This window comes from Falco biarmicus, chromosome 11 (assembly GCF_023638135.1).
Source record: "Falco biarmicus isolate bFalBia1 chromosome 11, bFalBia1.pri, whole genome shotgun sequence".
In the NCBI taxonomy this organism is placed as follows: Eukaryota; Metazoa; Chordata; class Aves; order Falconiformes; family Falconidae; genus Falco; species Falco biarmicus.
Genome location: NC_079298.1, coordinates 1725618 through 1845946, shown reverse-complemented (window position 1 = coordinate 1845946; position 120329 = coordinate 1725618). Strand labels below are relative to the sequence as shown.

The window sequence follows — 120329 nt, the reverse complement described above, 5'->3', positions numbered from 1 at the left end:
CCTTCCCCCAACCCCCCGGTTCTTCCCTAAAGGCCTCCATCAACCCCCCGTCCGTCCCTAAAACCCTTCCCTCAGGCCCCCCAATCTGTTCTCTAAATAACACACACACCCTCAACCCCCCCCACGCCCCCACCCCCGGTTTATCAATACACACACACACACCTCCCCCCCACCCCCCACCCCCCCCACACCCACTCCCACAAACACACATCCTTGCCCCACCCCCACACACCCCGCTCCATCCCTAAACACCTTCATCCATTCCCACCCGTCCGTCCCTAAACCCCTTCCCCCCGCCCCCTCCCCTGCCCCCGTCCCTCTGTCCCTGGCACGGCCCAACTGCCCAGCACCACCAGACCACTCTGGCCCAAACACCGTAAGGCAATGGTTCCCACCTGCAAATAGCAAGTCGAGGAACATTTTTTCTTCTTAAATAGAGAGAGTTTTACTTCATACGATGCCGACTACGCCAAATTATGTTTTGCTGACTGACTGGATACACAGCAAAGCTGAACTCTACATCAAATATAATCAAATCTATCAAATATATCAAATGATGGAATATATCAAACGCAGTTTCTTATATTACAATAAAAGAAAATAGCATGCAATATGATAAAAGGAACCAGTAGCAGTTACTGTGAGCAATATGAGAAAAGAGCAACAGAAGCGAAGCATCCAATTGTTATTCCAAAGTGTTAACATGCCTAAGGAAAGGAGACATCACCAATTCCCACCCCAATTCCCTTCGGCTGGGAGCCCCCTTGCAGCTGGTGCCAGGAGTCTCTCGGGAACTGGGAAATTCCCCTGGAGAAGGTGCCAGGAAGGAATTCTCTTGCTGCTTCCCACCGTGCATGGTAGCCATGTGAGGCACAGCGCAAGGGTTCTGCTCCCTGCTTTCTGTGGTGAGAAAATTGACACAGCACTTTAGAACTCATACAGAAGCAAAAAACATGGCTTGGGAAAGTGCAGGGCTGCTCCCCTGGAGAGGGTTCCAGGCAGGAATTCTCTTGCTGCTTCTCACCCTGCCCTGGCAGCCATGTGAGGCACAGCACAAATGTGCTGCTCCCTGCTTTCTGTGCTGAGAAAACTGACCTCTTTTCAGTGGCAGTAATGCACAGCCCAAAAAACTCACCTTGACAAAGTGCAGCAGTGCTCCCTGGAGAAGGTGCCAGGCAGGAATTCTCTTGCTGCTTCTCACCGTGCCCGGGCAGCCATGTGAGGCACAGCACAAGAGTTCTGCTCCCTGCTTTCTGTGGTGAGAAAATTGACCAAAACCTTGTGCACTCATGCAGCACCAGAGCTCACCTTGGCAAAGTGCAGCACTGCTCCCCTGGAGAGGGCTCCAGGCAGGAATTCTCTTGCTGCTTCTCACCCTGCCCTGGCAGCCATGTGAGGCACAGCACAAAAGTTCTGCTCCCTGCTTTGCGTGGTGAGAAAACTGACCTCTCACATTTGCAATCATGCAGAGCCGAAAAAACCCTCACTGTGGGTAAAGTGCAGCACGGCTCCCCTGGAGAAGGTGCCAGGAAGGAATTCTCTTGCTGCTTCTCACTCTGTCCTTGCAGCCATGTGAGGCACAGCACAAATGTTCTGCTCCCTAATTTCTGTGATCTGAAAATTAACCCCTCACATTTTCAATCATATAGAGCCAAAAAACCCTCACCTTGACAAGTGCAGCACGGCTCCCCTGGAGAAGGTGCCAGGCAGGAATTCTCTTGCTGTTTGTCACCCTGCCCTGGCAGCCATGTGAGGCACAGCACAAAAGTGCTGCTCCCTAATTTCTAAAGTTAGCAAAATTGACCGTTCACAGTTGTACTCATGTTGAGACAAGACTTTCTTACTCAAAAGCAAAACCCAAGAAACCACGTACCCGTGGGAACCCCCTTGTCCTTCCGTGTGGCTGGTGACTTCCCATGGCTCTTCCACAAGGCAGGACAGATAACCACGAATTTGGAAGCCCACGTTAGTTCAAGTACACTTAGTCCTCTGACAGTCACTACTTAGGGGCCAGCGGTCCTCTCACCCCTCCACAGATCTGCCTGTTAGTCCTCTAGCAGTCATTCTCCATGGAGGGACCACAAGTCCTCCACACCTACCCACCAGCTCACCAGAAATGAGTCAGACCACGCCAGAAGTGACACTGCCTGACCTGCAGGAGATCTATTAGACCACTAACGATGGTTTCAAGACAGAAAAGCCCACCACCATCCACCAGCACAGCAGAAAAACCACCAGAAGAAACTTCGTGCACAAACCAAAGGCACCCATCCGTACTGTACAAAGGAAAAAAAAGCTGAAAAAGACACTCTCCACAAAAAAAACCACCACACAGATCACAAGATAAGATAAAAATGCCATAACCCCAGGAACACAGGGCCAACAAACACAGATTCTGTCCATAACAGTAACACACTTTGACACTAACTCGCTTGACCTCTGGCATACCATAACCTTGTTGCCACCAAACCACAGCACATCGTACCCCTAAGGCAAGACAAAACGGAGCACAAAGTCCCTGGAGATCTCCGCCAGGGCAAAAGCAAAGCACAGAGCCACACAGGAGGGGGGGTTGGAAGGGACCCATGGAGGTCCTCTGGGCCAAGCCCTCTGCTCCAGCACGCTCGCCTCGAGCAGGTTGCTGAGAACTGTGTGCCCTTGGCCTTTGAAGATCCCCAAGGACAGAGACTGCACAACCTCCTTGGGCAACCTCTGCCAGCATTTGATCGCCCCGAGGGGGAAAATTTGCCATTTCTATCTCTCCTTTCACTGTACCACATTCCAGAACAGCCATGAGATGACAAGCTCAGGCTTGAAAGCCAGTGCTGTGGCTGGCCTGAAATTCTGTCCCCCTTTTTTTCATCCACTAGTAGCTAAAGGAGGACAAAGAAGGATTTCTTTCAAAGGAGAACTTCTCTTTTCCTCTGTCCTTCTTCTCTACCAGTGATCTGGATTCTGAGTGCTGTGCCACTGTCCTAATGGCTGGGATAGGGATACTTCTTGTAGGACAGGGAGGAGGTGACAGTGGAGATGATCAGGCTGGGGAAGCTGAAGGAAAACGCAAGCAACTGGAGTTGCCTGGAGCAAGAGTGGCCAGCTTCCGAGCTAGGTCACCTCGTGTCCTCAGCTCCCATGCAGGAGCTGAACCACACACATGGACTGCAAAGCAGTGTGACCCATAGAAAAAAGTTTGCTTGGCTCGGGATCGCCCAGGGGCATTTAACTGCAATTCCGCCCTTGTCAGCAGGAAGGAAACATGCCCTGCAAGCACACACTGAGGCACGACACCTTGCCCGGGGCTAAAGGGTACCTCAGGAGACCTACATGGGACCCCCCAGCACCTGGATTGCTGGCTGGAGGATGGGTAGGTCAAAGGACCCTGATGGGAGCCCTGCAGGCTCTCATACATTGGACCAACGGGCACCTTCCCTTGTCATACAGAGCATCCTCTCGGATGCTCTGGACAGTTTCTGGTAGATCTCTGGAGAAGAGCTTCTCCCCAGGCCTCTCCCATGGGCTTGCTCACCCCCGGAGCCCTTCCCAAGCACAGCCCCAGCAGGTGGATGCAACCGGCGTTGCAGGGAAGAACAAGCAGCAGGCACCACAGTCAGCACTGCGGGAAAGCTGGGACCCCAGACACCCACCCAGGCTCTCCAATCCCAGCCTGGCCCACAAGAGTGCCTTTATCTCCCTTTCCCAGAAGTGCTGAATTCCCCTTCCAGCATTAGCCACTGGACCCACGCTGCTTCTTGCTGCAGTGTACAACAGCCACAAGAGAATTTGCTAGATGTCTCTGATTTCCTGCATTTTTCCTGAACAGGGCGGGTGTGTAACTCTCTGAATCACTTCTGTTTGAAGCAAGGCATTGCTTAGGGTCAACAGTGAAACGAGACACGGGCCATCAAAAGCTGACTACTTTTCCCCTTCTTTGCCATGGTCACGGCCTACCCCACAGACTCGCCCCTGGCCGTGTCGGCCACCGGCTGGGTGAAGGTCATGGCTAACCGGGCAGGGGCTCCTGTGTGGCGCTCATCCAGCCCTGATTGCCAAGGGTGAAGCCTTAGCACCCAGGTGGAATAAAGCCTTCCCAAGCAAGGGTGGTGCTCCAGGGGCACCACAATTCCTGCCGAAGCTCACCACACATTTCATTTCCCTGTGGCGCCTGGCAGGACACGAGCGGCTCTTGACGGCTGCTAGTCCCCCCGTCTTTTGGTAAAAATGGAAGTTTTTCCTCCTGCTGGGCCTGCTCCAGTTCCAGCGCCTTGGGGCCTGAGGCCTGGCACGGCCTGTGTGCCAGAGGCCTTCCGACCGCTAGGCCGGCCTCCACCAAGAGGAGTCTGCCTCAGGCCACAACGGTCACCTCTAGGAAAAACAGCTTCTTTTATCGAGCAGGACCCTGTCCAAACCCCAGGGCAAAGCGCTGGCCGCAGGCGCAGGGAGGTGGCCCTTGCCCCCTGCCCTGTCCTGCGCGGGGCTCCCCGGGGCGAGGCAGGCCCGGCCATACTGGAGAGGGCCCCAGCCCCGCCCCGCAGGCCCCGCCCACTTTCCGTTGGGCTCAGACCGTTGGTCACGGGGAGCCCACGGCCACCACAGGCAGCAGGGCAGAGCCGTGCTGGCACGCAGCGGCGCTGGCAGGAGGCAGCCTCTGGCCCAGCAGCGCTGCCACAGCACCAGCACCCCGCTTCCCAGCCTCGCCGTCGCCGGCTGGGCCCCCTCCTCGCTGCACGGCCAGGGCCCTCCTCTCCCGGGCAGGATGGGCCAGGCCAGCTGCTGCTGCGGCTCCAGGTGGGCTCCCCCCGGGCTCGGGGACACGCGGGCACAGCTGGGCCACGCAGCACTGGCGTTGCTCACGCCCGCCGCTCTCTGCTCTGCAGGGAGGCTCTCAGCGACGCCGAGCCGGTGCTGAGCGCGGACGTGCGGCTGACGCGGGGCCGCAAGAGGAGCGAGAGGCGCCTTCTGCTCCTCCACGAGGAACTGGTGGTCGCCAAGTTGCGGTAAGACCCTCAGAGCCCAGATCCTTGCCCCCAGCCCCGGCCCAGGGACACCCTGGCACCAGCCCCAGGCCCCGGCCCCTCGGTGCTGGAGGCACCAATGTCCGTCCCAAGGGCAGGTGGGGGACAGGGCTCTGCGCGTGGGGACCCAGCCCAAGGAGCCCCCCTCCAGCTCGGTGCCCGCCTCTGCTCTCTGCAGACATGGCACCAGCCTGCGCCCACAGCTCCGCCTGGCGCTGGACCAGCTGTGGGTGCTCAGCAGCGGGAAGGAGGCTGCGGGGCAGGATGGACAGGAGGAGGAGGAAGGCACCGATGAGGACAGCACCTCTGTCATCCTCGCCTGGCCCACCGGCTCCTGCATCGCCACTTTTGGGTGAGTCGTGGTCGGGCAGCAGAGGTTCCCAGCCGTGCCCACGCCATCCCATGAACACAGGCCTCTGCCTTGCGTGCAGAGCTGGGCAGGGAGCAGGCAGCCCGGTGGCAGGGAGGGAGGGATGTGGGATGTTTCCCCATTCTGCATCCCCTGGTCACCTTTTGGTCCCCAGAAGGGAAGGGCAAATGCAGCCGCTCAGGCAGGACAGAGCGACCCAGGGCTTGGACAGCACCTCTATCCTGCCCCACAGCACAGGGCTGTGCAGGCACCCACCTTTGCCCAGGGCTGGGGGCAGCAGGGCCTGACGCTCTCTCTCCTCTCTATCTGCAGATCCCAGGCACTGAAGGAGCTGTGGGTGGCCACGCTGCTGGGGTAAGCCGGGGGGATGCTCCAGGAGAAGCTGGATGGACGGGGGAACACAGCCCCCAGCTGGGGAAGGTGCCCCCGTGGCTGGGAGCAGCTCTCGGGCACAGCTGCCTGACAAGAGACAAGAGACGGCTTGGGGCTCACCCAGCTCTCTCCCTCTCCCTTCCCGGTGCACAGGACACCAGAAGGACGCAAGGGAGCCCGCGTCACCCATCTGACATCCATCAAGCTCCTGGAGAGGGAGCTGAGCCGCCGCCACGCCGTGAGTGTCTCTCTGCTCTGGGCCCTGTCCCCAAGCACTGCTCCTGCAGCCGAGCAGCAGAGCCATGGCTGCTCACCTTCTTCCCCTCCTTCTCTCCTGCCCAGTGGAGGACACTGCGCGCCAGGAGCCTGGAGAGGCTGATGGAGGCACAGGCAGAGGTGAGAATGGCTGCCTTGCTCCTGCCTCTGGCTGCGCCGGGATGCGCAGGGACTGGGGTGAGCTTGTGCGGGAGGGACAGAGGGTCTGATGGTGCCACTCAGGGAGCAGAGAGTTTTGGGAAGCCAGCAGCACGCCAGCACGTTCTGACTGGTGACACTGGGAGGAACCCTGCCACATGGGGAAGAGAGCCCGGGAGGGCAGAGGGTCCCAGCTCTGCCGCGCTCAGGCTGCTGGTGGCCCTTTCTGCTGCGGGGCTGCTCTCCAAGCACAGCCCGATTCTTGGTTCTTGCAGGCTCATCCCAAGCAAGGGCCTGCGACGGCCCCATCTGCAAACGCAGGGGGACTTTGCCCCGCACCAGGTGAGTTTGGGAAAGCAAGGCAACCTCCTGCAATGCTGTGCTCACTTGTCCCGAGTGTCGCCATGCAGGTTGGGCAGCCCACGGAAGGATGTCACCTGGACGGACAAGGACAACTGCTGGGCAGTGCCTGCTGGATATGCTTCTGCGGGGACACGGAGCCTCTGCTGCTGCCCGCAGCTTGCAGGAGGGCAGGGCGAAGGCTGGCACAGGCTGACCCCGTGGCACGATGGCTCTCAAGAGCCTCTAAGTCAACACCGCCGAGCCACAGCCGCGGTTCCAGCTGCTGCCTCCCTGCCCATCCTGCCGCACCACACAGCACCGTGCTGCCGGCAGGGCAGCGCAGGGCAGGGCAGGCGCTGGGACCGCTGGCCTGGGGTCTCCATTGGTGGTGTCTTACTCTGTTTTCCTCTGCAGCAGGAGGGAGCAGCAGCGGGAGCAGCACCAGCAGGAGGAGGATGGGGCTGCCCTGGCCCTTCGCCCTGCGGCGCACCCCCGGCCGCTGCCCAGGCGCCAGGGCAGGCGGGCTCCAGCTGCAGCAGGGTGCTCTTTGGGCAGCCCCTGGCAGCCCTCTGTGGGGAGGACAACACGCTGCCCCGGCCCATCCAGGTAAGCCAGCCTGGACAGACGGGGTCCCCAGCCCTCCCTCCGGCTGCTCTGGAGAGGACCTGCGTGTCCCCAGCAGCTGCGGGGACAGGGCACTGGGCTCTGCACCCCCAGAACCTGCTTCTGGTCCCAGACCCTTTGTGGCGCTTAGGCAACCACGTCTGGGGCAGAGCTCTGGTCCTTGCCACCGCTTGGTTCTTCAGCCAAGCAAGTGGCCTCCTGCCTCTCCTGCAGGAGCTGCTGGCTGTCCTGCGCCAGCAAGGACCAGCAACGGAGGGGATATTCCGCAGAGCTGCCGGTGGGACAGAACTTCGGCAGCTGCGCGAGGCCCTGGACCGCGGCAAGGACATCGACGTAGGAAGCCAGCCTGCGCTGCTGCTGGCCGTCATCTTGAAGGTGAGCACTTCTGACGTGCAGCTGGAGGAGCTCCTGGCTGGCCTGCAGCGTTCAAAGGCTCACCTGCAGCCCTTGGCATTGCAGGACTTCCTGCGAAGCATCCCCACCAAGCTCCTCGTCGTCGACCTCTACGAGGACTGGATGGCAGCCATGGAGAGGGCCAGCAAGCAGGCCAAGGTGGAGGAGCTGAAAGCGTAAGTGTGGGCAGCAGCCTGCCTGGTGAGCAGGGACCGGGAGAGTTCTGGGACCTGCCTGCAAAGGCACGGGCTCCTCAGAAAGCTGTCTTTTCGGGCAGCTGCAAAGCTGTGCAACACGGCCGCTGGCTCCCACCCGCCTGGGGCCAGCTGCAGGGACGGCTGTGGGCACCCTCTGCTTCATCAGCCTTGTCTTCCTCTTCCCTCAGGGTGGCCAACAAGTTGCCTGCGGCCAACCTCCTCCTCCTGAAGCGGCTGATGGCCCTGCTGCAGCACATCGGCCACAACGCAGCCACCAGCAGAATGAGCTGCAGCAACCTGGCCATCTGCGTCGGGCCCAACCTGCTGAGCCCACCCAACGAGGACCTGCTCCCGCTGCAGGCCATGCTGGCGGTGACCGAGAAGGTACGCCCTACCCAGCAGCCAGTGCTGCCTTCCCGGCCCATCGGAGCTTGGCTGTTGCGAGGTCCCTGGCTGCCTCCTCCCTTGGGCCAGTGCTGGTGGGCTGGGTGCCTGGAAGAGCAACCCCCAGCCGCAGCCGCCTGCGCAGGCGAAGGGTCAGCAGTGGGAAAGGCTGCTTGACACGTCTGCAGGCACCTGGCTTGAGACCAAGGCTTTGATGTCTGCAGGTGAACGTGCTGGTGGAGTTCCTCATTGAAAACTGCGGGGACATCTTTGGGGAGGAGGTGGCCGGCCTCTCCCCTCCATCAGCCGAGGAGGTGCCAGCACCCATGGACCGGGGCACAGGTAGGAGGCGGGACTGAGGCTTGTCACAGACACTGGGGCTTGGGATGCCAGAAACCTCAACGCTGACGAGACAAGTGGTGTAGGGCTCGGCTGGGCTTTGCTTAGGTGTTCTTGACTTCCAAGAAGTCGCGCTGCTGCACGTGCTTTTGCTTTCCAGAGCTGCGGTGCGAAGAGCAAAGTGGCCCTGCAGGCACAGCAGAGACCCAGCGTCCGGCAAAAGCCTTTCTGGATGCAGCCGCCTCTCTGCTGGGCATCGACAGCGGAGCTGGGGGAGACACAGGGGCAGGGCCCAAAGCGGCAGAGGTACGGCAGCTCCACAGACGCTGGGGCAACATGTCTCAGGTGGGACAGTAATTTCCCAGGAGGCCAAGCAGCCGCTGGGCCTCCTCCTGGCAGCCGCTCTCTTGTGTCTTTGGGGTTCCTCCTCTCCCCCCAGAGTGGTGCGTGTTAAGGAAAACTGGAAAGGCTGTTTCTGGAATGCACTTCATTAAGTGTGATCTGCTTCATCAAACAAAACATGCCTACAAAATACCCACAAAAGGACAGAAAGGAGTAGCTGCCACCTTGAGAGGGCTTTTGCTCAAATCCTACTCCGTCGCAGCTTCATCATCTAGGCTGCGTTGGCTGGACTGTGCAAAATGTGCACGATGCAAACCAGCATCTCCTCTGTAGAGCTCATACAGCAATTTGGCAGTCAGGCCCTCACTACCCCAGGCTGTCACTTGCCACCCGTTACCTCCCAAGTTTCTGGTTTAGGCACCTCCAGATTTGCCTCCAGGCACCCCCGAGGGCACGGCAGAGTCCCTGGCACGCCTGCCACAACTGACCAGCCTGCCCCAGGAAACCAGGTAGGAAGAGCTCCCCTTGCCTGACCTGAGAGCTCGCTGCAGGGGCTTGGGGCTTTCCCCATCTCATCACGCTGTGGGATGGAAAGGTTTGCAGGCTCCCAGCAGGAGAAGGAAAAGTCAAGGAAAAGGAAGAGAAAAGAAGCCTGGGCAGAGGAGAGGGACAGCCAAGCACAAATAAAAAGGAGAAGAGAGGAAGTGATTTTGTGGACCCAAACCTGAGAAAATGCAGGAAGCTGCAGCACGTCAGGAAGGCCAGGTGCGTACCACGCGCTGCTGCCCATCTTTCCCAGCCCTGAACACGGCCCTAAGTCAGCCCAGCTGGCTGGCAAGGGCCGGCGAGGGCTGGTGCTGAGCAGGGTTTGGGATGAGCCCCACGGCAGCTCCCCGGGGGCTCCCCGTCGAGCCCTGCTGCGCGGCACAGGGGCACTGTCAGCATCCCTGCGCACGCACAGCTCCCTAGGGACATCACCCCTGGGGAGAAGGCACCGGAGCCGGCCTCGAGTGGAGGCCAGCAAGAGCTGTCCCTTCTGGGCCATGAGGAATTCCTCGGAAACAGCGTCCCCCAAAGAGGGGGGAACCAAATCCTGCCTCTTCCTGCCTCTGGGGGCTTATCAGAGCTTTCTGACTCTGTCGTTGCAGGTGCCGACTGATTTTCACCGGCTGAACAGCTGTGACTCCTGGGCCCCTGCAGCTGCTGTTGACAATAAAAGAATCTTTTCCCTCTCCTGACTGTGTCTGCCATAGGGTCTTGTGGAGTGGGGAGCGCTTGTGCTGGGGTGGACCCTCGGGGAGGAGATTGGGATGGTCCCTTGCCCCAGCACCCTTTCCAGCGGGCATCGGGGCTGAGCTGAGGGGCTTTAGGAGGAAAAGCAAAGCACAGAGCCACACAGGAGGGGGGGTTGGAAGGGACCCGTGGAGGTCCTCTGGGCCAAGCCCTCTGCTCCAGCACGCTCACCTCGAGCAGGTTGCTGAGAACTGTGTGCCCTTGGCCTTTGAAGATCCCCAAGGACAGAGACTGCACAACCTCCTTGGGCAACCTCTACCAGCATTTGATTGCCCCGAGGGGGAAAATTTGCCATTTCAGTCTCTCCTTTCACTGTACCACATTCCAGAACAGCCACGACATGACCAGCTCAGGCTTGAAACCAAGTGCTGTGGCCAGCCTTCAGGGCCAGCAGGGACCGGGGGCGAGGGGAAGTGTTTTAGGGACGGACCGTGGGGGCCGGAGGGAGGGATTTGAGGGACGGACGCCGAGGAAGGCCTCATCCCTGCAGCGATGGCTCAGGCCCAGGGCAGGGCTCTTCTCTGGGTGCCACGGGGTCGATTGCAAAGGACCAGGCCGCCCCACGCAGGGAGCAGGTGCGTGCCGGGGTGCCAGGGGCCCTGCCTGGCTGTTCCCAGCCCAGCCCCGGCTGGGGCCAGCCCTGCGCTGCAGCCCTGGGGCCGAGGCGCAAGGAGCCGGGCATTGCTGAGGGTGCTGCACCCTGCCGGGCCCCGCCGCCGGCTGCCGGCTGCCCTGGGCTGCCCCTCGCTCTCCCCAGCTCTGCCTGCTGCCAGCGCCGGGGGCACCGCCACGGGGCTTGCCCCCTGCCCACAGCTGCCCTGACCCACAGCTGCAGCTGTACGTGGTGCCCACATCGCACAGCTGGGGCGGGGGTGGCAGGTCTCTCTGGTGGCAGCCTGGGACTGGGGGCAAAGCCAAGCCCATCCCTCGCTTGTGATCTTTGTCCCCAGGGAGAGCCAGTGCAGACGTGTGCTGCGCTGGGGAGTGTCCCGCGGGGAGGTGACGGCCGACTGCAGAGCAGCACTGAGACCCGCGCGACAGCAACGGCAGCCGGTGGCCGCAGAGCAGCCCAGGGGAGCTGGTTCCCTCGACGGGCCCCAAAGCAGCCTTCCTCAGCCCCTGCTTTTGGTGACGTGTGGAGCAGCGCAGGGATGTCTCTCAGGCTTCCAGGCCTGAGGAGGCTTTCCTCCTCAGGGGCACTGTCAGAAATCCTGCTCCCAGGATTAAAGCACCCCTCCCCCCATGGATCCGAGGCTGTGTGTCCAGCCCCCTGGAGCTGGGTACAGGTGCCCTGAGCGGTCTCTCAGGGAGGATGGGGCCCCCTGCCTGGTGGCTCTGACACAGAAATGATGAGCTGAAGCCCTGTGGTGGTGGAGGGCTGGCTCAAAGCCTCCGAGTGCCTCAGCCTCTCTGCCCAGGAGCGTTTATCTCAGGCCCTTTTCCAGGGTGTGAAGACACATGCCGGTGTTGTCCTGGTGCCTCCATCTTGTTCTCACTTGAAGGTTGTGATGCCTGAGGTCAGGGACCACCTGAAGGCCCTGGCGGAGATCTCCAGGGACTTTGTGTTCCATTTTGTGTTGCCTTAGGGCTACAGTGTGCTGGGGTTTGGTGGCAACAAGGTTATGGTATGCCAGAGGTCAAGCGAGTTAGTGTCAAAGTGTGTTACTGTTATGGACAGAATCTGTGTTTGTTGGCCCTGCGTTCCTGGGGTTATGGCATTTTTATCTTATCTTGTGATCTGTGTGGTGGGTTTTTTTGTGGAGAGTGTCTTTTTCTGCTTTTTTTTCCTTTGTACAGTACGGATGGGTGCCTTTGGTTTGTGCACGAAGTTTCTTCTGGTGGTTTTTCTGCTGTGCTGGTGGATGGTGGTGGGCTTTTCTGTCTTGAAACCATCGTTAGTGGTCTAATAGATCTCCTGCAGGTCAGGCAGTGTCACTTCTGGCGTGGTCTGACTCCTTTCTGGTGAGCTGGTGGGTAGGTGTGGAGGACTTGTGGTCCCTCCATGGAGAATGACTGCTAGAGGACTAACAGGCAGATCTGTGGAGGGGTGAGAGGACCGCTGGCCCCTAAGTAGTGACTGTCAGAGGACTAAGTGAACTTGAACTAACGTGGGCTTCCAAATTCGTGGTTATCTGTCCTGCCTTGTGGAAGAGCCATGGGAAGTCACCAGCCACACGGAAGGACAAGGGGGTTCCCAGGGGTACGTGGCTTCTTGGGTTTTGGTTTTGAGTAAGAAAGTCTTATCTCTACATCAGTGCAACTGTGGACAGTCAATTTTGCTGACTTTGGAAATTAGGGAGCAGCACTTTTGTGCTGTGCCTCACATGGCTGCCAGGGCAGGGTGAGAAGCAGCAAGAGAATTCCTTCATGGCCCCTTCTCCAGGGGAGCAGTGCTGCACTTGTCAAGGTGAGCCCTGGTTCTGCACGAGTGCAGGTGGTTTTGGTCAATGTTCTCACCACAGAAAGCAGGGAGCAGAACTTTAGTGCTGACTCACATGGCTGCCCGGGCAGGGTGAGAAGCAGCAAGAGAATTCCTTTCTGGCATGTTCTCCAGGGGGGCAGGGCTGCACTTTCCCAAGATGATTTTTATTGGCTCTTAACGACTGCAACTCTGAAGGGTCAATGTTCTCACCACAGAAAGCAGGGAGCAGCACTTTTCTGCTGTGCCTCACATGGCTGCCCGGGCAGGGTGAGAAGCAGCCAGAGAATTCCTGCCTGACACCTTCTCCAGGGGAGCAGTGCTGCACTTTGCTGAGGTGAGCTCTGGTTCTGCATGAGTGCAAAATGCTTGGGTCAAATTTCTTACCACTGAAAGCGGGGAGCAGAACTTTTGTGCTGTGCCTCACATGGCTGCCCGGGCAGGGTGAGAAGCAGCAACAGAATTCCTGCCTGACACCTTCTCCAGGGGAGCAGCGCTGCACTTTGCTGAGGTGAGCTCTGGTTCTGCATGAGTGCAAAATGCTTGGGTCAAATTTCTTACCACTGAAAGCGGGGAGCAGAACTTTTGTGCTGTGCCTCACATGGCTGCCAGGGCAGGGTGAGAAGCAGCAAGAGAATTCCTGCCTGGCATCTTCTCCAGGTAAGCAGCGCTGCGCTTTAAGGTGATTTTTTTTTTCTGTGCATGATTGCCACTGAAAAGAGGTCAGTTTTCTCACCACAGAAAGCAGGGAGCAGCTCTTTTGTGCTGTGCCTCACATGGCTGCCAGGGCAGGGCGAGAAGCAGCAAGAGAATTCCTGCCTGGCACCTTCTCCAGGGGAGCTGTGCTGCACTTTCCCAAGATATATTTTTTTCTTTTGGCTCTACAGGAGTGCAAAAACTTTGGTTCCATTTTCTCACCACAGAAAGCAGGGAGCAGAACTTTTGTGCTGTGCCTCGCATGGCTGCCAGGGCAGGGTGAGAACAGCAAGAAAATTTTGTCCTGGTACCTTCTTTATGGGAGGAGTGCTGCACTTTCCCAAGGTGCCTTTTTTGGGCTCTTAACGGTTGCAGCTTTGAAGGGTCAGTTTTGCTCACCACAGGAAGCAGGGAGCAGAACTTTTGTGCTGTGCCTCACATGGCTGCCAGGGCAGGGTGAGAAGCAGCAAAAGAATTCCTTCCCGGCACCTTCTCCAGGGGGGAACAGTGCTGCACTTATGTCAAGGTCAGCTCTGGTTCTGCATGAGTGCAAAATTTTGGGGTCAATTTTATCACCACAGAAAGCAGGGAGCAGAACTTTAGTGCTGTGCCTCACATGGCTGCCAGGGCAGGGTGAGAAGCAGTAAGAGAATTCCTGCCTGGCACCTTCTCCAGGGGGACAGTGCAGCACTTTGCCAAGGTGGCTCTTTGGGGCTCTGCATGATTGCCAATGTAAAGGCGTCCAGTTTCTCACCACAGAGAGAAGGGTGCCGAACTTTTCTGCTGTGCCTGACGTGGCTGCAAGGACATGGTGAGAAGATCCCAGGCAGGAATTCTCTTGCTGTTTCCCACCGTGCCCTGGCAGCCATGAGAGGAACAGCACAAAAGTTCTGCTCCATGCATTCTGTTCTGAGAAATTTGACCTCTCATACTTGGAATCATTCACAGAACAAAAAAATCACCTTGGGAAAGCGCAGCGCTGCTCCCCTGGAGAAGATGCTAGGAAGGAATTGTTTTGCTGTTTCTCACCGTGCCCTGGCAGCCATGTGAGGTACAGCACAAAAGTTCTGCTCCCTGCTTTCTGTGGTGAGAAAACAGACCCCTCACATTTGAAATCATGCAGAGCCAAAAAACCTCACCTTGGCAAAGTGCAGCGCTGCTCCCCTGGAGAAGGTGCCAGGCAGGAATTCTCTTGCTGCTTCTCACCCTGCCCTGGCAGCCATGTGAGGCACAGCACAAAAGCAGAGCAGTACATAGTAGTAGGTACTGGAGTAAAGGGAGCGTGGGGGAGGGGGCTGGAGCTTGGCACCCTGCTCTGGCACATGTGGGTTTCCTGAGACACGTCAGGAATTGTACCCCAGCCCTGGGTATATTTCCTCATTGCTTTTCTGAGGTGATGGTAGCTGTTGTGTCCTGGCGCAGCTGGTTCCCCTGCCCAGGGTTGGGGCGTTCATGCTCTGAACCCACAGTCGAGGTGCCCGAGCCGTCTGTGCCCTGAGCCTGGAGCAGAGGGGCAGTTGCAGTCTGTCCTTAATTTCTGGGGGGGGTGAAGGGCTCTCTGAGGTGGGGAAGATGGAGCTCCCCGTGCAGCAGCCAGGGGTGGTGGCTGGAGGTGGGCTGTGTTGCGGTTGCTGTTTTGTCCTGCCCCCGCAGGAGAATGTGGCTGCTTTCTTAGTTCTGCTGCTTTCCTCCTAATGCAGGAGGCTGGTCCCTGCAGGCTCCAGGGAAGTGGGGCTCTGGAAGTGCCCAACTCTGGGGCTAGAGGGTAGGGGAAGCTGCTGGACTGGTATGGGGGCATGCAGACTGGAAGCCCTCTGGAAATAACTGGTGTGGGCATGATGAGCAGGATTAGTTTCAAGTGAAGTGAAATTACAGTTAGAAAATTGAAACAAATAATCCAGTTACTCTCAAGACCCAGTAATAAAGCACTGATACCCAGATTAGTGTTGTATCATCCCCATTAGATTTCTCTCTTAACGAATAGTTATTTCTGGCTTTCAATCCGAGCTCCAGCTGCAGCATGCCCTTGTGTCCGTAGGACCGTGCTGTTCTCTCATGTTCCGGGCAAGGACAAAAGGAAATGGCAACCCTGTTGTTCCCTGAAACTATGAAGGGCCTGGTACCGTGAACATGCGCAATGCTGTAGCTGTTTCGGGAGTAATGAGCTGAAAGTATTGCCTCGTTTGCAGGATGTGGGTCAAACTTGAGGGGAAGGGAATGGTGGTCTTTGCATAGAATGGTGTCTAGCTGTGTACAGCAAGTCCACATGAAGAAAAATGATGTGGAACAGGAGGAAGCAGGAGGGGGTAGGATCTGTGATTTTTTACTTATTGTCAGGATGTAAAATAATTTTAGGGTAGAGCTGGGTTTGAGGCCACTGGTCTTTCAAGTCCCAGAAAAAAAAAGAGGTGGGGACATCCATCTGTTCCTTGGTCCAGTTAGCCAGAAAGGGAGGGGAAACGGTTTCTCGTCCAAAGTAGTGCTTAGTAAATGCTGTACATACTCACCTTTGACTTTTGTCGGTGCTTGAGACCCACTTTCTGGGGGTGTTTTCTTTCCCTTTCTTGCACACCCACTTTTTGAGAGACAGATGGGGAGGTTGTCAGCAGGCTGGTGATAGAAGAAGGATGGCCCATGGACCTGTCAAGCCATGCTGCCTGCAGGATAAGGATGCTTGAGAGGAACTGCCATTAGGATAGCCTGAAGTGGCCAAGCTGTCACATCTGTTGTATTTCTATTTGAGCTAATTGCTCATGCGACTTTAATGGTTTCATGCTTTTATTTCTGCTGCTACAGCTTTTCATGCCTGTAGGGAGCCTAGAGTTTGGGTGTTAGTAAGTGAAAAAAATAAGGCCCTCATTCTCCATGGAGAAAGGCTCTTGGGCATGGTAATTTCATGCCTGGAAGGAGTCATATTTGCTGGATAAGTTTTGTAACCTAACCAAATTAGCTTTGAGAAACCATAGTTGTTAATCAGAGTGTTGAACTCTATGGTCCCTTAGTTAAAAACATCACCAACCTCCTTGCACAAAGGATGGGCGTTTGGTTTGCAAAGTAGGAGAGCAGTCTGATTTTGATGCTTGGGGCAGCAGCGATCCCTGGGTTTAAGGTTGTTCATAATAGTCTGAGCACTTAGTAGGGTCAGGCACAAAGTCACATCGGGTCAGCTGTTTTTGCAAAATGAAGCAGTGAAGTGACATTGTTCCCACCAAAAAACTTTTAAAGAGTAATAAAGGACAGTTTGGGTATTAATAGAGATTTGGATAATAATTCCAGCAAATAGTTCCAAAATACATGGAAGAGGGGGAGAAGATGAGAAGTGGCCGCAGTCTTTGATGTGTGTTTGTGGCTTGTGGGACTGCGCCCACAGCAAAAGGCTGTTTTGGAGTGTTTGTTCTGGGCTTTTACTTCTATCAGTCTTAACTCTGCCACTGAAATACGGTCTAGTTATGAAACAGGGTGGGGATGCCGGCTGCTCTCCAGTTATGAAGGAGCCACAGCCCGGAGACACAGCTGTCTCCTTTGGGTCTGCCATGGAAGGGGATGCTGGGTTTTCCAAGTCCCGTTGCTGTTCCTTGCAGGTCAACTGAGGCATGGCCACTGGAAAGCCCCGCTGGTTCACGGGGTCCTCCAGGATGGCTGGTAGATTCCCGAGCCAAGTGGTAGTGCCTCGTAAGCCGAAGCTAGCCAGAGGGACAGAGAAGCCTGCAACTGTAAGTACCTGCTGCGGCCAGGTAGGAGCTGTGTAAGGCTGGAAACTGCCCCCGCGTCCTTCCTCTACCTGCCCCTCCTGTTGTCTGGCAGCACTGTGAAGCTGGACACCACCTCCCCGTCTCTCTGCTGCCATGCTTCTGTCGGAGGTGGTGACCATGGTGCGGTAGGGGATGGACTGTGTGCTGCTTCAGGGGAAGTCCAGAGTTGTGTCTGGATGTGCCACTGGAGCCATTTAAATGAACGTACCGGGCATTGCACCGGAATAGCTGAAGCGTGAGCGTGTGCTTCTCTCCGCCCCCTTTGTGTGGGCAGTAACGTTTTGTCACCTCGGGATGCTTGCCAGCGCTGCGCTGACCATACCTGCCCTCCAGGCAGCTGGGCACGTGGTGGGCTGCTCAAACTCTGCCTGAAGGTTTCGAGAGGTATGGCTGGTCCCAGATGGAACGGGTTCCAAAACAGTTGTTCTGTCCCGTATCCCGTGTGGAGCACAGATCCAGCGCTGCAGACAGCAGCGGAGTCAGGGCAATTCCTCCTCCCCATCCTCAGACAGCCCTTTGCTGACCAGAGCTCACTTGGCTGAAGATGACCTGGTGCTGAAGCTCTGTCGAGGAGATACCTTTGCATACTTCTGTGGAGGGGTCTCGGAGGCCCAAACAGAGAAAACAAGTGCTAATTCAAAAGAGATAACTAAAACTTGGAGCCATTCCTCTCCACCTCAGTCTTGGCACAACACTGCTTTTCTGCTTTCCTGACTCACCCAGCAGTGACATCTCCACATGTGTGGTGGTTGTGAGCGTTGTGCAAGGGTGGAGTTAAGGGATTTCTGGTAACTCCTCCCAACCTTTTTCAAAGGTCACTGGCTCACTCCGGCCAAACTGGAAAGGAAACAAATGCCCGAAGAGCAAAACCCCCAACATGTCACATCAAATCACGAAGGAGAAGCTAACGGGACAAAGCTACTTGTTTGGAGCATGTGTATTGCGCTCTCTATCATTAATTTACTAATGGTAAATATTTCAACAGGTAGTTATGGGACTTCCAGGACTATCCTAGCGGCTATGATCACAAATTATTCATCGGTGGCTCTTGAAGAAGAAAAGCCTTTCTGAATAAAGGCAGTTCTGTAGCTCTTGCTGGTGTTTTGCATTTCAGCTGACTCCCTCTGCCCTCCTGAAGGAGATGTCTCTTACCACCAAGCAGAGGCTGGCCAGCACTCGGGAGATGCGGCGACCCCAGATTATCCAGATTCTAGACATGAGCGAAGCCTCCCATGGTAAGGTAGCCTTTTCTTGCCCTTTTCCTTGCTGTTTGATGTGACGTTTGAAGAGAGCGCGTGCTTGTGACAGGCTTGCCTCCAGCTTATCTAAATGCCTTGGTGACTAAGTCCTGTTGTTGTTTCAGACTGCTGCTGGTGTGGAGTTCCTTCTGCTGGGGGAAAGGTAAAACATTTTTCCCCAGTGAGATGTTGAAGTCCTGACCTGCGCTAAGCCCATATAAACAACCTCTGTTGAAGTTGGTGGCTTTTGCTGGAGATGAGCTACTGCGGCTAAAGCATGATACTGGGGGAAGGCTGGGGCGGGCCACAAGGATGCAAGCTTGCAATTTCCCACCTTCCTGCTGAAATAGCCAGCCCTTGGTTTGGTGTAGTCTCTGTCGAACACTTGGGGTCATAGGATGCCCTCAGTGGTGGCAGCGTTGGCCTTTGAGGGCTGAGGGCCTACGGTAACTACTCAAGGTGTAGCTAAAGCAATTGCATGAATGCTTTGGGTTGGAACAACGAGTGGGACCCGTACAGGGTGTTAGATTTTTCAGGCTGCCAGGTACACAGGGGAATGGCCCTGGGCAGAGGGGAGTGGGTGTGCTTTATCTGGATCAATGTTTATTTACACGTGTGTTTAAAGCTGCTTTTCTTACAGATCTGCTTAGTATAACACACGTTCCAAAGGGGTAGATGACTGAGGTAGGCTGTTGAGTGGAAAACTGCCAGCGAGAGACCTGTAGCAAATTGGTTAAGGATTGCCCTAGACAGCGCGTGAGGTTGGGAACGCCTCGGACGAGCGCACACAGAACTGGCCGTGTGCTGTGGCCGCTGGCTTCAGCACGGCCCTGACTCCTGTGGAGAAGCAGGAGACGTGCCTGTGTCTTGTGAGTGTGAAGAGTTCAGCTGGAAGGGGGGAGGCAGAGCAGGGAGGAGTTTTCTCAAAGTAACGCCTCGGCGCTGTAAGCATTTGCTGTTTCTGTATGTTTTCAGACCTGCTGCTGTAGTGGTATTAAAGAAAATGGCAATAATAGAATATAATGAAGCATCCATTTAAAGCTCGTGGGAAAAGGAGATGCCAAGTCCAGCTTTACTCAGATTGCCCAGTGATGCTGGGAAAGTACCTGGAACTTACCACCTCATCTGTCGCTTTCTTAACGGCGGTGTTCCTTTCTGGCCTGTCTTCTCTTCTTCCTGGTTTCTGGGCTGTGTGTCAAAAAAGAGATTTGAGGATGTGTTGGGCTCGGTCTCTGTGTCTCAATGTAAAGATGATCCCCAAATTGTTTCCCATGGGGTCTCCTGTAAATTCTTGGCTTTCCCTTGCTCCACGAGTGCTTACAGCTCTTGCAGTGAGTGCTCTGGAGCTGTGTGACCATGTTAGCCCAGGGCTCTGCCGGAGGTAAGTGCTGCCTTGCCTGTTGGAGAAGGAGACCTGGAGAAACACCTGCCAAAAGAGCTGCTCGCTTGAGCCTGCTCTAGTGTGGCCCAGAAACTTTTGATCTGCTCAGAACACAGGTGGGTGAGCTTCTGTTCCCCTAGCGTGAGCTGGGCAGGCGTACTCACCAAGGGACTGTCCTTCGCTGGAGGCCAGTGTTGTATTCTCTCACCGATGAGTCTTTCTCCCCGCGGCTGAAACTCTCTGCTCTCTTTTGCATCTCCAGTTCTCGGCAGTTGCCCTGGAACAGAGCTTGTTCCGGCCTTTCCCATCAGAGGTGGTATTTCAGAGCTACGTCCCCGATGAGGTCTATGAAGTGCCACTGATTCTGAGGAACGTGGACAAGGTAAGTGCTGGGATGTGGAAGTTTAACCCTGTGCTGGAACTGGAGAGCAGTGTCATCCGCGCGGTGCACAGCACAGCCAGTCGCCTGCTGCAGCACAGCGCATCCAGAATAAAACGTCTCACCGCCTTTATTTTGCAAGACGGTGGAAATCTTGCCATGCTGAGGTTTCTCCCCCTGGTTTTGGCTGTGTGTTGGTGGTACCTAGCTGAAAGGAGCTTTTCTGGTCAGCACCTTTCCCCGTGGAAGCCCTGCACGGGTGGGAATGTTGGGGGCTGTACAGTTCTTCCCTGCCCTCGTGCTTTCCCTCGAGTGTGCACCGCGTCCTGGTGGCTCCGTGGTTAATCTCAGTTTCCACAGGGCACCTCTGCCTCTGGGTGAGCTGCACAGAGAGCTGAACGGGCTGTCAGAGCTCGGGGTGGGGTCTTCTCCACTTTATGCTGGAGTAAGTTATAATTAGTGGTAACAGCGCTTCAGGAAAGGTGTTTTGAAACAGCAGTGGAAGCAGGCTGATTTAGCAGCAGCAGCGGGAGGCCTTTAGGTGCCCCTTCAGGCTCCTGCTAAGCTTAATTGGGTTCTGCTCAGGTTTTCCTGAGACAACGTGATGCTCTGCTTCCCCTTTGGAGAGCCACGGCCTGTTTGGAGTAAAGTGCCCTCAAAGGTCTCCACCTTTACTTGAAAAAAACGATCATTTTGAGACTTCCCAAGAAAGTTGAGAATGGAAAAGTTGAAAAATGTCAGCAGTTTTGTTCCACTGTCAGGAGGGAAATTGGGACCTTTTGAACTTCAGCTGGGGAAACGTTTGCTGGAATGAGGCATGTGCCAAGGGCAAGCTGGTGGGAAAAGGCAGGAGGGAGGAAAGGAGCTGAGCTCGGTGTTCTCTCCCTGCGCACTTTCATACACGCAGGGGTTTCTCTTGATACATAGCAGTAAGTGCACGGGCAGTAGAGACAGGTCAGAAAGAGGGGTGTAATTAAGGATACTCTTCTGTAATGAAGAGGAAGGGGTATGCGTGAGGGCAGGGTGGGATGGGAAGATGGAAGTGTGCACAAGAGACGGTGAAGTCGCCTCCTTTCCAAATTTCCCTGTTGGGGAGGGCAAACAGGTGGACAACAAAAAAAAGCTGTCGAGGCATATTGCAGGTGGAAGAACAGCAAGTCCAAGTATCTCCTGAGATAACAGGTTGTGACAGGGATATGGGTGAAAATGGAAGACCCTTTGGCAAGGAAGGATGCGGGTGTGCTCCCTCAGTTATTCCGGGAGAGTACTGCACCATTCCTGGTCTGGCATTTAACTTGGGAACATTGATAAGATGCAGCATGTGTGCCTGCACCCGGGGGATGCCACTGGTGTGATCTGCGCTGAATTTTGGGCAGTCTTTGCTGTAGGTATCCTCGTCCCTGATTAAAATGTGCCTCAGTCCTCACTTTCTCTCTTCCTACTCTCTGCTTCATTCCCACTGAGTCTTTGGCTTCACCTGCTCCATTATCCATGCAGCACTTCAAAATGTTTATCTTTGCCAAGTACCAGCCAACAGGCAAACAGTTAATTTGCTCTATTCATGCTTCCTCAAGTGGAAAAGATCATCTGCATTAACATTTCTGCCATTCCCAGTAAATGATAATAAACTTGTACTGTGTAAAGCTGCACCTTGGGATTTACGTGCCCTGTGAAGGGGGAGGCAATGTGTGAACTGTGGTTTTTTTCCCAAAACAATGTCGTTTTGAAGCTAGTTAGAGCTCAACCACTGGAGAGCATGGGTGTAAAAGTAAGATAAGCTCCAGGAAAATCTTTGGTATGTTTTAAATACAGAAAGACAGAGAGGATAATCCTGCGAGGGTGTTATATTCTAAATTGGTTGGCTTTTGGCGATGTCCTGGAGAAAAGCAACGTTGTGCTCCGTCTCAAGTTTTTCGTGCCAGTTTCCCACATTCCTCTGAATCATACTGAGTTACACTGCATGGTAGCCTGAAGTTGTCTGCCCCATAAAAATCCAGCTGACAGCAAAATATGTTCCGCATAGAGGCTCTGTAATCATGCAACTACAGAAGTGCTGTACTATATACTTCCTGCTCTTACCTGTGTTGTAAAAATTGCTTTTCTATTTTCAGGCTGTTCCTCAGCACCCTCAGATGTTCTGGGTGGCTTTTGCTGAAGGTCTGAGCCACACGTGCTCCCCTTCTAAGGGACATGGTGACCAAAATGCTTGTCTGCACTGTGAAGTTGGCTCCTGGAACTCGCTGCCCCAGGACATTGCTGGGTTCCAAGGGCGTTTGGAGAGTTCAGGACTGCCTTGGCCACGGGTTACCAGGCTCGGGTGGGTGGCGCAGAGTGAGCCTCCATTTTTTCCAAGCCTCATGTGGGGTTGTTGTTGATCCGTGAAGCTGCCCACCAGTCCAAATCACCTGCTTCAGACTTTGAGATTTGGCGCTCAGGGGTTGCTCTCTATGTGCTAGGAAAATGCCTGTGTGCTGTCTGTGTGCTGGTGGTGCCCCAGAGGGCAGAACCGTGCAGCAGGGTGCCTGCAGGGACTGCTGGGGGTGGGCAGGGGTCCCCAGGGATCTGGCTTGCCCGCGCTGGCAGCTGCCTGGCTACAGTCACAGGCAGCAGGAGCCTCCGGAGAGCAGAGGTTGGCTTTTAATAATGAAACCACCACCAGGCAGTGCCAGTCATGTATCTCGGGGCAGAAAATGCCTTTGAAGCCCCTAGTTGATAGGCACAGCCTGGGGGGTCGCCTGGCTTTCCATCACTTGGCCAGGTTGCTGGCTCTCATCCTCTGCATCAGCCTTTCCTTGTAGCATATTGTGCTTCTCCCTTGCTTCTTTCCAGCTCCCTTTGGATTTTCCCAGCCATCTCTCTGTTTCTGGGGTTGTCTCTTTGTCTTCCTGTGGTTCCTCCTTTTGCTCTTCATTTGCTGCTTTTATTCCCAGTAAGGCCACAGTATCTGTGGTCCCCTCTTGCTGGTCTGCCTACATGACTGTAGCACCGCAGCTTGACTGCCCCGCTCAAACCCAGCACGTTAAAGTGAATTTCTTCCTTCCGCCAGGATTAACACGTACTGTTTGGCGTTCAGATAATACATGCCCCTTCTAGGGGCATGTCTGCCTGGATGTGTACGGGCAGAAGCCAGCAGATTCTCTGGGCTTATTGAATACACGGGTGACTTGATTCAGATATTATACCGCCGTGCTGCTGGTGTCTTCCCTGCTTGGCCCTTCCTTCATCGCCCTGCTGCCTCTGGCCTCGAGCTGTTTTGCCCAGGCAGAAGGGATTAATGTTCACTCTTATGTGTTACGTGCATGTACCTCCAGAGCTAAAAGTGCTTTGTGAAGGTGGTATCACCAGGCCTCTTCTCCTCCTGTTTCCACAAGCTGCAAGATCATACTTTCCTCTCTTTTCTGCAGGTTCCTGGGCTGGTGAAGGTCATCTTGGAGAGCTCACCTTATTTCAAGCTGATCAGCCACCATGCTGTGTGCCGCAAGGTACTGCCTGGCATGCTTGCGACTTTCCGCATCGTTTTCTCCCCTGATGAGAACAAGGTGAGACTGGAGGTCCCGAGAGGTGTGTGCCTTCAGTGGGAGGTGAACCTGCGGGGCTGGGTTCAGAACAGGGCATCTGCTGTGGGTTTTGAGGCACTGTCCTGGTTTCGGTGGCATTGCACTGGATCTGCAGCTGGGGGAAACTTTTCCTGTGGTGAAGATGATGCTGTCATAGGCTGGAGGCTCTTCTATGCTTCAGACTGTGATTATCCTTTGGTGCTGGAACGTTTAATGCCATGTCTGTTGGCTTCAGGGATAAGAGTGCACTGTGTGGTGGGGTGGCCTCTCATGGTGTTGGTTTCTAGTATCTGACTATTGCTGCATAATTACGGGTTTGCTCTGATAATTATAAATACAAAAGCCTGTTTGCATAAATACAAACCTGTTGTTTGGAGGACCCAAAGCTGAGCCTGATCAGAGTGAGGACCACCACCTTTGAAAACTGGAGTTGCTTCTTGAATGCATGGCGTGTTGGCCGCAGTAGTGAGACGGCGGAACGTTCTGTCTGAAGCCGGCACTTTTCTTGCACACCGGTCATAGCCCATGCCGTGCTGCGAGGTTTGCTCTAGGCTGTGGTCAGGCAGCCTGCAGCTGGTCACATCCTGGCTGGCAGCACCATGCGATGCCACCGCAGCAGGGACTGACGAGCTGTGCGTTCCCTCCCTGTGCTTTCCTGGGCGTTTTCAGGGGAAGGCGCACGTGGGACAGTAGGGAAATGGCAGGGAGGGGTGCTGGTAAGGTGTTTAGCCATCGCACCTCTCTACTCGATGTTAGGGGCTTAATTATGATGGAAAACGCTAGGGGAATGGCTAGATCCAGAGAGCTTTCCCCTTTCCCGTCTGGCAACCAGTTCCCTGCCTCACCCTGGGCTGGAGCGAAGGTGATGCTTTTTCATACCCTCTGTGTTCCAGCCTTGCCGCTGTGCTGCCCCTGAGGATACTTGCCCACCTGTGCTCCAGCTGTGATTCTAGGGGAGAAGATGCGCTGTGCTCGTGGCAGGGAGGCAGCCTGGCCCAGACACGCTGAGCTCCAGATGTCTTTAACCAGCAGGAGGCTGGTGTGCTGCAGAGGACTGAGGCATCTGGAGCGCACACAGGAGTGAAGGGGCAGGTAGCATCTGCAGGCAGAGTGTTAGCCTGGAGCCTTTGGGCAGTCACGCTGGTGTGGCTGTGCCTGCGTGCATGGGGCTGTGGTTGCTGTGTCAGCTGGCACCTATTCCCTGCCCCGTGTGCCATGCTTTTGCTCGGAGGTTGGAACATCGGTGCTGTGGCCCTGGCAAGTCTGGCACTGTGCCGTGATGTGAAGGGGCGGCGGTGTTACCTGGAGGCTTGTTAACGCAAAAGGGTTTAGTACCTGGCATGGAAGGGAGGAAGCCCTGCAGGGGAACACAGACAGACAGGCTGACTCTTTACACCAGCACTCTGCTGCCTCTTGGCACAGTTCTTTGCGTGACTTTGTGGGTGATGCAAGGTGAGGGGGTCGCTCTGAGCCAGCTGGTGTTTCTGTGCCAGGCCAGAGGTGCAGGCTCTCTTTGGGCACAGCTGTTCTCTCATCTTCTGTTTGCTGCTTAGATGTAGTTGAACACCCTGTCCTATCCTCAAACAGCATGGCTGTAGCAAACTAGAGAGGAAATGCCCTGTGGTGCCTGGCTCCCCATGCTTGTGAAATGATCTGTTGCTTTGCGGAGGGACTGAGAAATTGTTTTACGTCATTCGTATGGAAGGTTAAAATGATGTTGGCTTAGGGCAGTTCTCCATACTGCCCAAGTGACATAAGAGCTTAATCTCACCGAGGTAGGCTTTGCAGGGGACACTGCTTCCTTTAAAATGTGATTGACTAGTATTCATGAGCATTCATTTTTGGGATGGAAGTAAATCGGTTCCCATGAAGGGCAAAGAGCTGCTCTTCAACTACAGAGAAGCAGCAGAGCAACACATGAACATCACCCCAAATAGAAGTAGGGTGAGGTAACTCCCAGGAACACTCATGTCCAGTACTTTGTCCCTTGTCTTGCCCTTGAACTGGTGAGTGTGTGGCATTAGGGAGCTGTGCCAGCGAGGTCCTCTGCACAGCTTGAGCGACACCCTGGCGGTTTCTGCCGACCTGGGTTTTGTGCTCCTTGCAGGGCATTGGGAGAGGGATGTGGGCTGCTTGGTGAGGAGCACATGGGGACTCTACAGCAGAACCAGAATGTTGTATAAATCGAACTTTTTGTCTCGTACTTGATGGAGTGTGAGTCAGGAAAGTGCCGGAGTGCTGTCGCTCAGCTAGAAATGCATCAGTAGCATGGTCAGGATGTGCAGAGCACCTTGAAAAGCCCTTAGCCAAGAGGCAGGCTTTGGGAGATGGTTCTGTAAAGCCACCTGTGCTGGGCTTGCAGTTGCTTGCCTGCAGAGTATCTGTGTGTTAGTTGTGGAAGGCTCAGGAGTGCTGCCTTTGAATAACTCCTACATCTCTGATACTGCATGATCCACAGGGACTGTGGGTAACCCAGTGAAGTGGGGTCTGGGTCTTCCTGATGAGGAGCCGGTTTGTGTCATTCTCTTGCTTTGAATCTGTTCTTCCCTGGAGTAAGTCTGACTTCAGTGAAGTCACTCCTGATTGAAAGGAGTAAAATTGTGCCTCAGCCCTAAGTAATAGGGCCATGTGAGTTGTTAGTGGCTGAAATGCCACGTAGCCCTTTCTTGGAAAATGAGCAGTTTCCTACTGTCTCGCAGTCATTTGGGAATGTGCCACGTGGTCAGACTGTCAGAAAAGGAATAGCTGACGCGCCTCTTGGTTTATTGGCACTCGTGTTATAAATGAACTGCTAATTTTTCTGCTGGGCAACATTTCCAGTTTGTTACTCTTGCTGCTTCTGATTTGCACGTTTCTGTTTTATGGCTCCATTGTACAGCGTGGGTGTTCTCGTGCCAGCCCCTGTTCCCGTGTGTTCTTGCGTTATGGTCTGACGGCCTCTGCTGAACTGGAAACCATTGTGGCACTGACCGGCAGATAAACAACAGACAGAAATACTTCCATTTGTGCGTCCTTCAGGCTTATTAGTAGTTTATTGTAAAGGAAGAAGGAAGCAAGAAGCACATAAAACCATAGCAGAGCTTATTCTGTGTTGTCCTCTTGCTCTTTTCACTGTAGCAGTGCACTGTTTTCAGGCAGTGCAAGTTCAGTCTGTGAGGTTTGTGAAATTCATTGCTGATGCTCAGTGGAGACTGAATTAATGCACATTGATTACTCTGAAATATGACAGGACGGTGAGTTATTGCATGACTGAAATGAAGTCCTTTAAAATTCAGCCCAGCCCTGCTAGATGTTTTGTTGTGCACAGAAGCTATTCCAAGAATACTTTTAAGATGACTCTTGTGAGGAGGAAAGGGGCAGAAGACCAAGGCAAATGGCGCGGCGCCACAGGAACCTGAAGCCAAGTGACTCATTTCAAAGACTCCTGCGAACCGGCGGCTGAGGGGGGCAGGCGCAGGGGCACCCCCTCTGCTGCGAACGGATCTTCATCCTCTGGTCTCTCCTCTGTTGTCACGGCCCTTATTTTCCAGCCTTTTTTTATATCAGGGTTTCAGCAGGAGCTTTCCCTGCTTGGCTTGCTGTGTTACCTCATGCTACAAGGATCTTTTCTTTGCAAGTTGGCTGCTGCAAGGAATTCAGTGAAGCATTTGGGATAGGTTATGCAGCGAAACTGACATCTGAGTTTGGGGTTCTGGGCAGTTAGGCTTGATATTGCTGCGACAGTAATTACTGTTAGCCTGAGTTTACAAAGAGCCTGAAACAACACCCAAGACGAGCAGCTGCTTCAGTCTCAGTGGGTGCCAGTTCAGACGCCAGTGGTGATACCTGGAAGGCCAGAGCTTGTAATTTACTGCTTGTCACAGGGGAGCACGAGAAGGGGAGCCATCGTACAACTGTCTGTATCTTCCGTGAAACTGAGAGGGGAGTTGTATGCAGGATGAAGTCGTGTTTTCATGAAAACCTATAGCCTGAAGCTGTGTCTAAACACAGCAAACTTTAAAGCATAGATGGGATGCAACCCCTCTGTCATCCAGGCACGTTTATTTAGAAACCTGGTCTTAAACAGTCTGCTAAGGGTTTGCAGTTGCGAAGCAGAACAACATTTTGAACGGGTCTCAACTGTGCCCCTAGGCTGCAAGCAAGTGCGTAGCAGGGTTAGTGCCCTGGTAACACGAGGCAGTGCTGCAGTAGAGACTTTGCAACCTGTTGCCCCCAAGGGAGGGCAATTCAGCTTTCAAAAGCTTAAGGGACCATGGGTTCACAGTGGCACAAACAGCCAGCTTCTGCCTAGCACCCCTCTTGCCTTGGGTTTCCCCCTGTTTGGGCTGGCGCTGCATTCAGCCTGGTGCAGGGTCCCACGTTGGTGGGGTGGTAGAGCGTGGCTGAAGGGTCAGCCCGCTCTGAAGTGCTGAGTCAAGCCTTGCACGGGATGCCATGTCCCACGGTGTCCCTGGAGAGGGGGCTTGGAGCATAATGTGCATCTGCATGAATGGCGAGAGGCATCTTTCTCTCTCAGGGTCGTGGTTGTCTCTGTGAAACCAAATCCTTGTTGCTTTAGCCTTGCCCTCAGGTCCCTGGAGAAATCCCTTGTGCATTGCTGTGCAGGTGGTCCCAGCGCCCCTCACCAGCAACGGAGCTGGGAAGGCTGCCTGTGCTTGCTTTTGGGGGGGATTTATTTCTTGGGCTCTTAATTGCATTGCTGTTGATCCATTTGCTCCTTAGCAATGACAACACCTTGACAATTACTTCCTTTTACTTGCTCCAAGTAGCTCCAGTTGTTGAAGTTCCTTTTTTCTTTATCCTCCTGCTGATCTGAACTTGCATCCTCCTCTGCCTACCTGGCACCTGGAAGAGGGAGCTAAGTAAATATGGCATGCCAAGACTTAATAAGGCAGGTAGCTTTCAATTGGCTTTGCAATGCCTTTGTTACAGTAGTGTGGCCAAAAGAACAACAACAACAAAAGCAAATAACATTCTTCATTTGCTAATGAGTTTCTGAGGATCGAAACAGTGCAGGACGTGAAGTAGCCAGATAATAGGTGCTTTAAATTCATATGGGCTGCCCATAGCTTTTATTTTAGAGGGCTTAGGCTGCAAGATTGAGTACAAAATTGCTAACTCAGAACGACTTGCTGAAGATGAAACGCTTTCCTGAAATGCGGTATTAAATCATGCAGGTTGCTTGCTGCAGTTCCCTTCCTAGTATTTTACCTTCCAAATAGGAAAAGCAAAAGCCCTTCTGCAGTTTCTAGGGTGAATATTTGAGATGTCTAGAAAAGGAGATTATTCTTTTTGTCTTGGATGGGGCAGCATCTGTACTGACAAGCTTAAACCCCAGCTGAGCAGGTGGTAGGCGAGGTGCTGGGTGGTGGGTGAGGCGCTGGCTGTCAGCGCTTGCGTTAGAGCAATAGGTACGTGTCTGTGCCTGGGCTGGCTGCCTTAGGGCCCTTCCAGGAGGGGATGGGGACGGGAGCAGGAAATCCCAGCTGTGGGGGAGTCTGGATCGGTTCTGCTGAAGGGAGTTTGCTGCTGTATGCAATTCCTAAATCATTAAAATCCTAAAGCGCTTGCTGCTTCAACAGTGATAAAAATATCAAATTAATTAAAAGCACTGAGGAAAAAATCAGGGCAGCCAGTGAGTGACGAGAAGCAGAGTTTTTATCAGCTCATCCATAAGAGCGCTGCTGGGGGTAATGGCTCCTGGCCCTATGGCAGCAGATTTACCACTGATTTCAGTGGGGGCAAGGTGATAGTTCCAGCGCAGCGATGCCACGCCATACATCTGGAGACTGCTCTGCTCATCTCTACAGTAACATGATTTTGGTAATTTGATTTGCCTTCCTGCTGCTAAACGCCAGACAGCCGGGGCGCGGGGGGGATTGCCTGGCTCTGTTCTGCAGAAGGCAGTGGCTGGGACTGCACAGCCGGCTTTGCTCTGGTGGGGTGTCTGAGTGTCCCCCGTGTGCAGCTCCCGATGCTGCCTGCCTGGGGTGGGTGTGCTAACCAGGCACGCCGTCACTTACTCCTCTAGAACAGACCTTACAGAGGGGTGTGATTACGGCATCAGCCAGAGCTGTCTCCTGTGCCCCCTGAGGCTGGGTGAGATGTAAAGGGAAACGGAGTTCAGACACAGGAAGAACTAACACCCTTTAATTCTAGCGCAGAGGTGGCATAGGCTGCTGAGGGCAGGGGTGGAACTGTTAGCACTTCTAGGTACTTGTGAAACCTCTCGCAAAAACAGTTTGGGTCTGGAGCTGAGCCAGCTCTGGTGTGGGGAGATGGATCAGGTGGCTTTTGAAGGGTGCGTGTCCCCAGCCTTGGCCCTATAACGCTGTGAGAAGGGGCAGGAAATACAGCCGTACCCTGCACTGCCCTGACGCTGCCGCAATTACCGTGTCCAGCTTGTGAAGTATTTCACCGAAGACTGACCATTGACTATGCATGTGGTGAAGTCCTTTTGAAAGTGTACCTGAGCATCCCCTGCCAAGCTTCAACGAGGTCGCCGCGTTGCTGGCACTGGAGTTAGTGCTGTGGCACAGCTGGGTTCTCAGTGGTGCTTCCAATAGTCTGCAGTGGCGATCGAAGCAGGTTGCGTTAGTGCTGTGATCCCTTGCATGAAGAGACTGTTCTGGTGTCTCAGAATCAAAGCATCAGATAATTGTGGTGCTGCCAGCTTGCTGCAAAAGCAGGTGAATCAATGGGGTTGTTTCTCCTTTGCAAGTTAACGACCCTGTGCAAGTCATGCTACTGGAATGAAAGCTCATGAAGGTAAAAAGTACTGTTGCGTTACTGAATGATACTGCTACAGCCATAGAAAACAGCAGTTTTCCTTCTGCCGTGGGGAAAGTACTAAAAGCATTGTGCCGAGATTGTTTCTTTCCCCGCAGGATTATTTCCACGAGCTCATCTGCATCACAGAAAGGGGAGAAGTTTGCTGTGCCTCTCCGAGCTATAGGTGCCCGAGCTATCCTGGACTTCCCCGACCAGGTGAACTTCTCAGCCTGTCCAGTCAAGTACAGCACCCAGAAAACACTGCTGGTTCGCAACATCGGTAACGGGGCGGCCCGCTACTGCATCAGCCCTCAGAGGTAGGGAGCTCATCTCTTTTTGTGCAAAACACTGTTGTGTGATAATGCAGTTGGTAAACAGCGACAAAAAGGAGCCAGAGCGTGTGAGCTGCTGTACTGCTGCCGTGGCTGGAAATGGGCAGGGCACGTGGGGTTTGCTGTTGATTATAGTGTTTGAAGCATGGCGCAGCCTCTGCTAAAACTCTGCAAGCTGCAGAGTGGAGTTTTATAGTGCAACGGTGTCTTCAGTGCACAGTCGTGCAAGACTGATTCTGTTAGATTGAACGAGCAAATGTAGGAAGGCAGCTGGACTGCCCTCGGGCTGTGTAAGATCCTGCGTGGCAGACGACAGCTCTAGGAGCTCAGTTCCTGAGGACCAAAGGCAGTGTTAAGAAATGGGCAAGCTCTGAGCTGGTGGAAGAGACATTTAAGAATTTATCATCAGCTTTACCAGCAGTTTGTCTATAGTAGCAAGTGCAATCAGAGATGATAGATCAAAGCAACTGGTATTGAGACCCTGACAAAAACCCTGTGGGGTCCAGAACCTGGTTTTCCAGTAGGTTTGATCTGGTCCCTGGGATCCACTATTCTTCATTAGAATGAGCTCTTAAGTGGAGATGAGCTGGCAGCGGCTTCAAACCTGCACTTTAGCCCCAAAGCAGAATGCCGATGGGCGCACAGGCAAAAGGTGCAGCAAATGCCTGGTGCGTGGGTTGGGAGCCTTTTCTAGAGCTTTGTCTCTCTCAGATCTCCTGGAAAGTGCTCTAGCATGCTGTGGTAGCTACCAGCAACCCCCTTGATCTTCAGTACCTTCTGAAATGGTTGTGTGGCCCTATTGGCCAAATATACCCATTCCCTGGGAGGCCACAAGCACGTGGCATTTCGGCAGTCTCCTGGTCAAGCGCCTGATGTGTGCTGTGTCGTGGACAGCCTGTACTGTTCCTCTTGGTCTGAGAAGACAGTCACTGGTTTTCCAGTTTGCTGAACTGGAGAGGGTAATGCGTTTTGGAAACTGCACCTGCAAGGAAACCACTTCAGCTGGCTGGTAGTTAGCTCCGTGTTGCTTGGTCCCAGAGGTTTTGGTGTAGGAGCTGAGGTCCAGAATGCAGCAAAGACGTGCCATCTGCCTTAGTGCACCTGAGTTGCTTCGGTTTCTTCCCCAGGAAAACAGGGGTCAAGAGAAGGCTCTTTGCTCTTTCTCCTGGGAAATGCGAAGGTCCAAGAGGCTTCTACCAAAGCCTGGCAAGGCTGTTGAAGCAGGCTTCCAGGATGCTGTTCAAGCAGGCTGCTTCTTTTCACTGTGGAAATACATAGGCAGGAACTTGTAAATCCCTGTACAGCTTCCCTCTGGGATTTCCAGATCTACTTGTCACCACCAAAACAAGTACCCAGTCGTGTGTAGCATCTCTTGGCAATGTCCTTGCCAACTGTTCTATCGCGTGATACGGCGTACGTTGAATCCTGCTTGATATGGATTTTATGCTGAACTTCACCAATTGAATGTTTCAGTCCTGACTTGCAACAAAGGGATGGGAAGCGTTACGAAAGCTTTATTTCAAACTACACAAGAAAGTACAATTCTGAATAACTGGATTGCGTGTGCGCAGAGATCAAAAGCTGGTAAGATTTCCCATGTCAGCCAAAGGCATCAGTCATCTCTTCCATTTCGTTATGAACTTTTGAAAGCCAGTCTGAAATTTCAAACTGATGATCTTTGAATATAAGCAGCGTTTTATTCTAATTAGGTCGCCCCCACTTTCATTCAGATTTCTTTTTTAAATACTCTGAGGTTCCTGTCTTTCTGCTCTTTTATTTTTTTTTGCTTTAAGTGTTCAGCGAAATGTCATAATGAATTCCTCATTGGGAACTTTCTTAAAGGTTGAGTTCCTCTAATGCCTGTCTGTCTACCATCTGCCTATATATATGCACAGATGTATAAGAAATAATATGAGAAATTTGGGGAACACGTGAAATGGAATTGGGCTGCTGGAGAAGATAAAATCCTAGAATAACTTTGGAAGAGACCTCTGGAGATCATGTGAGCAAACACAGTGCTCAAAGCAAGACCAGTGTCAAAGTTTGATCAGGTGTGCACTCAACACGAAAAGTAAGACCAAGTGATACCAGCCTTCGTCTTTCCTTCTCAAGGCTGTGCAAAGCCATTTATCCCAGCATCTCCCTGTATGTGCTGTGCTCCAGCCCCTAAGCTCCTCTTCTGTAGAAAGGCTTTCGTGCCCACCAGCCTGCACTGCCAGGGATTCTTCCATCCCAAATACAGGTTTTTGCATTTTCCATCCCTCGGCTGCATGCGGTTCTGCTGTGTCCCCTGAATAGCAGCCCAGCCCTCCAGTATCTCGACTGTACTCCCCCAAGCTTGTATCCTCCACTCAAAATCCGAGTGCTCCCCACTCTTGACCAGGTCACCACGTCCCCTTGCAGCCTGGGAGCAGAACAACCACGTTCTCCCTGCGCGATGAGGCCATGGTGTGCCAGGAGTGGTTTCTCCAGCCAGTGCTGGGGACTGCGCTGGGTGACAGTGGGTTCCCTGCTGCTTGTGCTGTGAGCAGTTGCTCAGGTGCCTGCCCCGAGGTCCCAGGTGAGCTCAGTGGCTCCAGCAGCCCCAGCAGAAAAGAACTGGCCTCCCAGCTGGCATGACAAGTTGGCTGGAGAGTCTCACCAATACACTGCTCCACAGGCGAGTAGGTCATTAGCTGTTAATTGTCTTTGAACAACTCTACTTACAGAGGCTTTCGCGGGAGAGACCGTTTTCCTCCTCATGTCAGGGGATTAATTTCCCTGCGTTAGAGGCTGTGACCAAGGCTGCATCATTATTAACGACAGGGGAAGTTTTTAGTTTAATGTCATTGCATTCTTTTGAATGACTCCCGTAATGATTGTTCAGCATCACAAACACTTAAACCTGTGCTTTGGACATTAATGCGTGATGTTTCCTGTCCTGGAGAGCTTAATGTGTAGATACGAGACGCAGTATTTAAGAGTTATGGCATAGGTGGTAGGAGTGCCAGCCTTACAGACTTACATTCAGGACTGTTTTAGTCTCTTCCTATTTAGTGGAGAACTGAAGCAGCTTTAGTGTGTGCTTAACTTTTGCTGAGTACGGATGTAGTGTTGTGTTAAAGCCAACATCAATATCACATAATAGTTTTGTGTGCCGCTATGTGTAAGCATGCGTGCACGTGAGAGGGGGAGGAGGCTTAGTGGAGTAGAAGGGAATGAGAGATCAAAGTTTGCGGACCATCAGCTGGCCTCTGTGTCCTTCATTCTCTCTCTGCACAACTGAGACTTCTTAGTTGCTGCAACTTCTGTCTTCTGGCCTGGGCGAATTCAGGCTCTTGCCCCTTTGCAAGGCAGCTGCAGGCGCCACAGTTTCCTAGTCCAATGCGCCGCTCGTATCACTTCTCTCTGCCTCCTTTCTCAAAATTCCCTTGGCATCAAGTGTAACCTACCAGCTTTCACCTTCAGTGCATTTTTCAGCCCATCTCCAATGCTAACCTTTCCTCTCGGTCAGTACTGCGAGCTCTGCTCTTGCAGCGGGTCACTTCATAAGGACATTCCTTGCCTCTTACAACTTTATCTAAGGACTTGTATGGTGTATTTTACTCCACGGCAGAGCTCTCAAATGAATCCACGGGGCCAGTTCAGCATCCTTCTGCTGTTGCTTGTTCAGAACTCTCCCTTGCCGTGGTATCTACCAGAAAACATGGACACGTTTTGACTCCTCTTTCGTAAAGGGGGTGTGTGTGTGTGTGTGTGGGAACCCTGACACCAAAGCACTCCCCATTATGCAGCTTGGCTCTGTGCCTGTCCTCCCCCTGCATGTCCATACCCAGCTGTTCACTGCATAGTGTAGTAATAAAAAAAAATAACAATAGTATAAATATAAAAAGTCTTTTCCTGCCGTTCTCATTGTTAAGGCTGGTTAGTGAGTTTCTTCTCCACGGCATTCACGGAGATAAATGTCATTCCAGTACATTTCAGTTGAAAATGGTGCCTGGAAGCAGATCTCAGTGCAGCACTGCCTTTTCCTGACGTTACACTGTGCTGTGCTGTGCTGTGGGTTAGAGAGGATCTGTCTGAGAAGGTCCATTTAGGAATGTCCCATTAAGCTCTGGAAGCTCAGGAAATGATCCTACATGGCACAGTGCCAGGAGCCGCCTTGCATCCCTCCCTGCAGTACCCATTATACTACATGGAGGTGTGGGGCTGGAGAGTTACCATGGGATGTACAGGGATGTGACAACAGAGCCTACGTGCAGGGAAAGAGGGAAAGAGAGAGCTTGTGAGATGCTGGCTCTGTGCAGGATTTTTTCAGTATGGAGATGGAGTCTTGGATGCTTTGACCTAACAGACTGTGTTTACTGGAGTGGTTACAGTGCTCGACTTTGGCTTTTATACCATTACCAAAACATTATGTATGCCAAGATTAAGTGATCTTTGGGGTTTTTTTCCTGCAATAGGTCTTAGTTGACAGAGGGGGCAATTCAATCACCAGTAATTTTACTGTCGGTCTTGGGGTTGGAGGCAGCTTTTAATGAAATCAATTCTCACAAACTCAGATGATTTTATAATGCAAATTAAGGCACCAGAGGAGTAAAGGGGTTTTGGTTGTAGAAGAGAAACATATCATGGGACGAAGTATGTTGCAGCCTCGTTGCACGCTGCACTGACTAAACGTATGGTTCCAGGAGGAAAGGCAGCGCGGTAGTCGGGAAAGCCTGAGCCACAGAACTGTCAGTGTTGTTCACTTGTCAGTTGGTTGCTAAATTGTCAGGAGTATTTTGCCCGTGGTATCCTCATGGGATTTAACTTTTGCCCAGCTTGGGGAGCTGATGCCTGGTGAAAGCAAGCAAGATGTAAACGCCAAGGCAGATCACAATGAAATTGCTTACTAATCTGGTGTTGTTCCCTTTCTGAAGGGCAATTACGGGCAAGATCTCAGCAGGTTCTGCTGGGAAGGTCTCCCTCAGATTGGTGCGGCTAGATGAGTTTATACAAGCTGGGGATTGCAAGGCACCGCTGGGAGATCTGGACCTTTGAAAGTTTAGATGTTGTACAACAAAGCAAACGTACAAATGGACGTAGTTGAAAAGCATGTCAGAAGAAGAGCTATTAATAAACCTCCAAACCTTATCTTTCCTGTTTTGTCAGGAGCAGTAGTTATTCATTACAAGGGTAGATCTAACAGGACAAGAATTACCGTAAAGAACAGCTCACAATTAATGGCTAAAAGGCCAAAGTTGAGCCTGCCAGCTTCATCTGTTGGCAGTGGTTTTCATGTGGCTATTAGTGTGTCAGGGACGTTTCCTTAGCATCTCTTATCTGTAGGCTGCAGGGAACAGCTTAGTGATGTGGACTGAAGTTCAGAGTTCAGGTGAAGCACGGACCTTACATCCCTCTGGGTCTTGGAGAAGCAGGTCTACGTGAGGGATACCAAGCTCCTGCTACATCAGGAACCAAGTTGTCCTGTGGGTACAGCGTGGGGTGGGAGGCAGGAGGTGCGGTGTCTGACTTGTGCTCTGTTTCTCCGTCCTGAGAATGAGTCCTGACCTCGGTGGGATCCTCTTCTCTGGTAATTTGAAGATGTGAAGGTATCTACTTTCTCGGGCATCCCCTGAAGTCATCCTCAGGAGTGTCATTCCCATCCCAGCTATCTGAGGGCAGGGGTATGCAGACATGGGGATGGAGTAGGAAGGGCATGGGATGGGAGGTAGTGCTGAAGTGTGGCCCTTAACCGGCAGCTTTTCTGTTCTGGCAATGTTTCTGGTAAAAACAACAAACTAAAAGAGGTGGGGGGGAATTTTTCTGTGCCTTTCCCACAGCAGGCAGTGATCCCCGCCAAGCACCAGCAGAGCCCTGCCCAGTATAACCAGGCACAACCCCCAGCGCAGGTGCAGGGCCATGTAGAGCAGCCCGGTTCTGAGGCTGGCGGCGCCTTGGCTTTCCTCCTCCCTCTCAAAAGCCTCAGGTCCAGCACGTGAACATTGCGGGCCCAATGCTTCCCCGTTAGTCACTGGCGATGTTCTTGCTAGTCGTGATGGGAGCAGGTCAGGCCTCCAATTGCATCAGTGTCTCCTTAACGAGCAGGAACTCCAGCAGTTTCATCAGCTGTCACTGCTTCCATGAGCGAAGCGAAGCTTGCGCATGGCTCCATTTTTTCTCATTATTTCTGTGGGCTGCACTCCCCAATCACTGTAAAACTCTGCAGAAAATATTTTTAAGGTGACAAATTGACCACCAGCAAAGCACTAAATCCAATAACTTTTGCTTTCTAAGTGAGGCTGTACAAGAGCCGCAAAGCCCAGCTGCTGTTATGCAGAAACATGTTGCATCTGACTTTTCCCTGAGCATTAAAGGACTGAATTATGTGTCTGTCAGCTGAGAGCTGTTTACCTGGCGACAAATCATAATTGCTCTTGTTAAATCTAAAGTACACCGACACATTTTCATACTATTTCCCACACATTGCACAGAATTTCTCTAGTAGGCCAAGCAAACAGTTACCAAGCCTGGATTACAACCCAGAGCCCCAGACTGCATTGCTTGTGAATACGCAGAAAACCTCCTGTTGAAGGTGCCTTGATATGCTCCTGCTAGCGGTGCTTCATTTAGCTAGAGATTTAATTGTTCAGGCTGTAAATGGGATACTCCTTTTGTGCCTTGTTTTCTTGTTTCTGTATCACTCTAATCTGCCTTTGCACTCGTACAGATTTTTCTTTGCTTAGAACAGCTTTCATTGAAATGCTGATAAAATGTGCCCTTTCTGAGGCAAACCCAGGATGCTTTCAAGGTAAAAAAAAAAAAAAAAAGAAAGATAGATTAATTCTGCCATTAAAGTCTAATTATTCTCCGGTCATTCAAGAATAAACTTCTGTTCTCCCTGTCTGATTTCCAGGCTGTAATCTCACTGGGACAGGTATTGCCTTGACATTTGCATCTCTTGAGGTTTATAGGTGGCAGGAAAAGACGGATTCCTGAGGAACTCAGTGTCAAGTTGTGCATGCAAATAACTCTTGCCATCTCCGTGCCCTTCAAAAACCCTCCTGCGATCGTATCGCTAGCAGTCAGACTCTTGAGCCTTGCTGCAGAAAACTGGATGCAGGGTATGGGGGAGACGAGGTCATTTTATCGCTTAGGATCTTCTGAGGGCTGGAGCTCTTCAGGAGTTGGGTCGGTGGCTCAGTTCCTGGCCCTGTATGTTCTCTTTTTCTGCTGCTGACTGTGGTTTCTTGGCCCCTTGCTAATACAGGTGAGCTGGAGTGAGCTGGACGGCAGAAGGAACGTAGTCCCCAAAGGTCCCACAATAATCCTGATGTGCCTCTCCGTGTTGCAGCCCTTTCTCTGTTGATCCCTCTGCTGGGACTCTTGGGATTGGCGATGCCATGCAAGTAACGGTGGACTTCCACCCAGAGAAGACTGGTGATTATTCCAGGCCCCTGACAGTTCACTATGACACAGGTAAGGTCTGGGCACTGCATGGTGCCCAGTCTCTGCGTCCTTCAAAACAGAGACCTTTCAAAGCAGAAAAATGTTAAGCTTGCTTTGCAGACTACTTCTAAAACCTTTTCTTTCAAAACCTCTGTATGTTTCGGTGCTTAAGTGAGCAGGTAAGGGGCAAAGGCTGCGTGTGCCCTCGTTCTGTGTGGCTGTGTGGCGGTCTCTCCCTGGGGGATGCTGGTGTCGGCTGGGTGCTCTCCACCCAGCACCCCCCATGACTGCCATCTGCCATCATTCCCTGTTGTCCCGGTCACCTTAATTGCCTCTCCAGGTGTATCTCCCCTGTCCCGGCTTTGCCTCAAAGAAAAGTGACAAATAGTTGGTGTTTAGGGGGCTTCTAAAGTGCATCCCCTCAAGCAGGAATGAGGTTTTTTGGAATCGGGTTTTGCTGGGAGTTGCTGAGTCGGAGGCGGGAGGAACCTTGATTCTCCGTTACGGTGTGCATATGCACGTGTGAAGCTTCATTCCTTGGCGGTGCTATGTTTGAAGCGCGACGTGGGAATGCGTGCCTCTGTCAGACTCGCTCCAATGCCGCTGTCTCTTACACATCTGTCCCCTGCACTGCTTCTACGTTGTTTTGCCGCAGAGCCTTGTTCTTTCTTTTTGCCTTCTCCCACAGCTCACGACATCAGGACTAATGCAGCCAGGACTTGAGGGCTCTTGGGATTTGGCAGGAAGAGCTCGCTGCCTCCCGAGATAGGTGTAACATTTATATTAGGCTAGGAGAAGCTGAGGTCAGGCCACAGAAACACCATCAGCTTTACGCTTCACTGAAGAGTAAGCGGGGAATATCTTTAGGAAAAGGCGCCATGTTAGAATGCTTCTGTCGGCCTTGGCTCAGCAGGGGTGTGTTGTGGTGCCGAACGAGGCGCTTCCTCAGTTGCGTGAAGGCACTTGGCGTGTGTTTCCTCTCGCCTGAGAGGGAGGTTTGGTTTGTCCCTGTTCCTCAGCGTTGGTCCTTGGAAGTGTGGTGTCCTAACCGAGGGGATACTGTGTGCTGCTTTAGCCCGGCAAAGAGCATTTTAGTTGTCTTGGGTTTGTGGAAGTTACAAGTGCTCCTGTATCTTCCAAACACTTATGTAGCCTCACGACTTATTTCAGCTTTGTCTAATGTTTTCCAGTTATTGACATATTCACGGAGAATGGTTGATGCTCACTCAGAGGAGCTTATTGTTTTGGGTAACAGTTTCTAGGACGGGTGACTGAAATATCAGCTAGGGAAGCACAAAAACGTGCCTTATTTGTATGCCTATACAGAATCTATAGGATAAAATTCAGAGGGCTAGAATTTCTCTGGGGCAGATGAGCAGTGACAGTGGAGATTAGGGCCGTAGGGTTTATACTTTGTGACGGAACAGAGTGAGCGAATAATTAGGGCCAGGATCTTCGTGGCTCGCTTTGAAAAACCTGAGAGTCTTGTTCTTACTGAAACAGCTGGTTCCCCCATAGTCAATCTTTGCAAAAGTGATTTGTGTGGGTAGGCCACGGGGATAAACTCTCTGCTGGCTCTGAGATGGGTGTTTTCCCAGGAACACGTGCAGCTCCCTGGGAGATGAACCCAGGATTTCATTCCTGCCTGCCAGTACAATGTTGCAGTTATTTTGAAATAAACTACGAATTGCGAAGGAGAGCAAGGGGATAATGAAGGGATTATCTCTCTAGCTTTGAAGCGTACAGGTAAGTGAAAGGCTGCTGAGATGAATGGCTAAAGTGAAGCAGAAACGTGTAATCAATCAGTCTTTCGAGGTGTGGTGCAGAGTTTATTGCAGGAGTAGTGCAGAGCACCAGACAGCGTTCCCTGACCTCGCGTGGCGAGCCCTGGCTCATGTGTCCGGCACCACGGCAGGCTCCCTGTGACGCGCGTACAGAAAGCAGCCGGGTTGCTCTTTCAGAGCCACCAACAGAGTGTTTATTAAGAAACAGAAGTGCTAAGAGCAAAACAGCAGTTTAAGGTGTTGGGAGGCGTTTCCCTCGCTTGGCTGTGTATCAGTACTGACTTGCTCGCAGGCAGCAGTCGTTCTCAATGGATCACACCCTTCTTAGGGTGACTTACGCAGGATCAGGTGAACATTGCTTAAATTTCTGCTGAAGCTGGGTCAGATCTGTCCCTAGCATTGCTTAAGCAAGCATGGAGCTCTTCCATGTGAACAAGTCACAATTTTTCCCTTAGCGTATGATTTGGTTGATTTAAATTGTGTGTCTTTTGGGCTGGTTAGGAGCACAGGTACTGTCCCCTGGATAGACTGTGTGTGTGGTGGCGGTTCTGTTGCTACAAATTTATGGATGAGTGTGGAGAAAATGTTTGCTGCTATGAGCGTAATGATTTACAATGAAAACTTGTCCTTCAGTGCTTTACATGCCTAAACTCCTCCTTTTCGCCTGTGTACATGTGTCTGGGTGTGAAAAATCCCAGCTCGTACTGAAATGAGGGTGACTTGGGATGTTCTGGGCTCCAGCATATCCCTGTCCAGCACCTTAACATCAGATTATGGTACTTGAAAGGGTTTCTGAAACCTGCGTGCGAAGCACTCGTACAGCTTTGGAAAAGGTTTCAATACCACTGAAAGTCCTGTCGGTCACTTGGCCTTTCCCAGATGACGTTCAGCCCACCCTGTGTGGACCGTGTGGATGTGGGAAAATAAGTTTATGGAGGTAAGTCCTAGTCTCAACCAATCCAGTATTCATAAAGTTTCGATATTCTTTCAGCTGTCAAGTCCTGCTCAAGTGAGATGATGCCCAAGCTGCTTGCCCTGAGTGCTGCTGATTGTACACCAAACCCAGTTTGCTGCAGTAACAACATTTATTGCAGCCTGGCAGCGTAGCACCAGCTTGGTGTGGGAAGGTGAGCTTTGCTCAGGGACACGTGGCTGAGGAGATGCATGACGGGTTCCCAGAGGTGTGCCAGAGGTGCAAAGCAAATCCACCAGTCCAATGCCATCCAAAACAATAACGTCTACGGCAGGTGCTCCATGCAGGTGAAGAAGGCTGCCAGAGACAGGAGGTGCCGGCGAGATGCTTGGAGTTGTGGAAGGAGAATTGCTTCTCTACTCAGAGCTCCCTAAATGCTGACTCACATTAGGCTCCTGTCTCCAACGAGTACTAGTATAGTATGATGGGTGGTCTTCAAGGTGTAGGACCAGATCCTGTGCCTGTATGTGGGTGCCTCCAGTGCCCACTGGCCCTTGTGGCAAGGCGCTACAACACGCTTCTAGCCCAGGGGATCTGTGGTGCGGTATTGAAATTCCTCTGTGCAGTTTTTCCCCATCGGTTGCTGCATCCCTTGGCATCTCTTTGTCAGCACAGAAAACTTCAGTAATTAGCAAAGCACCACTGAGCTTGTGCGTGGCCGACGGACGCTATGTATTGAGATGCTTTTATTGCTGTCAGTAATAAAAGTAGTGATGCGGATGGCTCTCTTTCAGTAGCTCTGTGAGTCTAATGCAGAAGTAAAAGCCTGGGGCAGGATCTCACCCTCTTTGAGGGGGGAGATCAGAACCCATACCCATAGGAGTATTTTAGGAGACAGCACACCCAAGAGGAGGCAGCCCTCAAGCAGAACTGCCTATTCCATTACTCTTCTGTCTCCCCTTGGTTCAGAGCCCCAAAAAGCGGTTTCCCCAGAAGAGAGGTAACGTGTGTGGCTCAGGAGTAGTTCTCGGTGGTTTTAGTCCTGCTGGAAGCCTCCAGCCTTGTGCTAAAAGCCTGCTGAGGAACCGTCTAGGTGTTTGGCAGATGAATACCCTGTTTTCCCTCAACTTCCCACACAGCTTGCAGGAGGGCTGACAGCTGCTGAGCAGGAGCTGTGCTAAAGCAAATCTTGGCTTGTTTGCTGTGGATGGCAGACCCAGGCTCAGAGCATCCTTTGTGGTTCTGCACGCCCAGGGCACAGATGGGGGAGTTCAGCCTCGGCTCCTCAATTGCTTACTTCAAGGGCAGGTAGAAAGTGCGAGCAGGGTCTGATTCTGGCTCCGTGGTTGTTAATCAGAGTGAGTTTTCCTGCGCTGGCTCAGTTCCTGTCCCCGTAGGAAGTGGGTGAAGTCATGTCTCCCCTCCTGAGCCCTGGGCAGCAAAACTTGCTCTGTGCCAGATTCAGGTTATTCCTATATGGCAGGAGGGAGCAGCTAAATAGGCTTCTTCAGTGCAGCACGCTGGGAGCTGGATGTGGGGCGGAGCTTGCCTTGCCCTGGGTCAGGGAGGGGTCTGGCTGCCTTGTTCCCCCGCCGCTGAGCTTTGCTGCCTGGCCCTGGAAGCAGGGGGTCCCCAGCACCGTTTTCTCCCCATTGCTGCTTGCTAGGCGTGGGGCAAATGCCAGCAGCCTCGTAGAATCATAGAATGATGGAGGTTGGAAAAGACCTTGAAGATGACCAAGTCCAACTTAACCCCGGATTGCCAAGCCCACCCGTGTCCCGAAGCACCACATCTGTGTGTTTGTCAAACGCGTCAGGGGTGGTGATTCCAGCCTGCAGCGTGGAGAAGCAAGCCCTGCCGGAGCCGTCTCCTCCCTGGCAGGCTCCCGCCAGCCCCCCAGTCCCGAAGGCTGGCCAGCAGCTGCTGCTTAGGCTGCCCGCACGCGGGGGGCTGCTGCAGGGGGGTTTGGTACTGAGCACCGGAGAGCTACTGGGATGTGTGGTTTGGGTTGGTCAGTAAGCGTGATGAGCTGGCCTCAGATCTTCCCCTTCCTCTAAGCCAGCACCAACACTTGCACGATAGACAAGATCTCCTTAGGGCAACGTAAGCATAAAAAATAATAACAAAAGAATTTCTTGGGTAGATCTGGAAGAACTGGCTGGGGATCACTGTATTTAGTGCGGCAGCAATGCTCAGGGTGGCAGGGGATGTCAGAAGAGGATCTGGGTCTTCTGCCCTACGCAGGACGGCCTGAGCCACTGCCCTGAGATGCCTCTGCCCTTCTCGGTCTAACCACAGGCAGCTTCTCTGTGCTGCAGCAGCCTCTGGAGCTGTGAGTGATAACCGCCAGCTTGAGAAAGCACCGAGGTTTCATCACAAATGGGGGAAAATGAGGCATGAGATCACAGGAAAAATCAAGGCATATGAAACACGATTAATTAGGGAGCTGATGTGGAGCTCTTCAGTCACCTGTGGCACGACAGAGAGTTTGGTGTGGTGTGTTAGAGCCATTTGGGTTTGGTGAAGATGACGGTAACTACAGAACCGGGTGTGCTCGGCTGGCAGCAGGGCAAGCACAGCCTGTGCATCTCGGCCGCGGTGGGAAACTGTGGTAGGGGCTGCATCGCGTTGCAAATGGGCCGAGGGGAATTGTCAGGGGCGTTGCTGACTGCTCAGCTCCTGCACAGATCAGCATGGGGTTCCCAGCCGGGAATGTCGGTGTGTTGGGGTGCTGAATCCCTTTCTTCAGCTGAAATTGATGCTGGGCTTAGCTGGATCAGCTTACGTTGGTAAATGAGGCCACCTCTGCAAGGGCTTGGCGGTGTGTTAGTGGCCACTGTACACACGCAGGAAGCTCATTAAATCCCAGCCCTACGTGTTTATTGATGTTTGAGGCTGAACGAGTAACGGCAGCACGGATGTGCCATCACCTCTGGGCATCTCAGCTACTCGCAAGAGTAAAACATTACCTTGCTGTGATATTAGTCTGTGGTTTTGTGCAGACTTTGGAGAAGACAACCACCTCTGCATGCCTCTCTTCTCTTTCCTTTAAGAACCCCCTTTCTACCGAAGGTCCTGTCATCTTGCCAGGCTGGCACTGCCATCAGTAGCTTCCAGGAACTTGTTTGAAAACAAAATGAAAATCCTATTGGCTTAGCCTCTAGATCAAGCCTTTTTCTTTGTCTTTTCTCTCTGCAAACCCACGGATGGATGTGGATAGGCAGCAGGGTTTAGCTGAGGTTCAGCCCTTGCTGTGTTGCGTTTCACGTTCCTGAGATCACTCAGGTTGCTGAGCCCTCGCGGTTTGTGCTGACTCCAGCCGGAGCGGAGGAGGCTCAGGACTTGCCTGAGCAAACCCTCTGCCTCGCTGCATCTTGACCGGAGCTGTGCCTGTGTCGTGCAGGGTACCAGGGTGGGAATGCCAAAACCATTTCTGGTTTTAACCTTGGTCTGGTGTGAGCGTTCACAGCGGCTCTGATGTCGCAGTGTGTTCGGTTCCTATCGAGCTAAATTCACGGCAACAGCCCCATAGCTTCTGGTGGCCACCGCTGTGTGCCACTGCTGGTCAGGTCTGTAGCTCTTCATCGCCGCGCAATTCTCCGATCCTTCAACACCAGGCAGGCTGGTAGTGGCTTCTTACCAGTGCTGGGAGGTGGGGAAACCTTCTGCTTCCCTAAGCAGCAGCCTCTCTTGGCTCCAAAGCTTTACTGTAGTGCGTGAACTGATGTAATTATTTCCGTTTGTGTTTAGTGCTAGCAGATGCAGACAAACTTGTTTTGTTTGGTGAGTTTTTAAAGATCTTGTTTCCTGTGTTATCCTAAGGTGTAAGCCAGGCTCTGACGCCGTGGTTATTACAAGAGGCTGCTCCAGCTTTTCCTTGGACTGCCAGGCATTTAAGAACTTTGCAAAGGGATTTTCCTTTCTGCTTGCCTCAGGTCGTGGGTGCATGTTGTGCTTTTCTTCCTTCACTTGTGAGAATTCCCAGCAGGATTGGCTAGTTTCTGTTGGACTTTTATGTTCTTGTACGTCTGCTTCAAAGCGAGTGCAGGGTGGCATATACTGTAGGCAAAAAAAGGTGTAAATAGGAGTTTGTGCAATTATATGTTGACTTTGCATCTTAATCGTAGCAGTGCTGCAGCGGACTGAGGATTGGTAACTAATACGTTATACAAATAATTGGTTATATAGGCTTTTATGGTTCAAATCAATTAGATTGATGGGTGAGTATAATTGCTCTCCAAAGTGTTCCTTTATGTCAGATCAGCTAACAGTTAACAACTGTTTCCTGTCTTTGTTCCCCTTTTCCACAACTGCCTGTAACAATGATTTTTCTTTATATATACTGTTTTAGATAAGGTTGTTAAATTTCTTGCAAACAGAGTATGGCCTTCGCCCCTCTCTAGGGCCTTCTGTTTCAAAGCCGATGGTCTGTCGCTTTGAGGGTAGAAGAAGAGGAATTAAGTTTGTGCTTCATTTGCTTGATCGTTTTTTTTTTTGTTAGTCATGGCTTTATATCTCCCAAACTATGTAACACCCCTTCTGACAAAAAAGCTGCTAAAGCAACCCGTGGCGTTGACTGCATGAGCACGGCTTGGGGGTGGGTGCTCGGAGGGTTATTTGGAGTTAAAAGTCTCCTTTTGGCTCTTTTGTTCATCCCCAGAAGCAGACTTCCATGTGACGCCGCCTATCCCGTTCTTAGCCTGTGAAGGATTTCTGGGAGAATGTAGTTTTCATCTCTTTGCAGGGCATCCTGGACTGCAGCTTGTCTCTTCTATCATCAGTGGAAATCACTAGTATGTTCTTAGGTGCCATGAACCCTGGATGCGTTTCGGGGCAGAACTGAGCATTCATTAGTCTCCTTTCCTGGTGGATCAATCAGCGTTTGCTGAGAAGCAGAAGAGTAGCTTGAAGGGGGATTGATTTATGAAGTGGCGTATTAAGCATGTCTTTGCCAGGCAATCAGAAGGAAGGTTCCTGCCCTGTCTTTCCCCGTGGGCCAAAAGCAGTGTTTCAGTGATCAGCAACCCCAGCGTATCATGGCTGTAGTACCAATAATGATTATATATAGCCCACGGCATCCTGGATATGCGGCAGCGCTGTCTTGTGTTATCCAACAGTTTCATTGTCCTTTCAGTCCATTCTGCGAGGCTCCTTCACACTGGGCAGCACAAAGGCTCTGTGCTGGCTCCCAGATATTCCTGCGCTGGAGTATTTCATCCCGTAAGAAAGCCAACAGCCCTTCCTAAGCACAGTGCGGAGGAGGTAATGGGGAATCCTTTGGGTGCTCCATTACAGGAGGATGCACAACAAGGAGCCTGGTGGAAAGCAAGGTGACTCCTAAGTGCAGGAGAGCCGTCTGAAGAGCCTGCGACCTGTCCCGTAGACGCTGTGGCTGGTCATTGCTCTCCATCTCCCTTTTCCTGCCCATCTGTTGTCTCACGGTGGCTTGCAGTGCTCTGGGGTAGCAGATCCTTTCCTTGCGATGGGCTGCATGGGCTCAGAGGGGGCTTTGCTGGGGGCTTTAGCTGTTGACAGCATCAGCTGTGGCAGCAGTGATGATTAGGGTGCCCTGAGCTTTGTTGTAGCCTGGGCAGTGGTCCTGTAGAAACCCCTGTGCTGGCAGCAGTTATTTAATGGTGAGGTTTATAAACAAGCTGCTCCTAGGGCTGGAGTAACTAGCACGATGGTTTTAATGATGTCTGAAGGTAGCTCATGAGCACTGCCTCCGAGAAGCACTTAAAAATGACTGTCGCTGCCCTGTGTTTTGCTCTAGTGCTGGAAATACGAGCGTGGGGACTGACAGGTGGCCTTTGTCAGAGACCCAGCACACTTTGTAGGTGATGCCATTAGCTTCCTGACAGCAAAACAGCTCAGAGCAGCGCTCCTGACTCTGACCGAGGTAGCTCTGTGGGAGGTGCAGCCAAAAGCATATGGTGGGGAGGGCTGGATCCAGCCGCAGGGGACTCCTCTCGCTTTCCAGAGATCGTTAGCCTGGTGAAGTGACTCCCTTCTCCGGTGGTGAAGTGGTACCAGCAGACCTTTGCATGCTGTTTGAAAAACCAGAATATGCTGGTGATGGTGAGGCAGTTGGGTATCGTGATAGTAGCAGGAGCAAAAGAACTGCTCAAAGGGTCGATGTGGAGGTACAATGACACTTCTGAGTGAAGAGCTCGGCTTTCGTTGCTTGCTTGTATTTTCAGTGAAAAAGCAGCAGGACCTGTCTCTTTTAGAAGAGGTGAGAGCCAGGCATAGTTTTCTGACAAACTGGGCAAATTAACTTAAACTTGCTTTCCCTGTTACCCAAATATTCTGAACCTGACTGTCATGCACTCCTAGAAAGGTTTAAAATCCAAATTCAGCGAGGAGGGAGTTACAGGGATAGAGGGAGAATATTACGGTGAGGACGAAAGGCAGCAGAGTGCTGTTTTGTTTCTCTTCAGTCTAATCCATCTGGCTACCAGCTTCCTAATATTTAGAGCAGTAATCGATGGAGGAAGGTACTGGCTGTTGAATGCTGGGAACGCATTCTTCATAAAACCTGAAATTTGTTTTGAAATCTTGTTCAAGGGTTTGCTTAATATTCGGAAAGATATTTTAGCTCTTCTGTAAATTCCCTCTCCTCCTGCACAACAGGCCCCCCAGAGGATGACCCAGTGCTGGGTTTCTTACTTTCAGATAGTTAAAAGTTACCATGATGTGCTGAGATACCGGTGGCCATAGCCATGCAGATGGATGCTGGAATAAAACACGGTGGTGTTCCCGCTGTCTCAGAGAGCATCGCTCAGGAGTGCACAGCCCAAAGCACCTGCTCTACTGCTGTGTAAGAAGCCTCTCTTTTAATTTCAAGTTCAGGTGTTGCTTTGTTCAGGTTGCAGAGTGAGCTGTGTCCTGCTGTCTCTGGGAAATACGTCAAAAGCCTGTAAGAATGAGAGAGCTGACAGCCTGTAATAAGATCATTGTGTTGTGTAAGTAACGATAGGGCAGGTACGTCTGGATTCAGTAAATGTGCTTTCATGGCAGCAAAGCGTCCCAAAGCACAGACCCACGGACATTACCCCATCAGGTGAAATACCTAGGGCTACATTGCTGGTACAGTACAGAGATTGTTTTGTTGTTGTTTTTTTCTTTTCCTCCAGACTTATATATTAAACCATCAAGAGTCTTAAATAAATGTCACATCTAATTTGGCACCCAGGCCATGAAGCCTGAAGCTGCCCTGGGCCAACCCTGACAGCTCTGCTCTGTGTCAGTTTATCTGCCTGGCAGAAAGACCTGCTGCTCCCTCCTGACTCGCTGGCGTCTGCACGCTCTCGTCTGTACCGGGAGGTTTGTGGGTTTACACAGTCAGCACGATGCCAGATCCTTCTCTCTGTGGTAGAAGGTGCTCCGGCAAAGCCCTCCAGCCTTCAGAAGCGTCCTCGGTGCCTGCAGCCGGGAGTGTAAGTGCTCTCCAGGAGAGCAGCGGTAGGGGATGCTTAGCAAAGCGTGTAGAAGCAGGCAGTGCATATGCTTTCTCCCTCGTGGGCCTTGGAGGCAGCATTTTTCTGTGCTGGAGGCTTTATTCACGTCTTTGTTTAATCGCTTCTGATGGTTTTACCTTCCAAGCCTTTGTCCAGTTGCTTTGTGGATTTATAGCGATGAGCGCCTGTAGGCACCTATGGCAGTACGTTCCAAAGGAAGGAATATTCCTAGGAAAAGTACTAGAACTACTTTTCTCTCATTTTAACTAATACCATTTCAGGCCCTCGGGTTCCTGTTTTACAACAAATTGTGACAATTTTTTCCTTGTTCACTTTTTCCCAGGCCATTCATACTTCTACAAACCTACCTATCTCCTGTGTGGTTTCTAGGTTGAGGAATCCTGTTCAGTCTTCGTATAGAAGCTGCTCTGTACTTCGGAGAAGGGCAGAAATTTCAAAGGCTTCAGGTTGGTTTTTAAGATCAGAACTATACCCATTATTTCAAGACCCACCTGGCCATGGGTTTAGACAGCGAGATCATGATAGTTTTCGTGGAGTTCATTTTGCAGTAGTTGAAGATGTCAACATCAGGCTAGACAGGAACTCCTTGACAGCTGGGAAGACCTACATCACGCTGTCAAACCACAGATCCGTGGTCATCCACAATCGGAGTAAAGTCATAGCCCACTCCAGTGGAAGGCTTTTGTTAGTCAAGAAGGGGAGGATCAGGAGAAGCTGAGGTTCATTGGGAAGATTCATTTCAGTAAGACACGCTGCCCAAGGGTAAAACTAACGTACGGCCTCAGAGGGATGTTGGTGCTTTTTTGAATGGCGTAGGACAAGTAAACCATCCACGACACCAGGGTGTCCCCCCCTGGGCTTCAGGGTAATGGAGCTCAGTGCTTCCCATTCCGGTTCCATCCATGTTCCAGCTCATGTTTTGGGGAGGAAAGGCTGCATTTCCTCGGAGAGCAAATTCCCATCTGTGGGAGCCCTAAGTCAGTGAGGCCAGGTCCCTGGGCTCGCAGAGGGTCTGTGAGGCTGAGGAAGGTGTCGGCACTCCTTACCTGGGACTGCGTTGAGCGGTAGCACCTAACAGCTGCAGGCAGCGTACCTGCTGTGATATTCACTGCAGTTTCTTCCCCTCCAGCTTTGATAAGATGGCAACCTTCTTCAGCCTTCTTGTCCAGTAGTGCGCAGGGCAGGGTGCTTTGCTGGCCCCGAACGTTGAGGCCATCCGGCTGTAGGATGCTGAATTGCCTTGCGCTGTCCCGGCTTCCAGCACAGCGAGGTATCCCTGCCCCTTCTCCGGGGCTCGGAGAGTTCGGAGGTGGAGGGTTCTGCGGGGAAGGCAGGGCAGCACAGGACTTGGAAGTGCCTTTGGGCGTCAGCACCTGTGTCTTCGTGGTGCTGAGAGGTGGGGCAGGCTCTCCACAGGGTGTCTCTGAAGCTTTGAAATTCCGTTTGGGGCAGCAGGGAAACACTTCTAGCCCAAGGGGATGCACTGGAAAAGACACTTAGAAGCTGGGGTGATTTAGGGAGTCCTTGTGTGCCTTCTCAGAGCTGAATGGCTGTAGGTGTATAGGAGTTAGTCTGAACCCAGAGCTGGTCAGGAAACTGCCTTCAGCTGGAGAACTTTTTGAGGGCTTCTGAGCAAATAAAGTTCAGTGTAATTAGGTCAGAAATGCCTTGAAGGCCAAAACTAGTTTTCCACTCTTCTCTGTTTTTAATTGCGCAGTGTGTGACTTCTGTGCAAGATCAGTGTGTTAACAGAAAAAGTCTCATGACCTTCTCTTAGTACGTCCCTGCGCCATTCTTTTAGCATCTCTTCCCACCTGCCTATCTCAGATGGGACCCTGAGTGATCCTCTCTCCCCTCAGAAGCAACCAGGTTTCCCCACAGTTAACTTCAACCCATTTTTTTCCAATGGCACTTGATCTTATGCCAGCTCATGTTCTGTACTCTGAGCAGAGTGCTTTGTTCTTCCTTACTTGCAGTCTTAGGGGTGGTCATAGCTCCGAGGCCTCTGTGCTGCTGTAGCAGAAGCTTTTGAGATGTCAGAGCAGAGAGGACCTTTCCAATGGGAGGAGGCAGTTCAGCACCCTGTGCTTGGCTGTCACCCCAAAAGACCTGGATCATCACAAGGTCTACCCAGGGGTTTGCTCTGTCTCCCTCCTGCAGGACTTTCTGGGATTCAACAATGGAATTATTGTCTGTTGATGAAGGCTTAGTTGAGGGTTGCTCATCTCGGTGCCTGGAAGCCCCCCTCATGCACAGCGCTGTAGGTCAGCCGTGGAAAAACATTTCTCATGACACTCCACAGGGAGCAAGCCAAAGAAAGTATTTTTGGCACTGGTGACAGCATTTGCCCGAGGCTCTGTCTGCGTGCTGCTAGTAATGTCCATGGCTGTGTTTCCTTTCTAAATGCATTGGAATTTAGCTGGGTGGTGATTGCGGTCCTGTTTATACCACGTTGCCCTGATGTGCTGTGTATGGAGCCTTCCCCTCATCGCCCTCGAGTAGTCACCTGCTGGTCCTTGGTGGCCAGGGGACTGGAGCGTGAAGGGGGCACATCCACGTGCCAGCTGGGAAGCAAGTGCTCTGCAGCAGTGCTCCTTTCTCACCTCTCGGTTGCGAGCTTTAAACACTAGAATGATTGCTGCTACAACTACCGAGTGAGGGAGAGGTGACCTGTGTCAAAGCTCTGTGGAGAAGGCCAAAAAGAGAAAAATGTTGCAGTGGTTCAAGGCTGGATGTAAGGGTTTGCATTCAGAGATGCTGGTCCTGCCTTCGTTATTGGGTGATGCTAGGCAAAGTCCCTTCACCTCTCGGGGCCTCTGTCTTCATGCATATAAACCCATTAATTTCACTGAAGTGATGCAATGCCTGAAAGTCCGTGAGTTGGCTTTTCAAATGCTCTGGGATCCTCTGCTGGATGGCAGTGTAGGCAGTGGAGCAGATCTAGTTTGCTTATCCCTGCCAGTCCAAAAGGGAAGGTAAAAAAGAGTGATGCTGGTAACCTGCAGCTGAATCCCAGCTGCTCTCCCCTTGCCAGCGAAGCACTGCAGTGTGTGCTCCTTCATCTTCATCCATCTCCCCCAGCACCTCTACGGGAGGAAAATCCATCTGAGGGTGTTGGTGGGTTGTCCATTAGTCGTGGCAGTAGCTTTGAGCCAGGAGGCTCTCCTGAGGGCTGCTAGCTTTCAAAAACCTCCTCTTAGCTCATGAGTGTGGCGTAAAACTACCTGCCGTGCCAGCGAACAAGTGATAACCTGATCTGCTTGGGACCCCGTGGCTTGGGGTCAGCCCCTTGCTGAGCTGCTCCTGCTGTTCCTCCCCCAGTGCGTGGCTGCTCCTGCGCTTACGCGACAGTCTCTGCAGATATGTTGTTTATTAAATGATCTGCTTGGTTTGTGTCTCCCCATGGCTGCAGGGGCTGTCTCAGGCTGCAGAAGCAGGAGGAGAATGAGAGGGATTCTTTTCTCAAGCAGCGTGCAATGGACCCCACGCTCCAAGAACGCCTTTCCCTTCTCTCCCGTGCCTTCCAGAACCAGAGGGCAAAGGTGCGAGAAGACTCTATGCTTTTCTCCAGTGATATTTTTGCCATTGAGCCGGTGGTAAGCGATAGCTGAGAACCTCTCTTCCTCCTCCTCCTCCTCCCTGAATGAGGTCACTTGGCAGATACCCGCGTCAGCGTCTTGATGTGCCGAGAGGGAAGACATGAGGTTTCTAGTGAGGCTGGGAGAGGTTGTTGCAAAAAGCGTTTCTAAACAGTGAGCTCCTGGCAGGCGGCGAGAGCCTGCCTAAAGCTGAGCTCTGCTGCAAGGGCTGTAAATTAAGGGCACTTCATAAGTGTCCTTACAGTGTTCAGGGGTACTGATTATTATATATAAGGGCAGGCCTTACACGTAGCGTATGGGGATTAACCATGGGCATTAGTTCACCTATTGAAGAATGAAAAGGTCCTCTATGGAAAGGAGGCCAAGTTCAGCCCGTTTAATCACGGAAAGACCAATCCCTTCATATAATCTGGATTTATACCATGTGTGACTCTCCCTCCCAGCATCGTCTGTGAGCCTGCACGCAAGGCTGGCAGCTTTAAACGAACTTTTTGAGTTTCACTGCAGACTTGGAGAAAACTTTTTGCTTTTGTGTTTGCGCAATCAAAACCTCATGTCCTTCAACGAAACAGAGCCCTGACTGAGTATTTGCATGGTCTGAGATGAAGAATGCCTGCTGCCTGAGCAATGCAAAATCCCTTCTCATCCTGTTGCAAACGCTAGAATAATCCGAGCCTCTTCTTTCTTTTATAGTAGGTGAAACTATTATTTTTTTTTTTTAAGGAAGGGGATCTTGTTCTCTTCTTGGTTACTCCTATAGCCCGAATGAGGCTGAGAGCCCCCCATGTGAGCACAGCTGCAGTTTCACACCACTGCAGCTGAGAGCAGCATGATGGGACCAAGAGCCTGTGTCAGAGCAGCGGGGGTATTGCAGAGAGCGGGAGCCGATCGCCTGAGCTGTGCCAGCTGGTTTTGGAGCATGTCGCAGGGCTCCTGCTTCATTACAACTGGGCTAGGTCTCCATAACGAGCTTAACCTGCTCTTGGGCTCCTGAAGTGCATTAGGGTGAGGTCCAGCAGCCTGGCTGCCCGCTGAGTCCTGGTGCTCCGTGTAGCGCTGTACGGACCCAGAGTGTAGCCTGGCCTCAAGTCTTGAGTGGAAACCTTTCCTGAATGGCTGTGTTGATGTTACAGTTTGCTTAGGACTGGGTGTAAGTGGGATACTACAGGAGTCGTTCCCCTCCTGGCTGGTTCAGCATTATCAGTCTTTAGATTTCCATTAATTCCATGATTTATGGACCAATGGGTTTCACATTCATAGTTTTGCTGATGTCTGTCTTCCCCCCTGGCGTACGGGTGTCTTCACATCAAATGTTAGTCTTTTTTCCTATCAAATGTAAAATCTAAAAATCCACTGCTGCTGACTTCCACAACCTTCTCCCCGGTGAGAGTCCCGTAACTTGTAGCGTGGACAGAGACCCTTCTTGCAGCGCCGTGTAAATCTGCTGGAGGGGCCCCACCAGAGCTGGGACCTTGCTGCCTCGGACCTTCTGGCCAAAAGCGGCGGCTGCTCTTCTCACCTATCACCTGTGGTGCCTGGGAGCACCCTATAGAAAGAATCAAACCCTTGGAACAAGTGGCTGGAGGTTCCCAGAGGTTAGGAGGCCGCTGGAGGGACGATAGCCTTGGAAAGGCTCTCTGGGCAGGGTGGCTTTGCAGGGTTTGTGCAGCAGCTTTGCTGTGTAAGCAGGCCGTTAGCTGCCAGGGGTTGCTCTCAGTGGAAGCTGCAGCAGGCTGTTTCAGCCTGTATAAGGTTAACTTGCTGATGAAAATAATAAGAGAAAAGAGGAGGAGCGGTTTTGCAGTCAGCCTGTGACCATGAACGTTTTGAGCAGCCGTCCAAGCCTGTGGGAAACAAGCTGTTCTGTAACTCTGACTTCCTGAGTGCATCTCAAAGTTGATTTATTTTTGCAAAGACGCATGGTATGTCAGCAGAAGCATCTGTGGTAGAAGCCCAGGTGGCTGTCAAAGGACAAAGTCCTTGCTTTTTGCTGCACCTTCCCCACCACAGCTTAGCTGTAAGTCACAGTACAGACACGTGGGAGCTGACTCCTTGGAAATGGAAACCAGAGGAAAGGGAGGAAAAGGATTTGTAATCATTGCTCTTACCTTGACAAGTCATCACTGTCTTGTCATTGCCTGGTAGCGACTCCTCAGTGCCACGTGTCAGCTCTGAGCCGATGGAGGTGGTCTTCAAGATGTGCAGGTTACGCAAGTGCTACTGCTGTTGGTGCAGAGGTTGGGCCAGGAGATAACAGCGATATTTGTTCCTGCAAACGTCCACCTCAGCTGAGGTGCCCAGCTGGTCCCCATCCAAATGAGAGGGGACTGCAGAGCACTTTGGTTTTTGGCAGAAGGCGCCATCTCCAGTGGGAGCTATGGTCCATCCCTCCGCTCGCTGTGGGTTCGGTTATTGATGGGAAGGGGCAGATACTGGCTTTGGCGCTGCCTTTTCCCTGAGTGCCCTGAACTAACAGGATGCACTTTGGGGAGTCACTTCAGTACTTGTGTTGCCAGCTCTGCCTTTGGGGGTTTTGGTGTGCTTTGAGCAGTGATTTCCTTTCCATGGATCACCTTCTCCCTCCACCAAACAAAGCAGGCCGACAGTTGGTGGTGCCCCGCTTTCCAAGACCAGCTTTTTCCTTTTCAGGCTGGTGGAGGTTGAGGAGATTCGCATTATTTAGGGGCTGAGGGAGGGGAAATAGGATCTGCATCTATTTATGGTTGGTCTCCTTATTGAGGTCACTTCTGTAGCGGTGAGTCATGGTGTGCCGTCCCCTCGGGTATCACGTTGGCATATGCTGTAGCAAAGCCAGGGCACAACAGCAGGAGTTTTTGTGCTGGATCATCATACATCCACCGTCTGTATTTTATGCCACCTGCCAGCTGCAGCCTGCCTGAGGCTGACATTAAGCCAGAAGTGTTGCAGTATCGTGTTCACAGCACTGCATAGTTGCATTTCTGCCCTGGCAAGCATCCACGGTAGTTTTCCATGATCTGACTCAACTGCCATCTTACGGAGAATATGCTAGCCGCGGCAGACCGCTGGCTCCTGCCGTGTCCTAGGGCTGGTACGCCTATGTAGCAGTAGCCCGCAAGGGTGAGTAGTGAAGTGTATCCTTTTAACCAGCAATTCTTTCTTCCCCGTGGGGTAGCAGGAATGTGAGGAACCTTTCCAACAGCCTATTTTCATTTCCCAGGAGAAATAGGTCACAATATTTTCCAGTTTTATGGTCTGACATACAGCAGTAATGAAGGGAGAAATGACAAAGGTTTCCCAAAACAGTCATGTCCTTCACAATTTTTTTTTAGCCACAGAATAGTAGAATAATGTGTAACTGATGATTTCTTCTTGCCCTCTCCCTTTGAGTCAAACAGTCTGGCGTGCAGCTTCACTGACAATACAGGGAAGCTGATTGTGGACGTACTGCCTGAAGTTTCTGTCCAAATACGTTGAATCCTGGAGAATGGTGATTTCATGTCAGAAGCTCAAGAGGTTTGAGTCTGTTAACTGCTGGTGCAGGTTTTCTTGGGAGTGAGGATATGAGTGCAAGGCTCCATCAATAATGCTGCGTTAGGATTGTTGCAGAGAGCTGTGCGGGTGCATATGAATGGATGGGTTGTGTTGCTCGTCCGTAGGCTTGTCTCCTCTGATGCCTTAGAGCAGTCTCATCTGACTGTGCCTTGGGATCCAGCAGCACCCTGGATGTAGGGAGATATGTCCCTTACCAGGATCTTATTGCACCACTGACTGGCTTCCTGGAGCATGGCAGGACATCTGGTGAGTTATACAGCGTACAGAGAGATGCCAGCAACACTGCAGCGATCACCGTGGTCTCGGTGGTGTTGGGCAAATCATCCCGCTGGGGCCTCGGCCGCTGGGAATAACACCTGCAGGGACCCATCGCCACTCCCTCGCTGTTTGAAGATTTACGCTTGCAGGGTTCTCCCAGGTTCTTGCTGAAGCTGGATTTTTTTTGTGCAGCGGAAGTTCACCATTTTGGTGTTCGGTTTGGGTTATTTTGAGCCAGGATCACATTCTAGTGTCAGAGAAATGCCACGTGGGCACTGACCCAGCTCCGGTTCCGCTTCCGACAGCAGCGGTGATGCAGGAACGGGAGGAGGCCAGGACAACTAGGGCTTTGTGTCATGGGCAATGTCTCATACCCCCTGTGGAGACCTGCAGGCAGCTGGAGCAGATTGCAAAGCCCTGATATTCCTCTTCTGCCAGTTGTTGCCTGCAAGCAGAGGGAGGCTTGGACAGTGAGCCCTGGCCGGGGTAGCCAGCCCTGACGGGACCTTGCCTTTGTTTGTGAGCTGGTTTACAGATCTCTTCTGCAATGATGAAGGCAGGCATGGTTTTCTTTCTTTCTGTCTTTGTAACTAAGAATGGAAAAATCCATTTGACTTGCTAAATCTCTTCTGATCTGAGAAGACGTGTTCACATGGCTGTAGTGACACAGGGATATAAGGGAAGGTTTGGAGGGAAACCGTATCTTTTCTTTAGGTCAGCTGGCACTTCTGAAGAGATCCTTGGTATGCCGAAGCCAGCCAGTTTAGTTCCTTTATTATAGCCCTAATTAAAAAAAAAAGGCAAGCCTTTACCGGGTGCTAGTTAAGGTAAGGGACTTAATTTTTTTCACAGCTGCTTCCAAAGTCTTACACATTTTGTAAGTGTTGTTTGCTCCTTGCTCGTCATTGATGCTCTAAATAAAGGCTTACAGGGCTGTGGTTGAAAACAAGAAATGTAACGTTTGAAGGTAAATGGTTTGTTGTCTCCTGTCTTAGGAGGGAGATGTCTGGCCAAATTCTTCAGTTGAAATTTACGTGATCTTCAGACCCCGAGAAGCCAGAGTGTATCAACAGTCTGCTGCGACATCTCAGGTACAGCTCCTTTCTCCTCCTCCTGCTACCCACAGCAAAGGCGAGGCACAAATACTCTTCCAGCCCAGTTGGTTCCCACGGAATTCCTAGGAAGAGCCGGTGGTCAGCAGGGCAGTGCCAGCACCTTCCTGCTGTCCCCGTGGCTCCCAGCTGGTCTGTGCAGAGCCAGGGCTTAGCGCGCCTGGCTCCGACCGCTGATCCCAGAGCAGCCAAAGCAGCGAGCTTTCATACCATGCATTCGTTGTGCTGCAAGGTGTTTGTAAAGGCAGAGAGGTACACAGCAGAAGAGCTTTGGTGGACGAGCACTAAGCCCCTGTAGACCTCCAGGATGAGCCTTTATTACGTGGATGCACCATCGGGCTCCTGAGGCGGTAGGAGCTGAGTGAAACGTGCTCCCTGCCCCTGGGTCACCTCCCGCTCTCCAGGCGCTGCCAGACCGTAGTGGCTGAGCCCTGCTGAGCGCAGGGTGTCTGTGAACGTACCACACGTGTGCTGCTGTCCCTGCGTGGGAATCGTCACCTCGTGGCTCAAGTCTATGCTTCATCTGGGTCGCGTGTTACAGGGCTCGCTGTCCTCAGCAGGGTGAGCACCCTCCCCAGAAGTCAGAGTGCGAGCAGCCTGCTAGACAAGCTTTATGCTCCTCCCGGCTGACAGAAGTGCTGTCAGGTCTTTTTCTGGGAGCGGTTATCACTGACCCACCGAGTTACGCCGCCTTTGCCCTTACAGAGGTGATGGCCTTGCTGTGCTGGCACGGGGCAGGGAATGCTTGCAGCAAGCTCCGTGGTTCAGGTTACCTTGTCCTTCCTCTCCGTCCGTGTGGTGCTGCTTGAGGTGTTTTTCAGGAGTGGGAGGTCCCTGTCAGATTTCCATCCAGGGAACGCTCTGGTTTTCCCCATCTAAGAGGAAGGAGGTGCGAGGCCCGTGGTCCCCAGCAGCCAGGCTCCCGTTCTGGAGGGTGCTGAGATCACTAACCCAGCTGCTTCGAGCCATTCCTTACTGCTCCAAGCTGACAGATACAAAGGCCATGAAACAGCTTTTTATTGATACGGTAATTGCGCAGGGTTTACTTGGCAAATGCCACCTACAGTAATTAACCAGGGCTCGTGTTAACAAACCGCCTTCCTGGCCGCCAGCTGCAGTTGTTAGAGCTGTGGAAGGAAAGGGTTGATTTAAAAAGTTGCTCCCAAGGGAATCCTGGCTCAGCGCTGTGCTCCTGGCCCTGGGATTTTTGCTGTGGTGGTGGGGCTGTCCATCACTTTGCTGCAGGGATCTCCAGGGGTTGTGCCTGGAGAGCTTTTGTTGTTGTTGTGGCAGAGAAATAGGAAAATTACTTACATGCAACCTGGGAGTTACAGGAAACAGAGCTGGGCAAGCGATCGGTGTTTAGAAAGAGGAGCCTGCTCTGGAAAAACCCTCGTGGTCCCTCAGGAGATCTGAACTCTTCCATGGGCCCCTTGGGAGAGGACCTCAAGGAGGTCACCTACCCCCCATCCCTCACAAAACAGAGCTGAGCTGCTGTATCGTCAGGGTGGAGACTGTCCCAGGGTGCAAAAAGAGTTTAAAGAAGAAACCCGTGATCTTTAACTAGGGAGTCATTAATTTTGCTTCTTGACGACTCTGAGCAGTGTGACTGCCTTCCTCGTGCATTTGCATGCCAGTCACAGATCCCTTTGGAGGACGATTTGCAGACAGCGTGTGCCCCTTGCAGGGAATATTTAGAAGCTTTGCCCTAGTGCAGCACTGTGAAATTGCAGTTGGATCTCGAGCCCCACGGGGAAGTGGCTGGCCTCCATGTGTGTTTTTGCAGTTGCCTCCATAAATTGCTTAGCCGAACGCTTCTGGATCAGGTGATTTACAGAACTCATCAGCACTGTGCAACTTGCAAAGCCAGCGGTTAAGAAGTGGTTTGAAATTTGTTTTGTTTAAGCTCAAAATGAACTTTCTTAGTTATTCATGCAAATAAAGCCATGGCTCTTGAGTGCTGGAAGGAAGCACGTGGTGGGGGGGCTCAATCACCTAAAATTCTTTTTTTGTTGTTTTTTTCTGGATATGGAAATGTACTGGGTTACATCTGATTTCTTCCAAAACCCATTTCTAAGCCGCTTTTGCAGGGAGAAGCAAAATCCTAAGTGCTGATCCTTCCTTCACTTGCCGTGTCCTACATCGTGTAAAACTGGATCTCTGTGTTGATGTGGTTGGTTGAGAATCACGTTCAAAACCAACCTCAAAACCTGGGGACGTTCCGTGGGCAAAAAAATGAGTGCCAGAAAGCAGCAGAAGTTAGGGACTTGGGAAACAGTTCTGTGCTGTTGGGCCACCCACACCCCTGTTTCTTTGAATGCCGAGTTGTAATCCCTCCATGATGTGCCAAGGTGTTAACCCGACTGAGATCCGAATTCTCACTCCACAGAACCAGGTGTGGCTTTGGGACTGAGGACAAGGAGGCTGCGGCCCCTCCATGCCCTGGTCCATGTGCTCTGGGACATGCTGTGGTGGGGGCATCACACGGTCCCAGCCCGGGGTACCCAGGCCTTGGCCAGCGGCTGGGTGCTCCTGGAAGCCCCAGCTGCTAGCGAGGAGCGGGACATACTCTCTTTTTTCTTTCTTTTTCTCTCGGCTGTCCTGAATGGTCTGTATTTTACTCTGCTCCTCCTCCTTTCAGGAGAGCACTCTCTGAGGTTCACCTGGAAGGAGAGAGCATAAAACTCCCAGGGTTTCCTAAAGTTCCAGCATCAATGGTGGGGCAGAAGAAAGGATAGCTTCCGCAGACCTTCCAGGAGAGGCTGAGGGCCTGCTGCAGAAGGGAAAGAATGGCCACTGATTTTTTTTGATGATAGTGGCCGTGGGGCATGCCTCACCCATGATTATGGGCAAAACTTGTCCCTTGGAAGTCTTTGTCATTTCCTAAGAGCTTTGATGGTTTAGAACATCAAGTTTTTAATGAAAATTAGGCCACATGTGATGCAAGATGGAAAAATCTTCTGAACAGCGAGCACCCAGTACTGCCTCTTTTCGGGTGTCTGTGCAATAGAAGTACACAGCCCTCTGATGCGTGCCTGAGCTGTGAAGTGTAACTCATCTCTGCTGTCAGCTGGGCTGCGGCTGGATCCACTGAAAAACCACTGAATTCAGCAAAAGCTCCCTAGCTCTTCCTTTCTGGCTTTGGACGTGATCAAACATCCCCGTGCCACGGTTGCAAGCCCAAAGTCAGGGATCACTGAAAAGGCTGTTCCAGGAGGGTTTTTTCTGCGTTGTGATCTAGTCACACGTGGGCTGCTCTTTGCAGTAAGAAGTTGGTTTGGACATTCTGGAATGACTAAGCAGCAGACTTTTATAAAAAAAGAAATCAACTTTCAGTCCCTAAGCTTTAGTTAATGGTGGGTGTCACACAAAAGGAGCTCAAAGGATAGAGGAATAGTTTTGCACAAAAGCCACAGTGACGGTTGTGTACAACTTCTGGGGCTATCTTCTGCTCCTTGTGCTACTCGCTTTCCGTACAAGAGTAGAATGGGATGGCAGTGTTACCGAAATCTCGGAATGAAGAACTTACCGACACCAATGTGATGTAGATAAGCAGACATTTCTTTATGGACGGCCGGGTGCGTGAGTGAGTCCCCTCACGATCGACGCACACCATGGTTCAAAATCATACACCTTGTATAGAACTCATTCATACATATTCATTAAATATCCATGCATAATCGTAAGATTTCCCATAAATCATTAACATACTCTCCTCTCGTACCCGATTCTGCGCAGTAAAGGTTAGAAAGGTCCGGAAATGGGTCTGGGGTACGATTTGGGTAGGTGGTATGTGAGTCGGTGGTCTCGATCTCCCCCTGCCGGAATTACCTGCCACTTGAGGTAACTGTTTCTTGGCCGGCAACTATGGGTTGCTTCACTCGACTCTTCCCAGTTCACATAAATTCTCATTTTGACATTTTAGTACATCCTCCTAGGTTACATATAAACAATCATCTCAAATCTTAAGTCTGTTATCTAAGTTCTAAACATTCCTACTAGGTGATTCTGACCAATTCCTCCGGCCTTGGTACGGGGCTGTACAGAGGGGTTTTTATAGCCGCTTTTTACTATAACTATAAGTTTCATTAAAATATATTTTCTTATCCTCTTATATTTCTATTACATGATTGATTTTATAAAATCAAATAATCAATCAAATAAAGTCAATCAATCTTAACTTATTAGCAAATCTATAACAGCAGGGGGACCTAAGCCAAAACCTGAGCTAGAATTCAGGCACTTTAGGCTGCTCCAGTGGTTCAAGAAAGGCTTCAGACTGAAAGATCCTGCACTATGCCATCTTAGCAGACTTAAGGAAGAAACTCAGCATCCTGGAGTTCAGCTGTAAGCCTTGTGGTCTCAGTTGCCTTTGCAGCAAGGGATATGTGTGTTAGCAGTACACTTAGAGCTTATCTGGTTTCAGTAGCGAGGAGGCTGGTTTTCAGTAACTGCTCAGTATGCTTCAGGTGGGGCGTCTTTACAAAGCTGAGCTCTTGGTTTGATGGTGGGAACAGGTGAGTGCTGCTCTCTGGAGACCGTAAAGCCCCGTCTTAACAAGGCGCTGCTGCAGGCGGTGAGCCCTGGAGCACCCCGGTACGGAGCCCTACGTTAGGCGCAGGTGGTGGCTGAGATGCTCTGCCTGCTTGAGGCAGCGCTCGGGTGCGCGTGTCGCTGTCAGCAGGCTGCTGGGGTATCGCTGTCAGCAGGCTGCTCTGCCTTGCTTGGGCTCATACTTCTCAGCTCCCGTGCGGTCGTCTCCGATTGCAGCGATACAGACAGCAGATTTTTCTCTCCGGCTCTGTTTTGTGAGCTTTGTGCCTTCTCTGAATGGATTTCAAAGCTCGTTTAAGTGCATGGGAAGGAATTCAGAAATCATGTTTTATACGCAGCATCACTTTCTGAGGGTGCAAACTGATCGCTAAGTTACAAACCAGCCCAAGGGCTCCGTCAGAAGTTAGAAACCAGCCGCAAAGTTGATGTGCTGAGGGAAGAGAAGGGTCCCGTATCTTCTCGCGGAGCATCTAGTGCTGGTGCCACCCAGCCCGGAGTCGGGGACTGGCTCTGAGGCTGCCTGGAAAATCCAGGCGAACCGAAGGAATTCTGTACTGACATGGCAACCTCTCCCCAGGCCGTGAGACCAGGCTGCCCCTGCGCATCAAAGGGAGCGGCATAGGGCCCCAGCTGCGCTTCAGCTTTGACCAGCTGGACATCGGGAAGGTTTTTGTTGCATCAGCCCCCAGCTACGAGGTGAGCAGTGGGGCTTGCTGGGGTTGGGGTGGATCCTGATGGCCCCTGGGGCAGCAGTGAGCTTTGTGCACCTGCTGGATTTCTGGCAACACAGGCAGTTATGTGCACGCATTATTTGATGTAAGTTAAATGTGGGAGTTTTTGCAGAATCTGGATAGTTTTGATGGGGTCTGAAAGGTGTGTATGTTGTCCACAAAGCCCCGATCCCTGCGTTTTGGCAACCTCCCTTTGAGACCAGCTGGGAGGCTTCATGCAGAAAATCCAGCCCTTGACACATGAAAGCAACACCGGGTCAAAAAGGTCAGGATCGAGAGGCTTTTGTTTCAGCCCTAGATGCACTGCGCCCTGGTACCCTGGCGGTTAAAAAGCAGCTGGAACAAAGGTGTTGTGTTCCGACTCGAGTCCGTTGCAAACACCTTTCAGTGAAGCGCAACTTGCTGGATCCTGGCGCCGGAGGGAAGCCGGGCAGCCTCCCCGTGCAGAGCTGCCCGCGCAGGCACCGGGAGCGCTGTCCCTGCTGAGCAGCCTCCTGCCACCCTTCAGACCTGGTGCCCCTCTGGCTCTATGAACAGAGCAGGGCAGTTCTGGAAATGAAGCAAAGGAGCTTTCTGGGTATTTGCCTCCCCCCGCCGATGGTGGCAAGTTTTCTCAAAAAAAAACAACCAAAAAAACCCCCAAGATACAGCAACTGGAGGCGGTAGAAAATGAGGCAGTACATGGTGCCAGACACTTTCAAAAGCTTGACTGTTGCAGGGAAGGACACGTTAAGGTGTTTTCTTGCCAAAATATTGTGCACTGTATGTATGCATTTTTTAATGCTGATTCTTTATTGATTCTATATATATCAATGTGTTGGTTTCATTACTGGAGAAAATGTGAATAAGTAGATGGTACTCCAAGTGCTGTATTAAGTAGCCAGACTGGAGGTAAACTTCAGTGTAGGATCCCTAAGTGCAATTTGTAATTAAGGTGTAAAACATATGAGTAGTTTCCAAGTTACCAGTGCAGAATTTGAATACAGGAATGTTTTCAACAGCAGCTGCAAAATTAAAAAAATAAGGGCTGTACCTCTGCTTCTGTCTCAGTTTTTCTGACAGGTTTTGCGAGGACAAAACTTAGGGAAAATAACTGCCAAGCAGGTAGATAAGTCCACAGAAATGGCCGGATTTCACCTGCAGCCTTCGGAAACTGTAGAGCTTTGCTTTGGGTAGGTTTGGTGACCACCAGTGTGCTGATACTCACAGGCAGGTGTGGGCATTTCTTGCTGAATCTCAGCAAATGCTGCAGGATTGTGTAGCTTGTTGGAACAGTAAATAATGGTAAATTAGTAGATGATGGCTGTGAATATTTATGAAAGAGATTCTTTAGAGCAGGTGGAGCTGCTATGCCCCTCACTCTCATCCTTTCTTGACATGTCTGGTTGAGCAAAGACAAAGAGACTCTCAGATCAAAGAAAAGAACAAAATGCGCCTCACTGACGTACCCTAGCAGAGTCGGGGAGTGCTGCTGAAGCTGGTTATGGGGCTGTCCCAAGGTATTTTCTACATCCAGTAAACTTGCTGGCTGTAACGGGAGCTGAATGTGTTTTGCCCTTGGCAGGACTGGGCTCATCTGGAGCGGGAGCAGTTAGGTGACGATTCGCTGTAATGCTGCGACCGCCCTTTGCTGCTCTTTGGGGCAGGTCTGCATCGCCTTGGTGATGCTGAGCACATCCTCAGCCCTGCAAGTCCAAGCGGACTGCTCTGTGTCAGTGGAATAAACCCAGAGTGACTCTGTTTATGTGAAGTTATCACTGGGGTTTTTTGCATGCAAAAACCCAAAGGCAGAAACTGTCCTGTTGTGTTTTCTTTGGCTTCAGCCAAGCAGCAGCACGCAGCATCTTCTGCCTTTTGTAGAAGTTTAATTAGAAAACAAATCAGCCTTCTGTAAGGAAAGAAGATTCCTCATGTATTTCCATTTTGCTTTCTTGCTGCTGCAGGTGATCCTGTTTAACAAAGGAGTCATTGATGCCCCCTCCAAGTTGGTCCTTCCGGCGACCGCTCTGGGCTCCTGCTTCTCCTTTCTCCCCCAGGAGGGCATCGTTTTACCAGATGTCCTCCAAGTCATCCAGATCTCCTTCAGTTCCACCGCCCTGGGGCAGTTCACAGAAGGATTCCGGTTCAGTGTGGATGGGTCCCCTGAGCCCGTGACCTTGACCGTCAGGTGAGGAGGGTTACAGGAGCCTGGGGGGTGCCTCCACAGTAATTCCCACTGCAGACTCCTCTCCTCGAGATGGCATCTGCCTCCTTGCTTTCTGTCTTGCCTTTGTTCCAAGGACCCCTGTCCAGCCCTTATCTCTCATTCTCCAGCCCCACAACTCAAGCTGTTTGTTTCAAATGCTTTTGAGATGCCCACCCACCGGGGCAAGCCGAGCCTCCCTCTTCAGGGGGGGTTGTGCACTGGATTTAGTTCTCCAGGGAGGGAAAAACTCCCAGTTCTTTTGAGTGGAGATGAGCTGGCTGGTGGGACATGGGGCTGCAGAGGAAGGAACAGCGGTGGGAGTGCAGGTGGTTCCTCTCCTACCTTGTGCTCCTTCCTGCTCTGCGAGGACCCCGATCTCCCTTCAGAAGCACTATTGGAAGATGTGGCTGTTGCCATAAAGACTGCCCTCTTCCCCCGTTCTCTTGCAAGCTGCGCTGTTACCGGCTGTAGCGCACAGGGCTCTGGGCTGGCTGCTTGGCCGAGCCCTCTGGGCAGTCCTTCAGGTCTGACTTCCTTGAGCACAGCTCCTGTGTGCTCAGCAGAAACGGCAGTTATTTCCCCCCTCGCTGCAAGGCTCACCCTTGGCAGTTTCCCAGTGTGAGACCCAGTTGTGGCTGGTTTGGAGGCAGTTTTCTATTGTCTTTTGGCAAGTGCTATTACGGAAAGCATGTCTGCTCCCTTTGCTCCATCCAGAGTAGGATGCTGGGGCTTGGCAGGTTAAGTCTGATTACGTGAGGTCCTTGGAGAGGGAACCTCATTGCCAGAAGGGATTTGCTACCTAACTTGTTCTCAGGAACGGATTCAGCTCCAGGAATCGAGAATTAGCATGGGATTGAAACTCCTGAAAGTCAGATTTTGAGTGCTTTTTGATTGTGCAGTCAGAAGATGCCCAAACCATAGGTGATCACTCTTTGCTTGGAAACAGACCTGACGAGGTCCTGAACGCTTGTTCTTTTGCTCTTTAGAAAGGGGTGCTGGAACTGGGACACCACGGGTGAGTGCAGGTCCCTCCTGCGGGAGGCTGGGGTCTGTTCATGTGTACGAGAGACCCGGTGGCAGTCCTGTGAATAAAACTAGGAGGCACGGGTCACTGTGCTCCTTGATCTGTATTTGTTTTTTTCACCAAGAGGCAGAGCTGGCATTGATTGGCATCAACCATGAAATTAATGAATGTTGTGCAGCTTCAAGTGCTGATTTCAGTGGATGTTGGTGAGTTTGGGAGTTTGGAACCTCTCTGAATTTAGGGATGGGCGGGCTGGTGTGGTGGCTTCAGGACACTCATGTTTGGTGGTGCAAATAGTCTTGCTCTTGGATGTGTCAGCCGGTGCACTGGTGACAAGCTGATACTTTCCTCCAAGATTCCGCCATCCACTGTGTAGAACTTGTGCTGCGTTTCTCAGTAGATGTCTGGGGCTCCTGTGGATTCGTGCCTCAAAATCCTGCACGCATAATGGTAGTGTGGAATAAGGTCTGAGGAAGATGTCCATCTAGCCCGTGGAAAGGCCAGTTCCAGCAAAGAGATACCAAAGCAGGGAACCTGTGGCTGAGAGGGCTAGTTACAATGAACCTGCTTCTGCATGGACAGCTCTGCCCGTCACATGACAGATGGGGAAACTGAGGCACAGAGCCATCACTTGTTCAGGGTCCTTCACTGGGCCAGCAGCAACCTGGGGGTGTACCCTGCCTGCCCTGGTGCCCTGAGCCACCTCAGCAGCTGCCACCTGCTGACCACGTTGCTTTGGCTGCCCCTGTGCACAGGGATGCTGTGCCGAGCGCAGGGGTGACGGGTTGATTTGAAACCCACCGTGCTGCTGAGACCAGCTTCTATCCGTCCCGGTGGTAACGAAAGCCGAACACTTTGCAGTTCTTTTTAACCAAGCCAGTTCCTCCTCTGCCTTTGTCCTTACAGGGGCTGTGTCATCGGACCGACTTTCCCTTTCCATGTACCTTCCCTCCATTCGGCGACGTCTCCTTTGGTGAGTGTGCCCTGGGCTTGGACCGCTGGTGGGGAGGTCTGTGCCTTACTGAAATGAAGCGCTTTGGGAGCGTCTGTCACTTGTGTTCCTCCACAGCAGCCTTCAGGGTGTTAGAACCAGGGCTGCCGCTTGCTCAGGTGGTATTTTGCTGCCGTGAGATCAAACAGGACCAAAGGAATAGAAAGTCAGGATTTTCCTGGTGCCCTCAGAGCCTGCTCAGCCCCAACCTCCCAATCCTTGGCGGCAGAATGATGGTGAAAGCCCTTGTCCCAGAAGGGCCCAGGGGATGGGGCTGCAGGAGAAGGGAGTTGGAGCCACACGCTAGCCTGTGGCTGCTCAGGGTGAACGTTCCTGTTGCAAGGCGAGGACACCACTTACCCACTTGACCTTTAGTGTGAGCTGTTAATTTGTGCTGTGAGGGCTCCTCGTTATCACCTGCCCGGTAATAAGCCCAGGCAGTAGCTCGGCATTGGTTTGGGCAGTGATGTCTCCAGAGATGTGGGCTCCTTCTCCTTCCCCAGCCGAAGCACTGCTCCACTGACGGAGCCGGTGGCTGAGCACCCAGAGCATCTCCACTGAAATGCAGATTCTGATTCTCCATCTCGAGTCTCAGAGAAAAGGCTTTGTACTGAGATGATCTAAAGTTTAGATGTGAAATCAATTGGGGATTGATTGAAGGGCCATGATCATTCTGTGCCCAGGATGCCTCTGTGGTTTCATGCGGTTCGTGGACTTTCTAGGAAATCTCAGTACTTTCCCTGAGCCACTTCCCCCTCTCCCTGCATCACCACTCGGCCACTTCTCTGCTTCCTTTTGAATAAATAGACCCACAAGAAACGCACCGGCAGAAATGCGGTTGTGTAATAGGAGGTTCATCCTACTTTAATCTGATTTCATTAACAAGGCCTTTTCAGCTGAAGGCAGCTATTGTATTTTTGCTTCTTGTCACTGTGCTGCTGGCTGTTGTCTGCATCTGGTGACTTCGGTCCCATTTGGGGCTGTGCAGTGGGTCAGTCGGTGCATGTCCTTTCTGTGCCCCACCCCCGCCTCCCTGCCGGAGTAATTGCTGGCGGTGGGCAATGGTCACTGCTGCTGGGCACAGAGGAACTATCTGCTGTGTCTGCGGGTGGTTTTCCTCCCTGTCTTTATTCAAATAGCACTTGGTAAGCAGGGCATGGGAGGTGTCTTCTGGCAGAGCTGGTGTCCGCTCCAGACCAAGCTGCGGGCTGGTGTCCTGCCTCTGCAGAACAGCCACCCCCTCACCCAGTGTGGTTGTACCACTGGTTTTCCGTTGTGGAAAGCAAGTGTCAGAGCTGAAGTGATGTCAGGCTTTGTGGGCAGTAATCAAAGGCAGTGTGGATGTGATGTCCCCGTTTGTTAGGTAAGGTGAGACACAGTTCCTGCTCATTTCTAAGGAAGCATCAGGTTTGCCTGCAGTGAGGTGGGCCGAGTTGTCATGTGCTCAGTCTGGTTGCCCAGAAACAGGAGATGCCTTAAGGGTCCTGCCTAGAGAAACTGCATTAGAGTGCAATGCATCATGTTGTAGTGCCCGGTCTCATCCTTTCTTTTCCTTACATGACAATGCCCTACTTTCATATATTGAAAACTGGGGGAATGTTCATGGAGTTAATGGGGGATTTTACAGACTGAATTTTCAGAATAAATGCTCTGTCTGGGTGCACACTGATCAGTGAGAAAGAGTTGGGGCTGGTTTGGGGGCAGGTGAGAGAGCTCCTCACAGGTAGAGACAGCTCTTCAGCACCAACGGCACTGCCCATTGCCAAGGAAGCAAGCTGTGCCATCCATGGAAAAAGCAACTTCAGTCACAACTCACTCCTCCCTGAGCTTCTCCATTACCTCTCATTCACACTGAAAAGAGATAAACAACAAGCACCGGTCTATCCTAACAGGAGAGTCACACCAGGAATCACGGGATAACCGGGGACTTGACTGATATTTGTCTCACCTTCCCAGGCTTTCCTCGCACCCTGCCGTGTCGCCTCACTAACACCTCCTTGGTTCCCATGACTTTCAACCTTCGCATCCCTGGCGAAGGCTCAGGACAGCGCAGCGTCACCAGTTTTGCTCAGATATCAGACAACACTTGCCCGTCCTGGAGAAAGGGAGCCCAACATCACATCAAGCCAACTGAATTCACCATAATGCCCTGCAAGGGGACCATCCGCTCCCAAGGAGCCCTGGGTATCCAGGTATGGCACGAGCCCGGCCATACGTGCTTCAGCAGGTGGAGCTGAAGCTTCACTGGTGCGCAGGAGGGCTGTAGTGCTGCTGGCTTTGGGCATAACGCAAGTAAGAGATCGGTGTTCGTGTTAGGTTTTTGTGAGCTGGGGTACTCTGGGGCGGAGCACCGTTTTGTTTCCAAAGTTGTAAGCCAAGGATCATGTACCCTACGGTCAAGCACAGAAGCCATGCGTGTGTGTCTGAGCTGTTTAGAGCAATTTGATTTAAAGTGGGCCGAGGAAGGATGGGGACAGAAGGTGACTGTTAAAAGAAAGATGTCATTGCATAAAGCAGTTTGCTATTCTTCCCGGCCTTATCTTTCCTCTCGTGTGGAGCAGAATGGTTGCATCCACTGCAGCGAGGACTGGAAAAGCTCCAGCAGCCATGAGCTGCACAGCTGCTGCTGGGCCACGTTTTGCCCTCGGCTTCCCACTGTAAAGCTGGACTCATTCTGTGAAAGTCAACAGATTTCCTCTGGATTTATGCTGTTGTAGTCGAGAGTAAAAATTGGTCCCAGTGGCAAGTAGAACATGAATTGTGCTTTAATTTAGCTTACATATGCCCTGGTATGCAAGGCGTACTTAATAAATCGGATATCGCCAGAAGAGTTTTGTTACTCGGAAAGACAGTGGTCTACATGTGGACCAGCAGGAGAACTAAGGCAAAATATCGCTCCCTTTCCTGACCGTGGGTGAGAGCCAGAGGACACCATGCGTGGCTGATGGCTTCTGGCAGTGATTAAGTATCTGACGCTCTTCTCCTCTACCAGGTCACCCTGTGTTCCAACACGGTGGGGCGATACGAGCTGGCGCTGGTGGTGGGCGTGGATGGTGTTGGCCAGGAGGTGTTGGCGTGCCTCTCACAGCCAGGTACCGGCGCTTTCCTTGCAGCTGGCCACCTTTCCCCGCGTACCCATGCCCAGCACGCTGCCTGGCGTGGGGTGTCCTGGCTTCAGCTCCAAATGAGAAATGTTGCTTAACGAGCTAGTTCTGCCCAGCTCGCTGTGAGCACAGCCGTGCTTTGAAAGCAGCCCATGTTGAGAGGCACCTGTGCTCAGTGCTCAGGGCCATGCCTCTGTCTTTTTTTTTTTGGTTTATTTTATTTTTAAGGGAGCAGTGATTATATTCACTATTGGCCTGTTGTCTGGGACGTGAGGAGTAATGAATCTCCAAAGGACTGCCCCTGCTTCTCCCTGCAAGCGGTGGGCTTGTGCTGGGTTGGCCCAAAATGCAGCATTTGTTTGGAAGGCGGCGAGCAGCCTGCTGAAAGCTGGGGTCTGGCTCAGTTAGTGAAGGCGTGTGCAAATGGGAAAGGGGCTTACGGCAGGAGTGGTGAGGGGAAACTAGTCCTTGGTGTGGCAGGTGAGCTCAGGTTTCTCTGGTTCTCTTGAGCATGAACGTTCCCAGACTTAAGCCAAAAGCTGCAGCGTCGTTCAATGCCGTTGCGCCGCAGCGGGTGCCAGTTTAATGACGAGAGGGACGCAGTTGCTGGTGCTGTTCCCTCTCCCCGGCAGAGTCACCCACTGGGTGCCTGGGCTGCAATTTTGTAAAACGAGTGGGAATGGGAAGAGTCGGTGTGTGGGCTGGTGTGTGGAGGACCCAGGCAGCTGCAGGAGCTGGGAGAGGCTGGTCACCCAGCGCGAGAGGCAGGCGGTGCTGGTGCCCTCCATCGCGGGGGCAAGCGGCTGAGGTTTCAGGCAGGGCGAGAGCGGTACGGGAGAGGAGGGAGTTGCTTTTACTGAGATGCGGGAGTCTTGTTTTCCTTGAGCTTTGGGGAGCGCTGGTCCTCAGCGGGAAGGCTCCCGCAGAGCTCGTGCCTTGCTGGGACTGTGGGAGGGTCCTTGCCGGCCTCCTGGGGCAAGGGAGGGGCAAAGCTTGATGAGAGAGCACTGGGGCAGGGCACTGGGCAGCCTCTGCCACGGGAGTCTGGGGCTGCCCCTCCTTTACAAGAGTCTGTTGAGTAAGAAGAAGTTAGAGGTGATCGATTGCCGTAGAGGTAGGAAATGTCTATCTGGCAGAGACAAATGCCTTGTGTCTGTTTCATGCTGTTTGGGGAGTAAACAACTTCTACATTCTCTCAGTGTCTCTAATTCCCTTTGGTCATCTCTTCACCCGGATGTGTCGTTCCTCCACTGCCCGTGCTCAGCCCTGTTCTGACATTTGGACGGTGCTTTCTGAAGTTCCCTTGCGAGTGGATGCTGACCCTTGTGAACGACAGCGATCTTCCAGGCTGCTGTGGAGTCCTTCCTCAGGCTTGGCGTCGTGTTCGCCTCCTGCCCTCAAACGTCGTTATCGAGGGGTTTGTTAGGAAAAAAACGGGGTTTGGATAAGACCTTGCTGTTTTATATTCAAACCTAAAGTTTTGGAGAGAACGGGAAGCTACCTGAATATGAACTTCAGGAGCGGTTTGAACTCTTCAGAAAGCAGTTTCGGTTCTAGTCTTTGGGGTGCTTTCATGCAGGAGAACTTGGAGGGTTGTGAAAAGCTGCTGCAAGGAGGCCGCCAGCACCGGAGTGGGCGTTTGCGAGTGCAGCAGCTTTTGGACCCTGTGAGGATGCTAATTAGGCCCATACAAATCTTGCTCCTTGTGTTGTGCCTTTCTGCTTTCTCCTAGGGATTTTTAAAAATGTGGGTGAATTGCCGTTGTGGTGGATGTTAAGAAGCTTGGAGTTTCCTCAGAGGTCACTCTGAAGTTGTCTTTGATTCTGTCCCTTATAGGAGCACAAGGAGGATGCTGCTGTGTGGTACTCCAGCCCTGTGTCGTGTGGGATTATCCAGCCTCACAGCTCGGTAGAGATCCCGTTGACGCTGGAAGCCCAGGCGATAGGAAGGCAGGACACTGTGGCTAGTGTCTCAGTGTTTGGGAATGAAAGATCCCCGCTGGTGAGTGCTAGGCGAGATGCGTGCCTTTGTGTGACTCATCTTGGTGGGCATAAAGTGTACAGGGGTTCTGCCAGGGAAAAGGAGAACGTGACAATACGTGGCTGGTGCGGACACGGAAAGAAGGGATTCATGGCATAAGTAGCAGCTAATGCCTAGAGAAGGGTGGTGTCCTCTTAGGTGGAAATCTAAGTGTCTGAGATGGTGTTTAATTACGGACGTGTGAGGCGGGATAACAAGCCCAGTCTGAAACCCAGAGCAATTCCTGGGTCTCTCGCTCTCCTGCGTTACGAGATGAGCAGCAACCGCTGCTTCATTAGAACTCTTGTTCGGGAGCGCACGGGGACATCGCTGAATACCACTAAAGCAAGAGCGGTGTAAGAGACCGTGCTGAAATGATGATTTCTGTAAAGCTGGATTTAAGCTTTCCTGAAAGTCAGGTCCATCCCGCCTGAGAAATATCCATCATATCTCTTTGCCAAAAGCCCCAGCCAAAGACGCATGAGACTCCACACTGCTTGCATCTGGAGCACAAGCTTTTTTTTCTTTTCTTTTTTTTTCCCTACCAAGCTTGAAAAGGGGTGAGGCAAAGCATTCCTGGACTAAAGGCTCCTACAGGACATTTGCATTCAGGCATATACAGCAGCAACAACAAAGTGTAGGCAAGAGAACGTTGTATCTGGTGTCCTGGCTTCCACTGGCTGAAATCGAGAACAAATTTAGTTAATTAAACTTTAATTTAAAAGGATACTAACTTTTGAAGCAGCTGTTTTAAAATGTCTTGTCCTCTCTCTGAGCACGGAAGGGGATATCAGAGGATTCCCGAGAACGTGAAGCTTTCTGTAACAGAAAGGAAGGCTGACATTTTGAAAACAATTGCAGGGATATAAACTTTTTATAAACCGAATTGAAACGATGATGCCAAATCCCTTGGATGCCACTGGTCATCTCAACCCTGGCTGCTGGGGATGTGCATGTAAACCAGTCAACAGCAAGGCCAGGCAATGCAGGCTTTGCAGGGAAGTCTCACGTTTGACAAAACAGTTGCTTGCAAACAGAAGGCATGCTTCCCCGAAAGAGGAGGGTTTCTCCCCACTGGAATAACCAGTTGTTTAAATGTCAGCTGGATTTTGAACTACAGGTACCTTGAAAAGCTTTTACGCTTGGGCTAACAATTTATAAATTGAAAGTTGACCTTACCTTAATCTTTTCTGTTTGGACGTGAACGTGTCAATGTTTTGCCCAAAGGGCGAGCATTTCAGCTGGAGAAGCGTAGCTGTGCCTAAAGAAAGGACTAGATGCGTTGCATTTTCTATAGGTCTGTCTTCTGGTTGCAGTGCAGTTCCAGTAGTTCCCTGGTAGCTGACGCACCCAAAGCTTTCTGGGCTGGCAGAAGAGCTGGCTGTCTTGTTACGTGTCCTGCGCTGGTGGCAGATCCTACCCGTACGGCTGCAAGTCTGACCTTGGGAATCGCTGCAGTGTGTTCCAGTAGAACTTCAAAGCTCGTTCTTGCCTTAGGCTGGGGTGCCCAGTGTCGATGCCTGGTCTTTACCACCGTTTCAGGCAGAACGTGGTACAGATCTTTCATCCAGGTTGTGCAGAGTCCCTCCACAGCTCCGTTGTCGGGTATTTTGTTTGCAGGTGAACGCGTGCCAGCTCCAGTCTGGCGTGTGTCATCTGCATGAAGGAGCTGGTAAATCCCAGCGCTGGCGTTACTGGTGGCAGAGCTGCCATCGCTTGTTGCTGCCTTTCCCTGTGCCATGTTGCCTGTAACGCTGTTGCATGGCATTTTCCTTGTCCCTTTTAGAACCCTGTAGATGAAGGGGTTGGGGTTTTTGAAGCCCTCTCCTTGGTGGTGAGGATGCGTGGTGTTAGTACACAGGCTGACAGAAGGCAGCTCTCCTGGGCATCCTCCAGATGTTGTTCCGCTCATCCCCAAAGGGCTCTGCCCTGCCTTTGCTGCTGCTGTCCCGCTGTCACCGGGAAGCTAAGCTGGCTGGCGAGGCGCAGCTCTTCCCTGCAGCTCCTCCTTCCCGGGAGCTTTGGGCAGCATCGCCCAGACATGCATCATCGTGCATGGCTTCAGTTCCTTATTTTGGAGGCCCCAGCCTTGGTAGGTGAGGTTTTTGGCTCTTAGTTGCACGCAGCAGTGCCCTGCCAAGGGATGAGCATTTCTGGATGCTGCTGCTTCTGGCTGAGTTGGGCTGGTGATTCTGACAGCGGTCAATACCACTTCCTTGAGCCAGACATCATTAAAGGTTTTACATCGTGGAAGCTGGTTTCTTTTTCGGTTAAATCGTACTCTGTGCCCTCCAGTGAATCATACGGCGTCTGGTCAGTGTTGGGAGTTCTATGCATTCAGATCCTGTTGAAGTGTTGAGGTGTTTGGAACCAGTGAAATCCACCGCAAGAGTGCACAAATTCTCGTTGTTTTTAATGATGTGGGAAGGTGGTTTAGCAAAGGGATCTGTGTTCCTCCTCCAGTAGTCTGTGCCAGTTCTGCAAGGAGAAAGCTTTTGGTTCTGACTGTCAAGAGAAAAAACACCACTTGAATGATGTAATGAATAATTAATGCCTGTTATTCATGCCATACCAGGAATACACATAAGCACACATCAGAGGCCATAACTTGCACGATCTCTGCTCTGAAGAGCCTGCTTCGCTTCTGGCTTGTGCTGGTTTTCAGAGGTGCATTTTTGGGAATGTCAGAGAAGTAACTGTCCAAGTGTCGCTGTGCAGCAGCAGCGGTCAGGGAGGTTTGGGGCAAGGCTGAGCGGCAGAAGGAGCGGGAGCAGGCACAAGGCAGAGAAAGGAGAGCTAACTGTGGAGGAGGTCTGGAAAGGAGAGCGTGGGACCCAGGGTTTCTCTGTCCCCTGAGAACGGGAGCTTGTGGCTTTCAGATGGGGTCACTCCCGAGCCTGCACTTGCCCCAGGCCTTCTGTTTCAGCCTTGCAACACTGAAAACTTCCAACAGCCGTACTTATCGCCCAGTCGAGGAGGACACTTAGAGCTGTCTCATATTTTTTAACTTCCCCTGCTTTTCTTTTTTCTTTCCTACCTGCTTCCTGGAGCAGAATACCTGTTTAGTGAGCATTGGAGAAGAACGGGTTGTCTACGTGCATCTGAGTGAGATAAATTCCAGCAGTATTGAAGTTCTACAAGATGCGTCCAAAACTCTCCACCTCTCCAATCAGGCTGTCATCCCTGCTTCCTTCTGTGTAGAGATGGTAAGTATCTGTGGGACTATTTCCCAATGAAAATTGACTGGTCTGTAGCAGCCTGTGGCCTGATTTTTACATGCAACGTTCCCATATTGCTGTCTCGGAGAGAAAGCAAGATATTCCGTCCCAACGCAGCGAGAGGAGCCTGGCTCTGGGGGCAGTTTTAGCTGGGGCACCCCTCAGTAAAATAGACAGCTTGCATAGATGTTTGTGCAGAAATGAGTCTGGATCATCTTTACAAGTTTTCCCTCTGTTTTCTGGACGGTATTTAACGGAGAGTCGTGTCTTTGGAGCTCTGAGATCAAGAGGCCCCTGTGGCCCTTTGCTCCTGGACGGGCATGGATTTCCCGACGCTTTCCCCATTAGGTCTGCGTTTGCTTTGTGTCAGACTGCTGTTTGTGACAGAGTCTGGGGTGTGAAGTTTGTCCTCAGCCTGCCTGTGGTGAGGTGAGTTTCACACCTGCTGGGGGCCCAACCAGCTGTGGTGTTGCACAAAAATATAACGGTAAGGGTTGTGTAGCTACAGAGCGTGTGGGCTCCGTCGCGTTGCAGGGCATCTCCGGAGGCCAGCCGCAGGGAAAGGCCGTTGAACTGATGGAGGCTGCAGCTGACAAGCTGCGTGGCAGGTGGCAGGAGGCGGTTGGGTCGCTGCCCTGGCAGGGGGGGGCAGGGCTGGTGCAGCCAGGGAGGGCTCCTGTGCGGACGCTGGGTGGGATGTGCCGCTCACTGGAGGTGGGATCTGTGAGGGGCTTAAAAACAGGGTTGGGAGGAGGTTTGTTCTGCTCCACGCTAGGTGGGCTGGATTTGTGGAGCTGGTTCACCCAGGCCTGGCTCTGTGGGCTTGGTTGGGTCTGCGGGTAAAGCATCAGGCAGCGTGCGAGAGGCCAGGCTCAGCCTCCTGGGCCAAGGGGGAGGGGGGCGAATTTCCTCCTTGCTGCTTTTCCAGCTGTTTGGGGGACAACAGTAACCTCCAAGTGGGGGAGGGATTCCCAGGGCAGCTTTCTTTGAATCCACCATGAAAACCCGCTTTCCATCTGTGGCGAGAGCAAGCCACCAGGGATGGCTGGTACTGGTGTTGAAATGATGGGTTTGCATGCCTGTCGCAGGCAGTGACCCGCAGAGCTGTTCGGGTCCTGCTGTCCCGGTGCAATGCCTCCCTCCTCCCCGGGCAGCTCGCGGTGTAGCCGGGGGGCTTGCAGGGTACATCTGCCCCTCCGTTGCCTCAGGGCCCTAACCCATGGGACTGGGCAATAAAGCCTGTCGTGCTTCACCGCCATCTCTGCCAGTCCTGGGGCTGATCAGTCACTAGAGCAGTAATACGAGGCGGCTCAGGGACGGTTTCTTTCCCTGCAATAAAGACGGGCTCTGCTTGAGCAGTGGCTTGGACCAGATGATCTCCAGAGGTCTCGCCAGCCCCAGCCGCTCTGTGACTCTGTGTGTGTGATGATCCCCCCTGCTGACTCCACGGGGCTGAGTTCCCCCATGGTGCGCATCTCTGCTTTTCAGGGCAGCTGCTGCTCTCATGGAGACGTGCCAGGAGGCAGGTCCTGGGAACCTGCTCCATCAGCCGCTTCACCAAAGGCTCTTCAGACAGACTCCGGGCACGGTGCTGCTGAGGCTGCCTGATGGGAGCAGCGCGGGCGTGGGCGAGATGTGCCCGAGCTGCGCCCTGGCCCTCAGCAGCTGCCTGCTCTGCCGCTCTTTTGCTGCCCCAGTTGAAGTTTTGCCCTTGGCTGCCTTACGCTGCCTGGCAGCTCCTTGACGGGAAGCAGAGGGGACTGAATAATTGTGGAGATAAAGCCTGAGATGCAGTCGGGTGTCAGGGTGACGTGCACGTGTCCACCTGAGAGCGGAGCAGGCTGCGCTGTGCCTTAGCCCAGCTGATGGGTGACACGGGCATCCTTCATTCCCCCGTGTCCCTGAACCCAAGCCTTGTGTCCTCTAAAGCGCCAAAGCCGCTGCTCTGATTCCTGCTTGGAGGTTGCTGCAGGGGGGTGAGCCGTCATTTCCCTGTCTCCCATTTGTTGGCCAGTCTGCAAACGGTGGCTGTGAGGCTCAGAGATCATGGTCTCCAATTGAAAGGGCGAGTTATCGACTGAAATTTTCACAGGAGCGTTGCATCGGGAATGTTATGCAGACTGACGGACAGCCTGACAAACTGAATGAGGTTAATTTAAGGGGCGGCAACAGGGCAAACGAAAGGCTGGTGTCTTGTTTGAAACAGAAAAGGAAAATGCTGTAATGCAGGTGGCCGTGCTGCCACCCCGGTGGTACTCTTAACCCTCGAGTGATAATTGCTCTTCCTGTTAAGGCAAGCTTGCTGCTGGCTTTGTGGGAGACAAGATCATTACCTGAGCAAGCCAGCATGATTTGTGGTGAACTTCACTTTGGGATAGTGACTTCAGGAATTCCTTGCAGTCCCCCTCAGGCACCAGCTTCCCTGTACCCCTCTCCTCTCTACTGGGTGAGTTGTGTCTGTTCTATTCTCAGTTGCAGGGAGCAGCACGGAGGGAGTATCTCTGCCACCAGAAGAAAATAAGTAAAAACCCGCCAAATCTGTGTGTTGAGACGGGGCTTTTTGGGTTGGAAGAGGGGTGTAGGGACTGCATACCTGCGTCCTCGGTTGGCTTATCCCTGCTTGCCAGGCTGTCTGCAGATCTGCGACCCTTGGGACCAGTGTGTCGTCCTGTGCTCACACTGTCAAATCCTGTGTCTGTCGGGTGTGCTTTTCCCTGTCAGATTGCTTTCCCAGCTGCCAGGCAGCCCAGCGTGTTAGGGAATCCTCTGGATCCAGCAAGGGGAGGATTTGTGTCTGTCTTGGGTAAAAAAAGACTGGAGGAATGAGTCAACATGAAGGAGCTGTTGCAGCTTAGCTGGGGGCTGATGTAACCTGCTGACAAAAGTGGCTGTTTCTCCTCCTTGCTCCATTGTCATCTTCTTTTCCTGCCTCCCTAAGTGCCTGATTTTTGCCGTATTGACAAGTGCCAAAGGCTTGTTATGGACTGATGGAAGTGTTTGCTCTCCCTGCAGAAAGGAAAAAGCACCATTCTTAGGTCATTTCCTACTTGTTCTTTGTCATGCTGTCTTCTCGGAGATGTTTTATGTGGCTGCTAAGGCTGACATCTCTTGGCATCACAGAAGGCAGCTGCATGTCACATCTCTGTGATCAGGAAAGAAGAGACAGGCCTAGGGTGTAAGTTTTCTTAATCAGTGGCAGCTTTTTTCTGCCTGCATAACCCCCGTGCTGGGTCTGTTATGTGCTGCCACAGGGCGCAAATGGTTTCCCAGCGCCTTGTAACGAGGGAGGAGGCAGAAGACCTTCCTTGGGATTTCCTCTTCTCATGACAGTCGTAATGCGGGGTCCTGTCTCCTTCAGCCTGGTCCCTGACCTCCCTGATCCAGAGCCCTGTGCTCCAGGTGAAGCTCGCTGCTGCCTGGTTTCCAGCAGCGGTCGTACAGCCAGCTGCTTCGTCTTCAGGAGGGTGCCTGGTGGCTCAGTGCAGATCCCCTTCGGCGTTCCCAGGGATGCGCTGCTGTCACATTCAACTGGAGCTGACCTTGCAGAAGAGACCAAGTTTTGTTTGTTTTTTAAAAAAAGAAAAAAAGCTGTAACTATTTGTCTTGTCACTGGGATTCACTGCAGATAACTGATTTTTCAGGCAATGTATAAAGGCTCTTGGTCAGGTGTGGTGTAAGCAAGGGCAGAACACGCAGTTCCCATTCCCATACTGGCTTCTCCCCTCTAGCACACAATTTTTTTCATTTACTAATTTAATTGTTTATTACCTCAAGCCTTTGGCGACACTGCCTTTATTAACAAAACGGCCATATGGAGAGACAGCAAAACACGGAGGAGATAAACTTAAAAACAGTGCCGATGAGGGGATGCTGCTTTAGTGATTCTGTTCCTTGTTCTGGCTGACGGGCAATTCTGTTGCTCTCTGAGCAAACCGTGCAGGCTGGGGGCAGTGAAGGCTTTGAAGAGCATGTCAGCATTGACTGCAGTTCTCCCCAGCTGCTCTCACTGAAGTCGGAGCAGACTTGAATTGGCAAGAGGGTGGTTTTTAAATCTACTGCAAATTAACACCACCACCACCCCCACCCCCGCCCCCCAAAGCAGCTGAATAATTAGCCAGCGGGTCAGTGTTTGCTCCTAGTGAGACAGAGGCAGACAGTGCTGTGCCCTTCAAATGGTATCTGCAGTGCTATTTAGAAATTAGGGTTAAATTAACCTTCCAGGGTACGGGCAGCGCTAGCCCTGCATATGTGGCCTCTTCCAAGGTGAGCAGAACTTTTGAAGATGCGTAGGCTTAACTCTTTCCAGAGCTGTCCCACCAGAGCCTCATGGTGCTCCAACAGCTGACCTTTAGAATTAAACCCTTGGTTTGGGTTTAAAGGCTGTGCTGCTTATACAGCAGTACCAGTTTCTGATTTCCACCCAGTTTGGTTTTGCCAGAGCTGTAGGGAGCTTGTCATGTCATGGCTGTTCTGGAATGTGGTACAGTGAAAGGAGAGACTGAAATGGCAAATTTTTCCCCCCAGGGCGGTCAAATGCTGGCAGAGGTTGCCCAAGGAGGTTGTGCAGTCTCTGTCCTTGGGGATCTTCAAAGGCCAAGGGCACACAGTTCTCAGCAACCTGCTCGAGGCGAGCGTGCTGGAGCAGAGGGCTTGGCCCAGAGGACCTCCACGGGTCCCTTCCAACCCCCCCTCCTGTGTGGCTCTGTGCTTTGCTTTTCCTCCTAAAGCCCCTCAGCTCAGCCCCGATGCCCGCTGGAAAGGGTGCTGGGGCAAGGGACCATCCCAATCTCCTCCCCGAGGGTCCACCCCAGCACAAGCGCTCCCCACTCCACAAGACCCTATGGCAGACACAGTCAGGAGAGGGAAAAGATTCTTTTATTGTCAACAGCAGCTGCAGGGGCCCAGGAGTCACAGCTGTTCAGCCGGTGAAAATCAGTCGGCACCTGCAACGACAGAGTCAGAAAGCTCTGATAAGCCCCCAGAGGCAGGAAGAGGCAGGATTTGGTTCCCCCCTCTTTGGGGGACGCTGTTTCCGAGGAATTCCTCATGGCCCAGAAGGGACAGCTCTTGCTGGCCTCCACTCGAGGCCGGCTCCGGTGCCTTCTCCCCAGGGGTGATGTCCCTAGGGAGCTGTGCGTGCGCAGGGATGCTGACAGTGCCCCTGTGCCGCGCAGCAGGGCTCGACGGGGAGCCCCCGGGGAGCTGCCGTGGGGCTCATCCCAAACCCTGCTCAGCACCAGCCCTCGCCGGCCCTTGCCAGCCAGCTGGGCTGACTTAGGGCCATGTTCAGGGCTGGGAAAGATGGGCAGCAGCGCGTGGTACGCACCTGGCCTTCCTGACGTGCTGCAGCTTCCTGCATTTTCTCAGGTTTGGGTCCACAAAATCACTTCCTCTCTTCTCCTTTTTATTTGTGCTTGGCTGTCCCTCTCCTCTGCCCAGGCTTCTTTTCTCTTCCTTTTCCTTGACTTTTCCTTCTCCTGCTGGGAGCCTGCAAACCTTTCCATCCCACAGCGTGATGAGATGGGGAAAGCCCCAAGCCCCTGCAGCAAGCTCTCAGGTCAGGCAAGGGGAGCTCTTCCTACCTGGTTTCCTGGGGCAGGCTGGTCAGTTGTGGCAGGCGTGCCAGGGACTCTGCCGTGCCCTCGGGGGTGCCTGGAGGCAAATCTGGAGGTGCCTAAACCAGAAACTTGGGAGGTAACGGGTGGCAAGTGACAGCCTGGGGTAGTGAGGGCCTGACTGCCAAATTGCTGTATGAGCTCTACAGAGGAGATGCTGGTTTGCATCGTGCACATTTTGCACAGTCCAGCCAACGCAGCCTAGACTTGATGAAGCTGCGACGGAGTAGGATTTGAGCAAAAGCCCTCTCAAGGTGGCAGCTACTCCTTTCTGTCCTTTTGTGGGTATTTTGTAGGTATGTTTTGTTTGATGAAGCAGATCATACTTAATGAAGTGCATTCCAGAAACAGCCTTTCCAGTTTTCCTTAACACGCACCACTCTGGGGGGAGAGGAGGAACCCCAAAGGCACAAGAGAGCGGCTGCCAGGAGGAGGCCCAGCGGCTGCTTGGCCTCCTGGGAAATTACTGTCCCACCTGAGACATGTTGCCCCAGCGTCTGTGGAGCTGCCGTACCTCTGCCGCTTTGGGCCCTGCCCCTGTGTCTCCCCCATCTCCGCTGTCGATGCCCAGCAGAGAGGCGTCTGCATCCAGAAAGGCTTTTGCCGGACGCTGGGTCTCTGCTGTGCCTGCAGGGCCACTTTGCTCTTCGCACCGCAGCTCTGGAAAGCAAAAGCACGTGCAGCAGCGCGACTTCTTGGAAGTCAAGAACACCTAAGCAAAGCCCAGCCGAGCCCTACACCACTTGTCTCGTCAGCGTTGAGGTTTCTGGCATCCCAAGCCCCAGTGTCTGTGACAAGCCTCAGTCCCGCCTCCTACCTGTGCCCCGGTCCATGGGTGCTGGCACCTCCTTGGCTGATGGAGGGGAGAGGCCGGCCACCTCCTCCCCAAAGATGTCCCCGCAGTTTTCAATGAGGAACTCCACCAGCACGTTCACCTGCAGACATCAAAGCCTTGGTCTCAAGCCAGGTGCCTGCAGACGTGTCAAGCAGCCTTTCCCACTGCTGACCCTTCGCCTGCGCAGGCGGCTGCGGCTGGGGGTTGCTCTTCCAGGCACCCAGCCCACCAGCACTGGCCCAAGGGAGGAGGCAGCCAGGGACCTCGCAACAGCCAAGCTCCGATGGGCCGGGAAGGCAGCACTGGCTGCTGGGTAGGGCGTACCTTCTCGGTCACCGCCAGCATGGCCTGCAGCGGGAGCAGGTCCTCGTTGGGTGGGCTCAGCAGGTTGGGCCCGACGCAGATGGCCAGGTTGCTGCAGCTCATTCTGCTGGTGGCTGCGTTGTGGCCGATGTGCTGCAGCAGGGCCATCAGCCGCTTCAGGAGGAGGAGGTTGGCCGCAGGCAACTTGTCGGCCACCCTGAGGGAAGAGGAAGACAAGGCTGATGAAGCAGAGGGTGCCCACAGCCGTCCCCGCAGCTGGCCCCAGGCGGGTGGGAGCCAGCGGCCGTGTTGCACAGCTTTGCAGCTGCCCGAAAAGACAGCTTTCTGAGGAGCCCGTGCCTTTGCAGGCAGGTCCCAGAACTCTCCCGGTCCCTGCTCACCAGGCAGGCTGCTGCCCACACTTACGCTTTCAGCTCCTCCACCTTGGCCTGCTTGCTGGCCCTCTCCATGGCTGCCATCCAGTCCTCGTAGAGGTCGACGACGAGGAGCTTGGTGGGGATGCTTCGCAGGAAGTCCTGCAATGCCAAGGGCTGCAGGTGAGCCTTTGAACGCTGCAGGCCAGCCAGGAGCTCCTCCAGCTGCACGTCAGAAGTGCTCACCTTCAAGATGACGGCCAGCAGCAGCGCAGGCTGGCTTCCTACGTCGATGTCCTTGCCGCGGTCCAGGGCCTCGCGCAGCTGCCGAAGTTCTGTCCCACCGGCAGCTCTGCGGAATATCCCCTCCGTTGCTGGTCCTTGCTGGCGCAGGACAGCCAGCAGCTCCTGCAGGAGAGGCAGGAGGCCACTTGCTTGGCTGAAGAACCAAGCGGTGGCAAGGACCAGAGCTCTGCCCCAGACGTGGTTGCCTAAGCGCCACAAAGGGTCTGGGACCAGAAGCAGGTTCTGGGGGTGCAGAGCCCAGTGCCCTGTCCCCGCAGCTGCTGGGGACACGCAGGCCCTCTCCAGAGCAGCCGGAGGGAGGGCTGGGGACCCCGTCTGTCCAGGCTGGCTTACCTGGATGGGCCGGGGCAGCGTGTTGTCCTCCCCACAGAGGGCTGCCAGGGGCTGCCCAAAGAGCACCCTGCTGCAGCTGGAGCCCGCTTGTCCTGGCGCCTGGGCAGCGGCCGGGGTGCGCCGCAGGGCGAAGGGCCAGGGCAGCCCCATCCTCCTCCTGCTGGTGCTGCTCCCGCTGCTGCTCCCTCCTGCTGCAGAGGAAAACAGAGTAAGACACCACCAATGGAGACCCCAGGCCAGCGGTCCCAGCGCCTGCCCTGCCCTGCGCTGCCCTGCCGGCAGCACGGTGCTGTGTGGTGCGGCAGGATGGGCAGGGAGGCAGCAGCTGGAACCGCGGCTGTGGCTCGGCGGTGTTGACTTAGAGGCTCTTGAGAGCCATCGTGCCACGGGGTCAGCCTGTGCCAGCCTTCGCCCTGCCCTCCTGCAAGCTGCGGGCAGCAGCAGAGGCTCCGTGTCCCCGCAGAAGCATATCCAGCAGGGACTGCCCAGCAGTTGTCCTTGTCCGTCCAGGTGACATCCTTCCGTGGGCTGCCCAACCTGCATGGCGACACTCGGGACAAGTGAGCACAGCATTGCAGGAGGTTGCCTTGCTTTCCCAAACTCACCTGGTGCGGGGCAAAGTCCCCCTGCGTTTGCAGATGGGGCCGTCGCAGGCCCTTGCTTGGGATGAGCCTGCAAGAACCAAGAATCGGGCTGTGCTTGGAGAGCAGCCCCGCAGCAGAAAGGGCCACCAGCAGCCTGAGCGCGGCAGAGCTGGGACCTTCTGCCCTCCCGGGCTCTCTTCCCCATGTGGCAGGGTTCCTCCCAGTGTCACCAGTCAGAACGTGCTGGCGTGCTGCTGGCTTCCCAAAACTCTCTGCTCCCTGAGTGGCACCATCAGACCCTCTGTCCCTCCCGCACAAGCTCACCCCAGTCCCTGCGCATCCCGGCGCAGCCAGAGGCAGGTGCAAGGCAGCCATTCTCACCTCTGCCTGTGCCTCCATCAGCCTCTCCATGCTCCTGGCGCGCAGTGTCCTCCACTGGGCAGGAGAGAAGGAGGGGAAGAAGGTGAGCAGCCATGGCTCTGCTGCTCGGCTGCAGGAGCAGTGCTTGGGGACAGGGCCCAGAGCAGAGAGACACTCACGGCGTGGCGGCGGCTCAGCTCCCTCTCCAGGAGCTTGATGGATGTCAGATGGGTGACGCGGGCTCCCTTGCGTCCTTCTGGTGTCCTGTGCACCGGGAAGGGAGAGGGAGAGAGCTGGGTGAGCCCCAAGCCGTCTCTTGTCTCTTGTCAGGCAGCTGTGCCCGAGAGCTGCTCGCAGCCACGGGGGCACCTTCCCCAGCTGGGGGCTGTGTTCCCCCGTCCATCCAGCTTCTCCTGGAGCATCCCCCTGGCTTACCCCAGCAGCGTGGCCACCCACAGCTCCTTCAGTGCCTGGGATCTGCAGATAGAGAGGAGAGAGAGCGTCAGGCCCTGCTGCCCCCAGCCCTGGGCAAAGGTGGGTGCCTGCACAGCCCTGTGCTGTGGGGCAGGATAGAGGTGCTGTCCAAGCCCTGGGTCGCTCTGTCCTGCCTGAGCGGCTGCATTTGCCTTTCCCTTCTGGGGACCAAAAGGTGACCAGGGGATGCAGAATGGGGAAACATCCCCCATCCCTCCCTCCCTGCCACCGGGCTGCCTGCTCCCTGCCCAGCTCTGCACGCAAGGCAGAGGCCTGTGTTCATGGGATGGCGTGGGCACGGCTGGGAACCTCTGCTGCCCGACCACGACTCACCCAAAAGTGGCGATGCAGGAGCCGGTGGGCCAGGCGAGGATGACAGAGGTGCTGTCCTCATCGGTGCCTTCCTCCTCCTCCTGTCCATCCTGCCCCGCAGCCTCCTTCCCGCTGCTGAGCACCCACAGCTGGTCCAGCGCCAGGCGGAGCTGTGGGCGCAGGCTGGTGCCGTGTCTGCAGAGAGCAGAGGCGGGCACTGAGCTGGAGGGGGGCTCCTTGGGCTGGGTCCCCACGCGCAGAGCCCTGTCCCCCACCTGCCCTTGGGACGGACATTGGTGCCTCCAGCACCGAGGGGCCGGGGCCTGGGGCTGGTGCCAGGGTGTCCCTGGGCCGGGGCTGGGGGCAAGGATCTGGGCTCTGAGGGTCTTACCGCAACTTGGCGACCACCAGTTCCTCGTGGAGGAGCAGAAGGCGCCTCTCGCTCCTCTTGCGGCCCCGCGTCAGCCGCACGTCCGCGCTCAGCACCGGCTCGGCGTCGCTGAGAGCCTCCCTGCAGAGCAGAGAGCGGCGGGCGTGAGCAACGCCAGTGCTGCGTGGCCCAGCTGTGCCCGCGTGTCCCCGAGCCCGGGGGGAGCCCACCTGGAGCCGCAGCAGCAGCTGGCCTGGCCCATCCTGCCCGGGAGAGGAGGGCCCTGGCCGTGCAGCGAGGAGGGGGCCCAGCCGGCGACGGCGAGGCTGGGAAGCGGGGTGCTGGTGCTGTGGCAGCGCTGCTGGGCCAGAGGCTGCCTCCTGCCAGCGCCGCTGCGTGCCAGCACGGCTCTGCCCTGCTGCCTGTGGTGGCCGTGGGCTCCCCGTGACCAACGGTCTGAGCCCAACGGAAAGTGGGCGGGGCCTGCGGGGCGGGGCTGGGGCCCTCTCCAGTATGGCCGGGCCTGCCTCGCCCCGGGGAGCCCCGCGCAGGACAGGGCAGGGGGCAAGGGCCACCTCCCTGCGCCTGCGGCCAGCGCTTTGCCCTGGGGTTTGGACAGGGTCCTGCTCGATAAAAGAAGCCGTTTTTCCTAGAGGTGACCGTTGTGGCCTGAGGCAGACTCCTCTTGGTGGAGGCCGGCCTAGCGGTCGGAAGGCCTCTGGCACACAGGCCGTGCCAGGCCTCAGGCCCCAAGGCGCTGGAACTGGAGCAGGCCCAGCAGGAGGAAAAAATTCCATTTTTACCAAAAGACGGGGGGACTAGCAGCAGTCAAGAGCCGCTCGTGTCCTGCCAGGCGCCACAGGGAAATGAAATGTGTGGTGAGCTTCGGCAGGAATTGTGGTGCCCCTGGAGCACCACCCTTGCTTGGGAAGGCTTTATTCCACCTGGGTGCTAAGGCTTCACCCTTGGCAATCAGGGCTGGATGAGCGCCACACAGGAGCCCCTGCCCGGTTAGCCATGACCTTCACCCAGCCGGTGGCCGACACGGCCAGGGGCGAGTCTGTGGGGTAGGCCGTGACCATGGCAAAGAAGGGGAAAAGTAGTCAGCTTTTGATGGCCCGTGTCTCGTTTCACTGTTGACCCTAAGCAATGCCTTGCTTCAAACAGAAGTGATTCAGAGAGTTACACACCCGCCCTGTTCAGGAAAAATGCAGGAAATCAGAGACATCTAGCAAATTCTCTTGTGGCTGTTGTACACTGCAGCAAGAAGCAGCGTGGGTCCAGTGGCTAATGCTGGAAGGGGAATTCAGCACTTCTGGGAAAGGGAGATAAAGGCACTCTTGTGGGCCAGGCTGGGATTGGAGAGCCTGGGTGGGTGTCTGGGGTCGCAGCTTTCCCGCAGTGCTGACTGTGGTGCCTGCTGCTTGTTCTTCCCTGCAACGCCGGTTGCATCCACCTGCTGGGGCTGTGCTTGGGAAGGGCTCCGGGGGTGAGCAAGCCCATGGGAGAGGCCTGGGGAGAAGCTCTTCTCCAGAGATCTACCAGAAACTGTCCAGAGCATCCGAGAGGATGCTCTGTATGACAAGGGAAGGTGCCCGTTGGTCCAATGTACGAGAGCCTGCAGGGCTCCCATCAGGGTCCTTTGACCTACCCATCCTCCAGCCAGCAATCCAGGTGCTGGGGGGTCCCATGTAGGTCTCCTGAGGTACCCTTTAGCCCCGGGCAAGGTGTCGTGCCTCAGTGTGTGCTTGCAGGGCATGTTTCCTTCCTGCTGACAAGGGCGGAATTGCAGTTAAATGCCCCTGGGCGATCCCGAGCCAAGCAAACTTTTTTCTATGGGTCACACTGCTTTGCAGTCCATGTGTGTGGTTCAGCTCCTGCATGGGAGCTGAGGACACGAGGTGACCTAGCTCGGAAGCTGGCCACTCTTGCTCCAGGCAACTCCAGTTGCTTGCGTTTTCCTTCAGCTTCCCCAGCCTGATCATCTCCACTGTCACCTCCTCCCTGTCCTACAAGAAGTATCCCTATCCCAGCCATTAGGACAGTGGCACAGCACTCAGAATCCAGATCACTGGTAGAGAAGAAGGACAGAGGAAAAGAGACGTTCTCCTTTGAAAGAAATCCTTCTTTGTCCTCCTTTAGCTACTAGTGGATGAAAAAAAGGGGGACAGAATTTCAGGCCAGCCACAGCACTGGCTTTCAAGCCTGAGCTTGTCATCTCATGGCTGTTCTGGAATGCGGTACAGTGAAAGGAGAGAGAGAAATGGCAAATTTTCCCCCTCGGGGCGATCAAATGCTGGCAGAGGTTGCCCAAGGAGGTTGTGCAGTCTCTGTCCTTGGGGATCTTCAAAGGCCAAGGGCACACAGTTCTCAGCAACCTGCTCGAGGCGAGCGTGCTGGAGCAGAGGGCTTGGCCCAGAGGACCTCCACGGGTCCCTTCCAACCCCACCCTCCTGTGTGGCTCTGTGCTTTGCTTTTGCCCTGGCGGAGATCTTCAGGGACTTTGTGCTCCGTTTTGTCTTGCCTTAGGGCTACGATGTGCTGTGGTTTGGGGACAACAAGGTCAAGTATGTCAGAGGTCAAGCGAGTTAGTGTCAAAGTGTGTTACTGTTATGGACAGAATCTGTGTTTGTTGGCCCTGTGTTCCTGGGGTTATGGCATTTTTATCTTATCTTGTGATCTGTGTGGTGGGTTTTTTTTGTGGAGAGTGTCTTTTTTCAGCTATTTTGCCTTTGTGGGGTACGGATGGGTGCCTTTGGTCTGTGTATGATGTTTCTTCTCGTTTTTCTGCTGTGCTGGTGGATGGTGGTGAGCTTTTCTGTCTTGAAACCATCGATACTGGTCTAATAGATCTCCTGCAGGTCAGGCAGTGTCACTTCTGGCGTGGTCTGACTCATTTCTGGTGAGCTGGTAGGTAGGTGTGGAGGACTTGTGGTCCCTCCATGGAGAATGACTGCTAGAGGACTAACAGGGAGATCTGTGGAGGGGTGAGAGGACCGCTGGCCCATAAGTAGTGACTGTCAGAGGACTAAGTGTACTTGAATTTACGTGGGCTTCCAAATTCATGGTTATTTCTCCTGCCTTGTGGAAGAGCCATGGGAAGTCACCAGCCACACAGAAGGACAAGGGGGTTCCCAGGGGTACGTGGTTTCTTGGGTTTTGCTTTTGAGTAAGGAAGTCTTGTCTCAACATGAGTACAACTGTGAACGGTCAATTTTGCTAACTTTAGAAATTAGGGAGCAGCACTTTTGTGCTGTGCCTCACATGGCTGCCAGGGCACGGTGAGAAACAGCAAGAGTATTCCTTCCTGTCACTTCTCCAGGGGAGCAGCGCTGCACTTGTCAAGGTGAGGGTTTTTTGGCTCTATATGATTGAAAAGGTGAGGGGTTAATTTTCAGATCACAGAAATTAGGGAGCAGAACATTTGTGCTGTGCCTCACATGGCTGCCAGGGCAGGGCGAGAAGCAGCAAGAGAATTCCTTCCTGGCACCTTCTCCAGGGGAGCCGTGCTGCACTTACCCATAGTGAGGGTTTTTTTGGCTCTTCATGATTGCAAATGTGAGAGGTCCATTTTCTCACCACAGAACGCAGGGAGCAAAACTTTTGTGTTTTGCCTCACATGGCTGCCCGGGCACGGTGAGAAACAGCAAGAGAATTCCTTCATGGCACCTTCTCCAGGGGAGCAGTGCTGCACTTTGACAGGGTGAGCTCTGGTTCTGCATGAGTGCACAAGGTTTTGGTCGATTTTCTCACCACAGGAAGCAGGGAGCAGAACTCTTGTGCTGTGCCTCACATGGCTGCCAGGGCAGGGTGAGAAGCAGCAAGAGAATTCCTTCCTCACACCTTCTCCAGGGGAGCTGTGCTGCACTTGGACAAGGTGACTTTTTTTTGGTTCTGCACCATTTCAAAAGTGATGGTTCTGTTTTCTGACCACAGAAAGCAGGGAGCAGAACTCTTGTGCTGTGCCTCACATGGCTGCCCGGGCACGGTGAGAAGCAGCAAGAGAATTCCTGCCTGGCACCTTCTCCAGGGAGCACTGCTGCACTTTGTCAAGGTGAGTTTTTTGGGCTGTGCATTATTGCCACTGAAAAGAGGTCAGTTTTCTCAGCACAGAAAGCAGGGAGCAGCACATTTGTGCTGTGCCTCACATGGCTGCCAGGGCAGGGTGAGAAGCAGCAAGAGAATTCCTGCCTGGAACCCTCTCCAGGGGAGCAGCCCTGCACTTTCCCAAGCCATGTTTTTTGCTTCTGTATGAGTTCTAAAGTGCTGTGTCAATTTTCTCACCACAGAAAGCAGGGAGCAGTACCCTTGCGCTGTGCCTCACATGGCTACCATGCACGGTGGGAAGCAGCAAGAGAATTCCTTCCTGGCACCTTCTCCAGGGGAATTTCCCAGTTCCCGAGAGACTCCTGGCACCAGCTGCAAGGGGGCTCCCAGCCGAAGGGAATTGGGGTGGGAATTGGTGATGTCTCCTTTCCTTAGGCATGTTAACACTTTGGAATAACAATTGGATGCTTCGCTTCTGTTGCTCTTTTCTCATATTGCTCACAGTAACTGCTACTGGTTCCTTTTATCATATTGCATGCTATTTTCTTTTATTGTAATATAAGAAACTGCGTTTGATATATTCCATCATTTGATATATTTGATAGATTTGATTATATTTGATGTAGAGTTCAGCTTTGCTGTGTATCCAGTCAGTCAGCAAAACATAATTTGGCGTAGTCGGCATCGTATGAAGTAAAACTCTCTCTATTTAAGAAGAAAAAATGTTCCTCGACTTGCTATTGGCAGGTGGGAACCATTGCCTTACGGTGTTTGGGCCAGAGTGGTCTGGTGGTGCTGGGCAGTTGGGCCGTGCCAGGGCAGAGGGACGGGGGCAGGGGAGGGGGCGGGGGGAAGGGGTTTAGGGACGGACGGGTGGGAATGGATGAAGGTGTTTAGGGATGGAGCGGGGTGTGTGGGGGTGGGGCAAGGATGTGTGTTTGTGGGAGTGGGTGTGGGGGGGGGTGGGGGGTGGGGGGAGGTGGGTGTGTGTGTATTGATAAACCGGGGGTGGGGGCGTGGGGGGGGTTGAGGGTGTGTGCGTTATTTAGAGACCAGATTGGGGGGCCTGGGGGAAGGGTTTTAGGGACGGATGGGGGGTTAATGGAGGCCTTTAGGGAAGAACCGGGGGGTTGGGGGAAGGATTTTAGGGACGGGCCGAGGGTGGGGGAGGGCTGGACCAGGGTCTGGGGGAAAAGGTTTTAGGGACAGGGCGGGGAGGTGGAGGTGGGGGATGACTTCAGGAACAGCCAGGGTGGAGGAGGGGGTCAAGGGAAGTCTTTCAGGGTTGTTTGGGGGGAAGGATTTTAGGGACGGATGTGGTGTCTGGGCGGACGTTTGATGCCACCGTATAGATTCCACTGTATATACGTTTATGTCCAGGGATTCTGTTAAGGGAAGGCTGCTGGCTCGGCAAAGGGACAAGATGTCTGAGCTCCCCAGTTACCACACTGATTTGGTGTTTAGCTCTACGTTAAACACACCTGCGCACAAAGGTTAGGCCAAGCTGACTCTCTAAAGCTGTTAGAAGTGACAAATTAAGGGACCTCTCATCCAGGGAGTCAGCCTTGGGAAGGATGGGGAATAAAGAATGGATGGGGAAAAGATCTCCGTTCTCTTCAGTGATGCAGAAAGAGCCTCTGGGTGAGGACGTTGTGGCCACAGGAGGAGACAAGCCGATAGAGTGCTGCGATCCGCAGAATGTTGGTTGGAAGTCGGGCAGAGGTAATTGTTGTGGGGGGAGATCGCGACCTCTGACTCAGATAGCCCCCCGAGAGAGGGCAAGGCCCCGCTTGGGGAGCATGGGGAGCTAGTAAAAAACCTCAGCAGTGCTGTCTGAGGGTGTGTGCTCGTTTGTATTAAAGCAAGCAACTTGTAACCCATCCTGTGCCTGACTGAAAATGCATGTGTAATGCGCTATGAGTGTGCAAGTGCTCTGCTGTCCATAGCGCGTGCCCTCGAGTAACTGGGTGAGCACGCTCAGAGGAAACATTCCCCCGTGCTCCCAGCACTGCCATAAAGAATGCCTGCCTTCTGAAACTTGCAAGCAAGGCTTAGAGGGTTTCTCTCCATGACCGACTTTATGGCATCATTCCCACCATACTGGAGAAAGCAAATCTTTTATTGTTTGGTGGTGAAAGCAGCTTGGGCAGTGTCACTGATGTGCAGCACTTTTTTAACCTCAGGTCTAAAGTGCCACCGGTCCCACCGTGGGGTACATCCTTCCTCAGGCTTTCACCAAACGGAAAGGATGCATCAAACGCACCCCACAAACACGTCCTGCACTTTTTTTATCTTTCCTGGAACGTGGGGACATGACCCTGCTGGGCCATCAGTGCCACCTGCCTGGGAGCCAAGATGGTGCCTTTGCATTCCAGGCTAGGAACTTACCTTCTTTTTTTCCTTTTCAGTGACTTTAGAGCCATCCTTAGGGAGGCTGGTTAAGCTGGTTTACTGCACAGCTGGTCGCCAGTGGAGGGAAATGGTAAGCTCCGCTGTTGCCTTTGGTGTTTACTTGTTACTGTGTCGCTCATTTGAGGGATCTTCTCATGCCCCGGCAAGCAGAAGCTATCACTCCACTTTAGGCCTTGGTCTAATAGTCATGCAAAGCAATATTGAAAGTCATTCTGAGGTCTGGAACAGGCCCCAATATGCATTTTATAAAAGTGCTTCTTGGCTGCTGTTTCTCTTTGTATGGGTTTTTTTCCCATTTCCCCAGACTGCTGAAGCTCTGAAAGGCGCCGATGAGCTGCTCTCCCTCAGTTTGCTCCTTTGCCTTTGGGGAGTGCGGTTCATGTTTTCTTCATGGCTTTGCAGAGGAGAAAATCCATGAGTACACCACCTTGGTTTTTTCACCTAAGCTAATTTCAGAAACTGCCTCCTTTAACTTAAACATGAAACTCTTCTTCACCTCTTTGTGCACTTGTAGAAAAGCAGGGTGGGGTGGGGGGTGGGGGTGTCTTCAGGAAGTGCCTGCAAAAGAGCCTTTGGGAGATCCTGTCCCTTGACTCACATGTGGGGTAGTGAAGAGTCTGAGAAAGTCATGGGTGTTTTGGTGTTCACCTAAGCAGGTTTTCGTTTTGGTTTTTTTCTTTTTTCTTTTTTATCTTATGTAGCTTATGTCACCAGGTAGTGACAGCCTGGGGATGACAGGAGGGGACAGCAGGCAGTGGCAGTGTGGAGTGTGACCAGAGGGGACAGTAGGCAGGGACAGGCCTGGGGGTTACCGGAGGGGACAGCAGGCAGTGACAGCCTGGGTGGTGACAGGAGGGGACAGCAGGCCATGACAGCCTGGGAGGTGACAGGAGGGGACAGCAGGCCGTGAAAACCTGGGGATGACAGGAGGGGACAGCAGATTGGGACAGCATGGGGGTGACAGGAGGGGACAGCAGGCCATGACAGCCTGCGTGGTGACAGGAGGGGACAGCAGGCAGTGGCAGCATCGAGGGTGACAGGAGGGGACAGCAGGCCATGACAGCCTGGGAGGTGACAGGAGGGGACAGCAGGGACACCGGAGCCCTGGGGGGTGACAGGGCACGGGGCGGTGACAGGCTGGGGGACAGCAGGGACACCGGCGGCCCAGGCGGGGCTGATGAAGGCCCCTCCCCCAGGGGCGCTGAGTGGCCCCCTGAGCCCCTCTGTCACAATGCGGAGCCGCCTGGGTTGCCATAGCGAGCAGCTTGGCCTGGCAGCGCTGGTGCGAGGAGGGAGCGGAGGCCGAGCCAGGGCCTGTCCCCATCGTCCTCCCACCGGGGCTGCGAGGAGGAGCCGGCGGGCTCAGCCCGCGCTGCTGGCCCCAGCCCCTCGGTGGGCCCTGACCTGCTGTGGGGGCCGCGAGGCCAGCTGCTGCGTGAGGTGCCATCGCGGAGCGGGCACCGCCTGGCCCCGGCCATGTCGTGTGTCCACTACAAGTTCTCCTCCAGGCTGAACTCCGATGTGGTCACCTTTCACGGCCCCCACATCTCCCTGCGCGACCTCAGGCGCCAGATCATGGGCCGCGAGAGGCTGAAGGCGACCCACTGCGACCTGCAGGTCACCAACGCCCAGACCATGGAAGGTGCGTGGGGGCGGCGGGCGCGGGGACCGGGGACCGGCCGGCTGGCGATGGCGCAGGCGGCCAGTGAGGCGGTTGGGCCACGGCCGGCAGCGGTGACTTGTGCTGGGGCCTCAGAGCTGCTCTTCCGTGGTTGTGCGCTGGCAGCTGCCGTCAGGGCTGTGTGCGCAGCCAGGCACAGCAGCGTACGGGGTCCGTGTGCGACACCGCGCGTGGAAGAGGTTTGGTTTCTGGGAACCCTTCTAGCTAAAACGATAAGGGAATGTGGGACAATGCCTTGTCATCACAGACCTGCCAGATTTCTTTGAAAGCCGGCAGAGAAGGCTGAACATGATAGAAAAGGAGTGGGTGGCTAATTTAAAGGGGAAAAAAAAGTGGGTTTGGTGACTGAAATTTGTCTTCAGCTACTTTTACTCCACCGCATTGGAAAAGCGGTGCTTGGCTGCTGCAGAAACTGCTCAGTAGCAACATTTTGGATCAAGAGTGTATCTGTGAGTGAGAATCTATGCAGACCCTGGAAAGCCATCTTGTAGACGAGTGTTCTGTCTAAAGTATACTTGGCATTTCTTGCTAATACAGCTTCTTTGCTGCACCGTGCTACACATTCATTCAGATGCTATTGAGCATCATTTCTTCATTTCTTTCAAACGGTGCATTTTTGTCGTGGTACTGCGTGTTAAACGGTGTCAGGGCAGTACTGAAGTTTTATGGCAGATCAGTTATGGTGAATATACCTAGAAATGTTCTTAGAGAAACCCTAAGTTCTTTTGAATCTGAGAAATGGTGCTTGATTCTCAGAGACGGTAATGGTTTTGTATTACTTAGTGTGCTGTTTCAGTTTGGTAATCTACCGTCTGGCAAAGCTTGCATGTGATTAAAGACTTTGGAATATGACTTGTCAGAAATACAAAGACTTGGAAACCATCTCCATTCCTTAAACATTCAAATTTTATCGGTTGGGGTTTTTTTTCTTTTTTCCTGTGGTTCTGTGACATTCCCACAACAGTCTTGTCTTTACAATGTGTACTCATAGGATTTTTTCCTCTTCCTCTTTGATGTATTAAAACTTAAACAGAATAACATGCCTGCTGCGGTAACTGTAACTTTGGCTCCAGCCTTTCAAGTGGTTGGACCTAAAGACACTGTTTACCTACAGATAGGTAAAGTAGGTTCAGGAGAGTATCTGTGAGCAGACTTAACAGCACGGTGTTAGGGGTCTTGGGGGTGTTACGGGATCGCGTGTCATATACAGCAGTAGAGACAGACATGCAGGTAGAGGCAGACGTACAGGTTGTGACACAGATGCTTACTGGAACTTTTGTAAGGGTGTTTTCCCCGTGAAAATGCAAAAATCCCCCAGCGGTTGTCAGAGCAAAGCTAAGGAATACATTTCGGTGTCATTTATGTGTATGCCAGATTTTGGGGTTTTATACATAACCGTGACTTTCCGTTTTTATTGGACAGCATCTGCGTGCTTAAAGTCACCTTCAGAAGATGAAGGAAAGAACTAGGCCTGGATGCTCTGCCTAAAGGGGGTTCTTGGAGATCCTCCCTGTGGAGATATGGTAGTGGGTTTTATAACTTTGTGCAGGAGTCCTGACTAAATGTTGGCATGATCTTGGAAAGACCCTTCAGTGAACCTTGAGTGAAGATGGCCAACTTGTTCAGAGTTTTCCGAGCCGCGTGATCACGGAAATCTCGTAATAGAAGCAATGCTAATAGAAGCTAAAAGTAAACAGGATTTTACACATCACTGGGGGGAAAAAAAAGAGATGGTGGACTCTTTTTGAAGATGGTGGGAAGGCAAAATGGATGGTTGGGATGTGTTTTAAAAGGTGGGAGGCGGGGTGGGGGTGTCCTCTTCCGTGCTCGCTATTATAGAGACATGTTCTAGGGTTTTGTAAGCTAACAGGAGCAAAAGCAATGAAAGTTAGATCAGGAAAGAGCCTCATGTTTTAGCAGACTCTGCTTTAGTGACTTTAGAGACCATTTTGCTGTTGGCATTGAAACGATTCAAAACAAATGGAAAAGATTTTGCTGCTTGTGTTTGACTATCAGACCTGAAGATTTCTGGAAAGGTACCGTGAGTGTGTGGACATGATAAAAGCATGACGCTGTGTGTAAAATGTTGCTTTTCTATCCGTAAAGGGTTCCCTGAAGTGCTATGTCACGACATATTAATATCACTCTTACGAACTGACTGATGCTTTCTCTGTATTGATGTTGTTTTCAGAATACACAGATGACAATGCCCTGATTCCAAGGCACTCATCGGTAACTGTTAGGAGAGTCCCTGTCAGAGGAGTTAAAGCTACCGGCAAGACAGACCTTGGGTAAGTAGCCATAACGCGTTGTGTTCTTTGGGAGGGGTTTCAGTGTGTTCACCTTCTTTGTGGCTGTTGGTTTACGGAGGCATTCCGGTTGTCTCTTTCTTGTTAAAGCTGCTGTTAAATTGTGTTGTGACAGGGCAGATTTGAATGTATCTGTCCCAAAGCAGACTTAGATTTTTCAGCCCGCTGGGACGTGGCATTCAAAGTCCAACAGTGGTAGCTGTTCAGACGTTTGAATTGGGTTTGTTCTTGGGGTTGGTTTTTCTGAGAGTCAAGTTCTCCATCCTGTTTCCTCTATGCAGAGAGATTCCTTATTTTATGCTTTTGCTTGTATTGCTTTTAGAGTAAACGGAGAGACACATTGCAGTGTGAACTGGTAATTGGTTCCCATCTGCCAGCAGTCCGAGTCCCAGTGTTTGACTGCTTCCTTTGTTTGGGGGCGGGGGGGCAGGGTATTCTTACACCCCAGAGGGGTGGGGGTGGCGGGGCTGCATGCTGTCTCCAGAGGAAAGACTGAGAGTGGCCAGCTGGCAAACCGTGCGAACAAGAAGTTTCATTCTTAAGTGATTCCTATTAGTTTCCTAAAGACAGTGCCTGTGTCGGGCAAGAGAAAAAGAGCAACGTCCTAGAGCGTATTGCCTTTTGTGCCAGGACGGTGAAGGAGCAGTTGATCTTTTCCAAACCTGAAGCTCAGAAAGCAGTTGGGCACATTCCCAAATGTTGGTAGTTACCTTTCTAAGTTTGATTTCACCCTAAGCTGCTCTCTGTGCTCCAGGTATTACTGCTGTATTCCTCAGATTTATGGAGGACAGAGAATCTGATTACAATTGCAGATATTCAAATGTAAGCCTGACTACAGCATTGTTGCTGTCATCGATGTATTCGTCCAGTCCAGTTCTGTATCAGCTGCGTCAGCATGGTTTGAATGGTCATGTTTTCCAGCCTTCTTCAAGACAGACCTCTCCTCCACCATTAGTAGATATTATTGACTTGTGGTTATGCCGTGTCTTTCTAATGTTAGTTCTCAATAAATAAAGTATACCGGCGAGTTTCAGCGTGTCTCAAACAAACAGTACAGCAGCATCCTAGTACCCATGAAGCATCTGCAAGCAAACCCCCCTGAATTTATGTGGCTCTCCTGTAAGCTTTGGGCATATTAGTGCTTTCAGGCACTACCAAGAGTTTCTGGATGCCACAGCGCTGTGCTGCTAAGCATGGCCTTGTTTGGGGGGTTAATTTAGATCGGGATGCTTAGTGCTGTCTTGTCAATATAGCCTCCATTTCTGGTTGGATGACACCCTCTCCTGGTGTTGGAATGCTGCCCTAAAATGAGAGGCTAGGTGCCACTAGCATCAAAGATCCAAGAAGCACCTGCACGTGGGGATAAGGGATGAATGCCGCTGCTCTGCTAAAGTTGCAAATGGATCAGGCAGGTCAGCTTTCTATTCCTTCAGCTGGAACCATTGTGGAAACAACTGGTAGAGTTGTTAATGTTTGGGAATGGTGAATGCATGCTGTCATGGTGGAGAGGCCTTCAGGAATGCGTTAGTCACCTTGTAGTATCTTCCTCAAGGCAAGTGGATGAAGAAACCATGGTGTGGTAATCTAAAGCTTTTCCTCGCGCTTCCTCATCTTCAGGAGGTACGTGGCTGTACTTGCGAGCCTGGTGGTGGTGTAGCAGTGGCAGGAAGTATGAGCCTTTCTATTTGTGCAGGACTTGCACAGCAGCCTTTGGGTTGCCTCTGCTCGTGGGACGCTTTGGATGAGGTATGAATTGTTTGTTAACTAGATGGGCGGTTGCATGTTTGATTCATGAGTAGCATGCAGGTACAGACCAATGAGTATGTGGAATCTCGGCAAGGGCTTGTGTGTCATAAGTGTTCCCTAAAATATTGTAGCATGTTCAAGATGATCTTAAAGGAAGTTCTGGTAATCAAGACTTTTTTTCTTATTTTTTTAACACAGGCCTCCTCGATCTCAGAAAATCCTAGGAACTGCTTTCAGGTGATGTTTCTACTGCTATTTGTAGTCACTTTAGGCTAAGTATGGTAGGTACCTGAACACAGTGCTTGGGCTTCCACCAAGAAACACTTTTCTACAGACAACTGTTCTCGTTTTGTCAGAGGAGTGTAGAAACCAAAGTGCTCTATCTGGTACCTATTTGTGGTAGTGGGGCTATACAGATTGCCTGAAGGTGCCTTCGTATTTGGATGGCTGACTATTTAAGAACAGAAAAATGTAGCACAGTCTTCACAGTTTTGGTACTTAGAGAGCAGAAAGAAAATATCTGAGGACTTCTTCTTGCACTGCTGTATTCTGTATCTTAGAGTCATTGGGGGCAAAGAAGGAATGGGATTTTGGGTTTTATTTCAATTGCACTGAATGCACCAGGAGAGCACACTTTATGTATAGAAATAAATTTCCGTATTCATAAGACTGCCAGTACACAATGTTTTGATGTTCAGGTTTTATAAACTGTTTTCCCTGCTTTATGTTGGTTACGAGTGCTTTATTTTAAGTTCTGATCATCTTTCTTTCTTCTTCTAGAAGTCGAACTGGGCCAGCGAGTAGAACATCAAAAGAGGTATGTAAAAACACAAGCTGAAACTTTTTTCTACATGCTGCACCTAAGTCTAAGAAATGTAGCCTTGTACTAATTTTTTAATATATATAAAAATATATAAAATATATATGGTTTATATATAATATTTATAATATATATCTCTCAAACATATTTTCCAGTGAAACATAGTGTATGCTGTAAATCCAATGTATTTGATTCAGCATAGTGAAAACTGAGCAATGCCAACATTTGCGCGGTTCTAATGTGAATAATGGTATTTGTGCCTAGTAACGCATTGCATTTCGTACTGAATAGGCTAGAATATTTCTTGTGTGACTGTGTGTTGTACCGATAATGTATGCTCATTTTTAGAGCTTGTAGGTTCAAGGTTTGCACCACTGAACTTGGTGCCACTCTTCAGTACGCCACCACTTTGAATTTACATTTGGAAAAGGGGCAGCATTTTTCTTCCGGTCAGAAAACACTGTTGTTCTGCTGCTAAGACATGAATAAGTAACTCGAGGAGACACTTGACTAGTAATGGCCTAGATCTCCACTTGGCCCTTGGGGGGTATGCTACGTGCAACGATGCATTTCAAAATAGCCCTCATAGTACAAACATTACTTTGTGGTGGTGGTTGGTTTTCATCTGTAAGTATAACTGCTTGTTCTTCACTAGAATGGAGTGAGGCATTACATGAGCTCTAGGTCACTGGATCTGATCACTTTGTAAGCTCTTAGGATAACTTAATCGAGAAATTCGTGAACTTGGGGTCTAATTAAAGTAAATGAAAGACAGCGCAAAAACTATACTGCATTCATGAATCATACTTGTGTGCATTTAGTAAATGATGAGCTATTAACTGATTAATTTATAAACTGCACTGACAATGTTTCCTGTAGTGACACTTCCTACTCAAATAAACGGAAATAATTTTTTTAGATCCTTTCGAGCTGCAAATGGACAGCTTCCTTAACCCTCCGTCTTTTAAGCAGTTGTGAGCATTTGACAAGGGTCCCCCTCTGAGGTATTCTGAGCAATAGGTTGATCTCAGGAGGGGTTGGTTGCTTTAGTTTCTTCTCATTAACAACGTAGGCATACTTAAGCTGTTTAAGGTTTGGACTTTGTTTTGAACAAGTATAAATTCCACTGGCTTGGAGGTGGCTCTTCCAGTGACACTCAGAGGATATAGCGCAGGCTTTCATACAGCAGTAGGGGTGAACTATTGCTCTGTTTTGATTGTAGAACTTGAGTATGTGTTTAATTTTTCTGAATAGATTGGCGACCCTTCCGCACCTCTTTCTCTGGCCCAGCTTATTAAGGTATGCTTAGATGTACTTGCTTGTGAAATCGTGTTAAAAAGAAAGGGGTGGGTGTGGGTGTGTATCCTTGTATTTTCAAACCTTACACTGTGCTCTCTAGCTGGATAACTGCTGTAATATGAGCAAAACATTAATTGTTAATAATTCAGAGTGTTTCTCCTAACTTTAAAATATTACTTTGATACTATCCTGTAGAGAGTAGTTCCCAGCTTGGGAAGATGGAAGGGGAGCACCTTATTGGCCTCAGTGTAATGCTGCAGTGTTACTCATCTGCAAGACACAAAGAAGCAGCACTTCAGAAGCTGTTTACCATTTTTCATACGTCCCGCTCATTGTTCATTGGAAACTAACACCATTTTTACAGCAGGATTTAATTGGCTGTAAGTCATGGACATTTCTAGGGCCTTTGCAACAGCCGGAACAGACGTGTTTCTGGAACATGGACAATTGCATGGCTGTTTTTGAATTTTTAGTCATTACAGTTACAGATCCATTCTTTGAATGGTGCGGGACTGCTTGAATTGTGGCATACAGATAGAGGACGACGCAACCTAATTTGTTTACATGCAGACTGTGAAAAGTGTGCAAGTGCACCTAATTGTTGATAGGACTGTGCCAGTGTTTATGCGAGGCACATCAGCAGACGTGACCGCCTGAAAGCATATTTTGTAATGGAACTGCTTGTATTTTGTGCTCAGCAACGTGTAACGTTGTCTGGGGAAACACTAGTGATTGCACTTGGTGAAGAGGCGTAGTGCTAGCCACAGAAGTGATTAAAAGCATAGTCTTTAAAGTTACAAAGACTAGAGAAGGCAGGGCCTAACGCAGAGGAGCTAGTTCTTTCCTCTGAAAATGAAGGCCAGAGCTCATGTCCAAGAGAAAGAAATCCTTCCCACTGGGAACGTCTTCCCTCGCTCGCTGCACTTATTTATTTTCTTAATAAATTTAATTGTGTTAATTAACATTTTGCGGCAGGGTGGGGGTGGGGGTGGAGGTGTGTGCAGAATTAGTTTGGGAAGCAGCCACCAAAAGACATTGGTCTCCCTCAGGGCTGTCCCTTGGTTCTGTAAAGTCATGTGAAATTTACTCTAAAATGTGGAAAACTGTCCAAGCTTTTGAGAAATTCAAAGATTTCAGAAATACGGAGATAGGTAACAAAGCAGCTCCGAACTGTTACCCTAGCCCCTTTAGTGCAGGCTGGCACAGGAGGCAATGTGTAGTAAGAACTTTTCTGCTTTGTTATGACTATGTATTGAATGCCATATTTGAATGGTGGTCTGTTCCTAGAAATGTGTTGTGGGTTTTGGATGTGTTTTGTAAACCATTTGGGTTCAGACAAATCAGTCAAGTGTCTATAAAAAGTTCTCTGCAAATGTTACTGGAAATGATTTCATAGATGGAGATCTGGATTATGTTCCTGCGTATATGGAACAGCTAGATGAAATAACATGTGGAAACTAGTTGGTTGCTTTCGTGAGTGAATGCATGTGAAAAGGAAAACATGAGCAGTTGGTCTGTAGGATAGGTGCTTGAAGTTCCAAATAATTTACAGTCACCCCCTTTGACCCTGCTTGTATCTGGACTAGTGTGTAATAGAAACATTTGAAGAAGTACTGTGTAAAAAAAACCATCTGGCTTCCATAGTTCGAAGATCTAGTTCTACGTAAGGTTTATATTACAATTTGCGTGTTAAAAGGACAGTGCCAACTGGAAAAAAATTGTAGTTCAGTCACTTCCTATGAAGAAGCGAGTGGCGGTGGGGGAGGGGGCGGAACCGTGCGGTTTGGACTGCCTACAGCACATGATGGTCAGATGTCTGCTGAAAAGAATCTTTTCTCTTGCTGAGGGATTATAGAAAGCTTGATTCCTTTTAATGCTTCTGGGTCTGAAGCTGAATTTCAGCAAGCAAAACCAACTGCCACGACTCTGAAGTTGTGTGTCCTTTTGACACTGCAGAATGTAAATACTGCTACTTGCACACATCTTTCTCAGTTAAATGTACCATGGCTAGCTTCTTTGACTAGTCTGGAGCTTAAAGACCAGCTTCAAAATGCTGGCTGGTGGGCTTTTTTCTACACATAGCTTCAGTCCGCTTGGACAAAACTTGGATTGGCTTCACAAGTCTTTATGTAAGGTACAAAGAGAGCCTATTTGTAGCCTAATGTGTGTGTCAAATAACCATTACCTGTTAAACAGACTGCCAACCTGGCTGAAGCCAATGCTTCCGAAGAGGATAAGATAAAGGCGATGATGATACAGTCCTGCCATGAATACGATCCATCCAAGTAAGTATCAAATGTGACCTTCAAAGGTTATGGAAGAAGTATGGAGATGTTTCTTTTAAGAAGAGAGACACATGCATACCTTTTCCTTTTTTTCCCCAAACCTTCTAGTTACTTGAGGGAACCCTTGGATCTGCCTCCACCATCATCCAGTTGCTTTTGCTGTGGAAAACCTGGCCACTATGCCAAGAACTGCCCGGTAAATAGGGTAAGATTGGGGCAGGCCTCTGGTGTTACCGAGCTTTTAGGGTTTTTTACCTTGGCATTTATGTGACAAAGACATGAACACTCCCAGTAAGAATTGTTTCTCTCGGGGCGAAATGTTACATGGCAATGTTGCAAAGCCCTCCCAAATTCAAGGGAAACTTGGAATTCTAAATGTGAAACTTTTTTTTTCTCTAGGTCACAGACATTAAAGATGTCCATAGATCTTTCTCAGTGAACTTTCATACATATTTGTATCTATTTCAATAGTACTGGAAATGTTCCTGGTTCTAACTCTTTCTAATGACAGTTCAAAGTTGTTGGTATTTCCTCTAAAAACAAGAGGTTTCTGTCGACCCCGTCTATTGAGTATCTGTCAGTTTTAACTACAGAAGCCTCTGGCTGAATATTCATGCCGTTTAACATCAGTCCCTGAATGTACGTGCAGGAGGGATGAATTCAGCCTTCCTATATAGATGTGAATGTAAGTTTCCATGGGGGCTGATTTGGAGACCCTGAATTAAGCTCTCACACGTTGCCCAGGGGCTTTGGAGGGGGAACAGGTTTGTGTCTCTGCTCTGAGCGGACGGTGAGCAAAGGGCTATTTCACCCTGAAGGGTCCTGAAGTTAAGCCAAAGAATGACGACTGGGTTCAAAACTCTGCTCAAACCTGTGGTACGTCCTGGCTATGCTCGTTGGGGAAAGCAGGAGTTTGAGTCGAGCAGCCATTATGTTAGGTAAAAGGAGGGGATTAAAGGCTTTCGCTGCTTAAAATTATCTCTGAAACGTCATTTTAAGTGTGCGTCTGAAGAGGAGAGATGTCTGCATTTCTGTTCTCAACAGGACAAAAATGTGGAGCCTGTTTGCAGAATTAAAAGGAGCACCGGAATTCCAAGGAGTTTCCTGGTGGAGGTGAAGGATCCCAACACAAAAGGTGCCATGCTGACAAAGGCTGGGAAATACGCAATACCAACTATTAATGCGTAAGTATGGAATTAATCGGACCGACCAAAATGCGAATGAGAGCAACCATGCGTAAATGTCTGAGTGGCAATGCAGCCGAGGTGGCCAGCCTCTAATTACGAGGGAGGAAGCACTACCGTCGTATCTTAACCTTAAAATCTGCAATACTTGCCCATATTGAAATAGAGTAGTCCTACTGTTCATGCCCCGGGAAGCTGGCTGACCTTGGGGTATGCTAAGAACCTGTATTTCTGCAAGGCATTTCAGTAGTGTTTCCAGCTGGCATCATTCTCTCTGAATGCTCATTTTGCTTCTGGTTTATGTTTCAAAGGCTTCTTGCAAAATTTAACAAATAGCCCTTGGACTGAGATTTCCTCCTCCTCTGACTTTTAACAAATCTCATGTGTGAAACGGGCTGAAGTGTTCCTGTTGCTATAAACTAAGAAATTACTGCTGTGTGCTGACAGGAGTGGCTGTTGGAAAGTGCACTCGGTAGCACTTCCCTTTTTCTGTCATGGATCTCCTGTTGTAGAAGCTGTAGCACAGACTTCTTTCATTTACAAAATGAAATTACTTGGGGACGAACTTTACCCTGATCCAGCAATTTGCACTTACCCTCTGGCAAAGGAGAGGTGGGATTCCTTTCCCCTGCTCTCTAGCTGTCAAGCAATTATTTTTCTAGTCTGAGCTTATTTCGTAGTTGATCCAACGGATGGGAGAGTTCTGCAGAAGGAAAAATGTTCCCCCCTCCTTCTTCTTCTGATAGTGTGGCTCTAGAGAAGTCATTTAGCGTAAATGCCTACGTTGTAGAAAGCCAATGTGGAGTGAGAAGACTTCCATCTATTACCTTTGTTTGATAAAATCCAAAGCTTGGAAAATTTTTCCTTTCCCATCTTTCACTTTTTTCTTTTTCCTTCCCCACCTGCCCTCCAGGGAAGCTTATGCTAGAGAGAAAAAGGAAAAGCCACCCTTTTTACCAGAGGAGCCCTCCTCCTCCTCCGCAGACAGGCCTGTTCCAAACGAGTTGTTATGTCCCATTTGTAAAGATCCAGTGACGGATGCAGCGCTTATTCCATGCTGTGGAGCAAGTTATTGTGACGAATGTAAGTGCGTAATGTAATGTAAGGAGTAAACTCCCCTCCCGTGTTTTTTAATCCAAAACACCACATCAGATCTTCTGAAAGCAGGAATAGGAGATCACCTGTGCTACCAGGTCTATTTCATACTTCAGTACGCCCGGAGTAGGAAAGGCCTCTTCTCCGTAATGGGGGGGAAAAAAAAAAACAAACCCAAAGGCCAAAGAGCTTTTTTCCCTTTCTGTGTATCTAGTCAAATCTTCTTCACATGCGGAAGGTCGAGTACGAGAAGAGTGCATAATTGTGCAGGTGAATACAGTATTAGATATGGAATGCACGTAGTTTGTCCACAGCTCTTTCTCTCATACACAACTATAGAGCCAGCTCTGGTGACTGACTCTGGTCCGCCACAAACAGGCAGTCGGGCATTTAATCTACATTCTTTGCCACAGGAGTTGGTTAAACCTTCAAAACTCGAACCGACTCATGGCTTTTTGAGATGTGCTTTGTTCATTAGCCTTGATGTTGGTGGCTTCTTGCTGTACTCGGTAGTAGAAAAAAGACTAGTCCAAACATCAGGACACAGCCCACTCTATGGTCTTCAGCTGTTACAACAGGGAAATGTCAAAACTGTATAGCGATTTGCTGCATACTGGGCATTTTTTACACTAATGAACATTTATAGCTTCATGCTCTCCATTCAAGACCATATCCAGCCATTAATCGTCTGTGTGTTCTTATAATTGATGAGAACCCCAAAGATTTCCCTACTTTGGCTGAAACCTATTTTGACGCTTCTAATTACACACAGGTATTAGAACAGCTTTACTGGAATCGGAGGAACATACTTGCCCGGCGTGTCATCAGACAGGTGTTTCTCCTGACGCTTTAGTTGCCAACAACTTCCTGCGCCAGGTAACGTGGTGACTTTTTCATCAACTGTTTGTAAGGAAAGTCTGTTTGTAAAAAGCTGAAAGGGAGGAAATTATTGACATCTCCTTAAAGAAGGATAAACTGAATAAGGCTGCATTTACTTTTCAAATGCATTGTCTGTTGTTACAGAAGCTGACAACTCTTTAGAGATAATCAGGCAAACTCAGGTCAAACTTTTGTCTAAACATGCTTGCCTGCCTCTCAGATTCGCTGTTAACACTGAAGTCCTTTAACTACAGATACTCTGAGCTACCAGTCCTTAATAGCAGTGTTTCATGTGATGTGTTCCTATCTCTGTGTGCTGCTTTACTCTAGGCTTGATAGCATGTACAGGACTATACAAGTCATTTTACCCTGTGGAGGCTTTTCTTCATCTATTGTCATCATAATCTGACACTTTGATCTTTTTGTCCATGTTCTTCTGCCTCTAGGCTGTGAACAACTTCCACAATGGAACCGGCTACACAACAGGGCTCCATAAGGAGATTCAGCAGCAGCAGCGACAGCCGCCGTCACCGCCTGCACGACCACTTGTGACTGTGACACCTGCTGCTCAGGTGACTGCCACCAAACTTTCTAAATCTTCCTCTCTGTCAGTCAGCGGTCTGTTAAGTTTTATTTCAACATATGCTTTTGAAATACAGTATTTATTAGAGCTTATTTTCCAACTGTTTGCATTTATTCACAAGGGCTTTCCGGTTCCTGTAGCAAGACAACCGGCAGTACCATGTCTTCTGGGCCCCCAAGAGCAAAAAATACCCACACCTGGTGAGTGACCGTAACTTTAGAATTTCTTCTAAAAAAATTATCTTCAGATGAACTGAATGGGATTTATTTCTTTTTCCTCTCCCCACTCCAAAAGGTCATCCGATGAGAGCCAGTGCGGTTCGCTCAGCAGGTGGCAGACCAGGCTGGGGACTGTAAGTATTTCACAGAAATTCAGTCTCTGACGACTTGTAACCTGTTAAACCAGGCTGTAACACCTACATTAATTCTACAGTAGCTGATTTATAATGAAATGCGTATGCACAGATAGCTGTGGAGAATACAAGTGGCAATTCATTTTTAAGTGGCTCAGCTTGAGTTGGCTCTAACAAAGGGGATCTGTGCTTGCAGTAAAACGATTACAAATAAAACTCCAGTATGTGACCCAAAAGTAGACTCTGAAAAAGAAACGCTTTTGGAGGAAACCGTAAGTATATATCAAAATTAAACATAACGACAGGATGAGGTGCAAAGCCACCCTTTCGAATTACTTACTGGCTGGATAGGGCTGAAGAAACTGATTTCCCAATTGAAGTCAGCCTCCAACATTTGATTCTTAATGACTTAGTGATGGAGCAAATTGTTGGAAGAGTCAGTGCTGTTTTTTTATGACCATTTTGAATTTCTTTAGTCTAGTCATCTCAAATAGCCAAGCTGCTTTCTCTCCGTTGGAGAGAGAGGAATCTGTTTTTGCTGTTATTGCCCTACCAGTTAGTTCTTCCTTTTGGTATGTATTTGTTATGGATAGATTATAAGTGTGCATCGTGTTTATAAAATCTTAAAGATAAATCAAAAGAAAACACAGCAATCCGTCCCAGAGATACCTAAAATTCTCAGGTTCAGTAAGCAAGGAAAGAACAGTTCAGGGACAAGACCAGGCCAAACAGATCATCACGAGGCAACAACCTAGGTAGTTTGTGGGGAAGAACTGAAAGGAAGTAGGAGAGAAGCTTGGTTAATATCTGTGCAGTACTTTGAAGCTCGGAAGTGTGAAGTAGGAGGTGTATGGAGGAGTGGCAGAGGAGCCGTGGGCACCTGGCACCTGGGAGATAGGAGTCTCCTTTAAGCATGGGCAGCCTCTGCCCACAGTCACAAAGCTGAATGTAGGGGGAGAAGCCTGAGGCAACTACTTGGGGTGAGGATGTGGAAGGCAAGTGTGAGGATCCAGAAATGAGGGTAGGCTCAAATGGACAGGAAGCTGCCAGAAAAATGCTCAGGTTGAGAACAAGAAGGGCTCGCCACCGTGCTCCCGCTTCATTCACATTCCTCTTTAAAATCAGGGCAGAGTGTGACAGTGACACGCGGGTTTGGGTTTCTCTGGGAGTTCAAATGGAGGACATCCACGTAGCACACGTACCCAGAGGACTCAGGCCCCGACACTGCCATCATCAACAGCAGCCTCTGTACCTGTGCCTCCACCTCCCTTGCATCCTCCCCCACCCCAGGCGCTTCCTTTCCCGCTGGCGGTACCACCACCACCACTACCTCCTCAGTTTCCACCTGGTCAGCCTCCATCTGCTGGGTATACCCCCGCCCCGCTCCAGAATATCCCCCAGCTCCTGCAAACATGTCATCAGCCAACAGCACGGCCAGCGACTCATTCAAATACCCTCCCAGCGACACCAGCACTTTCTTTATAGAATCACAGGGTCATTTAGGTTTAGTTGGAAAAGACCTTTAAGATCATTGAGTCCAGCAGTTAACCTAAACCTACAAAGTCTGCCATTACAGCAGGTCCCTAAGCGCCACCTCTACATTTCTTTTAATACACCCAGGGATGGTGACCCAACCGCTTCCTTGGGCAGCCTGTTCCAACGCTTGACAAACCTTTTGGTGAAGGAATTTTCCCGAATATCCCATCTCAAGCTCCTGTGGCGCAACTTGAGGCCATTTCCTTTCCTCCTATCAATTGTTACCTGGGAAAAAAAGAGACCGACCCCCACCTCACTACAGCTGCCTCTCAGGTAGTTGCAGGGAGCAGTGAGGTCTCCCCTCAGCCTCCTTTTCCCCAGGTTAACCAACCCCAGTTCCCTCAGCTGCTCCTCACAGGACTTGTGCTCCAGAGCCTTCAGCAGCTTTGTTGCTCTTCTCTGGACACGCTGCAGCACCTCAGTGTCTTTCTTGTAGTGAGGGGCCCAAAACCGAACCCAGTGTTGGAGGTGCAGCCTCACCAGGGCTGAGTACAGAGGGACAATCCCTTCCCTGGTCCTGCTGGCCACCGTATTTCAGGCAGAAGCCAGGATGCCGTTGGCCTCCCTTGTCTAGGGAGGAGTTTTACGGGAACAATGGAGACTTCAAAAGGAGTAAGTGTTTGGCTCCAGGAAGTTGCACGGGTTTGCGCTTTGGTATTTCGTTAGCACCTTGGACTGCAGTTACACTAAAGTCCATCTGGCAGAAGCAAAAATGGCATCGTGTTTTATCCAACAGACCTTTTCATTGCAGATGGTAAATGTGCAAAACTCAAGCAAGACAAATGGAGTTGTAGAACTTTCCCTGAATCCTGGGGGAATTCTAAACTCGTTTTGCTTGACTAGGATGTTCGTGTTTGGCATTACATGCAGTAAACATTTTCTCATCTTGGCCGTGTTTTGTATTTTGGTGTCTGTTTGGAATAAATATCCAACTATAATTGTAATAATGGTCAAACTGATTTTAACAGGGAAGAGAAAAAGCCCAGACCCGAAGTGTTCACAAACACTTCTTCTATGGAATTGGTGGCACGTGAGGAGTTTCAGGAGGAGCGCAGGCATTCGTTTCCCAGGTAATTGCGTTGCATGTCCCTAACGGAGAAGCAGATTGTCTAGAAGAATCAGGAGGAGTTCCAGTCCACCTCTCTATCCTGAGGTGGGTTGGATGGTTCAAGGGACGAGCAGTGATGGGAGCTCCACATGTAGGTCACTAGCTCAAAGATGGCAGGGATAACAGGTGACTGATAGTTATAACTGGGCAGCAGTTGAGAAGGAACGGGTGTCTCTTTTGCCAAAGCTTCTCTGTAGTGACATCCTTCGCCTCCTGACAGCCCTGAGGAGGCTAGAAACTGGACAGGTGTGGATTCCTGTGCCTCCGTGCTCTGACTGTAACTGTTACCTCAAAGCACTTTGGAGGAGATACGTGAGAGGAATTGCCTTTGTTGCCTCTGTCGTCTAATCTCGCACAGACGGATTGCAGCCTTGACTGCAAACTGGCGCCTTTTGCTCAGATTCTGCTGACATCCTTAAATTTTTCTTACAAATTAAAAGATCAGACTTGCGTAAGGAAATCTTAAGTTGGAGGAGGAATGAACATACGTGGAATAACTCGTGAAGAAAAATCTAAAGATAGCTGCTGTCTTCTGTCCTTAAAAAGCCCTTGGGCAGGAATCTGAAGAGCTCTCTGTAGTAATGCTGTCAGTATCTTTCCCAGAGTAGTGGCATTCCGTCAGCTTACTGGAGACTGAGTTTAGAAGCTTTTAGCTAGGATTTTTCTTGAAATGCAGTCACCGGCCTTGGTTGGAGCTAGAGGTATGTGCAGAATTTGGCTACCACTGGCTAGAAGTGGGGCATTTTGCATGCTGTACAAATTGCCAAATACGTAGTGAAGTTAAATAGACTAAGCTGGCATTTTCAAATGGAGCTTTACTGCCTCCAGGCTAAACCCTGCTTTCCTGACAGTTGATACTGCGCTGTAGCCATTAAGACTCACTTGTTTTGCATCTTACGGCAACAAGAGTGATTTGCGCTGCAGGTGGATGCTGGGTAGTGAGACATCTGCATGTCCATGTACCAGCAGAGACCAGTAGACACCCCTGAAATCCATCCATAGCTAGGGCAGTCCATGCGATAGAAGTGAGTGGGAACAGACTTACCCTTCCTGCGTGTTTTTACACTACCACAGCAGCAGCCGTTCTGGCTCGTAAGCAGAAACCTTTACACGCCGCCATGCTCTTCGGTTTGCAGCAGCAGTATATCAGCAGCTGAAAGAAGCTTTGACATAAGCGTATGGAGAGGAAAAAACCCCAAACCCAAACAAATTTGGGAGAAAAAAAAATGGTGTGAGTGACTGTTTTGAATTAACTTCATTCATTTCCTTTGTGTTGCGTTTTGTTTTTTAAGGTCCAGGTCTCCCTATGCCAGTTCTTCTCGCTCTAGAAGTTCGCATACCTACTGCAAGTCAAGATCAGGTCCTTCCCACCCTCGCTGCTGCTCTCAATCATCTAGTCATGCCCCCTCTCATTCCTACCCACGATCAGCACCATATCCAAGAAGAGGCAGAGAGAAGAGTCGGGGCTGTCATTCTAGGTCAAGGTCACGTGGTTATCCCCGCTCAAGGTCAAGGTCACATGGCTCTCCCCGCTCGTGCTAGTGGACTCACCCTTTCGCTCGTCTTCCCTTAACTGAACATTTTTGGAAAAAATACTGCAGATACAGAATTTAAATAAAAGCTATTTTATGAAGCATTACAAAAGATGACAGTGTGCACCGCGCCCGTTGCGACTGGACTGCGCCCTTTTTTCCTCTTGGCACTGGTTCTACCAGAGGAAGCCCCGTCAGACAGAGTGAATAAAAGCCAGTTACAAAAGGAACCATCATTAATACCATGGAGGAGTACAACAAGGACAACACTGCGACACCCTGAGATGTCCCCTCCCTGCGCTGTCCCTGCGGTGCAGGCAGCCAAGTGCCACTCGGCAGAGCCCTAGCATCTCCCCCAGGCTGCCTTGGGACAGGAGGGGACAGCAGGTGGGGACAGCCTGGGTGTGACAAGAGGGGACAGCTGGTAGTAACAGGCCTGGGGGGTGAAGGGAGAGACAGCTGGTGGGGACAGCCTGGTGGGTGACAGGAGGGGACAACTGTTGGGGACAGCCTGGGGGTGACAGGAAGGGTCAGCGGCTGGGGACAGCTTGGGGGTGACAGGAGGGGACAGCAGGCAGTAGCAGCATGGGAGTTGACAGGAGGGGACAGCAGGCCATGACAGCCTGGGGGGTGACAGGAGGGGACAGCAGGCTTTGACAGCCTGGGGGGTGACAGGAGGGGACAGCAAGCCGTGACAGCCTGGGGGGTGACAGGAGGGGACAGCAGGCCATGACAGCCTGCGTGGTGACAGGAGGGGACAGCAGGCAGTGGCAGCATCGAGGGTGACAGGAGGGGACAGCAGGCCGTGACAGCCTGGGGGGTGACAGGAGGGGACAGCAGGCCATGACAGCCTGGGAGGTGACAGGAGGGGACAGCAGGGACACCGGAGCCCTGGGGGGTGACAGGGCACGGGGCGGTGACAGGCTGGGGGACAGCAGGGACACCGGCGGCCCAGGCGGGGCTGATGAAGGCCCCTCCCCCAGGGGCGCTGAGTGGCCCCCTGAGCCCCTCTGTCACAATGCGGAGCCGCCTGGGTTGCCATAGCGAGCAGCTTGGCCTGGCAGCGCTGGTGCGAGGAGGGAGCGGAGGCCGAGCCAGGGCCTGTCCCCATCGTCCTCCCACCGGGGCTGCGAGGAGGAGCCGGCGGGCTCAGCCCGCGCTGCTGGCCCCAGCCCCTCGGTGGGCCCTGACCTGCTGTGGGGGCCGCGAGGCCAGCTGCTGCGTGAGGTGCCATCGCGGAGCGGGCACCGCCTGGCCCCGGCCATGTCGTGTGTCCACTACAAGTTCTCCTCCAGGCTGAACTCCGATGTGGTCACCTTTCACGGCCCCCACATCTCCCTGCGCGACCTCAGGCGCCAGATCATGGGCCGCGAGAGGCTGAAGGCGACCCACTGCGACCTGCAGGTCACCAACGCCCAGACCATGGAAGGTGCGTGGGGGCGGCGGGCGCGGGGACCGGGGACCGGCCGGCTGGCGATGGCGCAGGCGGCCAGTGAGGCGGTTGGGCCACGGCCGGCAGCGGTGACTTGTGCTGGGGCCTCAGAGCTGCTCTTCCGTGGTTGTGCGCTGGCAGCTGCCGTCAGGGCTGTGTGCGCAGCCAGGCACAGCAGCGTACGGGGTCCGTGTGCGACACCGCGCGTGGAAGAGGTTTGGTTTCTGGGAACCCCTCTAGGTAAAACGATAAGGGAATGTGGGACAATGCCTTGTCATCACAGACCTGCCAGATTTCTTTGAAAGCCGGCAGAGAAGGCTGAACATGATAGAAAAGGAGTGGGTGGCTAATTTAAAGGGGCAAAAAAAGTGGGTTTGGTGACTGAAATTTGTCTTCAGCTACTTTTACTCCACCGCGTTGGAAAAGCGGTGCTTGGCTGCTGCAGAAACTGCTCAGTAGCAACGTTTTGGATCAAGGGTGTATCTGTGAGTGAGAATCTATGCAGACCCTGGAAAGCCATCTTGTAGACGAGTGTTCTGTCTAAAGTATACTTGGCATTTCTTGCTAATACAGCTTCTTTGCTGCACCATGCTACACATTCATTCAGATGCTATTGAGCATCATTTCTTCATTTCTTTCAAACGGTGCATTTTTGTCGTGGTACTGCGTGTTAAACGGTGTCAGGGCAGTACTGAAGTTTTATGGCAGATCAGTTATGGTGAATATACCTAGAAATGTTCTTAGAGAAACCCTAAGTTCTTTTGAATCTGAGAAATGGTGCTTGATTCTCAGAGACGGTAATGGTTTTGTATTACTGAGTGTGCTGTTTCAGTTTGGTAATCTACCGTCTGGCAAAGCTTGCATGTGATTAAAGACTTTGGAATATGACTTGTCAGAAATACAAAGACTTGGAAACCATCTCCATTCCTTAAACATTCAAATTTTATCGGTTGGGGGTTTTTTTCTTTTTTCCTGTGGTTCTGTGACATTCCCACAACAGTCTTGTCTTTACAATGTGTACTCATAGGATTTTTTCCTCTTCCTCTTTGATGTATTAAAACTTAAACAGAATAACATGCCTGCTGCGGTAACTGTAACTTTGGCCCCAGCCTTTCAAGTGGTTGGACCTAAACACGCTGTTTACCTACAGACAGGTAAAGTAGGTTCAGGAGAGTATCTGTGAGCAGACTTAACAGCACGGTGTTAGGGGTCTTGGGGGTGTTACGGGATCGCGTGTCATATACAGCAGTAGAGACAGACACGCAGGTAGAGGCAGACGTACAGGTTGTGACACAGATGCTTACTGGAACTTTTGTAAGGGTGTTTTCCCCGTGAAAATGCAAAAATCCCCCAGCGGTTGTCAGAGCAAAGCTAAGGAATACATTTCGGTGTCATTTATGTGTATGCCAGATTTTGGGGTTTTATACATAACCGTGACTTTCCGTTTTTATTGGACAGCATCTACGTGCTTAAAGTCACCTTCAGAAGATGAAGGAAAGAACTAGGCCTGGATGCTCTGCCTAAAGGGGGTTCTTGGAGATCCTCCCTGTGGAGATATGGTAGTGGGTTTTATAACTTTGTGCAGGAGTCCTGACTAAATGTTGGCATGATCTTGGAAAGACCCTTCAGTGAACCTTGAGTGAAGATGGCCAACTTGTTCAGAGTTTTCCGAGCCGCGTGATCACGGAAATCTCGTAATAGAAGCAATGCTAATAGAAGCTAAAAGTAAACAGGATTTTACACATCACTGGGGGGAAAAAAAAGAGATGGTGGACTCTTTTTGAAGATGGTGGGAAGGCAAAATGGATGGTTGGGATGTGTTTTAAAAGGTGGGAGGCGGGGTGGGAGTGTCCTCTTCCGTGCTCGCTATTATAGAGACATGTTCTAGGGTTTTGTAAGCTAACAGGAGCAAAAGCAATGAAAGTTAGATCAGGAAAGAGCCTCATGTTTTAGCAGACTCTGCTTTAGTGACTTTAGAGACCATTTTGCTGTTGGCATTGAAACGATTCAAAACAAATGGAAAAGATTTTGCTGCTTGTGTTTGACTATCAGACCTGAAGATTTCTGGAAAGGTACCGTGAGTGTGTGGACATGATAAAAGCATGACGCTGTGTGTAAAATGTTGCTTTTCTATCCGTAAAGGGTTCCCTGAAGTGCTATGTCACGACATATTAATATCACTCTTACGAACTGACTGATGCTTTCTCTGTATTGATGTTGTTTTCAGAATACACAGATGACAATGCCCTGATTCCAAGGCACTCATCGGTAACTGTTAGGAGAGTCCCTGTCAGAGGAGTTAAAGCTACCGGCAAGACAGACCTTGGGTAAGTAGCCATAACGCGTTGTGTTCTTTGGGAGGGGTTTCAGTGTGTTCACCTTCTTTGTGGCTGTTGGTTTACGGAGGCATTCCGGTTGTCTCTTTCTTGTTAAAGCTGCTGTTAAATTGTGTTGTGACAGGGCAGATTTGAATGTATCTGTCCCAAAGCAGACTTAGATTTTTCAGCCCGCTGGGACGTGGCATTCAAAGTCCAACAGTGGTAGCTGTTCAGACGTTTGAATTGGGTTTGTTCTTGGGGTTGGTTTTTCTGAGAGTCAAGTTCTCCATCCTGTTTCCTCTATGCAGAGAGATTCCTTATTTTATGCTTTTGCTTGTATTGCTTTTAGAGTAAACGGAGAGACACATTGCAGTGTGAACTGGTAATTGGTTCCCATCTGCCAGCAGTCCGAGTCCCAGTGTTTGACTGCTTCCTTTGTTTGGGGGCGGGGGGGCAGGGTATTCTTACACCCCAGAGGGGTGGGGGTGGCGGGGCTGCATGCTGTCTCCAGAGGAAAGACTGAGAGTGGCCAGCTGGCAAACCGTGCGAACAAGAAGTTTCATTCTTAAGTGATTCCTATTAGTTTCCTAAAGACAATGCCTGTGTCGGGCAAGAGAAAAAGAGCAACGTCCTAGAGCGTATTGCCTTTTGTGCCAGGACGGTGAAGGAGCAGTTGATCTTTTCCAAACCTGAAGCTCAGAAAGCAGTTGGGCACATTCCCAAATGTTGGTAGTTACCTTTCTAAGTTTGATTTCACCCTAAGCTGCTCTCTGTGCTCCAGGTATTACTGCTGTATTCCTCAGATTTATGGAGGACAGAGAATCTGATTACAATTGCAGGTATTCAAATGTAAGCCTGACTACAGCATTGTTGCTGTCATCGATGTATTCGTCCAGTCCAGTTCTGTATCAGCTGCGTCAGCATGGTTTGAATGGTCATGTTTTCCAGCCTTCTTCAAGACAGACCTCTCCTCCACCATTAGTAGATATTATTGACTTGTGGTTATGCCGTGTCTTTCTAATGTTAGTTCTCAATAAATAAAGTATACCGGCGAGTTACAGCGTGTCTCTAAGACTTATCTCTAAGACTTAACCTTGAGACATAACCATAAGTCTTAACCTAAAGACCTAACCTTAAGACTTAACCCTAAGACTCAACCCTAAGACCTAATGGGTAGAAGCTCCTCATCTGGCTCCGGTCAATCTGGGATCATCACTGGGAACCACGGAACTTGGCCAGCACAAGGTCTGTGAGGTAGCAGGTTAAATGAGGCAGAGGAGAAGCCCACCACTCTGATGAGCTGGGTTCTTGGCACCAAGGTACCTCTGTGACATTTTCACTGTGCTGCAGTGTAAAGACGGCATGTGATTTTCAAAAACTGAAGATCAGTCTTTAAAATGCAATTCCTTGGACAATAATAACATTGTGTCAGGTAAATACATACACCCCTCACCAATGGAGTTTTGGTTTTTTTCTTTGTACCTTTGCTGCTTCTGCAGAAGCCAGTAGTGCAGAGGGCTGAGGGTACAGCTACACAGAGTGGCTTCTGTTTTGTGAGCTCTAACTAGACGTGCAATGGACAGCCATTAAGATTGGGAAAGCTCACAAAAAGCTTAAAAACAAATAAACCACAACATTTCTTTCTTTTTTATAGAACTCCTTAGACTACTCCTTTTTTTATAAAAATGAGAAATCAGGGGTTAGTCATGCTTTGTATGCTATCTAAAGGCTTTAATCAGCAGTGCCTCCCCTGTCCATGCAGAGGAGGTCATGTCCATCTTTTTTCAGATTTTCTGTAGCTGGAAGAAGTGTTTTTGCCAGCCACCACAGACAAGTTTTCCTAAAAGGCATAATCTGTCCATTTAAGTGTTCCTTCAGCCTGATAATGATTTAAAAACTGTGCCTGCTGGTCTGAACCTGGATTTCATGTTCTAGTTCCCTCCTAACCAAATAAATAGAATGTTCTTTGCTGTAGATGCCCCATTGCAACGGGGTCTTCAGGAAGGGATTCTGCATCCAGCCCATCATAAATAATCACGCAGAATTCCAGAGAATATTTTAAGACCAACACGCTCTGCACTGATATACGTCTTCACCACTGTCATCTACAGTGGTGAAGATGACAATGAGGAGTACAATGAAGAGGAAGAGAAATGTAAACAGTTTTTTTCTCTTTTTTTGCAAGGAAGAAGAATGAGGGGCTTTTCAATGCTTGCAACGCACTGCGTGAACGATTTCTTAGAAAGAGCATTACAATTCTAGGAAAGACTTGTCAACAAGTTTTTTGAAATAGTTTCCTAATCTTCAAAATATTGGAGCTGGTAGTCACCAGCTGTGGCTGACGCACCATTTTCTGACTCCTGTGAAATGCCTAACTGTCTGTTTCCATAGTGGTATCATTCCCATACCTCCTTTTCCTTAAATAGAGTTTAAAATGGGGTCCACAAATCAGATGATGCGGTCCACAATTCAGATGGCCATCAAAGAGTCTTCAAAATTTCTCAAAATTCAGGTACTTCTTTTCTGGGAAACATACTCTTTGCTACTTTAACAGAACGTGTATGTGTATGTATGTGTAGGTATTTACAAAGAGGCATTTTGTAAAACATTAGTTAAAACGTTGACTGTCTCTCACTTAGAGGTGAGAGATTCCGGGGGAAGGAATGGATTGCACATTCCCAGCGAGTGAAAGCGAGAGAACACCCTGCTCCCGCGCGTTCCCTCCGTAAATGCCTGTGCTAGTTCTCAGGCGGCCCCAAGCTGCTTTTCACATCCCCCCTGCCCTTCAGGCTGGCTGGCAGGGCTGCCGGTTAGCGCTCCCTCACCGCCTTTCAGGCTGAGCACGCCTGTCAACAAGACAAACAGGAGGGCTTTGCTAACCTTAGTATCCTCAACGGAGACGGGGAAGGAGCACTCGCGTCACCAGCTCTGCTGGCAGGCATCACAGGGCAGCAGGTCTGCGCAGAGGTTTTGTGTCGAGCCCTCCCTGGGGACACGTTGATCCCAAAGGTTTCCTTTTGGGTGTCAAAGGGCGATTGTTTTGAAAAGGAGTGCTGAGGATGGTTTTGGAATCATTTAAGATCAACAAAGAGCAGCTTCTGAGTACGTGTTGGACCTGCAGTTCCACTGCACTTGGCAATAGCTGCTGTTAAGGACTCCTTTTCCTGGCCAGAAGCAGAGCTTGTGGGCAGACAAAAACCAACAGAAAATCCAGTACCAACAGAAAATTCTTAAATCCCTTGCTAAGGGATTATCAAAAGCTTGATTCCTTTTAGTGCTTCTGGGTCTGAAGCTGAATTTCAGCAAGCAAAAGCATCTGCCACAACTCTTAAGTTGTGTGTCCTTTTAATGCCGCAAAACATAACTAATGCTACTTGCATGCATCCCAGTTAAATGTACCGTGGCTAGCTTCTTCAACCAGTCTGGAGCTTAAAGGCCAGCTTCAAAATGCTGGTGGTGTGCTTTTTTCTACACATAGCTTCAGTCCGCTTGGAAGAAAACTGGATTGGTTAAACAAGTCTTTATGTAAGGTACAAAGAGAGCCTATTTGTAGCCTAACATGAGTGTCAAATAATCAGTACCTGTTAAACAGACTGACAACCTGGCTGAAGACAGTGCTACCAAAGAGGATAAGGTACAGGCTATGATGGTACAGTCTTGCTGTGAATACAACCCAGTCAAGGAAGTGTCAGGTATGTTCCTTGAAGGTTATGGGAACATTGTAGAGATGTTTGTTTTAAGAAGAGAGATGCATGCATACCTTTTCCTTTTTTTTTTTTTCTTTTTCAAAAAACTTCTAGTTACATGAAAGACCCCTGGGATCCACCTCCACCATAGTACATTTGCTTTCGTTTTGGAAAACCTGGCCACCATAAGGTTAAGTCTTAGGTTGAAGTCTCATTGTTGAGACCTAGGCATAAGTCTTGGAGCTAAGTCTTAATGTTAGAGTCTTAGGGTTAAGTCCTAAGTTTAAGTCTCAGGGTTAATTCTTAAGTTTAAGCCTTACGGATTGAGTCCTAGGGTTAAGTCTTAAGTTTAAGTCTTAAGTTTAGGTCTAAGGGTTAAGCCTTAGGGTCGAGTCTTGGGGATAAGTCTCAGGGTTATGTCTTAGAGTTAAGTCTCAGTGTTAAGTCTTATGGATAAGACTTAGGGTTAATTTGTAGGGTTAAGTTTTAGTGTTAAGCCTTAGGGTTAAATCTTATTGTTAAGCCTTAAGGTTAATTCTTAGGGTTAAGTCTCAGGGTTAAGATTTAGGGTTAAGTCTTAAAGGTTAAATCTCACGGTTAAGTCTCAAGGTTAATTCTTAAGGTTAAATCTTATGGTTAAGTCTTAGGGTTAAGTATTAAGGTTAAAACTTAAGGTTAAATCTTAGGGTTAAGTTTAGGGTTAAGTCTTAGGGATAACTGTTAGGGTTAAGTCTTAGGGCTAAGTCTTAGGGTTAACTATTAGGGTTAAGACACAGGGTTAAGTCCCATGGTTATATCTTAGTGTTAAGTCTTAGGGTTAAATCTTACCTTTAAGTCTCAGGGTTAAGTCTTAAGGTTAAATCTTAATTTAAGTCTTAGTGTAAAGTCTCAGGGTTGAGTCTTAAGGTTAAGTCATAAGGTTAAATCTTAAGGTTAAGTCTTTGGTTTAAGTTTTACGGTTAAGTCATAGGGTTAAGTCTTATACTTTAAATCTCACGGTTAATTCTCAAGGTTAACTTATAAGGTTAAGTCTTAGGGTTAATTCTTGTAGTTAAGTCTGGGGATAAGTCTAAGGGTTAAGTCTCAAGGTTAAGTCAGGTTTAAGTCTCAGTGTTAAGTCTTAGGTTTAAGTTTTAGGGTTAAATATTAAGGTGAAGTCTTAAATGTAAGTGTTAGTGTTAAGTCTAAGGGTTAAGTCTTAAGGTTAAGTTTTAAATTTAACTCTTAAGGTTAAGTCTTAAGGTTAAATCTTAAGGTTAAGTCTTAGGGTTAAGTCTCAGGGTTAAGTCTTAAGGTTAAATCTTTAAGGTTAACTATTCAGGTTAATACTTACGGTTAAATCTTAAGGTAAAATCTTAAGGACAAGTTTTAGGGTTAAATCTTAGGGTTAACTCTCAGAGTTAAGACTTAACATTAAGTCTTAAGTTTGAGCCTTATGAATAAGTCTTAGGGCTAAGTCTGAACGGTGAGCCTTAGGGTTAAGTCTTAGGGTTCAGTATTAAGATTAAGTCTGAAGGTTAAGTCTTAGGGTTCACTCTTATGGTTCAGTCTTAGGGTTAAGTCTGAAGGCAAAATCTTAAAGGTTAAATCTCAGGGTTAAGTTTTGCGGTTAAGTCATAGGATTACATCTTATGGTAAAGTCTCACGGTTAAGTCTCATGGTTAACTCTTAAGGTTAAGTTTTAGGATTAAGTCTTAGGGATAAGTCTTAGGGTTAAGTCTCAGAGTTAAGTCTCAAGGATAAGTTCCAGGGTTATGTCTTAGGGTTAAGTCTCAGGGTTAAGTCTTAAGATTAAGTCCTAGGCTTAAGTCTTAAGTTTATGTCTTAAGGTTAAGTCTTGGGTTAAGTCATAGGGTTCAGACGTAGGGTTGAGTCTTAAGTTTCATCCTTTAAGGTTAACCCTTCACCTTAATTCTTAAGGTTAAATCTTAAGGTTAAGTTTTAGGGTTAAGTCTTAGGGTTAATTCTCAGGCTTAAGTCTTAAAGTTAAGTCTTAAGGTTGAGCCATAAGTATAAATCATAGGGTTAAGTCTTAAGGTTAAGTCTATAGGGTTAAGTCTTTAGTGTATATCTTATGGATTGAGACTCAGGGTTAAGTCTTTAGGTTAAGTCTTAAGTTTAAGTCTTATGGATGAGTCTTAGGGTTAAGTCAAAAGTTTAATTCTTAAGTTTAAGTGTTAGGGTTAACTCTTAGAGTTAAGTCTTGGGGATAAGTCTTAGGGTTAAGTCTTAAAGTTAAGTCTTAAGGTTGAGTCCTAGGGTTAAAACTTAATGTTAAGTCTTGGGTTCAGTATTAGGGTTAAGTTTTACGGTTAAGTCTTAGGGTTAAGTAGTCTTAAAGGTTATATCTCAGGGTTAAGTCTTAGGGTTAAGTTTTAAGGTTAGATCTTAGGGTTAAATCTTAGGATAGAGCCTTAAGGTTGAGTCTTAAGGTTAAATCTTAAAGATAAGTCTTAGGGTTAATTCCCAGGGTTAAGTCTAAACGTTATATCTTTAAGTTTGAGCCTTAAGGTTAGGTCTTAGGGTTAAATCTTAGGTTTAAGTCTTAAAGGTTGAGTCTTAGGGTTAAGTCTTAGGCATATAGTCTTAGGTCTCAGTCTTAAGGTTAAGTCTTAAATTAAAGTCTTAAGGTTACGTCCTAGGGTTAAGTCTTAGTGTTAAGTCTTAGGGTAAAGTCTTAACATTAAGTTTTAAATTTAAGTCTTAAGGTTAAGTCTCAGGGTTAAGTCATAGGTTAATACTTAAGGTAAGTCTTAGGGTTATGTTTTAAGGTTAAGTCTTAGGGTGAAGTCTCGGTGTTGAGTCTTAGGGTTAAGTCCTAAATTTAAGTCTTAGGGTTAAGACTTAGGGTTAAGTCTTAAGGTTGAGTCTTAGGGTTAAGTCTTAGGGTTACTATTATTACCGGGAACAGAGGTGTATTTCTCAAGTTCTTGCAACTTAGTCTTCTGCAAGATTGATCGATAGATAGATAGTCAGACGGACAGAAAAATTACGCAATAGCTGCCGTAAATGGTTCAGAGATTTGTTTCCATCAGGGTAGGGCGCAGAACTTCCTACAGTGGTTATCTACTTCCTCATGCGGCCAAGAACTCCATCGTGTTTGCCATCACTGCTACCAGTTGCTCTGTTCCTTGCTTCTTTGGGCAACTTTGGAGCCTTTGCTGTGGAAACAGGCTGGTGTGATGAAATTTAGCACATAGGAATACTTCATGGTTTGCTGGCTCTTCAGCAGGGGTTTCCTTCCTCCACTCCCTGCCCAGCTCCACCCCTGTTCTCTTCATTCCTCTGTCCCTCTCCTGTCCCTCTCCTGCCACCACACCGCCCCATCTCACCCCCCTCTGCTGCTCGAAATATTAAGGGAACTAGACCTGTATTGAAAAAAGTGGGGTTTCTCTTTCCTCTCCTGAGGATTTACCACCCAGAGCAGGCTCAGGTTCTGATCCTGCCAACTGCTCCCCAGCGCCTGGATGCTTGCTCTGGGAAACAAGGACAGCTGCTCTAATTCTTTTGCAGGCACAATCTTTGTTTAAATTCTAGTTGAAATGAAATAAAGAGCTGTCATCAGTCCCACCTGTGGCACAGAGAGACACCTGTGTTTCATGCACATGTCTGCACAGAAACACACGCAGAGGGAA

The 120329-nt window shown here is 51.1% G+C and overlaps 2 protein-coding genes, 1 long non-coding RNA gene and 1 pseudogene across 3 annotated transcripts; all 4 read left to right on the top strand.

The window, feature by feature from the left end:
• Positions 1 to 16780: 16780 nt before the first annotated feature.
• Positions 16781 to 76268, top strand: LOC130157029 (hydrocephalus-inducing protein homolog; annotated as a pseudogene).
• A 16043-nt stretch (positions 76269 to 92311) lies between these two features.
• LOC130157232 (E3 ubiquitin-protein ligase RBBP6-like) lies at positions 92312 to 97423 on the top strand. The gene is made up of 3 exons (XM_056356607.1): positions 92312 to 92491; positions 94722 to 94821; positions 97366 to 97423. The coding sequence occupies exons 1-3, from the start codon at positions 92326 to 92328 to the stop codon at positions 97421 to 97423; spliced, it is 324 nt and encodes a 107-aa protein (XP_056212582.1). The 5' UTR covers positions 92312 to 92325.
• Positions 97424 to 98922: 1499 nt separating this feature from the next.
• LOC130157028 (E3 ubiquitin-protein ligase RBBP6-like) lies at positions 98923 to 104816 on the top strand. The gene is made up of 8 exons (XM_056356177.1): positions 98923 to 98952; positions 100901 to 100989; positions 101098 to 101194; positions 102034 to 102173; positions 103087 to 103256; positions 104041 to 104144; positions 104594 to 104754; positions 104807 to 104816. The coding sequence occupies exons 1-8, from the start codon at positions 98923 to 98925 to the stop codon at positions 104814 to 104816; spliced, it is 801 nt and encodes a 266-aa protein (XP_056212152.1).
• Positions 104817 to 104849: 33 nt separating this feature from the next.
• On the top strand, positions 104850 to 107834 carry LOC130157083 (uncharacterized). The gene is made up of 3 exons (XR_008824694.1): positions 104850 to 104930; positions 105025 to 105082; positions 107689 to 107834. It is a non-coding gene; the product is annotated as an uncharacterized LOC130157083 (long non-coding RNA).
• The last annotated feature ends 12495 nt before the right edge of the window (positions 107835 to 120329 follow it).

Excerpts from the sequence above, each read along its gene's own strand:
- LOC130157232 (XM_056356607.1), top strand. The coding sequence starts at position 92,326 with ATGTCGTGTGTCCACTACAAGTTCTCCTCCAGGCTGAACTCCGATGTG. Across the intron at positions 92,492-94,721 it reads CAACGCCCAGACCATGGAAG|AATACACAGATGACAATGCC; the intron begins GTGCGTGGGGGC and ends TGTTGTTTTCAG. Across the intron at positions 94,822-97,365 it reads ACCGGCAAGACAGACCTTGG|AAGTCGAACTGGGCCAGCGA; the intron begins GTAAGTAGCCAT and ends TTCTTCTTCTAG.
- LOC130157028 (XM_056356177.1), top strand. The coding sequence starts at position 98,923 with ATGGAAGGGGAGCACCTTATTGGCCTCAGT. Across the intron at positions 102,174-103,086 it reads GCAATACCAACTATTAATGC|GGAAGCTTATGCTAGAGAGA; the intron begins GTAAGTATGGAA and ends CCTGCCCTCCAG. Across the intron at positions 103,257-104,040 it reads AGCAAGTTATTGTGACGAAT|GTATTAGAACAGCTTTACTG; the intron begins GTAAGTGCGTAA and ends AATTACACACAG.